Here is a 141,043-nt window from a genome sequence, read left to right as displayed (position 1 = left end):
GCCTCCCTACTGCTGGGATTAAAGGTGTAAACCACTGATCCAGCAATCCTCCTGCCTCCCAGACAGCTGGGTTTACAGGCCTAAGCCACCAAGCCTAACCAGTTGTTGACTTCCTTTCTTATTTAAAGTTTTACTTTTATTATTTGTCTGTGCCTGCAGGTGTCCACAGTGACCAGAAGAAGGCATCAGATCCTCTGGAGCTGGAATTTTAGGTAGTTGTGAGCCCCACCACATGGGTCCTGGGATCTGAACTCCTGTCCTCAGTGTAGATCACAGATCGTAATCTCTGAGCTCTCTCTCCATGCCTTGCATTGGCCTTCTATTGCAAATCACCAACTTGGCTTAAAGCAACTCTGACCTGTAGTCACAGTTCAGTTAGGAAAAGCTCCAATACAGTGGGACCCTACTTGAGCCATAGCCTGGGGTCCCGAAAGGACAAATCAGTGAGGCCATGTCAGTTCCAGAGGGCTCCAGGCTGGATCCCATCCTCTATCTTAAGGACAAGGGCCCAGGCCTGGTCAGCTGTGGGTGCAGCGTGCCTCTGTCCCAAGGTAGCCACCCTCCCCCTGGTTTTCTAGGTAACCCTTCCAGAAAAAGTGACCCGAGACCCACAAGTCTCCAAGCATCGGCTGCCCTCTCTGCTCAGGCTGGAGAATGTTCCTTGCTGCCATGTGCTAGAACAGGCAGGGACACCTGGGAAGGGCAGAACAGCTCCTTATCTTAATGTACATAATCAAAATCTCTTTTGTAACTCTTGAGTCTGATGGCTGAAAGGAGGGCACACATATCTCTTCATTTTTATTTTTTTCAGATTTATTATATTTTATGTACTTGTTTTAAAGTGTATGTGTATTATATGAGTGTAATGCCTGCAGAGGCCAGAAGAGGACATCAGATCCCCTGGACCTGGTTTTACAGATGGTTTTGAGCCACCATGTGGGTGCTGGGAACTGAACCTGTGTCCTCTGCAAGAACAACAAGTGCTTTTAACCACTGAGCACACTCTCTAGGCCAGAATATTTTAATTCTTGTCCAAGCCTTTAATCTCAGCAGGCCCTAACCTGGGCAAGCACAGGTAGGTGGATCTCTGAGTTCAGGGCAAGCCTGGTCTACAAAGTGAGTTCAAGGACAGCCAGGGGTTACACAGAGAAATCCTGTATCAAAAGACAAAAACAACAATAATAAATACATAAATAAATAGACCCTATTCTCCCCAAGTTGCTTTTGGTTGGTGTTTTAATCACAGCCACAGAGATCAAGCTAGAGCATAGAGCGTTTTCTCTGGGTCAACTGGTTTCTGGGAGAGGCGTCTGCCCCTGATCCTCTGAGGCCTCTTGACCCCCTTGCTCAGTACAGATCACAACAGCTCCTCCTTCACAGTCAGCCGCTGCTGACCCTCTCATACCCACCTCACTGCTCCCTCCACGAAGCTGCTCTCCCATACCCTGAAGGCACCCAGGCTGTACCCACTGGGTAGAAGAATTCGTCCAGGTCTTAGGCTGCTGACAGACAGGTGTCGGCAGCTCCAGGCTGCTATGCATAGATGATCCAATACATTCAAATTTTGCAAGCAACTTGGTGAACAATGCATGGTCCTAGTGCGGAGACAGTGTGTCATTCCTGGAACCATGATTTAATTTTAGCCCCATCGATGCGGTGGTGGGGCGCTGAGTCCTCCCACACCAGCAGCCTTGACTCTGCCTCAGGACTTTTGCACCAACTGCTCTCATCTCTGACATGCTCTTCCCTGCCTCCTGCCTTCTGATGACCAGAATCTCCCTTTTAACTTCCTCCTTGGCGGCCACACCCACACTTCCACCACCCTTACCCTACTAACTAGCTAACTGCTCAGCAGGTGCCCGCTGAGGAGGATGGGTCACCACGGGTGTCAGGATGTGTTTCCTGCACAGCTCTACTGAGCCTGGCCTTTAGACATTTTTGGTCAAAAGAACACTGAGTCACGGATACAAACCCCGGGGCCAGGGTTTGCCCAAAGCAGCCTCAAGCATGCTGTGGTGAGCACAGTCAGACTTCCAAAGGGAACAGCATTCCAGGCCAGGGCTCAGCAATGAGGAAGTTCTGGGGTGCAGAGGCAGTGAGAGGAAGAGCGGGAGGGAAGTCCTCTGTGGTTGAAGCTTGGCAAGGGGAGCCAGGAAGACTGGAGACTCAGTGGGGCCCAGGCAGAAATGACAGTGTGACACAATGTGGCTCTGGTTTCCCAGAGACCCAGGGAGAAATCCCAGAGAGATGATAGTTCTCAAAGGACTCTGCCCCTGACAGCCAGAGCTTCCTACTTGTTCATGGTCTCCTTGCTAAACCTAAGGTCCCTGCTCAACCCAGCTATCTGAAAGCCCCTGCAAGCTGGTAGGGGAAGCCCCCTTCCTTCCCAAGATTTACTCAGATTAAAAACACCGAAGACCCGGCTGGGGGCCTTCCCTTCCACAAGAGGCCACTGCCCACCATCGGCGTCACAGGCCAGACTGGGACAAGCTCTTGGGTATAGGCCAGCCTGCTTGGTACCGCCCCAGGTGACCTGAGGACACAGCCCAGGAACCAGCCACTGAACATGCCACTCCCCCAATCCCCACAAATCCCTCAGGAAGGACGCCTGGTCCCCAGCCTGCCTGGGATCCTCCTGACCCAGCGGCCCTTCTACCAGCTGGGGAGAGCACACTCCTTTCCAGGCAAATGAACTTGGTGCCTGCCCAGGAGCTCTATGAGGCTGGGTGGGACTTCACATCCTTTCTTAGGCTCACAGGGCAGCCTCTTTCTGCTTGGAGAAGAGTATCAAGAATCAGAGAGGTTATCGCGACACGAACAAGGTCACTCAGTGGACAGGATTCATGATTTTCTGTTGCAGACAGCCTTCTCAAGGCTATTGCATTGGCTGGCTCTGCAGGACATAGCTGCATGCTCCATGGACATGTGACTTTGTGTGACTGTCCACATGGCCTGGACCATGAGGAATAGAGGGTGCAACCTTGTCCAGTGTGGTGGTGATTCTGGCATGCACCGTTCATGCATTCAGGGCTCATTGTTTCTGCCATAAACAGCTGAATAAATAAGTGGCTGCATAGACTCTTTGGGGCTTCTTGCTCACCACTAGTGAGTTCCAGGACAGTGAGGGCTACACAGAGAAACCCTGTGTTGAATTAAATAAATAAATAAATAAACAAACAAATACATAAATAAATAAATAAAAAGAAAAGAAGAAGAAAGAAGCTTATTAAGAGATTTTAATATAGATATCCACATGGGGATAAGAAGAGAGCCAAGGTATACTTAGGAAAAGCAGCACACTTCCCCAAAGCTTGGGTGCATACATCTCAAGAGACAGATGCAATGATGTGTATTTAATTTTTTTAGGTGTGTGTATGAGAGAGAGAGAGAGAGCCTGAGTGAGTATATGTGCACCATGTGTGTAGAGGGGCCATCAAGGGCAGAAAAGGTATTGAATTCCTGGAACTGAAGTTAAGGATAGTGTGAGCCACCATTTGGATCCCAGGAATAGAACCCAGGCCCCCTGGAAGAGCAGCCAGTTGCTATTAACCACTGAGCTATCTCCTCAGCTTTTTGATGAAGTGTCTTTACAGTAGCCATTTATAGGATTTGGAGGCTTTCGAAGCTCCCTCTCAAAGAGTGTTTGAGTGGCATAAGTGAGATCAAGGTAGGGTCTGAGCATTGGTTCATGGGATTGCCACTGCTGAGGTGAGATCCTGGTTACAGGGACTGCTGGGAAAGGGAGGATGTGTGTATTGTAAACACTTTAGATCTCCAGCATGATCTAAGATTACTCCTTATAAAGGAGTTGGCTATACTCAACCCAAGTCCAGTTCCTAGGACTCACATTGGGCAGCTCCCAACCAACCACCTATAACTCTAGTTCTAGGGGATCTGACGCCCTCTTCTGGACTCCAAGGGACCTGCACACTCCTGCACATATACACCCACACATAGACACACTCATCTACACACAATGGAAAAAGAAAAGGTCAGATGTAGTGGCACACATCTTTAATCCCAGTGCTTGGGAATCAGAGGCAGACAAAAATCTGTTTATTTGAGGCTAGCCTGGTCTACAGAGTGAGTTCCAGCTTAGCCTGCACTGCTTGTCTCAACAATAAATCATCACAAACAAATAAATAAATATAAAAGAGATTTTGCCTCGTTAAGCAGCGGCAAACCACTGAACTGGACCCTTCAATGGTATACAGGAAGGTTTATTGGGTATTAGATTTCCAAGGCTATCTCTGGGTACAGAGCAAAATGATGAAGCAAAAGCAAAAACAAGAAGATTTTAAATGATGGTCAGCAGGATGGGTGTCTTCAAGATCCTACAGGCTGTTCTGATTGACCTGGAACTAGATGCCCCTTGCCCAATGTAGTTGACCATTGGGGAGGATTAAGGGAGGTTCCTGGTAAATGGAAACCCATCTTTAGGCCTCTGTTTATACAATAATAATCCTGACCTTGTTCCCAGCACTGCTGGGTCACTTGTTTGTTTGTTTGTTTGTTTGTTTGTTGTTTGGGGGAGGCCACTTTGGACACAAAAGCCTCAATGCTGGCAACCTCCTTCACAGTCAATAATGTTGACTGCTGAAATTCTTTTTGTTGTTGTTGTTTTTTTTTTTTTTTTCAAGACAGGGTTTTCTCTGTGTAGCCCTGGCTGTTCTGGAGCTCACTCTAGTAGACCAGGCTGGCCTCGAACTCAGAAATCCACTGCTTCTGCCTCCTGAGTGCTGGGATTAAGCTGGATTAAGTCACCCACCATGACCAAGTGACTGCTGGAATTCTGGACTCTTGTCCTCGAGAGGATTCACTCTGAGCCGGGTGTGATGGCACACTCCTGTAATCCCAGCACTCTGAGAGGTAGAGGTAAGAGGTAGAGGTGAATTTGAGGCCAGCCTATCTACAAAGTGAACCCAGGACAGACAAGGCTACTTGGAGAAACCCTGTCTCAAAAAAGAGGATTCAACCTGACTTCAGAGTGAGAGGCTCCTGTCCTTTCCTACATCCCAATCTCTATCCTGTCTCAGAGACCAAGCACCCCAGCAGACAGCACCTGATTTGACACTCCAAGCTGGTCCAGAGCAGAGGGGCCAGGGCTCACTCAGTGAACCCTGCCTTTAGTTGAGGAACACAGTGCCAGCTGTCCCCAGGCAGCACCCAGAGACCCCTGCCTTGCGGTGAACCTCCTCTTTACAAGAAGGCCCCAACTGGAGGAATTCATTTCCCCATTTTCTTTTCTGGGGCTGAGAGTGCTCTGTGAGAGCTGAACCGCCCTGGGGTAATCAAAGCCACCGCTTCCTTGCACAACCTGTGGCTATATTTAGAGCTACAGCCTCCCAGGCTCAGAGTCCGGGTGTGGCCCGGCCTGCGGCTGCTTCCTGAGCTGAAGGAAGTTTCCACCTGCTTCCTCTCACGCCTAGGCCAGGGAGGGGCACCTGAAAGCTGTGCCACAGGCTGCACCAGGCACCAAAGCCGGCGCTTCTCCATCTCCACAGCCACATGAAGGGTCGTGCCCTTGCCTAAAGGAGGGAGTGCTCCAGGGACCATTGCTTCCTGACAGTCTTCTAGCCCCACGTCATGGTAGACCCAGGGTAGAAGAGTAAGGGAGACAGAGATCCCATCCTTGTGAGGCCTGGGAACTGTTGTGGGGGAAGTGCAAATTAAAACCACAAATGGTAATTTCAGAAAAAGCCTGGGAGTGGGATGTGGCTCAGTTGGTGAATGCTTGTCTAGCTCGCATGAGGCCCTGGGTTCTGGTTCGATTCCCTGTGATGCATCATCAGCCAGGCATAGTGCGGTGCATTGCACAGGACTGGGGAGGTGGGGGTAAGAAGAGCAGCAGCTCAAAGGTCATGTTTGGTGACATAGAAAGTTTGAGGCCAGACTGGCCTGCCCTATAGGAAAGCTTGGACTTTTTGATAGATATATGTACATCAATATATATCAATATGTATGTACCTATATATATCTATATCTATATATTTTTTTCCCAGATGGCTCTGCTGGTAAAGGAACTTGCCATCGAGCTTGAAGTCATGGGTTTGATCCCAGGACCCACAAGGTCAAAGGAGAGAACTGATTCCCATGAGTTGTCCTCTGACCCCCACACTCACACCATGGCTTGACCTACCTAATAAGTAAATAAATAAATGTTTAATAGAAATGGGCTGAGGTTGGGGGAAGGGGCAGAGACTTGGGGTCATAGTGCCTCAGGGACCCATGAGTATGTGGGAGGAGCGTGAGGCAGAGGGGAGACAGGTGTGTGGGGGGGCACCTGCCTGGCAATTGGTCCACAAGCTGGAGACAGGTGGGTTCAGCCTGCTTTAGAAGCCTCTGTGGCTCACCCAGATGGGAGTGGCTCCAAATACGGAGAAAGAGCCACTTTGCCCCTCAGAGAGGCACCAGCTGTGCCTCAATCACTGTGCAGGGTCAGGTAAGGGTCACTGTGGGAAGGAGGAGCACAGACTGGAGGGGCTTGCCCAGAGCTGCTCCCAAGGGGTCAGTCCCTGACACCAATGAAGTTGAGACGTTGCTGTCACAGGCACCGGCCTTCAGCTGCTGGAGGCCAGGGACACAAACACTTGGGGAGGGAGCAGCACAGTTCCAGCACTGGGAAAGCTGGGGAGGAGAGGGCTGGTTTGGGGAGATGGGGTGGAGGAGCGTGCATGGTTCGAGGGACCCAAGGCACACAGGATGGATGTAAAATGGTGCTCACCCACCTAAGTGGGTAGGATTGCTTCCAAGACTAAAACAGTGATTGCACCAGCACAGCCCCCATTCACATTCCCAAGGTCCCTGTGTACCTACAGGACCTTGATCCATCTTTAATGTATGCCTCTGAGGTCCAGGAAGCCAAGGCCAAGGTGGAGTTTGGCTATGGCATGAGATAGACCTCAGGGTTGGTGTGGCATGCGCGCTGAGAAAGGACCTCCTGCTTCCGAAGCTTCTGGCGCGTGGCTGTAGAAGAAAGGGGTTGTTGTGACGGAAGTAAGCTGGTGGAGTGGGTCGCTCTGATCTCTGGCCTGGAGACTTCCAGGAGAAGGGTGGGGTGGCAGTCTCTGGACTCAGCACCTGGCACTCTTGTGCCTCAGGATCTGCTGATCCAATGGCAGGATACAACTCTGTCTCAGCCTTGGTGGCTTCGGTTTGTCACAATCAGTGCCCAGGAAGAACTCATTCCATCACAGGGTAGCCTGGACGGTGTGGCCTTCCCATAGGTTCAGAGGGCACTGGCCACCAAATGACCAAGTGGAAGCTGTCCTCTGACCACCGGATGCACACAGTGAGTGGGGTGTGTGTGCCTTCCCCATAGAAATGAGTGAATGAATGCATAAATAAACAGATGTAATAAAAGTTTAAAGTTTTGGATACTGTGTATGTAATAAATAAATAAATATTTTAAAAAAGGGGAGGTGTGGAGCAATGGCTCAGAGGTTAAGAGCACTGGCTGCTCTTCCAAAGGTCTTGAGTTCAGTTTCCAGCAACCACATGGTGGCTCACAACCATCTATAATGAGATCTGGTACCCCCTTCTGGCGTGTGCAGAACACTGTATGCATAATAAATACATCTTTAAAAAAATTAAAGATTTTTCCCCAGGGGGCCTGCCCTGTGACATTGAGAGATATGACCCCAGAGGTCACATGTGAAACAGTGGAGGCCAACAAGGAATTCTGTTATTCTGTCACTCCCAAGAGGCCACAGCCTGTAGCTGGAAAGAATGCAGACAAAGCCCCTCCCTTACTTTTCACATCAGAAGTGAAAGTGATGAGGTCAGAGATTTTGCCAAAATGAGCCAGATTTTGAGTCTCCACCTGTGGGAGTCAGACATGAGCCACGAAGCTTCCCAGCTTCTGCCTGGTCCACCCCGACCGCCTTATGGCAAGTGTCCCAGCCACGGAGACAACTCAGGACCACCAGTGCTCTCAGTGCTATTGTATAAAAACAGGATGGGCAGGGGTGAGAAGACAGCTCAGTGCTTGCTGCCCAAGCTTGAGGACCTGAGTTCCAATCCCCAGATCCCATGTGAAAAGCCAGGTGTGGTATCTCATGGATCCGTGAGGCTCAGTGGTCAGTCTAGCTCCAGGTTCAAAGAGAAATAGAGGAAGGTGCCGAACAGCAGCCTCTGTGTCATTCACATGTGTACCCACACCCACACAGGCGTGCCTGCAAACACGTGTGCACACACACAGGGCAAGACAAGCAAAGCAGGAGGAGGAGGAGGAGGAGGAGAAGAAGAAGAAACTCAGAGCCCTTACAAATGTCTCTGTGGCGCTCACACTGTTTAAAGATTGGTTAATAGTGGCCCATAGTTATGTACTTATTATCTTCTTTTTAGCGTATTTCCCCCCCCCCGGCCCCCGTGAGACAGGGTTTCTCTGTGTAACCTTGCCTGTCTTAGACAGCTTTGTACACCAGGATGGCCTGGAACTCACAGAGATCTGCCTGCCTCTGCCTCTGTCTCTGCCTCTGCCTCCCTGAGGGCTGGGGTTACAGGCGTGTGCCACTTGATCTCAGCTTCTTTTTAATTTTTTGAGACAGTGTCTCATGTAGCCCAGGCTGGCCTTGAACTTGATAAGTAACTGAAGATGACCTTGAACTTCTGATGTCCCTGCCTCTGCCTCCCCAGTGCTGGGATCAGAGGTGCCGGTGGTACTGAGGATTAAACTCAGGGCTTCCTGAATGCTACACAACACTTCACCAACTGAGCCACATTCCCAGCCCTGAGTTTAAGTCCTTTTAGCCATTCTATGGTTCTGTCCCTCCTCAGCGCCCCTTCCTGATAATGACTAGATGACATGGTGGAGCCAGGTTCGAACCAGACAGAGTCCTGTGCTTAGGGAGATCAGACAGTTTCCAGGAGGGTGCTGTCACCAGGAGACACCTGCAAACAAAGGGGGCCTGTTTCTCTCCTCTGCTTGGCAGAAAATGCAAACCTGCTTCCATAGGCATGTCCTGGCCTGCGGCCCCTGAAAGCAGACATTGCTGTCCCTGGATACCTGTCTTTGGTGACAGGTTCAGAATGGCCAGACCCCATCACTGAGCCAGGCAACTCCCTGGGTTCACCACAGAACAGTCAGCATCCTCGCAGTGGGGACAGACAGCTGGGTGATGCTCAAACTCAGGGTCTCTCCCTTTGTTGGTGCCCAGACTGTAGGGACTGTCTACATGGGAGAAAATTGGGGTGCCAGAGCTCGAGGGCTGAAGACAGCTGTGAATCCAGAGGTGCTCTAGCACACGGCACGCTCTCTAGTGGACTCCCTGCCTCCTGCCAGGAGGCTAGGAGGGCACCAGCTCACAAGGGTCCCAGAGAATTTCCTCTCACACATACTGAGGTCAAACAAAACCACGGTGAGAGTAGATGGACTTGGCCAAGACCCTAAAGGTTCTTTCCAGGTTCAGGTTTGGGAACTGTGGCTAAAGCCAGCTCAGGCCCTGGCAGGGTGGCCCTTTCTGAGTGGTGGGAATCCTTTTCCTCCCAGTCTCCTGCTTGTTCTTATCCCTTCCTTTATGCCTATTTCTGCACCCCACCCCCACCCCTACCCCAGAGTATCAGCCCTGATGACACCCACACACACACACCATCCCTGCCCCTGTCTTGCTGGGGGTCTTTCCTCATGGAGTGGGCTGCCTGGGGTGAGGACCTCCTATCCCAGGTGTTCTAGCCCAAGGTGAGGATGCCTGCCTGCTCCCCACACCTGAGGGTCAGGACCTGGCCCCCTCCTGCAGGTGTCCTGGCTGTACATCTCAACTAAGTAAGTCAGAACACTTGGGGAGGGAGGGCCGCCGAGGAGACTAGGGAGAGGCAACCCTGACCTTGGTCCTCTCAACACGCCTCTCCCCCCCCCCATTATAGTCCCCTGCACATAACTTGCCCCATAGAGCCCCTCCACTTTGGTGTTGGTGGGTGGGGCTCAGATGCTCCACTTTGGCCCCAGGCCTGTCTGCAGGGCTGTGTTTCTCTCCCTTTCCAACAGGACGTTCAGAGTGTAGCTCCGGGCTGGGCTTGTCCACTCTGTTCTCCACACAGCACAGTCCCCAGCAGGAGCCCGGAGGGTGGAGGGATTGGGTCCAGAGAGGTCCAGTTCTGGGGACCCTTAGTGGATGGAGCCCTTGCGGCATTTCTATGCCCGTGATGTCCCATGCTGGGCAGTATCGAAAGTCGGAGGCCCAAACCATTCTGTGTGACCCAGGGCAGCTGTATCAGCCCTCTGGGCTTTGTTCCGGGTACACATGGTAGCAATCCCTTCTCATCAAGATGCACAGGTACTCCAGGAGGCTGCCATGGCTCCTGCCATGGTGCTTAGTGTCCAGTAAGCCTGGCTACTTATTTTCTATGTTTCTTACGAGCTGGCCTTCTTGAAGAGTGCTTCAAGCCATGGAGCCTTGGGTCTCAGAAGCAGCCTTAGGGGACTCTAACTCTGTGCCTAGAGGCATCTGCTGCGGCCAAGACCTGGGCCTGCACCCACTGCACAGCAGTCCATTGTCGCTGTTGGGCAGTCACATCTGGAGCCAGAGATGCTGCGCAGCCACTTGGTCATCCTTTCTTTCCCAGGCCAGGTAGGTATGTAGGGGTGGGGCTAGGCAGGGGGCACCTGGCTGTCCCCTCTCTTCCCCTAAACTCCAGAGGGGCTGGCCAGGGCATTTTGTTTGCCCAGAAGGGAGGGTTTCTTGAGAGACATCCCAGCAGGTTGTCAGGCTAGGAGAGCCGTGGGGCTGAGGGGGTCAAGGGGAAGACGATAGGCAGGAGAAGACTTCATCCCTGACATTTAGCGGCCCAGCCACTACTGCCACTGGTGGCTTTTGTACCTGGCCTGGTCTTGACACCAGCAAAAGCAGAGAGAAGTATCCCTACCCCATCCCATCCCTTCTGGGGCGTCAGGCTCCTCTATGGTGAAGTGGGGATAAGGTCGCCTTGCCCCTGAAGGAGATGGGGAAAATCACACAGAACCCAGAGGACTGAAGACACAGAATGCATGGTCTGATAACACTATTAGGTCCCGTGCTTCAAGTCCAGCTTTCTACTGCTCCTGGACAGACCCATGACTCCTGTGCCTCTGTTCCCTGCTCCTCCAGCTCTGCTCCCGCCACACAGACTGACCCAGGCTTTCCCTGCCTCAGGGCTATGTCTTCTATCTGGAACACCCTCCTCTCCTAGGACTGGCTCCTTCTCATTTTGGAGTCTCAGATTAAAAATTACCTACATGGGGAGGCCTTTCCTGCTGATCTTAAAAGCAGTATCTACCTGGGCTGGTTTGCTGTGGCTGAACCAGGCTTAGGATGGGGTCAACCCAAGCCCAGGATGCCCTGCATAATTGGTCAGATGATAAATAAAACAAGAGCAGAGTCCATGGCTACTATGTGCAAGGCCCCAGGTTCAGTTCCCAAAAGCAAACCCTTCTGATTCCCAGCCTCCCTTTTTTCAGGGCCTGGGGGAGCCCTGAGCTCCTGATCTTTCTTTCTGAGACAAGGTGACAAAGTAAGTCCATGGGTGTAGCCGGCTTGTCCTTGGACCCGGAGTTCGGAAGCTCAGTCACAGCCCCACACCTGTTCTCCTGCATCCTTGGGACTCCCTTTCCATGCAGATAGGGGCATCTGCCCTTCCCCTCACAGAAGGGTCCTAGTAGCCAAAGCTGTGTTGTCCCTGCCCTCTGCCTGGTGCTGCACTTGCTGGGGCTGCTCCCCAGGAGAGGAGACTCCAGCACACTGTCAAAACTGTCAAACAATTTCCCTGCCAGGTCTTTACAAGAATCCAAGGCCTCAGTGCCCAGTGCCAAGCACCCACTTAAGACAGTACCTCCAGGGCTGTGGGTCTGCTCAGCACCCGTGCCTCTCCTCAGCCTTATATAGGCAAAGGCCAGGGAATCCCTATCCAGGTCTGGGATGGAGTTCCAAGGGACCAACTGACCCTGGAGCTAACACCTTTAAATCTGCCAGTCACTGGCCAGGTGGGTGGAGGTAGCTGCCCAGTGGTAGTGCTGGGACCAGTCCAGGGCCTTCTGAAGTCCCAGTGAAGGCCAGTGCAGGCTCTTACCAAATAAGGTTCCAGCAGCAGGGCCTGGCTGGGCTCTGCAGCTGCTCACCCTGTCGCCAGCGCTCACCCAGCAGGCTGTTGCTCACTGCTGGTTCCAAGAGAGCCCCCACTGCAGTGTCCCCTAGCGCTGCTCTGTATCCCTTTTTAGAGGAGCTTCCAGTTGGAAGCCTCGGAGAGCAGGGAGGTGCAAGGGCCCTGGGGTCCTCGCTGCAACAGGGGACTTTGAAAATTGCTGAGGCATTTGCTGCCCCCGGCCCCGCTGGACAGACAAGCCCCTGCTCTCACATGTCCAGGGGTAGGAATGAGCATCATCCCCTTTCTAGTATGTTGTCTGTAGGAACTAGGGTTAAAGGTTTGCCAAAGGACTTGGATAGGTAGCTAAGGCTCAAGGGCAAACCAAGGTCTCCGGTCCCACCTGTGTCCGCAGTGAGGGGACTGTGACATAGCCGGAGAAGACAAGATGCCTGCAGTCAGTCAGCTTGGAGGGAGTAGAGCCTGAAGACGGGGCCAGTGGAGGAAGACCCGCCCCCAGGACCTAGGTGAAGCCAGGTGGGTCCCATAGGGCCAGGTGTGTATCAAGAGTTCCTGTGGGCATTGACTTTCCTGTCCACCTATCTCAGTTTCTGCAAGCAGCTCTGCATCCGGGAGCCTCAGTTTTACCTTCCTTACAATGGGTAGATGTAAAACAAAGGAGCTGGCAGAGGGAGGGACCCCCTTTTCCTGAGAGCTTGGGTACAAGGACTCTCCTCCTGTTCCAGATCACCTTCCCCACCTCTTCACCACACTCCCAACTTTCTCATGGTCACAGTGTTGCTAGAGAGACACGTCACAGTCACATCTCTCTTGAAACCCCTAAAGCAGGAAGTGTGTGGCTGGAGATGGTCCTGCTGTCCTGCTGCCCATGTGAATTTGTGTGTGTGTGTGTGTGTGTGTGTGTGTGTGTGTGTGTGTGTTGCCTACCCCAGCTCTTTAGACCCTCAAGCCCTGGTCCTGGACTTTAGAATGATCAGGCCTGCGGGTCACATATACTTTACAGGCCTCTGACATGGCAAGCAGGGTCTGTAAGTGTCTGTAAAATGACTCTGCGCCTGCTTGGCTTAGAAGCAGCTGGGCCGGCCAGCCCTTGTCAAGAATGTCCCTGGCCACTTTGTCCAAGGGCAGGAAGGCCAGTGGCTTTTTGAAGCCTCTGACTCCAGCCAAGGTGGTGGGCACTGCATTGTGGGTGAGGTATCTGGCACTGGGAACACTGGCATGGCCTGATGCATCAGCTTGGGCAGACCTGAGTTCTGGAGGCCAGGAGGGACAGGGACTGTGTCTTTGTGGAGTTGTTAAGGCAGAACCCAGGTGCAGGTGGCTCTAGCAAGCCAGGCTCAGCCACCTGCCTTTAACAGGACAATTACAGAGACAGATCATTGTAAAAGGAACTTTTATCCTCCTGGTTCCATTGTTGTCTGGGAGGCTTACTGCCTCTGTCTGCTAACCTAGGCCTAGTCCTGGAAGGTTCTGGCCTCCATCCCATCTAACCTAGGTCTAGAGTGTTTTCAGCCTCTTGTTCTTACTGAGCTCTGGGCTGGCTGGTTCAACTCAGCTGTTCTAGCTCAAACTCCTCTCTCAGATGACTTAATACAATCTGGCTTTTCTCAGCTTCTGAATTGCTCTGTTTGACCTCAGACTAACTCAAGCTTTCTAATCTTGTGGCTTATTCTCATTCTCTGGCTTGTTCTGCCTTCACCTGAGTTCTCTCTCTGCAACCTGTCTCTCCATTACTATCCTGGTAAAATCCCCCCTCCCTGCCTGCATTGCCCCGTAGCTTCCCTTTCCTCTCTCTTTCTCATGAGAGTTGGGTGTACCCTACTCTGTCAAGTCTTTCTCTGATTTGTCACCTTTTCTGCTACTCAGTTAGACATCACTTTGAAACATGATGCTTCCTTCTACAAACTAACTTTACCTTCACTGTTTGGAATTAAAGGCATGTACCACCACACCTGGACCTAAGCTCTTCTTTACCTGAAACTTGCTCTAACCCAGGCTGGCCTTGAACTCAGATCTGCTTGCCTCTATCTCCTGCATTAAAGGTGTGTTTGTATTCCAGGCAGATCACAGAACTAGAATCTTTGGATGTGATCTCTTACCAGAACAGCCATGTTCTGAATTTAAATTTCTCTACAGATCATAATGAAACACAGAGAAAGATGTATTCAGTGTGGCCACCTTGGCAGAGGAATGAAGAGGTCCAGTGAGCCCCACATCCGTCTTCAGGGTCCTGGCATAGGGTTTAGGTTTAAAAACAGGGCAGAAGATGCCCAGCTAAGCAATCCATTCAAGGTGTGTCCTACCTGTCACTGACCCATCGTGGACCAGCTTGGTCTCTCCTGCAAGGTGATCTGACAAGCCAGACTGTGGACTCTCTTTCTGGAAGACAAGTTCCTGCTCCGGCTGTGCCAGGCTTTGGCCTTCCCCTCCCCAGCATGGACTCTGGGGACAACTTTAATTTCTTGGGTGTGCATTGTCTCAATAGTCTTGTAGCTCTTTTTAGAAGCCCGTCACTCCTGCTAGGCCTGCTACACCTCCCCTACTAGATGCTTTTCCTTAGGGGCTTGTTAGTGAGCTCCTTCCACTAGAGGAGACCCTGCTTTCCTCCTTCTAAATATCTGTGATTGGCAGAAGCTCTCCCTCCCAGCACTGAGGCATGTTCCCTGGGAGCCTCCTGGATAGTACTCAGAAGTGTGTGCGTACCGGTGGGGGCTCGGCACTTGCTCCCTGACAACAGGACAGGCTGTGGCTGGGCTACGTACGGGGTCCTAGTGCATGGGGAGCACAAGCAGGGAGAAGCAGAGGATGGACAGCAGGACGCATGCCCACCAGTGGGACAAGCTCTGGGGTTCGGCTCCTGCCATGCCCCCGCTGAGGTTGGGTTTCACTGGAGGGAAACTATGATGCAGCCATTCACCTCGCTTTTTAAACAGGAGAGAGATCTGTGTGTGGGCTTAGGGATCTGTGGCTGCCGGCCCTGTGCTCTGCAGGAGTTCTGGACCAGCCAGCAAGTCTGCCATCTCCCTAGCATACTTTTTTTTTTTTAAATAAATTACAGTTTATTCACTTTGTATCCCAGCTGTAGTCCCCTCCCTTATCCCCCCCAATCTCACTCTCCCTCCCTCACCCCTTCCCCAAGCCCACTGATAGGAGAGGTCCTCCTCTCTTTCCCTCTTACTCTAGCCTATCAGGTCTCATCAGGATTGTCTTTCAAAGCCTTCCTCTGTGGCCTGGTAAGGCTGCCCCCACCCCGTCAGGGGGAGGTGATCAAAGAGCCAGCCACTGATTTCATGTCAGTCCCTGTTCCCATTATTAGTGAACCCACGTGGACACTGAGCTGCCATGGGCCCCATCTGTGCAGGAGTTCTAGGTTATCTCCATGCATGGTCCTTGGTTGGAGTATCAGTCTTAGAAAAGACTGTGCCCCGTTTTTTTGTTTGTTTGTTTGTTTGTTTTGTTTTTTGTTTTTGTTTGTTTGTTTTTTGTTCTGTTGCTCTCCTTGTGGAGTTCCTGTCCTCTCCAGGTCTTTCTATCTTTCTCTTCTTTCATAAGATTCCCTGCACTCTGCCCAAAGTTTGGCTATGAGTCTCAGCATCTGCTTTGATACCCTGCTGGGCAGAGTCTTTCAGAGTACCTCTGTGGTAGGCTCCTGTCCTGTACCCTGTCTTTTCCCTCTTCCGATGTCCATCCCATTTGCCTTTCTGAGTGAGGATTGATTATCATACCCAGGGTCCTCCTTCTTGCTTAGCTTCTTTAGGTGTACAGATTTTAGTATGTTTACCCTATATTATATATCTAATATCAACTTGTGAGTATATACCATGTGTGTCTTTCTGCCTCTGGGATACCTCACTCAGGATAATCTTGTCTAGTTCCTACCATTTGCCTGCAGATTTCATGATATCCTTGTTTTTAATAGCTGAGTAGTATTCCATTGTGCAAATGTATCACAATTTCTGTATCCATTCCTCAGTTGAAGGACATCAGGGTTGTTTCCAGATTCTGGCTATTACAAATAAAGCTGCTACGAACATGGTTGAACAAATGTCCTTGTTGTATACTTGAGCCTATTTTGGATATATGCCTAGGAGTGGTATGGCTGGATCTTGAGGAAGCACTATTCCTAACTGTCTGATAAAGCCCAGATTGATTTCCAAAGTGGTTGTACAATTTTACATTACCACCAGCAATGGAGGAGGGTTCCCCTTTCTCCACATCCTCTCCAGCATGTGTTGTCACTTGAGTTTTTGATCTTAGCTATTCTGATGGGTGTAAGGTGAAATCTCAGGGTCATTTTGATTTGCATTTCCCTGATGACTAAGGATGTTGAGCATCTCTTTAAATGTTTCTCTGCCATTCGATATTCTTCTATTGAGAATTCTCTGTTTAGCTCTATACCCCATTTCTAAATTGGATTACTTAATTTGTTGCTGTTTAACTTCTTGAGTTCTTTATATATTCTGGATATTAGCCCTCTGTCAGATATAGGTTTGGTGAAGATCTTTTCTAATCTGTAGGTTGTTTTGTTCTGTCAACAGTGTCCTTTGCTTTACAGAAGCTTTTTAGTTTCATGAGGTCCCATTTCTTGATTGTTGATCTTAAGGCCTATGCTGATGGTGTTCTGTTCAGAAAGTTGTCTCCTGTGCCAATGAGTTCAAGGCTCTTCCCCACTTTTTCCTCTAACAGGTTTAGTGCGTCTGGTTTTATGTTGAGGTCTTTGATCCACTTGGACTCTAGTTTTGTGCAGGGTGATAAATATGGATCTGTTTGCATTTTTCTACATGGAGACATCCAGTTAGACCAGCACCATTTGTTGAAGATGTTGTCTTTTTTTCCATTGTATGGTTTTGGCTCCTTCGTAAAAAAAAAAAAAAAAAAAAAAAAAAAAATCAAGTATGTGTGTGTGGGTTTATTTCCTAGCATACTTCTTTAAAGTGGAGAGAGGTAATGTGATTCACAAGACTGTGTGCCCCAGGGCCTCTGAATGGACTTCTGAGCTCTCAAATAAACTTGTCCTTTTAATTAATGAGTCAGACAGATATTTTTAAGTGAATGCCTGGAGCCACAGCAGCTGCTGGGAACTAGGAATGGGGGGTGGGTAAGTGGAGGCACTGGGTGAGTTGAGGCACCTGTGCCCAAGTGCAAACAGGTCTGGTTTCTGCTGTGTGTATGTGGAAGCCAAGGCTTGGAGGGGCTCTGTGAACTCCTTTAGACCACACAGCATATGATAGCCTTTGGCTACCAGCTGCAGCTGGTGAGGAGATAGGAAGATGGGTGTCATTTCCCTGGGAAACTGAGTTCAAGCATTGCCTCTGACCTTGGGTGGGACTTTTCACTCAAACTTGGATTCCCTCTAGAGCCAAGTGAACTGTGCTCCTCTCCAGCTAGCCTCAGTTTCCAGTCTGTCAAATGGGAGCAACTACCACCAGCTCTTTCAATTTGTCAATCACCTGCCGTGTCCTGCTGGCACCTGAGCACACTGTTCTGGGTGCTGACATGAGGCTTTGCATCAACACTCACCACGGGATGAGTTTGAGGTTGGGGCAGATGCTATGTCATGTCACACCAGGGTTTTTTAGTAAGCTAGGCTGTGAGCGGGGCAACACAGTTCCTGGCTGTGTCTCCACCATCTGCCCTTACACTGGGGGGAGGGGCATTGCTGAGGATGCAGAGAGAGGGACAGCAGCAGAGGGCAGATCAGTACAGCGGTGGGTTTGGGGGAGGAAGGGCCAGAGCTTTCCTCCTTCCGTCCCTCTTTCCCTCCCTCCCATTCGTTCTAAAGAGGAAAAGAAGTGGCTGAGGATATGCTCAGTTGGTAAGGTGCTTGCCTAGCATGCACGAGGCTCCATGTCAGACCCCCAGTCCCGCATAAAGCTGGTTTGGAGGCACATGTCTCTAATCCTCACCTCAGGAGATGAAGGCCAGAGCTTCAGACGTTCAAAGTCATCCTCTGCTACACAACAAGGCCAGCCTGGGCTACACAAGACTGTCTAAACATTTTTGAAAAGCCCCACAAACAAGATGCAAAAGGGCTGTGAGGAATGAGCTAGCTAAGGCGCATTCATTATACAAGGGTGGAGGGATGTGTCTCCGACTCTAACGCTATAGCTCGGGTGCCCTGAGGTTCCTTGGGGGAGTGAGAATAGAGGTTGTCATTCCCTTGGAATCCAGGCACCTGGGAGTCTGTTGGAGAGTCAGAGGTTCACAGACAGGCTTTCCAGTGGCTGTGAGGGGAAGAGAGAGAACTAGGCTGCCAACCGGTGGGTGTGGCCTGGTTAATCCCTAGTTTAGAACCTAACAGAGAAAAGGACAAGTGTTGTGGCCTGAGTTTCCGGTTGCCCCACTCACGCGCCCTTTATAGCCTGTAGACCCTCAGGAACACACAGAGGTGGGATCACTAGCCTAAGGTCACAGTTTGTGAGCTGTGCTCTTAGGTGCTCATGCAGCGTTTTAATGACAGGCGACAGAGGAGAGAGAGCTGTGAGGGGAGATGGGATGGATGCCTGGGGGGGGGATGGGAGGGGGATAGGAGACAGGGGAAATAGGGAGGGGTTACGAGACTCCTTGTCTGCCTGGGTTCCTGGCTCTATCTGATTTCTCAGCAGCTGCCACTCAGCCCCAGACAGGCGAGGAGCCCTTTGCCCCAGCCCGAGGACTTTGAGCATGTGACAACAGCTGCTCTCAGGGATGATGCTGGCCCCACCTTGGTGTGGGATTCTTCTCTCTGAGCCAGGGTATCTTTGGCAGTGTGTGGGGACTATTTTTAAACCTTACAGCTGGTTTGGTAGCAGCGGCTGACATGTGTGTGGAAGCCATAGGTTCTTCCGACATTCTGGACTGACTGCACAGGAGCAGGGCTGAATCAGAGGGAGTGAGGGTTGGAGTATATTTCCACTGAGGAGAGGGACAAGGGTCCCTCAAGTAAGGGTCTTAGGATGGACAGGAGGGGTTGGACACGGTATTAGAAGATGAAATCAGGAGAGAGGTGCAGGATTTATTACTGGAGTTAACATAGTCAAACTCTGGACCCTGGCAGCCTCAACAAGCCAGGCTAGCCCACTCATCCTCAACACCCCAAGTAGTGACCAGCAAAAGCACAGAGAGGACAGTTATTTCACACGGGCACACTGGGAAGAGGAACAAATAAAGAGATCCAGAGGTCCCCATCAAGTTCATCTTCAAGATCCTGACATGAGGTTTAGATTTAAATGTAGGACAAGAGGTCTGCATAGCTTAGCTGCCCTGGTCAAGGTGTGTCCCACCCACCACTGACCTGACCTGTCATTGACTGGCCTCAGTCTCTCCTGCAAAGTGGTCTGACAACTCCCAGGAATTCTTCCTGGGAGATGAGTTCCCCTCTGGCTGTCCGTTCCGTCCCCCTCCCCCTCCACCCCCCTTACCCCCCCCTTCAGCTTTCAGCTTTTCTTTTCTCAGGCATGAGATTCCTGAGGCAGACCCAGTTTCTTGGGATGCATTGTTTCAAAAGTCGCAAAGCCCAGGGAGGGACACAGTGTCTCTTCAGAATGTCTACAATCCTGCCAGGGTAGCTATAGCCTGGGGTACTGCTGTGGCCTGCCCTCTAAGGGGGTGGGCTGGGGTGATGACTGTGCGGCCCAGAGGCCAGTACACTGGGCAGTCCTTGGCGTTTTGTGTGATGTGGGTGGATCAACCGGCTACAGCAAATAACAAGCCCTGTGTCCTCACAAGGGTGTCAGCCTTTGTGCAGAACCCTGGCCATCTCGTGTGACTCAGAAGTAGGGTCTGGTACTAGTATCCCTCAGCCAAGGTCAGGAACTGGATGAAGCCTGTCCTCACTGCTATCCTCATCCACCGCCCCACCCCCTCAGTGCCACTGTGGCTGTGTGGTCACCGGTGCTGGGCATCGCCCTCATGGGTTCTGGGTTCATCTGTGATGAGCCAGCATCCAGATTTGATGTGACTACTCTCGTCCTTTGTCTCACTGTCTGGGTGGAAAGCCAGCTGCAAAGCTAGGCGGTGGTCTGGAAATGAGGGGAAGGAGTAGAGGCAGAATTCCTGATGAAGCACCGACAGAAATCAAGATGGACCATCAGGGTGTGAACAGGGCTGCCTCTCTCCTAGGCAGCAGAGGAAATCTGCCCCGGCCTCTTCCTAGTCGTGCTGTTTGCTGGTGCCCTGGGCATTCTGTGGCTTGCGGCCAACATCTCTTCTAGCGCAGTGGTCACCAGGTTTCTCCCTCATGTCTCTGTCTCAGAACCTACTTCCCCAATTCCACTCCTCTCTCATTACCCCAGCATCAGCTTTAGAGTTACCTTGATTGCACCCACAAAAATCCTGTTTCCACATATCTCCTTCCGACCTGGGTGAGCATGAATTGGGGGGGCATTGTTTGACCCAGTACAGACACCCCAAGAATTGTGGAAAGGCTGAGACACCTACGCACACAGACATGCTTAGATGGAAATGAGGACACCTGGGTTGTCTCACTTGGGGCAGAATTCTGGGCTCTTACACTCTCTGGGAGCAAAGGGACAGGGGTTATGTATGAACTATGGTCCCAGTGTTAAATGAAAATGTACAGCCTCAAATTCAAGACGGTTAGACTTTTCAAGGGCTTCCCAGACCACAGGAGGGAGACTGCTTGCCTAGGATGTAGGAAGCCCTGGGTTTGACCCCCCAGTACGACCCAAACAGGCTGAGCTGTGACTTATCCTCAGCTATATATTGATTTTGAAGCCAACCTGGGCCACTTGAGACCTTGTTTCAAAAAGCACTCTAACAACAAAAACAACAAAACCCAAATTAACATTAAGACTCATTTATTTATAAGATGGAAACAAAGAGCATTAAGAGCTCAGGCCACACACCGCCCTGACAGGCTGGCCTGCAGTGGGGGCCAAACCTGCTTTCCTCTTTCAGAAACTGAATCTGTTTGTAGAGGTAGAAAAGTGAATCAGTGCAGTGGTACTGTGTTTTACCCTGTTGCTGGGTCCATGTGACCCAGGCACCTCTTGGGGTATGTTCCCCTTCTCCCCACCAACCACTAATGCCCAGGTCACAAACATAGCTCTGCTTGCCAGAAGGACCTGAGTAACCTGAGCCTCCTGTTGCCATTTACCGGCTATCTGAGCCCAGGGAGAAGGTTCCTGTCTGACCTCCAGGCTCCTCTTCTTTAGATATGTAGCCACTGATGTAATATGTCACAGACCAAGCCTAGGGGTGAACTTAGGTGGAGCAATGTAGAGATGGCCCCTGGCTGGTCACAGTGACTGTTAGGGTTTTGCATGATGTGGAATGCAGGTGACCAACAGTCTGCCTGTCTGGGCATTATGCAAATAAGCCACCTCAGGAAGTTCAGGCGTGAGGTGAGAAGTTGGGCTCTGGCTTCCTGTCCCCTTGCTACCCCACCTCCTGCCCTCTCCAGTTACCGAGACAGACTCCCTTTGCCTTGACCTGAGGGACTCCATCCCAGGGTGATCCTCCGGCTGTCTACTATCCCGCCAGCGCTCACCAGTTCTTGGCTTCACCCTGAAGCCGTGTGAGTAGAGACTGCAGACACCTCACCAGCAGTCCACCTGGATGCCCCTGACTGTAGGCCACTCTCTTCCCAGGCCACTAGCATCAGAGAAGTGCTGTGGAGTTTCATGGCGAGGGCCTGGCAGCTTGCTGGCTGCTGGCTAATGGTGGCTTTATCTCCAGTAGCAGCCTGATGACAACTTGACAGTTTCCAGAGCCCCTCCCCACTCCCTCTGTCTCTTTCCACACTGCTGTGAGCCACTCTGACCTCCAAATTGAGTTGTACTTTGACTCCGGGAAGCCCTGGGAAGGCTGAGGGCCAGGCTGCTGGTGAAGACATCTACGGGGGTCTTTTAGATCCCATTCAGAAGGAACAGGCCTGTGATCAGGGAGTTTGAGGCCTCTGAAGAGCCTCTGGGGGCTGCCCTGCTTAATACTGTAAATTCTTTTGCACAAAGTCCTCAAGTTTTGTTTTGCATCAGGTCTTGAAAAATGTGCAGGGCTTGCTCCCAAACCCTGGCAGGGAAGAGCACAGGGTACCCTGCAGGCCTTCAAGAAGCCCCTGCCTCTCCCAGTAGGTGTCTCTGTGGAACAGTGTTCCTGGGATAGCTCATTATTTGGTCCCTCTGTGAGTCTCCTTGGAATTTTCATTACTGCATCTCACCACCATTGTGGTTCAAATCTGAAATGTCACCCGTTGGCATGGTCGCTTGCAAAACACTTGTTCATGGGATGTAACACTGTCTTGGGAAGTTTTGGAAACTTATGTGGGACCTGGCTACAGGAAGTAGGTTACTAGAGGTGTGGACACCCCATTTCCTGTCTGCCAGGAGCCCCTGGACCAGCCCTCCCACCCCGCCCCCCAGCTTCCTGTCTACCTTGAGGTGAAAAGTCCCCTCTGCCACAAGCTTCTGTCTCCATGATGTCCAGCCTCCCTGAACTAAATTTCCTGAAACCAGAAGCCTAAACAAACCTCTCCTCTTTGTTTTGTCACAGTGATGAGAAAGATAGCCAATACAGCTGCATGCTGTGGTCCATGTCCTGGGCCCTCTTCACAGCAGCTTGGTGATAGCAGTGATCTATTGTACAGATAGAGTCCAGGTGGGAAGTACATGTAGCAATGTGCCAATGCCAGAGGCTGCAAAGCTGGATCCTCACTAGTCCCACCATGGTGAAGACTACTCCACCCTTATCCCTCAAGCCCCTCATCCCTCAAGCCCCTCATCCACAAGCTCCCTCATGCTTGCTTTGTGTTCATGTTCAAGAAGGCATAAGTTCCAAGGTCATAGGGAAACTGGGCCCCCAAGGGACCTGTTATGGTTAGAACTGGGATTGGCCAGGCCTTAGCACAGTGGCTTTCTAAGGTCACTTCCAGGCTACAAGAGGAAGAGGCCTATGATATGCATGGATGAGGCTGGAGGCCCGGCAGCCTTGGTAAAGGGGCCCATGGCTGGTCTGCCTGGCCCATCCCTGTCCTCTGGAGTCAGTGTCTAGGCTCTCTCAGGTGTTGCAGGACCATGCGGCCATCCACTCTCAGGATGCCCAGGTGTTTTAATGCAAGTGACTGGGAGGCATGCTTTCACTGGCGGCTCCCAGGTGACACCTACAGGACCTGATGCTTTGGCCCTTTGAGAGACCTCTCATGAGGGCTGGGTCTCAAAGGTCAGCTGCTGGGTCACCCAGGGCTTGTTTTGGCAGATCCCCAGCCTGCACCTGATGTCTAGGAAGAGGGTCTGCTAACCTCTGCAGCAAGCCTCCTGAGACTGTGTGCTTGCCCAGGGGGTGCTCTTGATGTTGATCTCTCCTCTGGTGTCCAGCTGATGAGCTGACGGAGCTTGGGAGCACTGGGGGGGGGGGGGACTGTTGACTCAGCATGAGAAAAGAAGACTTTTGAGCTCTGTTTCAGATCCTGGGGGATGGAGGCCCTCAGGGCCTTCACAGACTTAACCCCTGCCCCCATTCCATAGGGTCTAGCTCTGGAATCAAGATTGCTCCATAGATAGCCCAGCCTGGCCCTTCAAGCTCAGGGCAATTCTCTTTCTTCAGCCTCTCTATTTCCCGGATCCCAGGCATAAGTCATCATGCCTCTTTCGGTTTCCTCATCAATGTAAGTTCCCATTTGCTGGGATGTCGTGATAGGATAGAATCTGGGAATGCAGGATGCTTATGCCAGTAGTGTCATGGGGCTTTCTGGAGAATCTGTATACAGGACTTCCCCAGAGATGGTCTCCCAACATCAGAGAAAATTTTTCAAAAGACTCCCAGCAGAATAAACACATCCCTCGAGGGTGTTTTTTTGCCGATGGATTGGAAGGGCTTCCAATTTCTGGGAGATGTTCTTTTGTGTTTATGTGGTGGGGGTGGGGACAGCTTGTTCCTCTGCCCCTGAGCTTTGAAAGTTTCTTCACCAACAGAGGAAACTGCAGAGAGCCCCTCCCTGGGTTTGGTGGTCATCCTCTGTTATTGTCCCATGTGACCAGGTACATTTGTCCCAGCCAAGAAGCCGCCATGAGCTCATGACTGGATGTGGAGTTCCAGGGCCAGCATGAAGGCTCATTGACTTGTCCATAGCTTAACAAGCTGAGTTTGGTCCTTAGGACCTACATGGTGGAAAGAGAGAACAGCAAGTTCTGACTCCCACAAGTTATCCTCTGACCTCCACATGGCAGCTAAGGCTCACCCACACAACACACACACACACACACACACACACACACACACACACACACACACACCAAAGTGTAATAACAGTTTAAAGATTAAAAAAAAAAATGGAGTTCCAGGCTTGAAAGAGAGAGTTATTTCCATGAATTTCTGTGTCCCAAGCAGGTCTATGACGGCTAAAGTTGATGGTGACTTGAGAGGATCTAGAATCAGGTAAAAGATAAAGTTCTGAGTAACAGCTTGGAGGGAGTTTCTAGTTGTTTAATTGAGGTGGGAAGACCCACCCTGAATGTAGGCAGCACCATTCTGTGGGCTGGATTTCCCAACCGAAGAAAAAGAGAGCTAAGCACGGGCATTCATTTCTCTCTGCTTCCTGACTGTGGTTGTCATGTGACCAGCCGCCTCATGCTCCTGCTGCTGTGCCTTCCCTCCGTGATAGACTGGAGCCTCGAACTATGAACCAGAGCCAGCCCTTCCTCTCTTAAGTCACCTTTGTCAGCCAGCCGATACCTGTCCCACAACTCTGGGTCTCACCCTACTCACAGCAAAGGGGATGATGCTGAGGCTGGCTGCACTGGGCACCGGGAAGAGCCAATGAGGCAGTGTCAGTGGTGTGGAGACATCAGCGTTGGGACCCTGGAGCTGGACAGGGCAAGTTTCTCAGGAATCAGCTAACACAGCGTTTCCCCTGAGATTGTATGGCTTACTGCCACCACACCTCCTCAGGCTCCTGAGTGGCTTTTCCATTGCTCCAGACTTGTAATGATTTCGACCATTTCGGGGAGCACAGTTCAGGGAGCATATGCTCTACACACTATGTCTGTCTGGTGTTTTTTTGCGGGGGGGCTTTTTTGGGAAGGGTTTGAAAATAAGCAGGGAGAGGTGAGGGTGTGCCTCATGTAATGTGGCTTTAAACATTAAATGTGCACACACGTGTGTATGAATGCCACAGGGCTCACGTCGAGGTTAACAGTGTGTAAGAATCAAATCAGTTCTCCCCTTCCACAGTTAGGATTCCAGGATATTTGGGTCCTCAGACCTGGTGGCAAGTGCCTTCACCAGCTAAGCTGTCTCCCCACCTTTGTTCCCTTCTCCCCGCCATTTTTTTTTTTTTTTTGAGACAGGCTTTGTTGTGACCCAGGCTGACGTCAGATTTACTATGTACCCAAGGATGACTTTGAAATCCTGGTCCCCCTGCCTCCACCTCTCAAGCGATGGGATTCTAGGCTGTCTTAGAGTTACCATAGCTGTGATGGAACACCATGACCAAAAAGCAAGTTGGGGAGGAAAGGGTTTATTCAGCTTATGGTTCCTCATTACAGTTCATCATCAAAGGAAGTCAGGACAGGAGCTCAAGCAGGGTAGGAACCTAAAGGCAGGAGATGATGCAAAAGCCATGGAGGAGTGGCTTGCTCAGCCTATTTTCTCTTCTCTTCTCTTCTCTTCTCTTCTCTTCTCTTCTCTTCTCTTCTCTTCTCTTCTCTTCTCTTCTCTTCTCTTCTCTTCTTTCTCTCTCTTTTCTTTCTCTCTCTCTTTTCTTTCTTTCTTTCTTTCTTTCTTTCTTTCTTTCTTTCTTTCTTTCTTTCTTTCTTTCTTTCTTTCTTTCTGGTTTTACAAGACAGGGAGTTTCTCTGTGTAGCCTTGGCTCTCCTGGACTCACTTCATAGACCAGGCTTGCCTTGAATTCATAGAGATCTACTTGCCTCAGCCTGTGTTGGTATTACAGATGGGCACCACTGAGCCCAGCTTTGGCCTATTTTCTTATAGAACCCAGGACCACCAACCCAGGGATGACTCCGCCTACATGGTTTAGGCCCTCCCCCATCAGTCACTAGTCAAGGAAATGCCCTACAGGCGTGCCTACAGCCTGATCTTATGGAGACATTTTCTTAGCTGAGGTTCCCTCCTCTCAGCTGACTTTAGCTTGTGTCAACTTGACATAAAACTAGCCAGCATACTTGTATGCCGACATGTCTGCTTTTATGTCCCCAGTGCTGTTCTTAGGATCCTGTCTTTGAGGGGTACATTGCTACATGATTTTTGAGGAAGCTTTTCTGACATCCGCACTCTGACTTAGCCAGTTTCTTGCTGAAATCCATCCTGGTCACAGCCCTGAGCTGTGCACTGTGGCATGACTTCCTTGACGTCCCCTTCCTCCCACAGGGCTCTGTAGAAAGACACCGAGTTCAGATGGATGAGCTGCCCTGAGCCTCCTTGGAGACACCATCCCCTCTCAAAGGCAGGAGGAAGCATGGAGTGTGTGGGAAGAGAATGCTCCAGGAGGATTCAGCTGAGAGGGGGGGAAGGGGGCAGGTTAGGAATTGCCTGGCAGGCGACAGAGCTGGGTATGAATTCCCCGTCTGTGCTGACCGCTCATCTTGAGCAAGCCGCCACCTGTCTCACTCCTCTGGGTCTCACCGTCTCACAGCAAAGGGATGACGCCGAGGCTGGCTACACCGGGCACTGGGAAGAGCCAATGAGGTGGTTCCGGTAATGTGGAGACACCAGCCTTGGGATCCTGGAACTGGGCTGGGCAAGTTTCTCCAGATAAGCCTATGCAAACTTGAGAGACTGACTAGGAATGGCCTTCTGGGGCTCCCTTTTGGGGGGTGGTGCTATCCCTCCTGGAAAAATCCTAAGCTGTCTCATCCAGAGATCCATTTACAAGGCCATCCTACAAGGGGCCCAGGCTTCTGGCTTCTGAAGCCTGTGCATTAGAAGCTGAGTTTTCCTCAGCTGCCCACCACTGACCCTGCCACCCCTGTGCCCTCAGCCAGACCTTGCTCTAGGCACTTCTGCATTTTGTGTAGGAAGGCCACCCTGGGCTGCTGTCCCTCAGGCCTGGACTCTCAGAAGCTCATGTTCTCCAAATATTGCACAGTGTCAGTTGTGGCTGGATTGTATTCAGAACATCTCTTTCCTCTACCTTGGGTATGACACACGGGGCACTGTCCCCAGCAGGTGTCCACCTGGGTCACAGTGACTTCAGATTCTAGTTTGCATACACTGAGCTCCAGCTGTGAGCTCTTCCCCTGCCTCAGTGCATGGTCTGGGTCCCAGCTGCCTCTGTCAGTCTTGCCCTGAGCTCAGCACTCTAAGGCACCCTTCATAGAAGGACTTTCCATGTATCACAGGTTGAGACTCACCTTCAGTGACCTGCTTAGCCCTTGTCACCTCTGCCTGGAATCTTCTTGGCCTCTGTGGCATTGATTGGAACTGAGCTCTGCTCTCCAACTGAAGATGGTTAGTGCTTGCAAGCTTCTACGTGCATTAGCTCCCTGAATTCCAATGGCACCCCTCAGATGGTTGTGTTAGTGTTACTGAGACCCACTGTGCATGGAAACTGAGGTCCAGCGTGAAGGGATTGCTTACGTGCACAAGCCAGTAAAAGCAGTAATGATGGTTTTAAAAACGTAAAATTATTTTTCGAGACAGGTTGTCCTATAGGCCAGACTGGCTTTGAACTCTCAGAGACCTGCCTGTGTCTGTCTCCATCTCTTGAGTGTTGGGATTAAAGAAGTACACCACCATGCCTGCTTTAAACAAATATTTTTATTACCACTCCCCAAAGCCCTGTCTCTCTGGTGTGTATGTAGGGGGAGAGGGGCACAAACACAAGCTACTGTGTGTGGAAGACAGAGAACCTCTTACCTTTTACCGTGTGAGTCTTGGGCAATCAAAGTCTGGTTGTCATGCTTGGCACCAAGTGCTCTACACAGCACTCTTGCTTGCCCTTTGGGTTTTATTATTGCTATGATTATTATTACTGTAACTTGTATTTTACTACATTCACTTATGGGTGTGCAAATACACACTCGGGTTTCCTCACACCAATGAAGGGTCTCTCTCTCTCTCTCTCTCTCTCTCTCTCTCTCTCTCTCTCTCTCTGTGGTGTGTGTGTGTGTCTTTGAGACAGGGTAGCCCTGGCTGGCCTGGTACTCACAGAGATCTTCGTGCTTCTGCCTCCTGTGTGCTGGGATTAAAAGCATGCATCACCCAGCCCAGCAAAGGTTTCTTTTTTATTAATATTTTTAATTTAAGCTTTGAGAATTTTATACTTGCATACAATGTATTTTGGTCATTTCCACTCTCCATTCCTTCCTCTAATTCCTTCTGAGTTTACCCTTCATACCCTTCATAACTTTATGTCCCTTCCTTCCTTCCTTCCTTCCTTCCTTCCTTCCTTCCTTCCTTCCTTCCTTCCTTCCTCCCCCACCTCCTCTTTCCTTGTAAAAAATAATCCACTGGATCCGGTTAGTGTTGCCCATATGCCCACGGGTACAGGGGCATCCATGGAAGCACAGTCAACCTACTAGTGGCAACATCCCTCAGAAAACAGACTCTTCCTTTCCTAGCACCCATCAACTCTCAATAGCTCCTCGGCTGAGGGAGGAGCTTGTGTGATCCTCCTCCATCCAGGCTGAGGTGTTGACTGCCTTGGGCAGACATTCACAGCTGCTGCGAGTTCACGAGTTCCTGTCATGTTCAGTGGATAAGTGTCGTCCTGATCCTTCCAGATATCTGGCTCTTATCTTTCCATCTCCTCTTCCTGGACATTCCCTGAGCCTTGCAGGGGTGGGGATGTACCCAGATGCCTCACTTGTGACTGAGTACTAAAGGCATAACCTAGGCCGGCCTGCTGATTCTGCCTCTTCAGCACATCCTTCCAGCACTTAGTGTCACAACTGGGTCGTCCCCCACAACCCAGACCAGGTCTTGTGTACCTCAGGCTGGCCTGAAAGTAGCAAGTGACTGAAAATTATCTTGAATGTTGGCCCCTCCTGCCCTACCCCTGGGTGCTTGGTATACATTGTGCTCCCATGGCTGGATCGTGTGGTGCTGGAGAGCAAACCTAGGGTTTAACCTATGCTAGGCAAAGTGACATCCTAGCCTGGAACTGGGGCTTTGGTGTAGGACAGTGTCTTTCTGAGCCAGGGTCTGTTATATCAGGTGCACAGCCTTTCTTGAGCCCATCAGGAGATGGCAGAAGGTGAGGCCATCCCCTCAGTTGCTATAGCTCAAGATAAACACTATTTGAATTAGAGAAACAAAGCAAACAGCAGCTTGGCAAGACGGCTCGGTGGGTAAAATTGCTTAGACCCGAGTTCTCAGTTTGATCCTCCTAACAAGCCAGAGCAGGAGAAAACTGACTCCTGAAAAGCTGTCCTTCCCACCTAACGATAAATTTAAAAAAAGAAAAAATAGGGTGTGGTGTGCAGGCCATAACCCCCAGCCATGGGAGGCTGAGGCAGTGGGATTGTTGTGAGTTCAAGCTCAATTTGGACTGCCTGTCTCTAAAAACTAAACCAAAACACAGCAAATAAATAAATAAATAATACTGAAATGAAATTTTCAAAAGTTCTGAGCACAAAACAGCAGATGCTAAAGACAGCGCATGGCCTATATCGGTCAGTGCTGCTCCATTCCCTCCCTGTCCCTCAGCTTGGCTCCCACAGAAAGCTGTTTATCAGAACAGACAGCTGCCCCGGGCTGTAAGCTCAGTATTTGACTTTCAAATCCAAGGTACATGCTGCTGTCCCCACCCCCCAGGGGAGTAGGAAAGGTGACAGATGAGGACACACACACCTGCCAGGGGAGCTCAGCGTGCAAATCTAGGACCACAGGGCATTGCTCCTTGGCCCACAGGACAAATCATACATGCAGTGCCCCCTGCACAGTCTCAGGAGCAGCCAAGTCTGAGACAGGCTTCCATGCCCTAACCCTCACCATCCATCACATTTGGAGCCCTGAGGTACTCATCAGTGAGCATTTAGTTCTGCCAGTATTTGAGTTCACAGAGGAATTCACACAGTCCTTTCCACAACCCAGAGGTGGCCATCAGTGGCTGCTTTTGTTCCCCAGGGGACACTTGATAGCTCCAGAAATATTTTGGACATGCTTCCACTAAGTGTTCAAGTGTTTATCTGAAAAGCAGATGTTATATTCCCCCTGCCCCAACACACACACATTGAAACAAGGTCTTACCTTAACCCAGGATGGCCTTAAACTTTCTGTGTAGTGGAGGATAGCCTGATCTAGGGAGCTGCGGTTACAGGTGTGTGCCACCACTCCTGGTTTCATGTAGGGCTGGAGATTAAACCCAAGGCTTTGTGTATACTAGGCAAGCACCATAGCCTGGCCCAACAATTAATCTATCTATCTATCTATCTATCTATCTATCTATCTATCTATCTATCCATCCATCTATCTATTTGAAGTTTAGCTGAGTGGCCACTATGTTACTGATAACCTATAACCTGATTCTTGGACACATTCCTCTATCTCCAGCATAATTGTGAAGGCTTAGAGTCTTTCAGAAACCTACTTTATTTAGGGTTCATAAATGCTTCTTCCTCCCTTCCAATCCATTGACCAGACGTAGGGGAGAAAGAAGGTTATTAGGAAAAGGGAGTTGTGGACCTTTTTAGACGTAGTTCCTTGGAGCGAGTCCACTCTTTATCGTCTGGGTACCAGCAGTCCAGTCAAACAGCAAACACCAAACAACAACATGAATCAACAGCAATGGCATGGTTCAGCAGAAACAGCAAAATAGGAATGAGTCCGCAGACTAGGAACAAGCAGAAAGACTCAGCCGGAGTGCCAGGCGTTCTCTGGAGCGGTTCTCTTTGAAGTGAAGTATCGAAGACCAGCGAAGTGGTGTGGACAGTTGCAAACCATAGTGATTCAAAAGTGTTGTCTCCCTGTCCATGGGCTTCCATTTGCCCCTTCTCAGAGTCCACACAAAGCTGTTTAAAACAACAACAACAACAACAAAAACCCAAAAAACCACGCCCCTTACACGAGACAGCTTCCAGCAAAACATCATGCGCCCTCTCACCGTCCCTTTTCAGCCGATTGAGATCGTGAGCCCTCTCATGAGTTTGTTTTCAACTGATGATGAGCTAAAGACATTTCCACATCCCATATTTGGGACCAAAAACCAAAAAACACATAAAAGAAACCAAAACTTCCTCCACATTATTGCTTTAAAATTATTTTTTTGTTACACTTATTTTCTTTCTCCTCCCTTCATCCTTTCCCCCTTCTTGTGTGTATGTGTGTGGTGTGTGTTTGAGTGCCTGTGTGTGGGCATATGTATGCTACAGTGTGTGTGCACGCCTCAGCACATGTATGGAGGTCAGCAAACAACTTGGGGAGGTCTGTTCTCTCCTTCTGCCATGTGTGTCCTGAGGATTAAACCGAGGTAGGCTCGGCAGCAAGCACCCTCACCCAGTGAGCCTTATGGCTTTGTGCCTAGTCAACTGAAGTACGAAACAGAGGTATAGAAAGGTGGGTGCTACTTACGTGCCGGCTTGCACGAGTTTCCACAGAAGGAACATAACCAGGGCCCAGATTGAAAGACAGAGAGAGACGAACAGTGGCCCCAGAAGACGTCCACTCGAGGGCAACTGCGATCCTCCTTTTGAATCCCTGCGTTGATTGCAGATGCCCACGGGTAAAAGCATATGGAACGCTCTGTGGTCATGCAAACCGTGAAGTCACGTTTTTGTTTTTGTTTTTTATTCTCTGTGCTCATTGGTTCTCATGTAGACTCTGCTACTGAACATTTGATCGAGGCTATGCCAAATACACCGACAAGAATATTCTGGAACAATCTTCCTTTAAACACGACCCTAGCACTTAAGGTTGTTCTTGTCACCATGGCCAGACATCTCGGTGGTTAACATTGGCCTGACACTGACAGCAGCTATAACATCTACGTTCTAAGCTGTGCAGTGGTGGTGGACACCTCCCAGCACTTGGGAGGCAGAGGCAGGTGGATGTCTGAGTTCAAGGCCAGCCTGGTCTACAGCATGAGTTCTAGGGCAGCTGGGGCTACACAAAGAGACCCTATCTCAGCCCTACCCTCAAAAGAGCAGTGTTCTATAACCTAGAGGTCTGGCCCTGAACATTGCTTGCATCTGAAAGGGGAAAGGACAGCAGCTCTCTCTCCTGGGCCATCTCCATCAGGACTCTTTAGGGCCATGTCATCAAGGGTTAATCCCAGTTATAGGACTTGTCTTTGCATGTGTTTTTCCTAAGACTCCAGTGACAGCCAGGCAAATGTCAGGGAAATGGGCTCTGGGCTCCAGGACCAACCCCTTGGTGGGGGTGGGGGTGGGGGTAATGGAGGGGTTGCTTCCTCCCAAAGACTGCCTGCCCTGCCCATCACCTGCATGGGATGTGCTATTTATAGCTGTCCACACTGCGCTGACTGCTCCCAGCCAGCTGCCAGCAAGGACATTCCTGGGGCTTTTCCAAGCCTTCAGTCCCTCTTTCCGGGGATCTGGGCTGGCTCCTGAAGGATTCCAGAGCTGTTCTGGCTCCTCAAGCTTTACTGTCAAGAGTCTTACAAGAATAGACGGCTCCTGGCTGTCCTGCATCTCAGGCAGTCACAGGGAGACATGCTGTCCCCAAGGAGGTGAAAGAGGACTCAGAGCAACCAGCTCAGAGGGGAGAACGAGGCCTACAGCGGCTACAGAAGGGGCTTCCAGCAAACATGGCATTTCTGCTGACACAGGATTCCACATCAACAGTCAAGACATTTCTGTTAGGATAGCAGGGAACCGGGTACATGCAACCCCCTCTCCCTGTACAGTCTTGGTCCATCATCAGGCCAATGGCTCAATAGTCAGTCACCTGCTTGGTCCCAAGGGCCAAGCATCTGAATTGTGGCCCTGGGTGACTTGACCTCTGCCAGGGGTCAGTGGTTTGGGTGGGGGTAGGGGAATGTCTTGGCAGGGACATGTGGATCCAGGTGGTTCCAGATGGCCAGACATCTCACCCATGGGAAGAAGCCTGAGACTGAATGGGAAGCAGGCCACCCTTGTATTTCCTTGGTCTCAGCCTCGTTTTCCATTTTTAAGGGAGGGGGTACATTTCCCCACAACAGCGGCTCACCGATCTGGGTAGCCCAGGCCCCCCTCCCCCAAGTGTCTATTCAGGCATAGGCCTGAGCGGCACACGGCGCTCATACCTGTAATGTTCCTTGGCTTTGCTGACTGGAAGAGGGCAAGGTGACACCGTTGCATCCTGGGACACAGTCCTCTTCCTGCACCCCTCTGTGGACAGGGATCTCGTAGCCTCCCTCCCAGGTGGCTTTTAGGATTCCATTAGAAGACACTGTGAAGGTCTGGGTAAATGCCTTCTGGGGACACCCTGCCCTCTCCCCTCCTCTCATCTTCCCATCCAAACAGCTCACCTTAAAACAGAATAGAACAAGGTCTCATGTGTCCCAGGCTGGCCTAGGACTCCCTGTGTAGCCAGGGATAATCTTGAACTCCTCATCCTCCTAGTATACCCATCATACATGTTAATGCTGTGCTGTGGCTAGAACCTGGGACCACAAACATGCTGGGCAAGCACTCTCTACCAGTGACACACATGGCCAGGTCTAAGACACTCACTTTTCAGGTCCTCTTAAATGTTGTTTTGTAACGGTGAGAGCCACGTAGCGCCGACACAACCTCCCGCCCCTCCACCTTTTCCCTGTCCCTCCCTCCCTCCTTTCTTGGATCCCTCTCTCCATCTTTATCTTTCCTTCCCTCTGGCTCCATCTACCTGCTGGGCAACTACAGGGCAGTTGCAGGTGGCAACGCCCAGCATGAGCTGTAGCGAGCACCCTCAGACCCTGTTCCACACTTGGAGTTGGGGACCTGGACTTTCATCGGCATGTGGAGTGGACGAGCTTGGACTGTGTCCCTCAAGGGCACCTGAACTGCCCTGCAGGTAAATGGTTTTCACAGTGGCCAGGGCTGGCCGTGAGGTCCCGTGGGAAGGACTGGCCTGTGGAGCCTGGCTGTAACCACACTTCTCTCAGGCCTTCTCTTATCACCAGAGGAGCTCCAGGATGGGGTGAGGGGGACAACCCAGGTTCCCACCGAAGTCAACCATTCAGATTTTGAGGCAGAAAGGAACAACACCCACACAACCCACTACCCACAGTACCCTGTCCCTGTGGGAGGCTCTGGGCCAGGCAGTAACTGGACAGCGGGGAGCCCAACTGTCTGTCCTTCTTGAAGGGCAACAAAGGAAAGCCTTGTGGCCTAGCCAGGCTCCTAGTCCCCTCTTGACAGACAATGGCTCTGACATCCCCCATCATGGTCTACACAGCTGGTGGCAAGTCTGGGCTCTGGGGAGAGGCCTGGCTACACTCAGGCAGGGATGAGTTGAAGCCACCACAGCCTGGGCTTTGGCTCCTGTTCCAGACTGCCGTCTCCTGACGTTACTTAGCCTCCCAAGCCTCACCATGTGTGAGGTCATTCATTACCCACCCCTGACCCCAGGGAGCTTCGGTATTGTGAGCCTCCCACCCATTCTCACGCAGGCCTCAGGACCTTCGCAAACGCTGTCCCCCTGCTGCATCCTCCTAACTCTATCTTTCCTACAGCCACCTATCCCTGTGCGCATTCACTGGCTGAGTGGCTTTTCGCTCGGTACCATCAATGGAACCTCATCCTAAGTTCTAGAACTTCCAAGGGGCAGACAGGGATGAGGCCACTCAGGGAAACACAGAGGGTGTCACTCGGGTCCCTGAGAGCCTAGAGAGCAGGGTGTCCCTCCCAGCACCTGAGGAAACCCTGCTTGTTACTGGACAGCCTGGCCTGAGTGCTGAAAGCTTCTGGAGGGTCTCGCAGGCCTCAGTCACCTGCAGCAGGAAGCAGATGTGCACACTGTCACCAAAGAGTTTCATTGATGGTGTTGCAATGTCTGGGCTTGCCTGTCTTCCTCTGTGGTGTGCCCCTCCCTCTCCCTCCCTTCCTTCTTCCCTCTCCCCCCCTCCCTCCCTCTTCCTTCCTCCCCTACCTCTCCTCTTGGGACCTGAGTTAGGTCCCACCCTAGGATATTTCAAAGGTCCCTGAGTGGTGTTCACCTGTAATCCCAGCACTCAGGAGAGGAAGAGAAGAAGATTAAGAGTTCAAGAATACCCTTGGCTACCTAAGAAGTTTGAGCCTGTTTCAGAAAAGCAAAAACATGGGCTGGCAAGATGTTTCAGCAGGTAAAGGCCCTTAGTGCCAAGACTGGCAGCCTGAGTTCTATCCCTGGGACACACATGGTAGAAGAAGAGAGCCCAAGCCGGGCCTAGAGGCACACACCTTTAATCCCAGTGCAGAATCGGGCAGATCTCTGTGAGTTCCAGGACAGCCAGAGCTACTTAGTGTGATTTTTGTCTTGAAGGAAAGAAAGAGAACCCATCCCTACAAGTTGTCTTCTGACCTCTGTGTGTGCACACAGACACACAGATACACACACACACACACACAAACACACAATTTTTTTTTTCTTTAACTTTCCCTGGGGAATTCTAACACCTAGCCATGCTTGCAGAGCATTGTGGCTTGTAGATACAGCAGGCTCTCCGAGGGCTGACATAACCGGAAGCCTTTTATCAGGCAACTTTCACTGGCTGGGAGCTCCCTCCAGGGGCCAGGAAGGGCAGGTCACCGAGAGAGCAGAGTAAGAGAGAAAAAGAAACAGGGTAGGGGACTGCAGGACTGGAAGGCCTTCAGAGGCTGGGTTGCTTTCTCCCCTCACTTAGCTCCTCTGACCCTGTTCACTGCCTGCGGTTTCTGCCCAGATTCACTTACTGATATGAATAAGAATCCTCCCTGGTCCACCCCTCCCCCATAGGCTCATAGGTTTGAGTATTTGGTCCCCAGTTAGTAGAACTGTTTCAGGATTAGGAGGTGTGGCCTTTGTTGGAGGAGGCCTGTCACTGGGGTGGACGGTGAGGTTTCAGAAGCCCACATCACTCTCAGTCACCAGTCTGTCTGCCTGCCTCTGTCTGTCTGTCTGCTTCCTACTTATAGATAAGAATGTAAGCTCTCAGCTGCTGCTCCAGCACCCTGCCTACCTGCCTGCTGCCATGTTTCCTGCCTGACGGCCATGGACTCCAAACCTCTGGAACATGGGCCCCCAAATGAAATGCTGTCTTTTATGGTGTTCTGTCATGGCAGTAGGAAAGTAACTGACAGTGGGCAGCTCTGGAGAGTGGCTGCCTGATGCTCACTGTAGATCCCATGGAGACAGAACTGCCTTCCAGAACAGTCATGTGTGAGGCCTCATGAACTGTGTCAGGCCAGACAATCATGCTCCCTCCACATGGCTCTCAGGTGACCTGGCACTGGCTGTGGCTTTTTCTTGGTACAGTGGGATTCCTTAATCTTTTCCCACTCAGGTCAGCTTTTTTTTTTTTTTTTTTTTTTTTTTTGCCTGAGAAATTTTTATATGATTGGAATTCTATAAATATATAAAACAGGTGTACACATAAACATTTGCTGATAATAAATTATAAAGGTATTTATTTTAAGGCAATTCTTTGGTATTCATATAAATTTCTGCCCCTTTCCCCTTACAAAGACAGGGTCTGACTATGTACTCCTGGTTGACCCAAAACTCTCTATGTAGACCAGGTCTGCCTCTGCCTTCCCAAGTGCTGGGATTAAAAGTGTATACCACCATTCCCTGAGTTTACCACTTACTCTTTACAATAAACTCAACCTAAGGTGTCATTCTTCAGTTACTGTTCGCCTTATTTTTGAGACTGAGTCTCTAACCAGGAGTACACTAGACTGGTTGGCCATCCAGCCATCGCTGCCTCCCAGGGCTGGGATCACAAGCACCAACCAGCAAGATCAACTCTACATGATGCAGTGGTCAAACCCAGGGCCTCATGCTTGCAAGGCAATCATACTGACTGAGCCATCTCTTCAGGCCTCATGAGCCTTGTCATGTAACAACAGAGGTTCAAGAACACATGGCCCAGATGGGCTCACCTGCTCCTCCCAAAATGCCCATGGAAAGTCCCCCCAGCCCCTGGTGACTCAGGCTGAACTCACTTCCCAAATCTGCTTCCTCCATCCATTCACTTATTCTCTCATTCACTGGTTCAAGTGTTCTGTTAATACCAACATTTGCTTCAAGCAGAGGGCAGGGCACCTGTCCCTGCCCTCCTCAGTGAGATAGTGTGGATAGACCAAGGGTGTGGATTGAGCACCATGATGGGAGTGTTAGATACGATCTTAGATCTCCCTCAAAAGGACTATGAAGTTAGTAGCAGATGATAGAACCTTCAAAAGATGGGGGGGGGGGCCTTGGCCACACATGATGGCTCATGCCTTTAGTTCCAGCACTTTGGAGGCAGAGGCAGGATGATCTCTGTGAGTTCGAGGCCAGCCTGGTCTATATTGCAAGTTCTAGGCCAGCCTGAGCTACTTGGGGAGACCCTGTCTCAAATAAGGTAAAAGGCAAGGCTCACTCGGGGCGGGGGGAGAAGTGTCTATGGGACACAACGGGTATGTCCTTGAAGGGATGTAGGCCTTATCCCTTCCTCTTCCTTCCGTGGGAGGCAGGGAGAGCAGGGAATTATATGTCTCAGGCTGGCCTCAAACTCATTATTTAGCTGATGCTGACCTAGAACTTGTAATCCTCCTGCCTCCACAGCCCAGTGCTGTGGTTACAGGTGTATATCACCATACCTGATTTTATGAGGTGTTGGGGTTAAACCCAGTGTGTTTTGAATGTGAGGCAAGCACTCTACCAATTTGCTCACATTTCTAACCCCAATCTTACTAAAGATGAAAACTAATTTGCGTATCAATGAGATTAATGTGCAATCCAAAGACTGGAAAGAGTGCATGGACAGAGAAAACACAAGAAGCAAGTTCACTGAGTCATTTGGAGCGGAGTGGGAGCTTCCCCTGGGCTTACCAGGTCAGACTGGGTGGACCCATCTTAAGTCTGGACCTCTGCCATCACAAGACTCACAGGAGCCTGGAGAGATAGCTCAGCCAGTAACGTGACCGTCTGGCAAGCATGAAGACCCGAACTTGACGCTTAGTACAAAAGCTTGTAATCCATCACCTGAGAGGCAGAGATCAAGAGCACTTGCCATTCTTGCTAGAGGACCCAGGTTCAGTTCCCAGCACCCACATCTGTTACAGCTGCCTGTAACCCCAGTCCCAGAGGTTCTGGGTACCTCTTCTGGCTTCCAAGGAATTTGTACACACGAGGTGCACATAAATTCATGCACATGTACTTGCGCGCGCACACACACACACACACAATCGTAAATAAATAAATCTTAAGAATAATGAATGACACAGTTTGTGAACAGCTTTAAAAAAAGACCCAACCAACCAGAGGTGGGCAGCCAGGAGGACACACTTGAGGTTGACCTCTGGCCTCCTCCATGTGCACCCACACGCCCACACGAACACCCAGACAAGTGTCAGGGTGACAAGCTCACAGGAGGCAGGAACACTATTGTGCCTCACTCACGAGCTGATACACAGGTCAGTGAGTTGACACTGGAGAGTACTGCAAAAAGCCCCTGGCCTAGAGAGGTGCTCAGGCCTGTCACTAGCAACAACATTTATTAGCCCTGTTGTTCAGGGCATCCTCTACACAGCTGTTGTCCCTGCAGACAAATGACACTGGCTTTCCAAGCAGTGCTTGCTTGTGCCATTTTATTTTTAAAATAAACATCTTTTTCTCTCTCTTTCTTTCTTTTATTCTTTCTCCTTCCTTCCTTCCTTCCTTCTTCCTTCTTCCTTCCTTCCTTCCCTCCCTCCCTCCCTCTCTCTCTCTCTCTTTCTTTCAACAGGGTTTTGTGTTGCCCAGGCTGGCTTTGAACTTGCTATGTAGTGGAGGATGGCCGTGAATTCCGATGCCCCTGACTCCACTTCCTGAGATTACAGGGCTGGCCACAATATTTGGCTTATGAGACGACAGGGATGAAACTGGCGCTCTGTCCATGCTAGGCAAGCACTCTGCCAACTTGCTAATATGTAGCTCAGGCTGTCCTCAAACCTATGATTGTCCTGCCTCATCTTCTTCAGCATTTGCCTCCTGGGTTGTGATACAAGCTACCAATTTTTTTTTTTTTTTAAGAAATGAATTGAAGGTGAGTCTCAGAGCTGGTGAGCCCCAGCTGCAGTCTAGATCTGGGGACTAAGCTGAGTACCTGATCCATAGGGAAGGCAGCTTTTGTGACCCACATCTTGCCTCTTTGGACAGCCATGGCTGCCATTCCACAGTATGGATGCCCTGTAGACAGATCAAGCTGTGGGAGAGAACAGGACACTTTGTCTGCATTCCAGAGATCCCCTCACCACCCCCCCAAACCATGCTGTGTGCCGCTTCCACCCCAGACCTGGCTGGTATTTTTAGCTCAGAGGCACCCTGCACAGCCCTGTACACTGACCAAATTTAGCAATCTCAAGAGCCTCATCTGGACAGCGCGATGAATGAACAGGCTCCAGTGAGTGAGCCGCAGCTGGCAGGGTTCTGTTGGAGGTGGGGAAGCCTGGAGATCCTGAGCAGCCAGGAGAGAATGAAGACACTGTCATCCTGTGGGCCAGTTAAGCCTTGGGTACAGCAAAGCTAACCCCATATGCACGGGCACCAGAGCCGGGCAGGGGTAGAGACATGGGAGGTGACCTGACGGGGCGTGAGGTGAGGGTGAGGCGAGGGTGAGGCTGCAGGGCAGTGTGGGGAGGATGGTGGGACATGGTGACGTTCGGCCCCCATGCCACATTTTGTGGTCACTTGTCAAGACTAGTGTGTATTTTATCTGAAATTAGAAAGCCTGAGACAGAAAAGATTTAAATAACCCAAGACTAATATTCTCTCTCTTCTAACGAGAGAATAGACAAATTCTCTACCTGACTAAATGCTTCTTTTCCATCTACTAGATACCTTTAACCTCCTCAGTGTCAAGATTCACAGACAGGCCTGCTGCTCTTGCTCCCTGATGACACAGCTCCCAGGTAGAGAAGGGGTTTTCCACCAGGTACAAGGTTCAAGGTTCAAGGAGTTCCCAGGGACGGCCTAGGCTCCTCCCATTGTTTACTGCCTCCGAGGTTATTGTAGCCACTGGTGCTGGGGATGGCATAGCACATGGTAAGCTCAGTAGGCGTGCTCTCTACCGCTCAGCTACCCATACCCTGTGCCCCTGCCTTCCACAGTTCAGGCCCTAGAATATAATTATAGTCATTGTCTGAGAAGTCTTAATTACGTTTGGATTGCTCTGCACGCTTACAGCCCTTAACGAGAGATGGCATTCACAGCAGACCACCCTGGAAGCTCAGTTAGCCCCAGGAGAACCATTTTTAACAGATTTTTCTAGATTTCTTTTTGTTTTATGAGCCTGCCTGTATATCTATGCACCCTGCGTGTGCCCTTTGCCTGTGGGGGTTGGAGGAGGGAATCAGATCCCTTGAAACTGGAGTTACAGGCAGTTGTGAGCTGGTATGTATGTGGGTGCTGGGAATTGAACCCGGTCCTCTGGAAGAGAAGTTAGTGCTCTTAACCGTTGGACCATCTCTCCAGCCTGAAGAGCTATTTCACTAGAGCTGTCTGTATGGTGTCTCTTGGCCAGTTCCCATCCACAGGAAGTTCTTGTGGTACTTTCTGCTGTGGCCAGCCCAATGGGCCTCCAGCTCTGTCCTCTGACTGGGCAAGAGTGGAGGCAGGCACCCCTTCTGAAACACTAGGTTGTGCAGGGTTTCAAAGAAGATTGGCAGTGACCAGGTTTGTATCGACAGCCACACCTTGGAAATGGTGGGGCAGCTGCTCCAAGCATCTCACACCAGGCACTCAGCTACAAACCCACTGCCATGAAAGGCTGGGGAGAGAGAGTGGCAGCCGAGGTGAGGGTCACATTCCAAGGCACTGGCTCTCAATATGCTTAAGTAGCAGTAACAGTGGCCTTCAGAGATGACACAGGACCACTGGCAGTGCCTTCCCCGAGGACTGTCAAGGGCACCAGGGGAGCTGAATGTTTTACCCTGGAGACAATCAAAAAGCCATTCTGGCCACTTTCTAAAAGTGGTTCTTTTTTTTTTTTTTTTTTAAAGGTCTTTGTGCTAGGTGCTGGGTGGTGGTGGTGCACGCCTTTAATCCCAGCACTCAGGAGGAAGAGGCAGGTGGATCTCTGAGTTCGAGGCCAGCCTGGTCTACAGAGTGAGTTCCAGAACAGCCAAAGCTGCACAGAGAAAGCCATGTCCTGAAAACAAAAACAAACAAACAACAACAACAAAACAAAAAGTCTTTGTAGGGGAGAGCTGCCGACAATTTAGTTACTGTCTCCTGGCAAAATAGGCATTACCTGGGCCAGAAGCGACTTCAGGCCGGATCTCTAGGTCTCTAAACTGTCTGAAGCAAAGCAACCCTCCCCAAGCAGGTTCCCCCTACCTACCACTTTCACCAGCAGGTTCTCCAAACACCCCTAACTTAGCAGCCACTCTTTCATCCACTCTTTGGGCACAGCACAAAGCAAGCTGCCAAGACTTTGTGTGCAGTTATTGAAGAGCCTTGAATCGCCGGTATGGACGCTCAAGAAGGAGACGCCTGCCCTCTGGCGGGCACTGCGGCACTGCCGCTACCTTAGGCTCCCTGCGCCAGAATCCGCCGCTCTTCAGGAGGCACCTGTGTGTCTGTGTGACCTCCTCCAGCGGTGGGATTCCACCCAGCACAGAGTCAACACAAACCGCCCCAGCCGAACTTTGCTGCTGCCTGCTTTAAAGGTTTGTTTATAAAGAGATTTTTGACATGTCTTTAGAGATCTGCTGGGCTTGTTTTTTATTTTAAATATTTTTTGAGACAAGGTCTGAGGTAGTCCAAGTTGGCTTCGAACTCACTACGTGGGGGAGGATGGTCTCTTGTCTCCACAAGGCTGGGGTTACAAGCCTGCACCACCACAGGCAGCTGTAACAGACGTGGGTGCTGTGAAGTGCACTGAAGAGTTCCCACTGTGGGTACTTCTTTAAAATTACAATTATTTGTGTGTGCATACACATGTATGTCATGATATAACATGGTGACTTGCATGCACATACACACACTCATGTGTGTCATGAAATACACCTGGCACTCAGAGGACAATTTTTGTCCTCTCCTGGGGATCGAACTCAAGTCATCAGGTTTGGCAGCAAGCACCTTTACCTGCTGAACCGTCTTGCTGGTCCCACCATAAGCTATTTTAAAACTACGCTCCAGAGACGTGAGGAGTGACACGGTGTTGTGCAGCCATCATGAGCATTCTGAAGGTCTCTGCACTGCAAAACTGTTTAATGGGAGTTTAAAGGTCCCCATTCAACCCCATCTCTCTGCACTCCCACCCCTGCTGACCACTGTCCTCCTGTCCCTCTCTAGCAAGCTCACTGCCCTGGGGAGTTCCCATCCTACCACTCAGCAGAGCTGGGTGTCTCCCTAGGATGGAGCACACTTACTTCTAGGCCTGCTTGGTAAGCCACTGCACACACGGACCACATTCTGTTTTGCTCTTTGCCCACGGATGGGGTTTGGCTGCTGGGGCACCCCTTGAAGGTGGGGTTCACATCTCTCTCGGGAACCCCAGTCTCAGTTCATTTGGGAGGGGGCCCAGCGGCTGGCTGAGGAACCACTTGGAGCTTTGGCTTTAGTGTTCTGGGGAACTGCTCCTCGTCTTCACAAGACAATGTCTAGACGTTTTCACCCACAGAGCGTGGGGCACGAGGTCCTCCGGGTCCTCACGACGCAGACATGACGCCGAGTACGTCCGTGCCTCTGCGTGTACATGAGTGTGGACGTCACTGGTCGACACTGAGTGGCTTGCTCAATTTCTCTGTGCCTTATATTTTCAAGATAGGATCTTGTAAGGAAGCTGGCACCCAAGGGTTCAGCTGTCTCTGCTTCGCAGCCCTGGGATCACAGATGTGCGATGCCACGCCTCACTTTCCACTTGGGTACTGGACAGCCAAGGTCCCCACACCTGTACAGCAAACACCTAACTGTTGAGCCACCCCCGCTCTCCTCACTCAAGAAGATACTAAAGTTTTCTAAGTAATTGTATGCGTGTTTGTGTGTATGAGTGTGTGTGTGTGTGTGTGTGTGTGCGCGCGTGCGTGCGTGTGCGCGTGCGTACATGGCACACCACCATAAGTCAGAGGGCAACTTAACAGAAGCTGATTATCCTCTTCCACCATGTCGGTCCTGGGGCTTGCACTCAGGTCATCAGGCTTGGTGCCAGGTGCCTTACTCACTGAGCCATCTCACTGGCCCAGCAAGACATTAAAAACAAAACCAAAACATTTTTAAACTAGCTGGGCGCGGTCGTGCAAGCCTTTAGTCCCAGCACTCGGGAGGTGGAGGCAGGTGGATCTCTGAGTCTGAGACCAGCCTGGTCTATAGAGTTCCTTGGCCAGCCACAGCCAATAGTAACCTATCTTGAAAAACTAATAATAACAATAATGATAACAACATAATAAGTTAAACCATATTTCTGTGTGTGTCTGTATGTGCAGTCTGCGCACGCAGTTCAGTGCCTGAAGAAGCCAGAAGAGGGTGTCAGGTCCCCTGGGGTCGGAGATACAGGTGGTTGTTAGCTGCCCAACATGCATGCTGGGGACCTAATTCAGGCTTTTTGCATGAGTGGCGTGGACTCTCAACTGCTGAGCCAGCTCCCCACAACCTTTTAAAGACCATTATTAGCTGGTTTTCTGGTGTAGATGTAACCCCAGACACTCAAGGGGGCGAGGTCAAGGCCAGTCTGGGCAACTTTCTCAAAAGAGAACGGATGAAGACGGTTGTGGTGTGCTCAGTGGTCGAGAGAGCCTTGTGCAGCATGCCTGAGGCCCCGGGGTTAATCTCTAGTACAACAAAAATAAAGAAGACTGCCATCTTTCCACAACAGAGATCGTTTTAAGAAAAATCATTTCATTTTATTGAATAATGACAAAATTCTTCCCAACAGTCAAAAATATGAAAATCAAGTCACAATAACAGCGTATGACAGAGCACGGTGTAAATCCTGTTACATGTCACATATAAATGGAGTTCATTCTTGGCAGGGAGAGAGCACGGTGTCCCTTCTGCTGGGGGCTGCTCCTGTGTCCACACCTCAGCGGCCTCACTCGTGGGATGTTTTAAACAGATGGACATTTTAAGAATTTTAGCTTGGGGCCTATGGGTGACTGGAGACATGGCGGTGTAGGGGTCCACAGCAGAGGTTCACTGAGCGAAGACAGGGACCCTGGCTCCTGTAGACAGGCCCTGGCTAACCTCAGCTGCACAGAGATGCTCCAGACACTGGAGGTCGGAACAAGGGTTTAAGGATATTCTCCCTAACTAATGAGAATTAATAAAACAAGCCCTCGAATTCTTCACAAATACACATTTCATTATCAGACTTTCAGGTTTCTTCTCATAGCCAATCTTTTTTTAAAATGTAAATAAAATACCTTCAGGAAAACAAAAGGATTACAAACTTAAATACTAAGAAATCATATAAATATATGTGTTTTTTTTGTTTTTGTTTTTTTTTTGAGAGATAGTCTCATGGAGCCCAGGCTGGCCCAGAGTTTGATATGTAGCTGAGGATGACCTTGAATTCCCATCCTCCTGTCTTTGCCTTCTGTGTTGTGGTCAAGACAGGTGTGAACCATCACACCTGGCTAAGGAACAACAATAATGCTAGGGACAATACCAGGGCAGTTTCATAGCTGGCAAAGAATATGATTAAAAGACAACACAAGCCTGGCCTGTTGGCAAAGGCTAGTCATTCCGGCTACTTGGAAGACTGGGACAGGGGGATGGACAGTTCAAAGTGTGGCTGAGTTCAAGTCTACCCTGGACAACTTAATATTAAAAAAAAAAAAGAAAGAAAGTTGTGTCGGGGCTGGAGGTGTAGCTTGGTGATGGAGCATTTGCCCAGCTTGTGCCAGGCCCTGGGTTCAACCCACAGCTCTACAAAAGTAGGAGGAGCAAAAACTAAAAGTGAGCCTTGCTCTATGTCAAAGTAAAATCTATTATATTATTTTTTTTTCTAGTTAAATGAGCTATTCTCGGTTTTCTACTATTCCAACTTTTCATAACATTAAAATCCTTGGGTTTAATTTAGAATTCATTAAAAGCATCACGGTCGCTTTAAATGTCATGGAAAAATTAATCGGTATATATATATATATATATATATATATATATATATATAAAGGATATAATTCATTTCAGTGTTTAAAATCGTAATATCAGAAATGTCAAGGGTGGACACAACTCAAAAGACTCCTTGCTCTAACCGCTAAGGCGTTAATAGTTCTGAGCTCCTGTGGGAGTAAGTATTACCTAAAAACTGTCCCTGGCTCATTGTGGGCCACCCTGCCAGTGCCCAGAGAATGAGCCCACGGGGCTCAGGTGTGCCCTTCATTCCAAGCTCTGACTCTAGGCTTTAGGAAAAAGCTGCAGGTTTTTTTTTTTCCTTCAAACATTTCTACACACTATCTCAAACTCGGGGAACTCGGGATGGCTACGGCTGGGAACTCATTTCTGACTAACTTCTTCCCCCAGAGGCCGCAGCACAGCACAGAGCAGCCAGTCACTTATCCATCATGTTAAAGATCATCTCGCAGGTCAGGCCTTTGTCCAGGCTCTCGTTCTCGGCTTCATTTTTGTCTCGGTGGCCCAGAGCTGGCTCCTCAGGGCACTGCGCCTCCCTCGAGATGGTGCTTTCCTGGGCAGCAGCATCTTGGGGGAAAGATACAGAGAGAGAAAATGTGAGAGAAATCCAAGACATCCAGATTGGGGAATCAGAAAGTATACATTGAAAACAACCGCTGTGGTTGGAACCCAACAGCGGGCATGCCAGAAACAACCCGACCCTCCAACACTGGCTTTCGGTCTGTGGCTTCTAGGCAGGACTCCTCGGTCGTGGCAGTGGGGACAAGGACTCCTTTGTGTAAACACAGCAGGTACTACTGTAGGAGACCAGCAGCTGCTCATGCATGAGACGCTTGTGGTATACTTCTCTTCAGACGTGGCAAGCAAAAATGTCACCAGACATCACCCAGGAAATGGCTCAGCAGGTATTTACTGCTAAGCCCAAGCCTGGCGACCTCAGTTTGAGGGGTGAGTGTGAGTGACCTCGCAGAGGTGTGGCTACCACACAGCCAGCTGAGGAAGGCTGTCAAGTCTCCCAGTGACCTGTTTCCACCCTCACTGATTCTCTGAGGGCTGGGGCTAACAACAGGGCAGGGTGGAGGGGGAACACTACCAGATTAAACCAAAGTGGCTAGAGAGGACATACCATTGTCCCATCCTGCTCCTCTCTCCACTGCCTGGGGCCGCTGCACGGGTCTTCCTGTTTTGGAGGTGGCCAACTTCTCGTGCTCCGGGTCACACTTCTTCCTGTGTCTCTGCAGGTTACTCTGTGGAAGATGACACGGGCCACCAGTGAACTTCATTGTCCTCGTGTGCAGTGTGTGACCCAAAGACAAGCTTTGGTGGACCCCTGAGGCAACTCAATAGGTAGAGAGGCACTTGTCACTAAGCCTGCTGGCCTGAGTTGGAGCCTGGGGACCCACAAGATGGAGGTCATGCTCTGAGCTTTGCACGTGTGCTGCGTGCGGCAAGCTCCACCCACTGACACGCCACAAAATATGTCAATGATTACATATATATATATATACATATATATTTAAAGTGGGCTTCAGGAAGACAGGCGGCAATGTGCACCTTTTAGATTTGGGGCTGAAACTGAAAAACAAACCCAAACCAAAATGACCTTTAAAGTGCATGCTTGTGTGTGTGTGTGTGTGTGTGTGTGTGCGCGCGCACACACACACATGTATGGGTAAAAGTGTCTCTGGAGGCCAGAGGGGGCATAAAATTCCCTGGAGCTGGAGTAGCAGGTGGCTGTGAGCCACCTGATATAGGTGCTGGGAGCCGAAGTTAGGTTACAAGGTTACAACATGCTCTTCAGTGCTGAGCGTGTCTCTCCAGGGGCCCCAAATGGTAGATCTAGCAATAAGCTAGCATGTTTTCATTAGTAAAATAAGAGCTGGCAAAGAGAAGAGTGAATCCCTCTTTCCGTGATGCTCCTACTCAGGGAAGTGAGGGCTGACGCTAAGCGAGAGGCACCACCGATTTCTAGGCCCGCCATCCTGCAGAGGCCTGTCACCTGGCTGCTCCCTGGAAACCTGAGTTCAGAACACAGGCAGCGTATGTTCGCACCACACTGGAGCTCAGAGAGCAAGGCTGGCTGTGGTGGCTCATGCCTGTAATCCCAGCGGGGGAAGGAAGCTGTAAACAAGATAGGTGGAAAAGCCCGTGCTGGCTGGGAGTGCTTGCAGACACAGCTTGGGATCTGGTGTACCCTCTTTATGAAGCAAACCTGTCTTGCCAGGCTACTTCCCGTTGATGTGTTCCTTTGCATCACATGGAAAACAATTTGGGGGCTCATTTGGGACTTACTCGGGAGAGGGCCTAGATCCCCTGCACTGGGGGAGGTGCACCTCACTCCCACACTGATGGCCCCTGGCCTTTCAGGTAAACAACACTCTTTTGATAATGATCTCAGGAAAGAAAGTTTCTCAGCAGCACAGGGAGGACCCCCCCCCCCCCAAATCCCACCGGTGACCAAGAAGTTCTTGCTCACAAAACCCAGGTAGGAAGTGCAAAGAGTGGCAATGTACTCCTGGGTGGTTGGGTAACCCTGGAGGTTGTAAGGGTGAATGAGGAGTCAGGTCCCCAGCTCCATGTAGCTCCTTGGTGGCTTTGGCTAAAAAGCACCTAACAGAGGGCTGCAGCACTGGGGGAATCAGCTGAAGATGGAAGAGGAAATCAGAAGCAGAATACAAGAGACCTCCATTACCTGAGGCCGAGATTCAAGAACTCTCTGTGTGTGGTTGAAACTGACAGATAAACGCTCGTGAATCCAGGACAGGAAACAAGTAGGTTAAACAAGGCTCTGAGGAAGCAGATCCCCCAGACAGGGGGCAGCTCTCCCCTCTGATGCCTGGTGGAGAGGGCACCGTTTGGTATTCACAGGCCCATCTGATCCAGCCCACGCCAAGGTCACGTCTCTTTCCCAGATTCTCCGTGTGCTCCCCCAAATCACAGGGCCACTATGGGCTCTGGGGCAAACTTCCTGTTCTCTCCACTTCATCACGGGTTCCAGGTACCAGCTTGTGTCTGGGAGCTGGAGGGAGATTAAACCAAGGCCCAGAGAACACCCCTGGCATTCAGTTACAACTGTGCTAAAACATACGGAACCCCGTTTCTTGCTGTGAGAGCGTGGAATAACTTCCTTTGCTAGATTGCTTGTGTTTTATTTTATTTTGCTTTAGTGGCCTATAATGCCTGGGCTTCATGTACTTCCTCCTCTTACACCCATTCTGATCTTACTTGGTTCCCGTTTCAGCGTTTCTATTGATGGGATAAACACCATGACCAGAAGCAACTCGGGGAGGAAAGGGTTACAACTCTCAGGTGACATAGCATCCCTGAGGGAAGTCAGGGCAGGAACTCACACAGGGCAGGAACCTGGAGCCCGGAACTGATACAGAGGCCATGGAGGAGTGCTGCTCGCTGGCTTGCTCCCCATGGCTTGCTCAGCCTGATTTCTTACACATAACACTGCCTGCTTAGCCCTTTGACATCAGTCATTAAGAAAATGGCCTCCAGACTTGCCTACAGGCAATCAGATGGACGCGTTTTCTTAATGGCACCTCATCCTCCTAGATAACTCTAGCTTGTGTCCAGTTGACAAGCAAAGCAACACGCAAACAGGCAATGGCTCCCACGGAGACTCGTGCCCCAGTGACGGATGGACTAACTCTATCATGGGCTGAGCACACCAGTTTCTCTGTCACTGTCTTGGCTGGTGACCTCATCAAGATAGACACAGCCATGAGACTTGGCCACCATCTTGGACAACATCAAGATCATGGCGACCATGTGACTTCACTGACATCTTAGTTAACCCACCTCACGGCGTGAACCAAAATGGCAGCATCCATAAAAACATCTGGAATTCCTGGGTATCCATCTCCGCACCACAGGCATTCGGTCACAGGCCCTACTCCTCCCACTTCTTCCCTCTTTGTTTTTCACCTTCTCAGATACCTAAATACGGACCATGGGAATGGGAGACTTGGGGGCCTCTGACTCATCCTCACAGGATGGATGACTGTAAACAAGGGGGGCTGGAGGAGCCAAAAGCTCTTTTCTCCTCAGACCCAAGTGACCCCTAAGCACACCCAAGGACAAAGCCTCACTTGGCCTTAATGAAAAGGAAGAGATTAGTTCTGGCCACCGTTGTGTTCCCAGCTCCATGTAGACCTTAAACACCTGTAAGAAAAGCCTAACTGAAGCTAAAATGACTGCTCTGCCTCCCTGACAGACCTGTTAGCCAACTCCCTAGACGTCAGGCTCGGATCCAGCCATGGTGCTGCTTAGGCAACGATTTCTCACTAACGATTTTTTTCCTTGATAAGAAAAATGCCATCCCGAAACCCTACTTTACACCGTGGCTCATGGCAGCACCTCCCCACAGCCGAGAGAGACAGGCCCACTATTGTCTTAACCCAAATTTACTACTGGTGAGATTTCACTTCTCTCCTTAGCAAGAAGCCAAAGGCGGGATCTCACAGTGAGTGATTCTAGACATTCCAAGAGCCATCAAAGAGCCTGAAAGCCTGTGACCAGCTTCTGGGCCAAAGAAAAATGAAGAACCCAACAAAGATGAGAAGCAATCTTAGACATTTAATAATTAGCCTCTAGTTTGACTTCTCCTGGGCCCACTACTTATAATGCTAATGACCTTTGCCCTCTCTTCTCCCTCGTCTCTTTCCAGGCATCAGTCAGGACTTCCTTTCCACTCCATCCTGGATGTTATACAAGTGAAACTACTGAGGCACTGTTGGGGTCTTTTAGATAGGTCCGTAGAAGAGGTAACCCTAACTGTCATCATAGAATCGGGGCAGCAACCAGCTGGCTCCTTCCAGCTGGAGGCTCATTGAATACGGCACTCAGGCTACATCTACCACCAATGGGGTGAGAAGCACTTACCATGAATGTCAGGAATAAAAGACGAGGCCATTTTGGCTGAGCATGCCCATGAGTCCAGTTTGAGTTCTGGCACATCCTTTTTACAAAAAGAAACTTCCTTGCCAACTTTAACTTTGCTCATGTTTTCCTCTTGGCGCGTGTGTGGGCTCACTGAGATTATTTTTTTCCCCAATATATTCATTCATAAGTGGTCTATCCATGTCTGTGGGGAACCTGCCTGAGAAGCTGGGAGCATTTATTCTATTTACAGAGAAAATGTGCGGGTGACCGGGTCTGCATAGTTATGTACAAAATAAAGCTTGTGTTCAGTTGTGGAGGTGTTGGGGTCAGGACCCCCTGAGCATCGGAGATAAGCTGCTCCCCCCCACCCCTGCAGTGTAGGGAGAAGCAACTGACCTGCCTGCCATGCATAAAGATTAGAGCTAAGAACCCTTGGTATACAGGCTGAGTTAATGCACATGAATTCAGACGTGCCAGCCTTCGAAGAGCAGCAGGACAAGGATGATAAATGCAGCACACATAGGCTCTTCTGTACACAGAGACAGTGGCATGTGACACATCCCTGAGCTGGACATAGAGGGAGCATCGGAGATGCCACCTGGGTCAGATTTGGGTCACCACTGGAAAGGGAGTCATGTTGCTGGCCGGTGATCCAGATGTGTGTGCTAGCAAGCCGAAATCTGTGAATAGTTTTAAATTGAAGCTTGGGATAAACCAGAGTGCACTCGCCTGCCGTCCCTGCCACTCACCAGCATCCTGCTGGAGGGGAAACCCGTGACTCTGACAGGCCCCTGGTGCCGGGACTCAGGGAAGAATGCCAGATCCCAGAGGAGGCAGTTGCTTAAGGTGCCCATCTACAGGCCTTCATCCTCGCCCTCACCCTGCTCCCTATTGCCACTGGGACAGATACCCTAGAGAGCCTGACACCAAAAGGCCATCAGTGGGTGGGGACACCTCAGGTCCATGTGCTCCTGTCCACATTAGAGAAACCTGGCCACAGGCTCCTGCTGACAACTCCCCCTTCCTCTCACACCTGTAAGAAGGGGGCCCCGTCTTTTTCTCAGAGCCCCGCTGTGCTGCTGTCTGTCTGTCCACGGTGTTGATATCTCTTCTAATAAAGTTCCCATCCAAAACCCACTCCTTCGACCCCCTCAAGGCCCCACTGGAGACCCTTCTCTTAACCGAAAATGGAAATTGGATTCAAGTACCCAGCTGCGCTTTCATTTTTAACAGCCAGAACCAGCCTGCCACGCTGATCCCCAATTCCAGACTCACGTACTCCATGATGTGGTACAAGTTTGTTAAGGCCTGACATTTTGAAGTAATTTGTTATGTGAAAATGGAAGATGAATACACCAACTGACAGAATATAAAACGAATGTGGAACGCTGCTTGATTTTACACCCTGGAAACGCCTGAGAATGGAAATCGCTCCATGAAGACGCCTGTTCACAGGACAATTATCAACTGGCACACTTTAAAAACTAGGTCCTGCCCCAGCCCGTGGCCCACAAACCTTTAATCCCTGCACTCAGGAGGCAGAGGCAGATGGATCTCTAGGTGTTTGAGGCCAGCCGGGTCTACACAGCAAGTTCCAGACTAGCCAGGGCTATATAGTGCTATCCTGTCTAAAAAATGAAAACAGAAAACTAAGTTCTGTCAGGAGTCAGAGGTTTCCCCAAACTGTTTTCAACATAGTATGTGGACAATTTACCTCAGAGCCCCCGAGAGCTGGGCCTCCTGGACCAGCAGTTTTACCAAAATGAGAAAGGTTAGAAACAGAAATAACAGTAGTGAGTAACCATGGGGCAATTTCATACCCACCAAAGAACACGAGCGACAGGATCTGAGCCTGGCCTAGTGGGCCAGACCTGCCTTCCCAGCTTCTCAGGAGTCTAATCCAGGAGGAGCACAAGTTCAAGGCCAGAGCAGACAATTTAGCTAGAGTTGGCCTCAAAATAATAAGATTAAATAAATAGGGGGCTCAGTGGAGAGCATGTACCTGGTCCCGGTTCGATCCCCCGAAGCTGTGTGTACGGGATAGTGTTTATAAAGTGCTTGAGTTTTCTGACTCCGAAGACTGGGGGAACCTTCCTCAGAGGAGGTGGTCGCTGTTTGAGGCTGTGGTAGTTGTTGAGGCAGCGGGATACTTACCCAGCGGGAAAAGCCTTTGCCACACTTGAGGCACAGGTGCATGTCGGGGATGAAGCTTGGATCATGGTACTTCCTCAGGTGCACAGTGAGCAGCTGCTTCTGCCGGAAGTGCTTGTTGCAGACAAGGCAGGCGAAGGGCTTCTCTCCCGTGTGTGTGCGCATGTGCGCTGTCAAGCTCCGCTCCTGAGGGAAAGCAGGGACACAGCTGGCACAGGGTAGAAGGGTTCCTCAGAACTGTCCACCGTTACCAGACTTTCCTCCCTCAAGAGTAGTGTGGCCCTCCTAAAAACCAGAGCATGCTGCGTGCCAGGGGGTCAGGGTCATCCTTGGTTGTGTGTGGAGTTCTAAGTCAGCCTAGGTTACAAGAGACCAAAAGCAAAACAAAAATCCTCTACGGTCCACACTTTGAAGGTTTATTTTATTTTTATTTATGTGTGTGTGTGCGCGCGCGCGCGCGTACACCTGGGCGGGGCTAACAGAGGAAGTTGGAAGAAGGTGTCTGATCCCCTGGAGCTAGAGTAATGGGCAATTGTGAGTTGCCTTATGTAGGTGCTGGGAATCAAACTCTGGTCCTCTATAGCCACTGATCATCTCTCCAGCCCCGATTCAGCCTACACTCTGAAGGACAGTGAGATCCCGTCTCTGCTGTCCACTGGTGAGGCAACAAGGCGCAGCGAGATCACCACACACTCCAAAGTGCTTTTGCATATGGGCGTGAGACATAGCACTGTTTACTGCGAGAAACCCGAAGTGAGGAACTGACAAACATTTCTGAAAAGTTCAAAGAAAATCAGCATATTTCAAAATAACACTGCATCCTAATGTTACAGTGTGGGCTGGGGTGTTTGGGGCTGAAACTAAGAGTTAATTGCCCCCTGCTTTTTCTTTGGAGTCTGAAAACCCTCTTCAGGGAACCCAGGAGAAGCCTGACTCTCTTTCTCTCTGATTTGTGGGGTGTTTGTTAAGTATATGGAGAACCCAGGAATGCTGACACACTGTTAAAAAAAAAGAACGGGAGGAAACTGGGGAGTTGGCTCAGTGGGTAAAATGCTTCCTGTGCTAGAGTAAGAATTTGGGGCCTGGAGAGATAGTTCAGTGGTCAAGAGCACTGGCTGCTCTTCCAGAGATCCTGAGTTCAATTCCCAGCAACCACAGGGCAGTTCACAAACACTCCAAGATCGCATGTCCCATGGGATCTGATGCCCTCTTCTGGTAAGCAGACAGACTGCATTGCAGATGTGATACCCATATACACAAAACATATTAACAAATAAAATGGGAATAAAAAAAAAAGAATCTCCAGCTTGGATCCCCAGCACCCCTGTAAGAGCTAGGTGTGGTGGCATGTGCCTGCAACCTCAGCTCTAGGAGGAGGCAGTCAGGTTCCTGGGGCTGTCTGTCTGGCTAACCTACTCATGGAGCTCCCAGATCTGCCAGACAGTCTCAAAGTATGGGGTGGAAAGCAGCGAAGAGGACGCCCAGTGCTGAGCTCTGGCCGTTCCTCCCGCAGGCAAACGAAAGCCTGCTTGCTAGAGATGGCCAGATCCTATGGGAAAGGTCTCCAAGGACCCGAGAGCTGTAAAGTTCAGCAGTGATGGCAAAGTTTCAAAAATCTGAACTCTCAATTTTCTTCCGAAAGGTGACGTTTTTATCAGTGGGAGTGTGACTCCCTTAATTTCTCATTGTGCCACCCGTTTGTCGAGAGAATGTCCCCGTCCCTGAGTGCTTATCACTGCATGCAGAGTCTGTCTGCCAAGTACTTGGTCAAAGGAAAGTGACGGCCGTGGGAAACTGGCCGCCAATCCAAATATCCCACTGCCCAGGCTGCAGAAGGCAGGCGAGGTACTGTTTACAGCGTCCATCTCTCCCACCTCTCCCACAGGACATTAGAAACTGTTGGCTCAAGATTTCCCAAGGTGACAACCTTGACAGATTCACTGAGGGCATTTAAGATCATTTATCATTGTGTGTGTGTGGGTGTGGGTGTGTTTGGGGTGTGTTTGGTGTGTGGGGCGGTGCATGTGTGGAGACAGAGGACATCTTTGTGGAGCTTGCTGGAAGACCTCACTGGCCAAGGCAGCACTCAGTTGCTGAGCTATCTCACGGCCCCTTCAGGGCCCCTTCATGCCCTGTGTTCTGGCTTCTGGGCAGGCAATTCACATCCATGGCCAGCGCGAGTCTTTCAGGGCGTCACTGCCGCAGTTGGGGCAAAGACACAGCACTGCTCTGACATCAGCCGTCCACACAGGGAAGGAGCGGACTACGCTTGCATCACTTTGATGGTGGCCTGGCTTGTGTGGCGAGGACCTCAGACCCCTCGGCAGCTCCAGCCGACAGCCTGTGGCCACTGCAGTTACCCTGAGCTGGCTGCTGGGTCAAGCCCAACTCTCTGAAGGTTATTAGCGGGAGGAGGTCTCTTTTCCTTCTCTTTATGTGTGTGTCTGTATGTGCATAAGCCCGCAGAGCTCTGAAGAGACATTGGATCCCCTGCAGCTGTAGTTATAGCTGGCTGTCTGCTGCTCAGCATGGGTGCTGGGGTTCAAACTCCAGCCCTCATGACAGAGCAGCAATCACGCTTAACTGCCAAGCCAGCTCCCCCGCCTTTAGCTTCTTTCTTTCCGTTCTTTTTAAAATTGATGCTTAGTTATTACTGTATTTTAACATACTTGAGTGTTTTGCTTCCTTACATGTGTGGACCTGGTAACCAGAGAGGTCAGAAGAGGGGGTCAGATCCCCTGGAACTAAGTTATGGACCTTGAGTTATGATAGTTGTGAACCGCCACATGGCTTCTGGGAATCAAACTCAGGTCCTTTGCAAGAGCAGCAACAACTGCTCTTAACAGCCGAACCATCTCTCCAGCCCCCATAGCCCCTTTCTTAAGAATGACTGTTTCCCGCTGTCCTGTATACTCGCACGCTTGGCTCACACGCCCTAGCAGCTTGCGTGAGTGGTCACAAGTGTTCGCACCGCATCAGCATCACACACAGTACCTGCTTGCAAGCGTAATCACACTGCTTGCACTTGAACTTCTTCTCGTTCTTATGGGTCCTCTGGTGCTGAATGAGGGCGTAGCGCTCATGGAAGCCAGCGGGACAGTATCGGCACTTGATCTCCTCGGGGCTGTGGCTGTGCAGGTTTTGCAGATGGACACCTGGAAGGGCCACAGGAGGCACCGTGAACATCCGGGCACTTTCTGGGCAGGGCGGAAGTTCTGGGTGTTGCAGCCTCTCCCTTAAGGGCTCCTCCACCACACTCGCTTGGCCCCTCAGGGATGACAGAGTGCCTCCAGGTCCAGGTGAGTGTCCCCCAAGGCACAAATGCCCCCCTCCGCCCATCCCAACACGATGCGAGGGAGCTAATCAGGAGCTTCAAAGCTAGAGAAGGTTGGCCATGGACCTTGAGAAACTTAGCCCAGTGCAGGGGGTTCGGGGCAGGGCTGAGGGGTTTTCTGTAACAGAACCGTGACTGTTGTCCTGCCTGGGTTCCAGGTCCCTTTGTCCCCATGACCGGAGTGAGGTGCATGCTGGGCATGCCGTCTAGGAAGCTCTTCACTGGGTAAGCCTCAGGCCTAGGCGAGGCTGGACAGAAGACAGCAGTACCATGGAGGAGCACCCTGTACCTCCTGACTTCAGAGCTGGCAGAGCACCTCCTTCTTAACAGGGAGAGGAAAAGCAAGTATCCCCACAGCTCCCCTACAGAGGCCGCAGAGCCGTCACCTCTGGCCCGTGACAAGCAGGCTGTACTTGGCAACTGGCTAGCAGCCCTTTTGTCCTAACAGGTCCTCGGTGCGAAATGCTTTGTGGCACTCCAGGGACAAAGGCAGCACTGACGAAATGTTCCAGACCAAAGTCAAGGTTGGTCAAATACCTCTACCCCTGTAGGAACATTTCCAAAATCCCTGGAATTTTCCAAGGCAACTGGGAGGACTTATTTTGCTGATTTACTGTCTCTTGTAACATCATAATTTTGGGAAGGGGGGGAGAATGAGTTGGGAGGCCATGGAGACTAAGGGAACTGGCTCTCTTGCCAGCTCTCTGGCCTTGATAGCTCCTTGCCCTAAATATGTTCTGCCCTCCATAGCTTCCTGCCCTCCTCAGATCCCTCCTCCTATGCCTACGGCTTCCCTCCCCTCACTGAAGGCTCCCAAGCACATGCCAGGTCGCCCACGCAAATCTCTGCTCCCAGGTATCCTGCGTCGCCAGGGATCACCACAGGAGAAGCCAGATTTTGTGTCCCAGCCTGCCTCTTACTGAAGCGAGTTCCTGAGGGCGAACCCTGTCTCAGGATCGCTTCTATACTCTTAGCTTCCAGCAGTGTGGGCACGGGGCAGGCTGAGGACGGAACAGGGTCAGAGCTGAGCTTCTAAGGCGCTTGCCTTTTGGCATCCAGGCCATCATGACCACCTCCCCTAGCAGAAACATTCTCTGTATCCTTCAGTCTCAGGATCCTCATGTCTGAGGGCAAGTCTAACACGAGATAAAATGACACCCATGGATTCCATCATACCTGTATGTGGACCACCCCAGGACTGGGCGGGCCACCTTCTGAACAGCACTTTACCCAGATCAGCCACCAGAGGGCGGTACAGGACCGCTGTAAAAACTGATCTCTAGAGAAGCTTCCCAGGCCCAGCCAGAGCTTCAGGAGTTGGGTGGGCTTTGCAGGTCTGCAGGCCTTGGGAGGCCAAGGGGACACGGTTAAAACAGACACTCACGTAGGTCGCTCTTCCTCCCGATGGTGGTGGCACAATGGGGGCACTTGTATTTGGGCACGTTTTCGCCGTGCTTCTGGGCCATATGGGTCTTCATGGTCCCGCTCTGGGTGAAGCGGGCATGGCAGGTGGAGCACTCATAAGGTTTCTCGCCTGTGACGTGAACAACAAGTGACTCCGGAGTGTGGCTTCCCTGTGAGCCCCAGGCCTTCCCAAGGGACCTGTGTGCTGGGGCCTCTCCTCTCTGTGGGTCTCAGCCTCAGCGGCATAGGACTAGGAAGGCAAGCCTGGCAGCAGGGTCCCAGGGCCCGCACGTGCACTCCCTGGCACTGGTGGTCCCTCAGCAGCTCACAGTGGGTGCATGAGACTGTGGATGGCAGGAGACCTGTGCATGCACAGTCTTTACCTAGGCAACCAACTGAGCAGGTGATTGGCTGTCACTGGGTGTGTACACCTGGCTCTCACCTGAGTGGGTCCGCATATGGCGCTTCAGCTTGTAGCTGTCCTTGCTGGCATACTCACACTGGCAGCACTGGAAGGGGCGCTCCCCCGTATGGGAGCGAATGTGGCGCTTCAGCTTGCTTGCCTAGGATGTGTGGGAGAGGGTTACTGAGCTGGGAACCTGAGGGTGGTCAGGGCTTCAGTTAACCGACTTCACAAGAGAGCAGTGAAGCTTGCACGGCAGCTCATGCCTGCAACCCAGCACTCGGGAAGCAGAGGAAGGGGGATTGTTGTAGTTCAAGACCCATTAAGGCGATATCAGGAGGCCTTGTCTCATACTGCCCCCCCCCAAAAAAAACAGAAAGGGGAGAGAGAGAGAGAGAGAGAGAGAGAGAGAGAGAGAGAGAGACAGAGACAGAGACAGAGACAGAGAAAAAACAGGAATGGTTAGTACATGCTTGCAATTCCAACTTTGAAGAAGCTAAGGCAAGAGGATTGCTGCAAGTTGGAGAATATCCTGGGTCATATAGTGAACCCAAGGCTAACCTGAGCTACAGAGACCCTGTCTCAAAACAAAAAACAAAAGGAAAAAATTTAAGTTAACCAGACCTCAGGAACACATAAAACAGAACTGCCCTGTCTGCTGCTGATTAATTTTGTCACTGGCTGTGTGTACAAGGTCTTTTGGGGTTAATGAGCAGTGGTCAGGGACGTCTACACTAAATTTCACATTACAATGGAGCAGAGCGCTCTCCTCAGCGCTGAGTGGGTTTCTATCTTCATTTCTAAGGCCTTGCCCGCTTCCAGCAGTAAAGTCTAAGTTGCTTGTAAGCACACAAGCCGGAAAAGCTTTCCAAAGTGGGAACCCCACTCATAGCTACATGGAGGGCCAGCTCGAGGCACCCGAACTGCAGAGTCCTCAGGGGCCAGAGGGATGTTCAAGACAGAGGTGGCCCCCTGGCCACGAACTGTGTTTCTGTGTGCTACTGGCTTTTTTTACAAATGTTTTTGTTGTTTTAGAGACAGGGACTCATCTGTAGTTCAGCCTGGCCTTGGGCGGGCAGCAATCCTGTGGCCTTCCCCTCCTCAATGCTGGCCTTGCTTACCCAGGAGGCAGAGGCAAGGGGAACTGTGGGTTTGAGGTCAGCCTGGTCTGCACAGTGAGTTCCCAAGTCAGCCAAGGCTACAGAGTGAGTACTAGACCAGATGCCACCTCAAACACACAAAAGTAGCAAAGAGGGAAGTTGTAAGTGGAAGAGAAGAAACTCTATCAGGGTTTGGAGGCCATTAAAAAGGAAACAGCATGGGACTTGCCATTCCCCGGGGCGGTGTGCTTGGCTGTCCTCTGGGACATTCTGAGACCACGAGTTCACTGCAAACCCTTCTCCGTGTTTCCCGGGGATCAGGGCCATCAGGACCGGAGGGGCCCTGGAATCAACGTCAGCCCTGCTTACAAACTCAGAAAGACTACATGGACCACTTCCCTAGAATGCAGAATGCACACCTAGGCCAGAAGACTCTCTAGGAACAGAGGAAGGCTTCAAGTGAAAACTAAGACCCAAGATGAACAACTACTTTTTAAAGAATACTGAAGCCAGGCTGGTGTGGCGCCCGCCTTTAATCCCAGCAGTCAGGAGGAAAGGCAGGCAGATCAATGTGCATTTGAGGCCAGACTGGTCTACAACGTGAATTCCAGAAAAGCTAGAGCTACACAGAGAAACCCTGTGTCAAAAAGAGGAAGAAGAAGAGGAGAAGGAAGAAGGTGAGGAGGTAATAATAATATGGGAATCATGGAAAGCAAAGAAAAAGAACTTTTAACACTGCAGTGTGGGAGGGTTCAGGGTTCAACAAAGCAAGTAGTAGGAGATCAAAGGTGGCAACATAGGATGTCTCTGTGTGTTTTCCTGAGGTAGACAAATGCTCTACCACTGAGCTCCAACTCCAGCCCTCTTTTTACGTTTTATTTGTGCAGGCTGGCACCACAGTGCAGCCCAGGGAGGCCTTCAACTTGCCTCCAAGGGGCTCAACAGGATGCAAAAGCCTAAGAAACTGGTATGTCTAATCCACTTTCTTGCTCAGGAATAAAAGGGTAGGGCAGGAAGGGTACATACAGCCCATCACCCTTTCTCAATGCTAGCCATCAAGCACCATCAAATAGTGGTGGTAGCATAGAGGTCAGTGCCCCATGGGCCATCCCTGGGCTTCATGGACTCTCTGCTACTGGGCAGGGTCTCAGAGCCTCGGTGCTTCCATGCAGGACAGCTTCTGCACCCTCACATTGCTGCCACAACCTTTGCCTTAGACAGGAAAGCTCTTTTTAAAAATAGCCACAGCAGAAAGAGGTTCTTGGAATGGAATTCTGACCTGCCTGTGAAATACCCCAGTTTATGAAACACACTTGCGTCATTGCCGAGGTTAAGCTTTCGCCGTCCCCTTTAGCTTAGTTCCTGTCAGAAGTCCCTGTTTAACCCTCCTATGCCAGGCTCACCGCCGGGATGCAGCCAGCTTCCTCACACGAAGCAGAACCTTGGACATGGACTGCTAGAAAATGGACCTGAAAAGGAGATGCCACACACGGCCTTTGTTTTTGCTGAGGTAGGAACATTTCAAGTGCAAGGCCTGTTTTGGGGCTTGCAGGGTGAGTTCAAAGGCAGCCTGAGCAACTTAGTGAGGCTCTGTCTCAAAAGAAATCGCTGAGGACATAGCTCAGAGGCAGAGCAGTTTGAGACCCTGAGTCCAAACCTCAGTGCCACATACAACACACACACACACACACACACACACACACACACACACACACACACACGCACACACCACCTAGTGGCCACGAGAGCAGAGCGTGCAGCTAAACCCCACTGAAGTAGCTGGTGGTCCAGCACGTGTGGACAGGGTTACATCTTCAAGCCAGGAGCTCTGTCTGTCCAGGTGGGGTCGGGGCAAAGCTCAAATGTCTCAGGCCAAATTCCCAAGCTCTCTGATAGGGGAGACATTCTGATTTGTGGCCCCAACTGTGATGTAAAACCCTGGAAAGGGCTTTTTAGCCAGTCTGAGGGCTCTCTCTCTCTTTAGTTTTTAAATTTTTATGTTGTGCATATAAGTGTCTTGCTTACTTATGTCTGTGCCCTACGTGCACGACTGGTGTCCAGAGGCTGAAGAGGGCATCCCTTGGAGCTGGAGTTACAGACGGTTGGAAGCTACCATGTGGGTGCTGGGAGCCAAAGCTAGGTCCTCCGCAAGAGCAGCCGGTGCTCATAACTGCTGACCATCTCTCCAGCCCCAGCGTTATTTCTTAACCATAGCTAATCTCTACAGTCTACACACTTTTAAATATTGTTGTGGGGGGGTGTGGGCAAAGAGATGGCTCAGCAGTTAAGAGCATGCATAGCCCTTGCAGAAGACCCAGGTTCTGTCCCCAGCACTCCTGTCAAATGGCGTCCCTCAGGGTGGCGACACCTCACAGTTGCTCAGGGCTGACTGTGGGGCGGGGGAGGGGGGCCTCACCTCAACGCTGGCGTACTTGCACACGGAGCACTTGAAAGGCTTCTCATGGGTGTGTTTGTAACGCCTGTGCCGGGCCAGTTCTCCGCTGGTGACAAATGCCATGTCGCAGTCTGAGCACTTGTAGGGCCTGGTTCCTGAAAAAGCACGTGGTTTACACTTTTCAAACAAGACCCAACTGCAAAAACTTCCAGTGACTTTCTGGCTTTGAAATGGCAGTCTGGAAGGCTTCAGCAATTAAGAAGTTCTTTGAACTATAAATATCACAATGTACAAGACAGCGTTCTGGGTAACAGTCAGTGCTTTTAGCTGAAATTCAAGAAGGCGTTGGAGGGTGGGAGTTGGTGGTGGTGGGGAGACAAAACGAAGCTGGGAATGGTGTGGCAGGCTTGTAACCCCAGAACTCAGAAGGCTGCGGCAGGAGGATCAGTGGTCAGAGATCAGCCCAAGCTGCAAGTAACACCCTGTTTCCAAAACAAAAACAAAACATAAAAAAAAAAAAGATGCAAAACGAAGCATAAATGAATGCACAATGAAACCCCCTTCTCATTGGAGGGCAAGGTCCAAATGCTTCTGATAAAGTTTAATTAATACATTGATATTAAAAACCAGAATCAACAGCAACAGGAAATTGACAGATCAATGAGCTGGGTCTGTTAGTCCAGGCCCATCATCCTTTCTGCTCAGAGGGCTGCGACAGAAGCATCATAAGTTCCAGGCTAGCCTGGGCAACTTAGACCTCTCAAAAGAAAAAGAAAAAGGGTGGGGCTAGCCCAGTGGGTGGAGCACTTGCCTAGTATGCTTGAGACCCTTTGGTTCGTTCTCAGTGCACATGAAAGGAGACGTTAGCAGATGGTAAGAGAAGACCGACAAAAACTGTTCAAACCACATACTGAAAGGAAAATTACTTAAATGTTGGAGTTGCTTCTTCTGCAATTTTCCTGCATTTGTGCAGTGCCGGGGACAGAGCCCAAAATCCTTCATGTGCTAGGCAAGTGCCGTACTACTGAGCCCCACACCTGGCTTCTGGCACCTTCTCTTTAGACTAAGGTTGACCATCAGTAACAAAGATGGCAGATGGCGAAGCCCCGGGTGGAGAGAGAACTCGCTGGCTTTCCCCTGCACCTCGCTGAGAAGGAAGGCCGCCCCGGGTGCCTCACCTGTGTGGGTGTTGACGTGGTTCCGGAGGAGGGTGACGGTGCGGAAAGCCTTCAGACACAGGTGGCACAGGTGAGGCCTCTCATTGCTGTGGATTTTTACGTGACGAGTGAAACTCGAGAATTTGGAAGAAGTGAAAGGGCAGGCGTCGCACTGGAAGATTCGGGGGGGCCCTGTAGGGAGAGGACACACCCTGACGCATCTGGAAAGATCTTCCTTGAGCGGTTCCAGCAGCTCCAGTAAAGGCCGATGTGACTTCTTTAGCTTCATGCTGTTCAGGGCAATGAGATGTCTCAGAAGCTCAGGACACCCCATTCTCGATGAAGAGCATCTTGTTAGGAAATACACAGCTTCTGTTTTCCACAACAGGGCTGTCTAAGTCCCTCATCCATCTTCCCTGTTGTGCAGAATGGAGAAGAATGGGACTCAAAAACACCTGCGACTCCAGGTCCAGGGTATATGGTGCCCCCTTCTGGCCTCTGTCAGCACTGCACACAGGTGGTACCCAATAAATACATGCATACATATAAATAAATTAAACATAAATCAATTTTAGGTGCTAAAAAGAAAATGTTAAATATGCTGCATTATGGATGAACCCTGAAAGTAACTAACTGAAAGAGTAAAGACCCAGAGGGCACATGGTTTGTAAGTATTATTATGGACATACTATTCCATATGTCCAGACCAAAAAAAAGTATATTGGTGGCTCCCAGGGCCTGGAGGCCAGGGATGAAAGGTAATAAAGTGACAGAGATAGATTGGGTGATAAAAATGTTTTGAAATTAGAGTGGTGATGGTTAGGTGGGATTACAAATATATTAAAAACTAGGAAATAAGCTAGAAGATACATTTGGGGCTCTAGTCTCATGACTGTATGGGAAGTTACCATAAGGCGAAGAGCCGAACCTCCACCTCCAGAGGCAGAAACCTGCAGGAATGACCCTGGCCACATGCAAGGGAACTGAAGTGTTGGCAGGGTGGCTGGTCCCTTTGTAAACTGAGTCACCGTACTGCCTTCCCTACCCTGGCCATGGGCAACAGGAGAGAAAGATACTTTGTGCTGTCATGGAATGGCTTTTTTAGTGGCTTTTTTAGTTTGTTTTTTGTTTTTTATTCTTGCCGGACTTGGGAAGGAACTCAAAGTCTCATCCATGCTGAGAAACTGCTGAGCCACATGCCAGTCAGACAGAACTTTTAAAAAGTCAACTAGAAATTGAGATAATGGGATAAAATGTCTTGATTTAAATAAGAGAGAAATTACTTTGAAATAGCAGCCCATTAAATCACTCTGAGAGTCAAATTCTTGCTGTGGGCTGCTGTCTGTTACAGTATTATAATGGGGCCCCTGCCTGCGTGCCATCACTGAGATCCTCTGACAGAGCCATGGATGTCCACATGAAGGCCACTCCTTCTGCTGTCTTGACCCTCCACCCCAGCTTCTAGCCTGGCGTCATTCTCCTGGCCCCCAACTTGGCTTGGTCCTCTTTCCTGGCCTCTAGCCTTCTGCTGGAAGGGCCCCTGCTCCCATTCTCTAGTGCTTGCTCTTCCACAGTGCTCGATGCCCTGCTCTCTAATTACCTGGACACCCCCCCCTCCCGCAAGGAGCTTCAAGCCAGAAAGCAGAGCCCAGGGCCAGCCTGTAATTTACGTGCACAATGCTTTTTGGAACATTTAAACACAGCTTTTAAAACGTCTGTGTGCAAAATGAAAAAAACAAAAAACAAAAAACAAAACCATTTGATTTCCAATATAGAACACCAGTTTAAAGTTTCTTCCATCTCCTGATGTTCTGAAAGAAACGTTTAAAAGTCAACACTTCGTAGCCCATGGCAGCTCAGTAACCAAGTGGGTTCCCTAGTAAGGGGAACAGGGACTGTCTCTGGCATGAACTCAATGGCTGGCTCTTTGACCTCCCCATCCCCTGTGGGAGGAGCGGCCTAGCTAGGCCACAGAGGAGGACATTGCAGCTAGTCCTGGTGAGCCCTGATAAGCTAGGGTCAGATGGAAGGGGAGGAGAACCTCCCCTATCAGTGGACTTAGAGAGGGGCAGGGAGGAGATGGGGGGTGGGATTGGGAGGAAATGAGGGAGGGGGCTACAGCTGGGATACAAAGTAAATAAACTGTAATTAATATAAAAAATACAAATTTAATTAAAAGTCAACACTTCAAACTTCAATAATTGCCACCTTCCCACAAAGGGGCAGGGGCTTCCCCGCGCATCATGTGAGCTGACCAGCCTACCCTTGGTCTTCCTTCGAGGCTTTGTGGCATTGGCTTTTGGCACACTTGTCTGCTTTGTCTCTGGCTGATCTTGCTGTTCTTCCACGCTTAGGTGGGAAATGGTCACGACAATTTCGTCTTTCCCTTCATCTTTTGGTTTCATTTCCACAAAGAGGAATCTCTCCTCTCCTTTCTTATCTGGTCCTCCCTCTGGCAACAGTTGGTCCTGTTCATCCGCAAACTGATAAGTAAAAATGAGCAATTAGAGGCAACATGGGTAATTACAATCTGATAAAATTCTTCATGCTGGCAAACTGCAGAACACTGAAGGAAGAGCAAGCGCATAAGACCGCTTATGGCCATTGAACGCTTGCTATTAAGCCATGGTTAATCTAGCGCCAGGGTTTCTGTGGTGACTCCATCTATGTCATTTTGTTTGTTTGGGTTTTTTTTTTGGGGGGGGGCAGGGTCTCAGGTAGTCAAGCCAGCCTTAAACTCACTATGTACCCGAGGGTGAACCTGAACTTCGAATCCTCCTGTCTCCACCTCCTGAATGCCAGAATCACCGTGGTGAGCCACCAAGCCAGGTTTATAAGGTACTGGGGATTAAACCCAGGCTTCATGCATGCCAGGCAAGCACCAAATGAACTGAGCTACATATCAAGGTCATAATATTAAAAAAAAAATACAATGTACCTTATATTAATAACATTGCTTCCTGTAACTTTTAAAACTCTTCACACACACATTTGTGTGCTTTATCTGTGCTTTATCTGTGCTTTATCTTATATATATAAGATATATCTATATTGATAGCCAGCCATAGCGAGTCGCTCATTACTTTACTGTATTTTATTTTCCAACTTCAAAATATTTTGTCTATACCTAAGATCGCACAAAGCCTCAATCTAAGAAAAACTTTACTTTTCTCTCTCCCACAAGTCTTTGGTGTGTAAGACTGAACCATACCTTCATCAGGACTGGGCTTTCACCCAAGTCTGGCTTTAACTCTTGGTCGTCCTCGGCCACCGGCACATTCTCCCGCAGCAGGTGAAAACGCATCAGCTCCAGCTCCTCCGGTGGGTAGAGCTCCTCCGGGATGCTGACGGTTACGCAGTGCTGAAGGCTGAGCTGGGGCTCCTGGTCCAGCCACAGCAGGGACGGCAACTGCAGCGTGCCTTCGGCCTGCGGTATTATCACTGGAAGCTCCTCAGAGTGCGGCACGCTCAGCCACCCCAGCCCCTGCAGGTGTACATCCTGGGACACCAGGCGTAAGGTCTGCAGGGTCAGGATCCGCCTGTCGCTCTCGGCCGGCACCCACAGAGGCAGCTCGGAATGCTCTTTCTGGGGCCCGGCATCCAGAAACTGGCAGCTGCTTTCGGCCTCCACCGTGACAGCACCCTCCTGGGCTTCCACCCCTTGTATCCCACCTTCCTCTTTTTCCTCCTCTAGGTCTCCAGGCTTGAACTTCTGCTCTTTGATTTGGGTGAAGTGCTCAGAAGGGTTAGGGACCTCAGCGGCAGCCATGGTGACGTGCCCTGACGGAAAGAGAGCGTGCAATCTTTACAGGGTGCAGAACGGCTGACGCCTGCGGACCTTGATCGAGGTGAGAAAAAGGGGGGCAACATTCCAGGCCAGTTTGGGCTCCATAGTGAGACTATGTCTCCATCTCACCCCCAACCGCTGCAAAAGTCTCCAGCGGGACTTAGGTTATAACCCAACATTCTAAGTCCCAGCTTGGGGGTGATCTGCTCTGGCATGGTCAGGGCTGAGCAAAATGGGGGACCAGCGCACGGTTCCCCACAGGCTCACCCTCATTAACCCCGTAGGACACCCGAGGTCTTCAGGACAGGGCAATGTCTCCTTTGGCCTCGTGGCTCTTGGCGGCCATGTGCACACGGCTCCCCCGGCTCCCCGCCCGCCTCCCCACCTCCACGTTCGCGCCCCGCCCGTTCCGCTCCACCCAGCCTCACCCCACAGCTATGCCCACGCCCCTTTGTGCTCCCCAGGAGGCTAAGGCACCTCAGGTTCTCACCACGGGGGCAGGACCTAGGCCGTCGACTGAGTGGCCGCCACCTTGCCACCTCGTGCTAAGTGGCTCTTTGTTCTGCAGCTGAGGCTGCCACCTCCGCTAGGAGAGCCGTGTGCAGGCGCGGGCGGGAAGAGGTGGAGCCAAGCGGAGGAGATGGGAGAAAGGCCGCCCTGGACCCCCAGGGGGCGCTGGAGTCCTGGGTGGGGTTGAGGGACAGAGAGAAAAAGATGGAGTCCTGAGGAGGGCGGGGAGTTCTGAGGGATGATGGACAGAGGGGAAAAAAAAAAGATGGGAGACTTGGGGTGAGGTGTGCTGGAGTCCTTGGGGATGGATGATGGACAGGTAGGAAAAGATGGAGTCCTAAAGGGGTCTCTGGAGTCGGGGGCTGAGGAGAGGGGTGGGGAGTGGGGATGACGGACAGGGAGGAGTGGTCCTGAAGGGGGCGCTGGAGGCATAGTGGTAGATGATGGGCAGGAAGGTCAAGGAGAGGTCTAGAGGGGACACTAAAGTAACAAAGGAGGAGGTGGAGGGAAGCCGACCTGGAGACCATGGGAGTACCGACAAGGTCAGTGCTTCAGAGCACAGTCCTGCAAAAGGTGAGGAGGCCTGTGTGTAGGGGGTGCTGGGTGGCAGAATGGGGTTCCGAAGGAATCTTGCGATGTAAGGTGGAGGGCCACAAACCTCGTGGGCACAGGAGTGATACAGGCGCTGTGAGGGGAGACAGAAGGAACTAGGGAGGCCAGAGGGAGATGGATGGAGACAAGGAAATTCCATTGAAATTTTGGAATATTGGAAAGTTGTAAAACATATCTTAAAAAAATAAATCAGCGGGCCTCAAATGTGTCGTCTTCGACCTTGTGTTCATCTTCAACCCACCTGCAGCCTTTACTCAAGCAGCTCCGGGTGCCATCGGACAGGTGGAGCCAGGGCAGACGCTCAGAGATGGAAGGCTGGAGGCACATGCCAGGAGGCCTGGACCTCCGTGGGACCATAGGTCCCTTTCAGGTCTTTCCACTTGATAATGTTCCCAATAGAAGCATTCTTTGTGGGCAGGTAGGTGGTGAAGTGAAGTGGATGGAAAAGAGAATGGAAATTGGGGGGTGATGGTGTGGCAGTGCAAACCCCAAGGTCAACAGGACCTTCCCTCAGAACCCCTCACAATCGTTGGAGTTTTTTTTTTTCTTGCATTTCCACAGCTAGGTGTTTTGCTTTACCGCTGTAAAGGTAGGGCTCTTAACATTTAGCACATTTCAAAATTGTAATCTAGTTTGCTGGTTGTGAATAAACACATTTGTATGTTGGGGTAAGTCTCAAAGGAGAGCACACAGTTTGAGGAACAGGCTTTAAAAAAAAAAAAGTGACCTACCCGGTTTTCATAGTCTTGATTCAAACACACTCCCTAACACACCTGGGTGTGGACCTCCCTCGTATCTGCAGCCAAGGAGTTTTTCCACGTCTACACGGATGCTTTCTCTCTTAACCTGTTCCCCCAGCACTTCCTCAGAGCTGTTTGTCTCTTTTGCATATGTTATACACTCAAAGATTTTTTTTTTTTAAATTCTAATAGTGCTCAAGACAATTTTATCAGAAATTCTCATACCATTCATGAGTTAGATTCTTAGGCTTTCTCCTCACATCTGAGATTTGTGTGGGTGGAGTGTGTCTGTGTGTGTGGTGTGTTTGTGTGTGTTATGAGTCTCTCGTGTGTGTGTGTGTGTGTGTGTGTGTGTGTGTGTGTGCATGCGAGTGCTGGAACTTGAGCTGGGAAGATAAATATTTGGAGAGCCTAGTGAAGAGTGCCGTAAGAACTTTTTAAAAGAATCACTTAGATGACTTTTTCTGCTTGAACAGTATGCACTTGTTCGGGGTCTTCATGGGTAATTTTGCAGCTAGAGGATTTTCTTAGGATATACATTATAGATTGATGTTGAAATTAAAAAAAATAATTAAAAACTCCACTGCAACTCTCTCTCGACTATGGCCCAGCTGAACTATTTTTTTCATTATTGTTTTTCATTAATTATTTATTTTGAGTCAGGGTCTCCAAGTGGTGGGAAGAACCTGAGGCAGCCTAACCCTTTCTGTGGTTCACTCAGGATTTTCTCTTTGTCTGCTTGTTGTTTTGAGAGAGTCGCATGTAGACCAGGCTGGCTTAAGGTGCTAAATCCTACTTCAGTCCCCCTGGTTCTGGGATTATAGGGGTGTCCTTCCACATTCAGAAAACTTACATTTTTGAGGCGTGGACCCCAGGTTCATGCTAAACAAGGGCTCCACCACTGAGATATGCCAGAGGCTGTTGCATTTGTTTGTTTTTTCACGGAGTTCTTGCTGTGTAGCCTAGGCTAGCCCTGAATTTCTCTATCTTCCTGCCTCAGTTCCCTGTGCTAGGATTATAAGCGTTTACCGCCTGGCCTAGCTTGCTTTCCATTCTTCTAAATGGCTCCAGGGGGCAGCAAAATGGCCCAGCAGGTAAAGGGCTTGTTACCAAGCCTTCTTATAGAAGTTTGATCCCTGGAACCTATATGAGGAGAAGAGAAAATTATTTTTTTTTTCCTTCACCTTTGTTTTTTCTCCTTGCTTTTTTATTGCTTAAAAAATATTCATTTTATTTTGTGTATGCATTTTGTCTGCATGTATATATGTGCACCTGTGTATGTCTAGTGTCTGGGGAGACCAGAGAGGGTCTTCAGAATCCCTGGAACTGGAATTAGGGATGTTTGTGAGGTGCCATGTGGGTGCTGAAAACTGAACCTGGATCCTCTGCAATATCAAAAAGTGTTCTTAGTCTATGAGCCATTTCTCCATCCTGCTCTCTCTTTTGAGATAAGGTTTCATGTAGCCCAAGATGGTCATGTACCTGAGGATGACCTTGAACTGGTGAGCCTCCTGTCTCTACTTCTTGGATGCTGAAATTACTGGTTTGTGCCAGTGTACTCAAGCTCAAGTGCAGATATAGGTATAGATAGATATAGATATATGAATGAGACATAGGCCAGTGAGAGGAGGGATGTGGGAAGGGAAATGAGGTAGACCGAGAGGAGCAGAGTGGGAATTTCATAAAAGGAGAAAGCTGAACTGTTAGCATACTTTTGGGGAAAAAAAAAACTTTCATTTACATTTATTATATCTTTTTTTCTCCCTACTCCACCCCAATGCCTTCCAACACCCCACCACCAAGTCGGAGAGAGAAAGGGTTAGTGGGAGAGGGGGCGCAATTTTCTTTCTTAGTTGCTTCCTGCTGGTTAGGGTTGTCGGGTTCCTTGGAGCCAGTCCAGTCCTTGTTTTAGGAGATCTAAAACCTCTTGTTTGACAACAGCAACCAGGAGCAGCAAGGGGGAAGCAGGAGCAGCCTTGCTCTTTCTACCTGTGCCACACTCTCTGGGCTCTGGCGTTTATTCTCTCTCCAGGGTCCTCAGATTTAAACTATTTGCAGCTGGCAAGGATCTCCCCTCTGAGCCTGCAAGGAGCTCCCCTTCAAGCCTGCACGAGGCAAACTGTCTGCTGCTTGGACTATCTGAATCAGTCCCACACCTGGGACCCAAACAAAAACATGTTTACATCCACAACACTGAACTGGGAAGAAGGAAGAAGGAGCTGAAGAGAGGCCCCAAAGATGGAGGTGGGACAAGCCCTCCCTGTTCTGATTTTGCTTGTAGTCCTGGAGACGGTATTTGGAAGGGGGCACCTCTAAAAGCTGTGCTGGTTTTCTGCTGGTGGGCCTGAAAACTCAGGAACTTTAGCACAGTGAGGTGTGACCCCAGTTTGTACTCACACCCCCATAAAGCCCTAGCTGTCCTGGAACTTGCTCTGTAGACCAGGCTGGCCTCAGACTCACAGAAATCCTCCTGCCTCTGCCTCCCTTTAGACACCCCACAGCATCTTTGTCTTAAACACTAGGTAATATTTACTTGTTTCTGCTGCTAAGAATATTATATAAAAGTATGTTTAATGTCCCTAAACATTATATTTAATTTAACACACTCATTTTAATATACATTGTAATTAAGGTAAGAAAAAATATACGCATGATATGCAAACACAGCTGCACATGATATGCAAATGTATACCTGCTGGTGAAAATTCAAGTTCGTATTTGCATGTGTTATACAAAAATATATTTGCATGTGATAGCCATGTGTATGCGTGTATGGTCCCTATCTATGCTGTGTGGGGTGAGTAGAAAGCTCTAGGTGGGCAGGGATCTCTGGCACCTTTACCTGACTGGCCCTGGCAGCTATTGCTGGAGAAGACCAGCCCTAGAGATAGTCCTCTAGCTTTTTATGATTCCTTCTTGCCACCTTGCTAACCCATATGAAGGCTGCATATGATTTGCATATAATCTGCATATCTTACAAGTTTACAGGATGTCATGGTGGGTATGTTTTTATTACCATATAGTGGTGAAACCTTCCAGTGCTTTTGACTTCGTCCAACAGCTGTTTGTTTGGCATTAGTAGTGACCCTGGGGTATGCTTTAAGGGCCTTTATCGTTGGAAAGTGGGTACCCAGAAGGCTTTTATGAGGGGAGCTCTGTCATCCAGCACTTCCACCTTGGACCTGTGTGTACCATTTCCCAAGATGGACTTAGGCTATGTAAAAGCTGGAAAGAGAATTAAACACCCGAGGAGGCAGCTGTGTGGGCTGGGGCTCTTACAGAACTGCCCAGACTGTGTGTGCAGCTTTCATCACCTGCTAGTGTCTACAGAAAGAGTTGGCACATTGGCTGTTATTTTGTCACATGGGGACTGGAGATCAAACTCCCCAATTTTCTCCTGCATGGTTTGTCACTTCTGTATCTATTTCTTGTTGCTTTGAAGCTGAATTAGCAATGGGTGTGAAGATTATTACTTAATCTACACTTCCATGGAAAATTTGATCCTTCTAAGTGTCGAAGATAATTTGTACCAAACCAAACAAAACAAAACCAAATAGCTTTTGTCCAAAATGTTCCTGAGGTCACTCTGATTTCAGCCAATTGCCCAGGAGTGATTGCGTTGGCACGTGTCAGTGGCCTGTTGGGCAAGCATTGTTTTTAATACCTGCCATTATACTTTGAACTTTGACATGGACATGGAGGGAATGTACTGACTTCATGGGCAACTCAGCACTGCCTTGCACTTGGACGCTCATGGGGACTTTGGGGACAGACAAAGCAACAGATTCTCAAAACCAGAAAGTTCGTGAGTTGAAGAGGCGGTGCACAGGAGGAACTGTTACATAAAAGTGTCTCTGGTTTCCAGAACTTTCCAGAACTTCACTGGTAAAGTCTCCATGTTATCCTGTTGACAGCTGGAGAAGAAAAGCTCTGTTAAATTCAGCCTGATAGACCCTGCTGATAAGCAGCCTTGAGAGGGGTTTTCCAGCCCACACCTGATAGAAAGTTTCAGTATAGGGGTGCTGAAGGGGATCATGCCGGGATGCTGAAGCAATCCCCATTTGCCTTTGACTGGTACAAAGAAAGAATGAGGTGTGCTGTAAGGACTTTGAGGTGAGAGTATCTTGAATTGGGGGATGGGGTGGGGGTGGGACATCACGGTCAGAAGATGGAACCAAAGGAATGGAAAAAGAGAGTTTCAGAATGTGCACCAAGCTTTGGAGGTGGGGGATGGGCTGAAAGCAAGGAAAGAGGACTCTAGAAACTTTTTACAAAAAGCAAAGGAGGGGACTGCCCCCAGAGTCCGGAGGAAGGATGCGACCCTCCTCACCAATTCTCTAGATGTCCACAAGGTGCATGTATGTTCCCAGAGCTCTCCAGCTTGAGCAGAAAGATACTTGTGCAACTTGCATCTGAATGCCCGAGGCCCCCAGTTCTCTCCTTGGGGCTATCTCAGACTCCCAACCTGCTTCCTGCTTTCCTTGCCAACCTCCCCCTTTACCCCCAACCCTAAGCAGGGCCCATTGTTTGCTCCTTGCATTGGCCTCCACAGCCTCTCCCTTGGGGATCTCAGTGTTTTTCTTGGTGATTTCCGAACACCGCATGGGTGGCTTCTGTTGGGGCTCCAAACCCCCAGCTTGCTCATGTTCCTCTAAGGTGCAAGCACAGCCTGCCCAAAGCAGAGTTCTTCCTCCCTTCCTCACCCTGAATCCTGCCATATTCCGGGCTTCCCCTATCCTCAGTGGAAATCTTTGTACATGCTCCTTTTCTTGCAACAGCATCTATTCAGCAAATGGACCTACCTCAGCAATCCGTCCAGAGTCTGGGCCCCCAACCCCACCTTCTTAGCTCCCACCCAGATCTGGCCAGCACCATGCTACCCCCTCCACATTCCATCATGCTCCAGGCAGAGCCCCTTCGTAGCCTTCAGAGCTGATGCCCACCCTCTCTTCATTTGGGCTTCATGATTGCCACATGGTCAGCCCTTCCACACTGCGCCTTGTTTCTCCCGAAGCCCTCAGGCCTGATGTCCCCTGGAGGACTCTGCTCCAGATTCTCCTTCCAACACGGAAGAGTCTGGTCTCCAGAGCATCAAGGCTGGCCCTTTTTATCTTCTGCAAATCTTTGACTGCCTGTCTTCTCAAAGGCCCCTGAAGTAAAGTAGAACCCCCCATTCTGTTGTGGGCGGCCTCAGTGCTTCAGGAACAGCAAGTGGCATTTCTCAAGAAGATGGAATTTTCCTACTCTGTTGGCAGTAACATCCGGGTGACACGTGTGCCACTCCTGTGCCAGGTGAGTATCTAAGTGCAGGAGATAGTCTTCAGATGTTTACCAAGAAAGCACGCCCAAGAAGAGACAGGAACAATCACCTTTTCTGGTTTTGTTTTGGTTCATTTGAGACAAGAGCTTGCTCTGTCATCCAGGATGGCCTTGAACACCTAATCCTTCTGCCCCAGCCTCCCTTATGCTGAGATCACAGGTGTAAACCTAGCTCAGGAATGCAGCTGTCTGCAATCTGGTTCTGAGTAGCTTTTCCCAACCCCCCCCCCCTCAGCACTAGGGATGAGTCTAGGACTTTTCACTTGGTAGGTAAGGGCTCTACCAGGAAACTACTCCACTGGCTTCTCCTGGTTCGGAGGCTTCATGTTTGTGAGGACTGTGTGGTGGTCTGGCTTCTCTGTACTCTTAATGGAGTGTATTATATTAGCTGAATGTAATATGCACCTTAAAACGTTAACTGCCAGACTTGTAAAAGTTATAAGACTGTATACTCTAATCAAACAGTGTGAAATCTGGTTCCCAGGGAGAAGCTGCCAGAACATTCTTAGCCAACCTCTGTTGCTGAAAACGCCCTTCACTTTTTTTTTCATGTGTGTGGATGTTTTGCCTGCATGTATGTCTGTATACTAATTGTGTGTCTGCCCACAGAGTCCAGAAGAGGGCACAGGATTCCATGAAAATGGAGTTATAGATAGTTATGAGAAGCTGTGTGAGTGGATGCTGGGAATCGAACCCAGGTCCTCTGAAAGAGCAACCAGTGTTCTTAACCACTTAGCTCCTGAAGGCACCTTTGGCTTTTTATGGACACGAGTTCCAAAGTCAGTTGCAGAGGAGAATACTAAGCCCCAGTCTGGGAAGGGGGAGGGGAGAGAGAGAATTCACCTCTTGTGAAGGACACATTCAGGAGGATAAAGGGTTGCAGGACATAGATTCTCTCAGGACAGCAAACAGCCTTTTGTCTGGCTTCCTCTTGTGAGAGCTTGCCAAGAAGTCGGGAAGAAAAGAAAGGTCCAGAAGACAGCTGAGCCTGGCCACACCTCCCAAGGAAAGAGTGGCTCAGTTCAGCTCCCCTCTGCACTTTTCTTGGCAATATGATTGTCCCAATTTTGACACTGCCCAGGTGGGCTTTCAGATGTGGCTTAGTTAAGTACTTGCTTAGCTTGCACAAGCCCCTGGCTCCCATCACTAGTAGGGTGCAAGCCAGATGTGATAGTACACACCTGTGATCCCAGCATGCAGGAGGTGGAGACAGGAGGATCTGAAGTTCAAGGTCATTCTCTGGCACATGGCAAGTTCCAGGCCAGTCTGGGCCACACAAGGCCCTGTCTCAAAAAGAAACAGAAGAGGAGGAAGAGGGACATATCAGCTTATTTCTCTCTCTCTCAGTGTGTCTGTGCGTGTGTGTGTGTGTGTGTGTGTGTGTGTGTGTGTGTGTGTAGAAAAGGGGAGAGAGGCCAGGGCAAGGGAAGACAGGACACTAGGTACAGTGTGTTAGCTAACACACTGCTCTGATTGGCTCCTGTAAGTGGGACACACAAGGCTGACACAGGCTCAGGGGAGTGTGTGAGGTGTGTGCATGTATACACACACTTGTGTGCAGGATCTCTGGCAGTCAGGATGCAGATCAGTCCTGCAAAGCTTGTGTCACACTGCCCCGCCCACCTTCACTCTCTTCCTCGATCCCAGTGAAGGACTCGAGGTTCTGACCCTCCTAGGACCTGGCTGAGGTCTTAGGAGAACACTGGCTGCTTTCACAGACTCCGGTGGGAGGCCTCCACCTGTCTCGTCTGGACCCGAGGGCCTGAGGTGCCAGTACTAGAACCCTAGACCAGGCTGCCACTGGTGGAGACCGTGCTGATTTTAATCCCGAGGACGCTTACTCCAAAGTCATTCTGCTCCACGCAGTCACTGGGGGCCCAGTTTCTGCAGGGGCGGACATTGTCTGAGGTTCATTTCAAGGCTAGAGCCAGGGTGTATGTAGAGAACCCCACTCATGCACGTAGAGAACCCCTGGGCCCCTCTGGTCTGATCCCCTTCCCCTTGCAGCATGGGGGTGGGGCGGTGGGGTGTCCTCAGTCCTTAGTTGCATTGCTTGGTTAAACGTGACGCCACAAAGGAGCCTGTGCTGTGGCTAAATGATGTACTTCTAAATCTAAGATAAAGATCTTGAAGTAGCTTCTCTGGGGGACCAGGCAAGTCACTGTCTTTGGATGAAGGGGGGCAGAGTGTTGTTCATGGTAACACTCAGTTTTGGGTCCAGTAGACTGTAGCAGGAGAGGGGTGCTTCAGGTGTTTCTGGGTGCACAAGTCAAGTCACCCCAGTTTAAAACTGGTGACAACTTAAAAGAAGGTCAAATGTTCTTGCCAACGGAGCAAGAGACCGGTGGAGCTGATCCGGTGTGATCAGCTGCAGGCGACCTGTGCTCTGGATGTTTGTTCGCTGACCCTCATTTTTCCGTTCTAGGTTCCAGAATCCGAAGAGCAGGAGGAAGCTGAGTGGTGACACTTGGAAGTGCTTTAGTCATTCATTAAGTCGTTGCTTTTGTCGAGCGGGTGTTGTGGCAACTTTAATGATTAACAGTGTGCAGTGCTCTGGAGCCTGCCGGCGGGATGCTGGGGTCTGCTGCCTTGGTTTACCCCCTGGGGATATGGGATGGACATAGTGTGCTGGGTACCTGGCCTCTACCTAGACTGACTACAGAGCTAAGTCCAGGTCCAGCACTGTGTGTGCTGTTCTCACCACCCAGCCCTCTCCAGGCCAGCACTCTGGAACGGCCTGTTGGCCTTTGTGATTTCTATCACCTTGATCAGTCCTGACTTGGGGGATCCAGGTCATTGTCCCACTAGCTGCCCACTCCCAGCAGGGCACAAATTTCGGGACAGGAACAGCAAGACAGCCTCTGGCAATTTCAGTTCCAAGCGCTAGGTTGTGTTGTTAGGGGTAGATCAGAACTCTGACCTCCTCAGGGACACTCCCCACATAAGACTCACACTGCTGTGAAGTAGTATAGGCTAGGAGAAGCACAGAGCTCTAGGGATTTGCTTATCTACCTACCTTGTGCTGAGCTTACAAGGATGCCGCCATACCTGGCTTTTTAAATGTGGCTGTGAGTTTGAACTCAGGTTCTCCTGCTTGTATGACAAGTGTTTTATTGGCTGAGCCATCTCCCCAGCCTCCTACAAGAAAAATTTTAATAAGCCCTAAGACATCTGATTGTGGCCATCTTTCTCCAGTACTCAAGGACCGACATTGGTATGTATGTGAGTGCACACACACACACACCCACCCACAAACACACACACACACACCATGGGGGTTACTTCGTGGATAAGCACCTGTCTCTTTTTATGAATCAACCTCTAAAACTACTTTAAGGACCCCGTAAATTACCCTCCCATGTCAGCTTGGCCACCTGAGAGTGCTGAATGCATGCCCCTGCCTCCTTCCCACCTCAGAGCCCGTAGGAGGTTGGAGAAGACACAAGGTCTAGCTCCTGTAAGCATGGACCTTAGGAAAAGGCTTGGGTTTGGCAGGAGAACGCTGGAGGAATGTAAGCCAGGGGAGCATTTTAGAAATTTCTTTGGATAGAAGAGATAGCTCAGTGGTGAAGAGTGTATACTTGGGCTGGAGAGATGACTCAGAGGTTAAGAGCACTGGCTGTTCTCCCAAAGTTCCTGAGTTCGATTCGCAGCAACCACATGGTGGCTCATAACCATCTATAGTGAGATCTGGTGTCCTCTTCTTGCCTGCAGATGCAGGCAGAATACTGTATAAATAATAATAAATCTTTGGAAACTTTTATAAAAAAAAAAAGAAAGAGTGTGTACTGCTTTCCCAGAAGATTCTAGGGCCCATGGGGAATGACTCACAGCCACCTGTGACTCCTGCAGCAGGGACCCCACACCGTCTTTGGGACTCAGCAAGTATCTGCGCTCACACATGTACATACCGACACAGACATATACACATACTTAAAAATTAAAATAGATCTTTAAAACTCTTTGTGAGGGGGAAACTTCGCTGCCAGCCTAGGCTGTGTCGTGAGTGCAAAGACAGCGGGCTTTCACTGCTTGACACAGCCAAGGCTGGTGGCGAAGGAAGCCGCTCTCTGCGCGTTGGATTTGAAAATCTGGCCCGGGAGGAGGCCGGATGTCAACTCCTCCCATCCTGTTGTGTTACTTTACTCTCGCTCCAAGTATAACTCACTCAGCCCTGGCCTGCAGCTTAGGGGGTCTTGTCCCCCTCTTTCCCACTGCAACCTTCTGGCCCTTTTCCTCTCTCAGAGATGTCACTCATAGGTCCCTAGAACAAACCTTTCCTCAGCCCGTGGCCAAGGACACCTGATCGCCGTGTCATGTGTCCTTGCCTTCCCAGCCGGCACCTCTACTCTACCTGTGCTGTGTGTTCCTCCGTTCTGAGTTCCTAGCTTCCCTGAGGGTTCAGACTCAAGAGGAGAGGGCCTGGTCGTTATCTCCCCCTCACCCCCCCCCGCCTTAAAGGCGTCTGACTGACATTCATCGGTGGCACACATCCAAGAGCTGGACACATCCAAGACACTCAAGAGTGAAGGGCACCAGGCAGCACCCAGCAACCAAGAGGCGGCTTGAAGTCGCCTAAATGCGGCCTCCCAGCTGTTGGCTGGGGGACTCCATGACCTTGGCTGTTCCAGAACCTCTGTGGGGCAGACATGAAGGTAGAGGACTCTGGCCTCCATTGCTAACGTTACTCCCACACACCTTTGATCTGTGCTAGAACTTTCTATCAGGCCTGCTTCCTTCTGAGGAATATCCTCTGGCTTCTTGCCAGCAATCGGTCATGATGCTGTGGACTCAGCTGCCTGTTAGCAATTAGCCTGGACTTTAGTTTGTTTTTGAAAGATGAATTTAGAAGTAATTTTCTAATTAACCGTGGTTGTCAAGTAAAGGGGGGACAAAGTCTCCGTCTGGGCCCAGACAAGACCACAACGTGGCTGGCTGGAGCCTCTTGAGGGACCTGAGTGATAAATTCAAGGAACTGGTGGATCAGAAACCAATTAGCTTGTGGCTTCTGCTGCTAATGGGGGAACAGCACCGGGCGGAGTGGGCTTGCTGGAGAGTGGAGTTCCGATGGGCGAACTGTGGCAGTTGAGCTAGCAGAACTGATGAAGGGACACGCTTCAAGGACTCCCGTGTTCTTAGGGCCATCACATCGTTCATCTGCGTTTGATGGAACGCTTCTGAGTTTGCATTGTTGGTGCCTGGGTTAAAGATGTAATAGCTACCAGCATCTGTTCTAGATAATAAAGCCTTAAGGCACGGGGATGGGAGGGGGCATTTGTCATGGGGCTTATATCTATGGGGGGACGTTTTTCAGAATGGTTACTCCCTGCAAAACTGCTGCACGCAAGCCTGGCGATATTTATAAGGCAGCTTCTGTGTTATTGTTTGTGTGACTCTGGGCTCTCTTTCCCTTCCCCTGTACTGAGGACTGAACCTAGGTGCTCGCATAAGGCCGGCAAACCTGTCACCGAGCTGCTTCCTAGACCTCTTGTTTTGTTTTGGTCTGATTTTTTGAGACAGGGTTTCTCTGTGTAGCCTGTAGGCTGTCCTGGACTAGTTTTGTAGACCAGGCTGGCCTCAAACTCACAGAGATATGCCTGCTTCTGCTTCCCTGAGTGCTGGGATTACAGGAATGCGCCACTGTGCCCAGCTTTCCCAGCCCTCTTTTAACTTTTGTTTTGAAATAGGAGCTCACAGGCTGTGAACTCATGATTCCTCTTCCTCAGCTTCCAGATAACAGCTTGGGTGACAGGCCTGTGCCACTGAGCCTGGCTGTGATTCTGCTTCCTTAATAGTCTCCTGTGGTCATGGGTTAATGTCACAGGGCAACCAATGTCACAGAGGGCCTGGGGGAGGGGGTCATCTTGGTGTTGACTCTTGGCTTAGAGCTTGGCTGCCAGCTCAGGGTTTCAGATGTCTGCTTCTTTCAGATCTCTGTGGGGAGGTAACCAGACACAGAGGGCACTGGGGCATCCAGAAGGGACCAGTTTCTTACTTGAAAACCAAAAGCACCATGCCTCTAAGGTAGTAAATGCCCACCCCTTGTAGCTATTGCTAAAGATACAGTCTCACAATGGCTGGGTGGTGAGGTCTAGTCTTGAAGGCTTGCCCCAACTCCATACCTTGAGTCTGAGAGTATCTCTTGGGACTTCATTGTGTATTCCTGGCTGTTCTGGAACTTGCTCTGTAAACCAGGTTGGCTTCAAACTCAGAGATCTGTTTGCCTTGGCCTCCCAAGTTCTGAGATTAAAGATGTGTGCCCAGCTAATGTTAATGGCCTTTTGTTTGTTTGTTTGAAATTCTCTGTGTGTGTGTGTTTTTTTGAGACAGGGTTTCTCTGTGTAGTCTTGGCTGTCCTAGAACTTGCTCTGTAGATCAGGCTGGACTCAAGCTCACAGAGATGCACCTGTCTCTGCCTCCCAAGTGCTGAAATTAAAGGTCTGTGCTGCTACTCCCTGTTTGTATCTCTTGGTACTTGTCCCCTTGAAGGACAGAATTCAGTCAGGAGACCTACATGGATTAAACAGAAGTTTACATAATAAAACCAAACAAAACAAACACAGAGAGTTGGAGTGTGCTTCCTTAAGGCAGGTAACAACCCAGTGAGTTACTAAGCAGTTATTAAGCAGAGAATTATTAAGTTGTGAATTGCAAAGACGTTTTTGGGAATATTTCTGAGGTGGGTGACTCTTCTGGGGGTGTGTAGAGTATTGATTATAACTAGGTAAATCTCTTCCTGCTTCTTGTCCTTCAGTTATCACTTTCAAGACTCAACCTACATTCTTTTTTTAAAATACATTTTTTCTTAAGATTTATTTATTATGTATACAATGTTCTGCCTGCATGTACACCTGCACACTAGAAGAGGATACCAGATCTTCTTACAGATGGTTGGGAGCCACCATGTGATTGCTGGGAATTGAACTCAGGACCTCTGGAAGAGCAGCCAGTTCTCTTAACCTCTGAGCCATCTCTCCAGCTCCTCAACCTACATTCTTTTATCCACTTGTGTGACTCTTTTCTGGGAAGATGTGAACATTTAAATGTCTCCTCACTCCAGATAGAAGATGTAGATAAGTGAAAATGAAAAGAAAATTAAAAGAATCTACCCAAGTTAAGTCTGGCTCAATGCACCAATGAGTTTATCAGGGTTACTTATGGAGTGTGGGCATGGAGTGATTTCCAGGGTCATGAATAACTCCAAGACATTCAGGTAAGTTGCAACCCTGGAGCTTTCTGACAGTTCCCTCCCCTGCGGTCCTTACTCTTATATAACTCTGAGGAGTGACAGGTCTTGTGGATCTTCTAGGCTTCAGGGCATCCTAAGACTTACGAGTTGTTTACTTCATTTTCTTAAGGAGCCTGCCTCCAGGATGGAAATCTTTTAATGTGGAGAATATTGCTACATATCACCATCTAGCCCTCTCTTCATCCCTATCTTTGCTGTATACCTTACACTCTCTTCTTTTACACATTTGTGTGTCTGTACACATATAGCACAACAGCTGTGGCTGTAGGTCAGAGAAGACAACTTGGAAGAGTTGATTCTCTCCTTTCACTATCTAGATTCTTGGGATGGAACAAGGTTACCAGGCTTGGCAGCAAGTGCCTTTACCTGATGGGCTATCTCACTGACTCCCAGAGCAAAAGACAGTATTCTGGCCATACATGTTCTGTAGGAGGGCGCTGCTTGGTCGTAGTGTGATATGACATCTAATGGAGCCAGAACTTTGGTGGGGGTGAGTGAGTGCCTCTGAACCTCAGCTTTCTGTGCAAATGAGGGTGGTGACATTACTTGAGATGGTGCTAGGAAAGCAAAGACTGAGCTCTTGTTCCTTTTTCTCCTCTCAGTGACAACTTGACCCTAAGCTCAGAGGCACCTCTCAGAATCCACCCAAGATCTTTTGAAGGACAGCTCTTTCCTGCACGTTTATGTCTAGACTCAGTGTTTCACTCCAGCAGCTTGGTGGCTATATCTGTCTGTGTTACTGTCCAATTTGAAATGTTGAGTCCTTTACAAACAGAGTTCAGTGGACTGGAAAGCACTCCATCACGACAGGACCGTTCATTTCATTTCATTATCATTTTGTCTGACATCTGAGAAGGCTTAGCTGACTGTGTAAGAAGTTTAAGTGACTTTCCAATTAAAAAAAAAAGGGTGCATGTCTGATTACTTTCAGAGCTGACAAGAATAGGGCTAGAAAAACTCTTCCAGGCAATGGAAGTTGAAGGGGCAGTATAGTTCAGAATTCTTTCTTCAAGGTCAGTATTGATCACAGCCTGTACAGCCTCCACTGAGAATTTGTGCTCTGATCCCGGCTTCATTCGATGCACTTGAAAACATCCCGTGCTTTTTAGCGCACTTTCATCAGGCACCAGAAATCTTGTTGACAACGTTAATTTGCTTAGCAAAGCCTTTCTTGAAGATCTGAGAGGATAAACTTTAACCTGGCCTCTATCAGGATGGCTATAAATTAGAGGCCTCCAAATTGATGAGGTTACTTGGCTCACATCTACTGTGTCTTGTTAATAAAGACATAACACAACTGGGGAGCTGGTTCAGTAAGATGTACAGACAGGAGGAACCCCAGAACCCACATAAAAACCAGGGTGTGAGGAGGCAGAGACAGAAGGCTCTCTAAGGCTGAACTAGTGAGCTCTGAGTTCAGTGAATGAGTCAAAATATAATAAAAAGGTAAAGAGTGACTGAGGAAGATACCTAATGCTAACTTCTGGACTCTACATGAGCGAATGCAGACACACATGCAAAAGCAAAAAAAAAAAAAAAAAAAAGGAAGAGCAGCACATGCTGTTGACATGGGAATGTCAGTCCACAGTGGCCCATCTCTCTGGCAGAACATCTGATTTGAATTGCCTTGTTCGCCTGTGGATTTTCTACTGATCAACCAATGAGGTTTTATTCACTTTGTATTCCCCCATAAGTTCCCCCTCCCCTCCTTGCCTACCCCTTCTTCACGCATGCCCCTCCTCAAGTCCACTGATAGGGGAGGTCCCCCTCTCCTTCCTTCTGATCTTAGTCTATCAGACCTCATCAGGAGTGGCTGCATTGTCATCTTCTGTGGCCTGGTAAGGCTGCTCCCCCCTCAGGAGGAGGTGATCGAAGAGTAGGCCAATCAGATTATGTCAGAGGCAGTCCCTCTTCCCATTACTATGGAACCCACTTGGACACTGAACTGCCATGGGCTACATCTGTGCAGGGGTCAACCAATGATTTTTAAGGGAACTTTTGGTCTTTGTCACCTACATGAGTTCTTGCAGTTGGTAAGAAGGATCCCTGGGGCTCATTAGCCAGCCAGCCTGACTAAACTAGTGAGCTCTGAGTTCAGTGAGAGAGTCAAAAAAATCTGTCACTGCTAGATGACACAGTGACAGATCTGGATTCTCTTTCTGGTTTTGCTTCTGGTGAGATGTGCACATCTTTCTGGTGTTTGGTTTCACTTTTCCTCAGTAATCCTCCATTTCCTACATATCAGAATTGTGAAGGCTGAATTCAGGGACTTTAGGGGACCAAAGAAAGACTGCAGACATGCTTCATGTGGAAGCTGAGCAGCAGGGCCTCTCCGATCTGAGCCTGAAAAGTGATGGATGGGTTAATCAGAAATCTGAAGGCTCTTCAAGAGGGGCTACCGTAAAGGAGACAGAGAGAAAATTGGAAATGTCATAGGGACATTTGGCACGACAGGTTGCTATTTAGATGGTGTCAGGGCTCAGGCAGAGCACCAGGCTCCTAAGGAAGATGGATTGCTCAGCCAAGTTTGATCTTGACTGGTCCATTACAGGGCTTATACCCAGGCAAGAGGGACTAGGATAAAGGTGAGCTACCAGGTGATCACTGTTAAAAGGGAAGGTACTATGATACCAACCCCCCAAATGGAGACAACCCAAGTACTTATTAACTAACAAGCAGAGAAAGGATAGCATAGCCACATGGCGGAATATCATTCAGCCATGAAAAGCTCCTGAGGCATGCTGTGATGTGGACGAACCAGACGAAAGGTGCCGGTCACAAAAGGCCACGAAGTGACTGGATGACTCTACCCATGTGGAGCCTCATAAAGGGCAAGAGTACGAGGGTGGAGAGGGCCAGTGTTTGCCAAGGGCCTGCAGCCATGCTGTGTATGGCATGTGTGGTGAGGGGAAGGGTGATGAGGTGTTCTGAAGGAGCCGGGGGTGTCTGGAGAAGTCTGTGATTACACTAGAAGCCACCGAATTGCACATCTTAAAAGGCGAATTAATGGGCTATGGGGAGAGAAGCCATGTCTCCCACTGTGGGAGACAGAGTAGGAGACTGTGCTGGCGAGAGGCTCTGACCCCAAGCTGGGAAACTGAATGCCTTTAGATTCATGCTTTTTCTTTTTAAATTATGTTTGTGTTTGTGTGTGGGTAAGTGCATGTGCATACAAGTGTTCTCAGGAGAGGGTGTGGGATTCCTCTGGAGCAGGAGTTACAGACAACTGGTGTGCTTCCTGACATGGGTGCCGGGAACTGAACCTGGGTCCTCGGCAAGAGCAGTGCATGCTTTTAACCCCTGAGCCATCTCTGCAGCTCCGGGCAGAGCACCTTACCGTCTAGAGTTCTCCTCACTAAGATTCTGCTGCACAGACTGTGGTTACCGGGCGTCCAGGTCTTAGTTGGCCATGTCATGTTTGTTTCCACAACTTGTTGATTGTGAGGGAGAGGAGCAGTGACCGTGAGGGTGGCTAGCTGGCCTGCAGTTGACTGTCTCATTCCCCACACATGTATGCTTCAGAGCCTTTCTCTGAACCGCAGGCTAATGGGTGCTGGGAAGGACTTGGGGTCCCGAGCCTGAAGACTATGCTTCGATCTTGGCCAAATCTGTTTTCTTCTGTAAATATTAACATCTGGCAAAGGACCCAGAGGTTTCTGCAGCTCTCAGACCCTCCTCCTCAAGATTCTCCTTTCCACCTCCCTTCTTAGCATCTTCGGTGACAAACCATGCCAGCTCCCCCACAGAGAACTTATGTAACTTTTGGTGTTTTGATCTTTTCAAAAAGTCACACCCTGGCCAGCGAGGTGACTCGGGCGGTAAAGGCTCCACCGCCAATCCTAAAGATCCGAGTTCAATCCCCAGGGCCCATGTGATGGAAAGAGAGGGCAATCCTTATAAGTTGCTGTTTGGCTTCCACATAGCCTCATCCCCCACCCCAGTAAATTGATTAAAATGATTTTAAAATAAAAAATGGAAGAGGTGCCTTTGATCTTTCTTAGGACTGTTATTTGAAAACACCCGGGAGCCCCACGCCTGGCTGTCTGGGCTGGACATTAGCCTCATTTCTGTAATCTGGCAATGCTGTCATGAGGTGAAGTCCAGGTTATACAGAGAAGTGCCCTGGCTTGTCTTGGTCCAAGATCTGCCCAGGGGACCAATGTATCACTCTCCTGTCCTTCTTGAGGCCTGTTTATCATTCCTGTTTTGATCCCAAGAGAGCTGAAAACACAGCGTGCAGCACTTCATTTGTCCAACCCAATTGCTTAGGTGGAAAACAAGGCCACGGGTTCAGAGCCGCAGATAAGCCTGTCCCGTCTCGCTGCGGGGACATGGGTTTGAACAGATATTGACTTCTGAGAGTTACGGGCTGAGGAGGCTGTCGAGGGGGAAGGAAAGTAGAAGAGGAGTTTGTTACAGTGAGAAAGGTTAGGGATGACTCAACAGCTCAGGGTGGGAAACTAAGTAATAAAGTAAGTGTGTAATTGTGGGCTGCCAAGCAGACAGTGGGCTAATACCAGAGTGACAGTTGAATGCAGAGGGGAGACTGAGCACCAGGAGAGAGTAGGCGAGATGGAAAAATAAAGAAAGAGGGAATAAAAGCCAACACAGAGGGGGAGCGCTCAGGATCCTGTCACATTGTCTTAGGAGGAATTAAGCAGCCAGACAAATTGCCAGTGTACTTTGTTTGGGAAACATGATCAGACAGTCTGGGAGCAGAGCTCTGGGGAGAGGAGGGGGTCATCGATGGAGGGTCCTGGGAGTGGCTTGCACGGACTTGGCCTGGGAGTAGTGGGGACTTGGTAAAGTTTGCAGGTGTTGTCGGAGCTCAGGGCGGAGATGATGCTTGGAGGGTATGCTTGGGTCTCCTTGATGCCCTTGTTCAGAAAGAGAACATAGAGTTAGGATATGCCACCGAGAGTGCCTGGGTCCTTAGACCTCTGTTTCCCGTGAAGACACTGAGGCAAGCTGCTTGCTCCGTGTCATTTACATGATGGGATGCTTGCTTCTTACCTGTCTGCAATCTTCCTCCTCAGCCTCCTTCCAAGCCACAGAGGTGATCCACACGCACATTTCCGCACTCCAGTTACAGGGAGGGCCTTCCTGGCAGCTGCACATTGAGAGGGGACAATGTGTCTTCGGCATTCGGTGGCTTTCTTTTTTCTCCTTTAGGAGGGGCTCCATTGGGCTCTCACCTACTGCCCCAGGAAAGCCTGTGTTTTCATGCATTCCAAGAACGAAGCAAGCTCAGACACTGGCGAAGACACAGTTCAGATCAACGTCAAGTTCACATGGCAGCTCACCTCTAGGGTCATAGAGAGAGACCTCTGGAGGAAGGTCTTCCTGTCCCAGACCTGCTATGGATCCTCTTGGCCACAGTAATGTACTCAGTGGTGAGGGCATTTTTCTTCTGGAAGGTTCTGTTCACATCTCAGAGGTTCTGACACAATGAAAAAAAGGAGATTTGTTTCCTTTGAAATGAACAAGTGGAGAAGGGCTGGCACAGTGGAAGATGGCCACTATGCTTCCTGGATAGGGAACAACTTTTGAGGTCTTTTTGTCTCTCTGACCTGCCAGAAACAAGGGCTTGGAGGGCAAGCAGGCCTGAAAGCCTCTGGGCAAGTCCCTGATGAAAGGAACACCTGACAAAACAGAGGAAGTTTCTAGAGTACTGTCCAGGCCTAGCTAATGCTTCATGAAGACAAAAGAAGCTATAATTTGTTTTCAGAGAGTAATTTTATTGTCTCTTAATGCAAAAAAGGTAAGATAAATTCCCTATTATTTTATAATAACCATATCAATTTTATAAGAACGCAATATTGTAATAACCACTTTATAGCAAGTGATGAATGTCTAATTGCCTTTCTTACATATTAGCATATTGTAATTTACCACCACCATTGTGGTGGGCTCCTTTTTTTTCTTCCTTCATTTTGGTTTTTCATTATTGAAAACCTTTTTCTAAAGTGGCTCATTCGAGCTTCCATTGTAGAGTTCAGCCACAAGCCTGTGTTCCTGCCATCACCTCTCTTTTCAGATGGTAAATTACCCTGAGAGGTTTAATGAATAAATGAATAAATTAATTAATAATGACCAGAGAAGGTGTTCAGTCAGCACCTGGTGAATGGTGACTGCTTCACTTTTATGAAAGATGAACTCAGACAGGCCCCACTCCAGCACACCCCTTCCTGAGTCTTCTGGCATGGTCTGCCAGTGAGTGGGACAAGCGGGAAGTTATTACTTAATCTCAAACACAAAAATGAGTCTTAAGATGAGCTGCAGGCTGGCCTCACGCTTGGGCACTGGAGGTGACCAGGGGTGGGGACTGCATCCCAGCGACTTCACGTAGCTGGTGGAGGCCTTGTGCTCCCTCCGGGTGCCAAACTGTCACAGGATGTCCACCCTGTTGGTGGCACTCCCAGCATCCCCCAAAAGGTTCAGAATCCTGGACAAGGGGTGAGTGTGTGGTGGTGGGGGTGGAAGGGCAGCAATCATTTAAGTTCCTGCTGTTGATAAACCAGGTAAGTGGAGAAGCTATTGTCAGGGCTGGGGAGATGGCACAGTGGGTAAAGGCACTTGTGGCCAAGCCTGTCAACCTGGGGCTGATCCCTGGGACCCACCAAGTAATGGGAGAGAAATGATTTCCTCAAATGGTCTCCTGACCTCCACACGTATCTCTGTCTGTCTGCCTGTCTGTCTGTCTGTCTCTTTCTCTGTCTCTGTGTGTCTCTCTCTCATATACACACACAAGTAAAACAAATGTGAGAATTTTAAGCAGAAGCTAGTGGCTGAGAGATGGCATACTGCTATTGCAGAGGATCCGAGTTCGGTTCTCAGCAGCTGCATCGCTCACAACCGCCCATAACTCTAGTTCCTTTGAGGGCACTTGCGTTCATGTAAACAAACCCATATTCACACGCGTACACATCTGATTAAAAACAAAGATAAAAAGGCATAGAAAGAAGCTAACAAACAGAAAGGAAAGGGCAGGAAACAGCAGAGTGCAGTGTGTGGAAGGGGTGAGGAGTGCCAGAATGGCAGTGCTCCTCTGTGCGGAGAGCGGGAAGGAGGATGGAGGCAGAAGGATGCAGTTGCAAAGGCCCTGAATGGCTCAAGCATGTGGCCAACTCAGAAAGGGGAAGTTGGCTTTGAAGTTCTGAGCTCTCTGCAGCTCCCGAGCAATGGATGGCCAGTATCAGATAAAGATGGAGCGTGTCTCCAAGCTGTACTGACAGACACGGCCAGGATTTATTTGGCCAGTCTCTTGCTTTCCGATGGCTACCTCAACCTGAGGAGCCTGTATCCTAGTACCTGGTCTCATGGCCTGTATTGAGAACAAGCCAGTCAGGAACCAGGATTCTGTAGGATGTGGGGTCGAGTGATGGCAGCATCTGTAGCCAGCCTGTTCCACACCAGGACACGGCTGTCCCCATGTTCATCAATGCCCTGGTGGCCTCAACTCCCTGCACAAAGTCAGGTTTCATCTCCAACTTACATTTTTTTCCTTAAGGAACAACACGTGTCACCTAAAACTTTCTTTGACAAGCCTGTAACTGGAATAATTAGATACATAACGAACAATGAGGAGGGAAGCGATTCTAAGTATATTTTGAGCACGGCGTCCCCACCACCCGTTCCCTGCAAATGTCACTTGTGGAACATTCGTCTGTTTGTCTTGAAGCACAAAACTTCTTCCTCTGTTCTCTTTCAAAGTAGTTGAGAGTGTTCTCAGTCTCTGTGCTGAACCATGGCAAGTCACTCCCAAATTAAAGTGCTCAAAACCTTTATTTTTAAAGCCCGAACGGCGCCCATCAAAGCTGCGCTCAGAACGTATCTTTTTAGTTTCTACTGAGCACATTCATCGGCAAATGTCAGCTAGGCTCTCATTTAAATAATGTGACAGCTCCGAAAAGCTGCCAGATGAAGATGGCTCCCAATTGTTAAAAGTACAACAAAGAAAGTCCAAAAAGTTTCCCCCCACCACAAAGAATTTATCATTAATAATTTACGAGAGCAACTTAGATGTGGTCTCCCATGAAGGAATTGCGCATGTGCTCTCTCTCCCTTTCTCTCTCTTTCTAAGTGGGGGCTGTGAGGACCTTACAGAAGAATGCCCTGGGACTTTCACCCAAGGGGGAAGGGAGGAGAAAGCTCTAAGTATATGGGATTATTATATGTCAATCAAAACCTAAAATAAAAAAACTTAAAAAAATCAATCTCAGGAATATGAGATCCTAAATGGACCTAAGAAACACATTAAGTTGAACATTAAAATAAAAAAAGTAAAGATATTTTTTTTAAGGCTGTGTGTGGTGGTGTATGCCTTTAATTTCAGCGCGAACGTGGCAGAGACAGGTGGAACTTTGTGACTTTGAGTTCAGCCTGGTCTACATAATTAACTCTAAGCCGGCCAAAGCTGCACAGTGAGACTGTGCCTTAGCCAGACCAGACCAAACCAAACCAAACCAAGTCAAAAACAAACAAATGAACAACACTCCCCACCCCTGCCTGTCAAATCACAGCATACAATGAAAAAGTAAAGGTTCTTTTTTGGAAGCTTGCTTCTCACATTCAACATGGGTGCAGAAAGGGCTGCATGACTTGACGGATACAGCCTTTTGTTTGCTTGTTTTTCGAAACAGGGTTTGTCTGTGCAGCCTTGGCTGTCCTGGAACTCTCTCTCTCTGTAGACCAGGCTGGCCTCAAACTCACAGAGAACCACCTGCCTCTGCCTCCCGAGCCCTGGGATTAAAGGTGCGTGGCACTATTGCCTGGCTAGATACATCTTTTAAAAGCATGTTTTTAAAACCCAAATCCCTGAACTTTTCAGTTGCTCTTGTGGAGTAAATCTAGCCTCTCTTGCTTGGTGGCTGCCTGTATGGGGGCCTGTGTGTACATGTCTATAGGCAGTTGTGCATGTGTGTACATGTGTGTGCAGAGGCTAGCACTGGTGGCTTCCTCTATTGCTTTCCACTTTTTTTTTTTTTTAAGACTAGTTTGTTAGATAATCCTGGAACGTATGAATTGAGCTAGACTGGCTTTGCCATCAAGCTCCAGGGATCCTCCAGTCTCCCCTTCTCCTGTGGTAGGATTACAGGTATGTGCTGCCGTGTCTTGCTTTTCTCTGAAGGCTGGGCATTGAAACCAGGTCCTCATGCTTGTGAGACAAACATTTTACTGACTGAGCCATCTCCCCGATCCCTTCATCTCATATCTAAAAAGAAATCTCACATTGCTGATGGACCTCTCAATGGATTGGAAGGAGGGCCATAGAGGTCTGTGACTCAGGGAGGGGGGTTGGGGCTCCTAGAACAGAAGCTGGGGCATGAGTGATGGACAGGGCAAAAGGTTCAGGAAGTGGCCTCTTGCCCTCAAGGCTTCTTTGGACTAAACCCAGTTTCTTTCTTTCTTTTTTTCTTCCTTTTTTTTTTTTTTCTTTCTTTCTTTCTTTCTTTCTTTCTTTCTTTCTTTCTTTCTTTCTCTCTCTCTCTCTCTCTCTCTCTCTCTCTCTCTTTCTTTCTTTCTTTCTTTCTATTAATCACAGGTTATTTACTTTGTATCCCAGCTGTGGCCCCCTCCTTCATTCCCTCCCAATCCCACCCTCCCTCCCTCATCTTCTCCCTGCCCCTATCCAAGTCCACTAACAGGGGAGGACCTCCTCCCCCTCCATATGACCCTAGCTTATCAAGTCTCAGGACTGGCTGCAATGTCCTCTTCTGTGGCCCAGTTTCTGTAGAAAATGGTAGGACAGAGTGTAACTTGGAGGAGAAACAGTAGGTAACAGATGTAGCTGAGAATGCTAGGGTACCCTGAGCCCCGAGCCCCCCTTGCCGTTTAAAACACCTGATAACTGAGGAGACAGACACCCTGGTCAGTGCTGCAAGCTTCAGGTGCTTTTCTGCTTTTCATGAGAAATGCAAGGTTCTTTCTTTCTCTGTTGTTGCTCTTGTGTGACTGTCTCTTTGAGGCAAAGTGGCTGCTTTGGAGCACTGGGTTGGCATGTTTTCCATCAGACTCTGGTTGTGTTCCGGACAAATAGGGAGGAAGTTTGTATGTGTGAACAGTCTGCTTTGGTCCCCAGCTGTGAACACAGCAGTCCCTAGGTGTCTCATTTCCTTTGCATTCAACTGGGAAACATCTCTGATTTCTAAGTTTCAAACCCCTTTGTCTGCCCAGTCTTGGTGGCCAGACCTCCTGGGTGTGTGTTCCTTAGCATGGGCTGTGTGTCCCCCAGCCTGGGAAGTGCAAAGAAGCTGATGGTGCATTCGATTTTTTGAGTTTTAGACGTCTTTCCCAGCATGGATCAGAACAGGCATTTTTGTTCTGAGCAGCAGGTCCCAGGAAGGCGGGGAACAGTGCCTGGTTATGGGGGAGCTCAGGGCAGGGGTGCATTTTGTTCCCAAGCAATTATCATCCTCTGACAGAGCTAACCACACCCCAAAACGATCCATTTTCTCAGTGCAGAATAAAAGCGTTGGATTTTTTTTTTTTTTTTTTTTTGGTGTGGTAACTATGCAATTAGTTCTTACCCGTGCGCTGTCTATCACTCGGGGGGTTGTTTGCTACATGTTCAGTGGCAACCGATTCTTTGATATAACCATTCAGAAAACGGACCCTTACTTCCTATCTCTGAAGGCAAGAGAGACTTCCATCAGAAGCAGCTTATTGGATTAGGAAAGCGAGAGGAACAGGAGAGCTGCCCGATCTGGTTGCAGGATGGAGTCAAAAGGGGCCACTGGTCTTTCTGTTGGGACCGTCTGCAGTCTCATGGTCCAGACTCCTAAAGCATCTCATCAGGCTGTACCACGGGGCCCTCATGTAAGTCCTTGACTTTGAGTGTCCTGACTTGGTGTGGCTAGAAGCAGCCCAAGCAATATAGGGCTTATACAGTCTGCAGGGGAAGCCACGTGGAAACCAAGGCTCAGAATAATTGGGAACGGGGAACTTTTAGGGTAAAAAATCTACTTCCCTTTGTGTGGAACAGGCGAACAAAAGGAGAGAGCAAGGCGAGGCTGAGCTAATTAAGCACAACTTTGAACTTTTCGTTCTGTTCTTTTTCACTCTTGTGGTTATCGAAGTTGTGCGCCTGGTAACAGGCAAGAAGGGTACTGCGGTGTCACTGCACACCAAAAATGAAAGACAGTCTCCCAGGTATGAAGGTTCACACCTGGAGTCCCATTGCTTTGGAAACTGAGGCAGGAGGATAGCTGTGAATTTGAGGCTAGCCTGGCCTGTAAAAAAAGCGGGGGGGACATAAAGACATGCACATACTTTCTCAACAAGAAGAGCAAACATGGTAACCAGCTGCCCTAAGCAGGTTAGAGAGAAGCTGAACACTGGAAGTTAGGATGGCGTTCTGTGACAGGGCTTTACCAATGACAATGTCCTTGGAATTTATCATTCCTCTCAATGCTACATGTTATTGTGAAGCAGAATGGGGCACAGCCAGGCTTCTGAAAGAGCTAAGGAGCTGGGGGGGGCGGTAACCACAATAGTCTTCCCACAGCCTGCACAGACAGAACTCATCTTCACTGGGCTGCTTTAGCTGCAAACTAAAAGGCTGGGGTCAAAGGCTCAAGGCAAGGAGTGTGGTGATTTCAAAATGAAACCCTGTGTCTTTCTTGCTTGTCCCTGAGTTGAAAAGAAGCCCAAGTGGCCATATTAGCTGATTGTCAGAGCCGTAAAGAGATGCCGTGGAGCTCTGGAGGGCCAATTTGTTCATTGGCTGCCATGACATGTGAGGCTGAGCTCCCCAGCATCACCATGTGACATGTCAGGGTGCTGCCATCTACCCTGCCATCCTCTCTGATGAAGAAACCACAAGGACATTAACAAGGCCAGGCACAGAGACCCCTATAATCCCTTCATTCAGGAGTTGGAGGCAGGAGGACTGTGTGTTCTAGACCAGCTTGGACTATAGAGAGTCCTTGTCTCTAAAAGAAGAAAATCAGTATCTGGAGGTATGGGTCATATGTTCTGTGCTTCTCTGGCCTGTAAGAAGCCTGGGCTTGACCCCTCAGTACCCACAGAATCCAACAAAACGAGGGTCAGCAATGCCCGCAATAGAAAGAACTCATCCCCAGAAGGCTCTAATGGCTGGATATTTACCTGTCTCTTGTGTATCTTCTGGGTCTATTTCTGCAGCAAAATTCACACCTTATTCCTGAGCTCCGAGTGAGGTGCTGATTGTAGATTCATCTTTCATTTCTTTGTTCTAGAATATATGCAAGTAGAACTGGTGGCTAAGAAGAGCAAAGGCCTTTGTGGCCCCAGCTGACTACCCGAGTTTAATCCCAGGCTCCACAGGGAGAAAGAAAGCAGACTCCTTCAAGCTTATCCTCTGACCTTCACAGGCAAAGGTTCAGGCACAGACACAGGCTCAGCCACAGGCTCAGCCACTGGCCCATGTAATAAAAGAAGAAAGACAAAGGAGCACTCTTGGGGAAAGCTGTGATGCAACAAGTCCCTTTTTGGTCAGGGTCTCTGCTGGAGACCAAAGTCTCAAGGGGTCCCAGGAGCACTGAGGGCTGCGCTGAAGATGGGGAGATACTGGAGACCCTTCTGCACCCCAAAGTAGGCTTTGGATCCCTCTTGTCAGGCCCTCCACAACCTTTTCCAGCATCTTCTAAAAAGGAGCTGGACCAAAAGGAAAGGTCTTTGTTTGGTTTTTGTTGTTCTTTGGTTGGTTGGTTTTTCTAGAGAAGGTTTCTCTGTGTAGACCTGGCTATCCTGGAACTTGCTCTGTAGACCAGGGCGGCTGTAAACTAACAGAGAGCCACCTGCCTCTGCCTCCCAAGTGCTAGGATAAAAGGTGTGAACCACCACTGGGCTTATGTCTTTTTTTTTTTTCCTAGAGGGAAAATTCTGGGCTGGAGAGATGGTTTTGTGCTTAAGACTACTTTTCCAGAGGACCAGCATTCAATTCCCAGCACCTACATGGCAGCTCACAACTGTCTCTAACTCCAGGATCCAACACCCTCACACAGAAAAAACATGCAGGCAAAACATCAATGCACATAAAAAATTATTTTTGAAAAAAGTGAACTTCACACAGCATGGACAAACCATTTAAAGACATACAGTTCTGTGGCTTCGTAGCTTAAAAACAGCTAGAGAGGCCCAAGGAGATGTGTTAAGGCTCTTTCAATTCACCATTCTTTCAACTACAAATGCCGCCCCCTGAGGCCATAGGGAGAACAAGTAAATATTTGTCCCTGGCAAACATAGTCGGGGTGGATGACCCGAATTGTCCTGATGACGATCCCAGCTGTAGTGTTGTCCTGCTGTCGGGAACTTGCGGGCAAACGTCATCCAGGTGGCCCTCTAGCAGCCCATCGATGGCACAGATTCAGGGGTGACTTGTAAAGATGCCTTTGGCCTTTAACCTGTGGGATCCACACTGTTCCTTGCTTCCTTCTAGAAAGACACAGCCACCTTCTGCGTTGCCAGCCGGAGTTTCCATGAGTACAGATTCCTGAACACAGTGGCCTCTTGGCGGTCGCCTTATCCTGCTCTCCCCATAGGGAGAAACTCCTCCATCGTGGCCGAGGTGACCTGGGGAGGTTGTGGTCTGACAGCGAGAGGTGCAGCTTGGAGAGATGGAGGATGGGGCTTGAACCCTGGTGATGAGTATGTTTCCTGGATGTGAATTCTTTTTTTTTTTTTTTTTCCCACACGCTAAGATCTAGTATTGAAAAGCCCGAGGCTCACGCTGGGGGAGTCAGGCTCTGTGGATGAGGGGGACTCTGGGTACATCCCTCAGGGCCTTCACTCTAGTCTCGAGGAGGTGTGGTGGGATACGCCAGCACTGGGGATAGCATCTCAAACCCACACACCCAGCTTCTGCTCTCTCCGGAGACTGAGGCTCAGCTGTAGGGTGGATGCTCTTTTATTGGCCTCCAGGCCACCAAAGCTCACCAAGGCATGTCCCAATCACTCATCACTCAACAGATTTCTCCACCAGGAGATCCCATGAACTCCACTGTGTTTCTTTTGCTGATTTACCTGGCACATAGCCACTGCCCATGCCTACTACCCATGTATCTATCACAGCTCTTGGTGGGGCCTGGCCAAGGTTAGATTGCCTTTTTTTTTTTTTTTCCAGAGATGCATCACCATGTCTAATTTATGAGGCTCTGGGGATCAGAATCAGAGCCTTGTGCATCTAGGCAAGCACCCTACCAACAGCCATATCCATGGCCTTCACACTGTTTCTTGACTCCTCTGTTCTGTATGGGCTTTCTAAGAAAGCCCTTGAGACAGCCTATCTGGAGAAATGATTGGGAGGCTACTTTGCCCAGCACTCTTCTAGCAACCACTTCACTTCTAGCTGTCCAGAAAGTCGGGTACACCAGGAGGGCCAGTCCCTGGTCTGAGGGATTAGGGTACTTGGGTCTAAACAGCTCCTTTAATGTATGGGCCAGCCATGTCTGCATGTCTCGTGACCACTGAGGACAAGCTTAAGAATATCTGGGAAGGCACTCAAAACCCATAGTCACTGTCTGTTGATCCTAATCTGATGTCCCTGTCCCCACAGGATGTGAGCTGTGGACATGGGGATGGGTCAGGTGTATATAGCCTCTTTTTTTTTTTTTAACAGGACCATTGTATGAGTCAAACTCATTCTCCCCCTGCTTCTGCCTCCTGGGTACTAGGTTACACCATACCAGAACCAGAGGTTTTGCCTCTTTCTCAGTTTTTTAAAACAGGGTTTCTCTGTGTAGCCTGGGTTGTTCTAGAACTCACTGTATAGACCAGGCTGGCCTTAGACTCACAGAGATCCACCTGCCTCTGCCTCATGAGTGCTGGGATTAAAGGAGTGTGCCACTGCCTTGAGCTCAAGGGTTCTCTTAAAGCATCACATGTATGAGATGGCTGTGTGATTTGTGGGGCCAAGTACAAAAGAAAAATGCAGGGTCCCTGGTTCTAAGAAAAATGAAGCGATGCTTCCCTTTTTCTTTGTCTTCTCCACCTGCCATGGTACCCACAACTTGATAGTTAAAATGTCACATTTCCTCAGGCACCAGGTTACCCACAGACACAAGTAAATGCCTGAAGACACCTGGACCCAACCCACCTCCCTCTGCTGAAGCCCAGGCCCTTCTCAGGTTTAGAGTGTGGTGGGTCACTGGGCAGGGTGGTCATAAAGCCCCAAGAACAGAGGCTATATCCTCCCAAGTAACAAGATGCTCCACCCATAGCTCCGGATATAGCCGAGTTAACATCCAGTATCAATCCTGACGATGGTTGATATTGGTTGTCAGCTTGACTACGTCTAGAATGAACTACTGTCCAGACATGGAGGGCACACCTGGGAGAGATTTTTTTTCCTTGGTTTGAAGTGGGTGAATCCCTTTCTAGTTGGGACCTTTTAGGTAGGAAGACACATCTTTTTGTTGTTGTTTTTGTTACTGTTTTTCAAGACAGGTTTCTTTGTGTAGCCCTGGTTGTGCTGGAACTAACTCTGTAGACCAGGCTGGTCTCCAACTCACAGAAACCCACCTGCCTCTGCCTCCCAAGTGCTGGGAGACACACATCTTTGATCCCGATTTTGAGGTGAGAAGACACCTGTAATCCAGGCCACACCTTCTGTTGGAAGCCTCTATAAGGACAGGGAAGAAGGAAGCTTTTGCTCTTTGCCTGCTTGCCCTTACCTTCATTCATTCCTTCACTGCCATTAGATCCTACTTCTTTGGGAGTCCAGCATACACAGAAGACTAGCTGAGACATCCTGTCTTATGGGACTGAGCAACTACTGGATTCTTGGACTTCATTTTCACAGGCAGCTGTTAACTGTTGGATTAGCTGGACTGCAGCTTTGAAATCATTCCAATAAATTCCCTTCATATGTATATACATATATGTGTATATGTATGTGTGTGTGTGTGTGTGTTCTGTTACTCTAGAGAACCCTGACTAATACAGCAATATAATTTTGAGTCTGCTTCTGGGGTGTCTGCCCTTCCTCTCCGAAGCAGCTTTACGTATGGAAACAACTGTTTATGGACTTGACAGAAAACTGCCCGGAGTTAGGGAAATGTGGGCCTCAGTAGCCCCTGTGAGTCTAGCGGTCTCCACGTTTGTGTGAGAAACCACATGGGAAACTCCCACCCAATGGGAGTTCCCAGCCCCCACTTGTCCTTTATAAGCCCTGACCATCCATGCAAGGTCCCCATCCTTGAGAACCCCCAAGCAGGGCGACTTGCAGTCAACACCTAGGACTTTTTGAGGCTTATTCAAGATGAAGAAGTAGGAAGGCTCACAGTGTCTCCCTGGGGAGTGAGCAGGAGGGCTGCCCAGTGAGGCCTCTGCAGCCAGGAAATCACCAAAGACAAGGGAAGACCCCAGGGAGTTCTCAAGATGGGGTGAGGACACTTTAGCCAGCTTTGCCTGAAAGTCCCTAGAGTCCTGCTCTCTGTTTCTACCTCAGTTCTTCCAGAGGACCGTGGACCTGCAGGTCATTTTGTAGCACAGTATTTGCCTTGTACGATTTTCGTAAGGCATGGTATGGGTGCTACTGCACTCCTGCACAGGGCATGTGGGGATACTGACTAATTGGGGAACCCCTGCTTCCCCACCATCATTATGTCCCTCCCAGGAGACTCATAGCAGAGGTACCTGGGTACACGGAGGGAACTTTTAAAACACTAGCTGAGTTCTGGTCTCTTATTTTTGTCTTCAATTTAACCTTCCATGGACTCCAATCCATATCAGTTTTAGCGGCAGAGTGGGATTTGGCTGTGAATCTCAGAGGAAGTGTCCACTGGAAAGGCTGGTTTAGCCCATGATTGATGCAGAGCAAGGAGCCATCAGGCACTGAGCAAGACATTCTGGCTGGGTTGAGACCCAGCACAGTGTACGTAGGGTAAGCCCCCCCCCCCCCCCATCGTGAGCAGCCTCAGTGACCTGAGGAGGAACCATCTTCTTCTGCACTGACACTGAAAGTCCAGTGGATGACCTCCAGAGCGATGGCAGTTTGTTCCAGTGGATGACCCCCCAGAGCGCAGGCTGTTTGGGTGCAGGAGGCGATAGGTAATCACATAGCTTTGCAGAGTGAGCCAAGTCCCAGAGTTCAGGCCAAAAGCATGCCTCCTGGGATGGCCCTTCATGGAGCCTCAAATCTGACACTGGTAAGCAGAGTCACAAAGTTGTCTGTCGGATCATCCCCCTGCCCACAGGGAAGTGGGCCAAGTCCCTGTCACCTCCTCTGAGGCCAGCTGTGGGGAGCCAGGCCTGGCCATTGGCCCTTTTTCCTTGACTTCTCACTCATTTCTCTCTCAACTCTGGAGAGCAAGATCGCATCTGGTTTAATTGGAAAGATTCTTTAGGACTGTGGTAAAGGTCTGGTTGTTCAAGTGTGACCCAGCAGAACTGCCAAGACCCCTCCCCTTCTCTACCCAGACTCTCAGACTTGCAAGAAGCATTTAGGCAGCTCCAAGGGTCAGTCTGTCTAACCCAGAACTTCTTGGAGAACACACTGAGGGTTCTAGAAAAGACAATAGTAATTTACGAGGGATCCCCCGGTACTCTGTAGCCCATCCTGACATTATTTTCTTCTTCTGGCTCCTCTCACTAGCTGCTGGGATCTGTTAGTCGATCTCTCTGCCTCAATTCCCTAGTCTGTACCCAGGATTGTCATCGTTTCATTTCAGGCAGCAGCAATGAATGAGCTGATATAAAACACTTACTGAGCAGGGGTCAGTATGTATTAGTGACTGTTGTGTGCTAGGCATTGTCCCCTTAGAACAAAGCTTAGGGCCACCCCTACCCTCTGGAGTGTTTATCTCGAAGTGGCCAGCGAATCCACCAGACACATAGTGGGGTAACACACCCCAGCTAAATCAGCTGTTGCAGAATTTATCTAGAAGGGGCATGTCTCAGAGCTGGAGTTTTCTTCTCATGACCTTTGACCATGGGAGTGACACCTCACAGTTGCAGTGTTTTGACAACCAGCAGCCACTGGCACACAAAATGTGCTGCCAAAAACATATGAAGTCCAAGAGGTGTCCCAGCTAGCCCTGTCCTTGACCCCTACCTGACAATCAAGGAAAGAGTCTGCAGTTTGCATCAGCAACAGGCGGGGTCAAAGTTTAGTCAATCAAATGTTGTGTAAGGATTCACTATGGCCGACGGAGGGGCCTGAGGCCTCCCAACATTCATTAACAACTACAAGTTCAATCATTATCTCCTTGGAGTTTATTGTCTTAAGTCAGTTCCAAACATTGCTGACCCTGGCTACGATCCAAAGGCCTGCCCCTTACATCAGAGGCGAGCCTCCGGGTACAGCTGAGGGGCAGGGCTGACCTCCCTCTGTATAGTATTTAAAGCAAGGAGGGCTGGCTACCAAGCACAGTTGGCCTTCCCTCTGGGAACACGCCTTCGGTCAACAGGGAAGATCCGGCAAGGCGCTCTCCCAGCTCCGATCCAGCCCTTCCAAAAGGAAGAAAGGTGGGTAGAGTCATTTCATTCACCTCTCTGAAAACACCAGTGATGGGACAGTTTGCTTTCTTTACAACCACAGCTCCCTGGTCCCATGCAACCCATGCAAAGACTACAGATGGAGCTGGAAGGAGCCCAAGGGCGCGGGTGCTCAGGAGCCCCCTTTTCTGTTTCAGGTGACACCAGCATCCCTGCCTCTCTCCACACAGTTGCGAACATGCCTCCTCAGCTGCATAATGGTCTGGACTTCTCTGCCAAGGTCATCCAGGGCAGCCTTGACAGCCTGCCCCAGGCAGTGAGGGAGTTCGTGGAAGGCAATGCCCAGCTGTGCCAGCCGGAGCATATCCATATCTGTGATGGCTCCGAGGAGGAGTACGGGCAGCTGCTGGCCCACATGCAGGAGGAGGGTATCATCCGCAAGCTGAAGAAATATGACAACTGGTGAGTCCCCTCAGCCCACACTCTCTGGCCCACAGGCTCCCCACTTCCACCTCTTGGGGTTGGAAGAAGAGGGAATGAAGAGGAACCTTGAGGTAGAGAAACTTAATAGAATGATCAGAATCCGGACACCCTGTGAGGTTAGCATAGCCAGTCGCTAGATTCCAGATAACTGGGAAAGGCCTCTCCCCAGGGCCAATTCATGGCCTAGCATCTGTCCTCCTGGTCAAGGCCCTGTTGGTTCAGCCTCCATACTTAAGGGACATGGCTAGTGTCCTTGTGTCCTGCAAGACTGGGAAGAGCCTGACATGGGAAGGAGGGGTGCATCCATGACGGTGACTTGCTGATGGGATCCCTGTGACTTTTTCAGTTGGCTGGCCCTCACTGACCCCAGGGATGTGGCCAGAATCGAAAGCAAGACGGTCATCATCACCCAAGAGCAGAGGGACACAGTGCCCATCCCCAAAACTGGCCTTAGCCAGCTGGGCCGCTGGATGTCTGAAGAGGACTTTGAGAAAGCATTCAATGCCAGGTTCCCAGGGTGCATGAAAGGTGAGTGAGACTAAACCCCGGCCTGACAGCGTGCTCTGTGCATAGTTTATGCTCCTAATGGTGGCCTGAGCTGCAAAGAGTAGTCCGTACGTGAAAATGCACCGCTCAGTTCTGCTTGATGGATAGTAGCACAGGAATATTAAAATGTCCTCTGATAGTCCTGGTGGCTCAGGCCTGTCATCCCAGACACTGAGAAGCTGAGGCAGGAGCATTCAAAGCTTAAGGCCAGCCTGAGCAACTTACATGTTGTCTCAAAATAAAAACTGAAGAGGGGGTTGTGGGAATGCCTCAGTCATAGAGTGCTGGCCTAGAATATGCAAGGCCCTGGGTTTGATCCTTAGTATCAAATAGATAAAATAGACAATAAATAAATAACAAGCTTCCTGCTCACGTGGGTGTAAAGCAGCTTAGCATGGCCAAACAGGAGGGTTATGAAAGCTTTAATTTCAGCATTTTGTAGTTCCCAGTGTCCACCTACACCAGAGGCTGGTGGCCAAGAGGACACGGCGTGGGAGACATGGCCATGGCTACTGCTAGAAGCATGATGCGGGGAAGCTTCGTGGGCCTCCATAGCTTCTTACCGGCTCCCCCCCACCGTCTGTCTCCGTAGGTCGCACTATGTATGTCATCCCGTTCAGCATGGGGCCTCTGGGCTCGCCCCTGGCCAAGATTGGTATAGAGCTGACTGACTCACCCTATGTGGTGGCCAGCATGCGGATCATGACCCGGATGGGGGTGTCTGTGCTGGAGGCCCTGGGCAGCGGGGAGTTTATCAAGTGCCTCCACTCCGTGGGGTGCCCTCTTCCCTTAAAGAGTAAGTACACCCTTTCCAACCCAAAAGGGAGGGGAGGGGCTGGGGCTGCGGTTCAGCGGGTGGAGAGCTTGCCTACTAGTGTGGGTGAGGCTCTGAGTCTGAGCCCAGACACCGAAGAAACTGAAGGTGGTGGGACAGGAGGGTCGGAAGTTCCGGGTCATTCTCAGCTCCACAGCTGGTTCAAGGCCCGCCTGGAGACTCGGGCAGGAATGTGCACCACACGCTCATATCGGTGCTCATTTTCAGAGCCCTTGGTCAACAACTGGGCCTGCAACCCGGAGCTGACCCTGATTGCCCACCTCCCGGACCGCAGAGAGATCATCTCCTTTGGAAGCGGATACGGCGGGAACTCACTGCTTGGGAAGAAGTGCTTTGCCCTGCGCATCGCCAGCCGGCTGGCTAAGGAGGAAGGGTGGCTGGCCGAGCACATGCTGGTACGCAGTCAGGAACCCCGGGCACAAGTTGGGAGGGCCTAGGGGGGAAAAGGCGATCCATGTCAAGATTCTTCAACCTCCGAAGACTTGAGGGCAGAGTGGGAGAAGAGCAAATGGACTCTAAGCATCTTAGTGTTCATCTCTCTGAAAGGGGCTCAACCCTCTCCCAAAGATAGGGCCTGTGTTTTTGTTAAAAACACGTACCTTTCATCTCTCTCTCTTTTTTTTAATCAATGATACAGAGTACTGGGGGTTTTGTGACAGTTTTATCTGTCAAGGATCAGAGGTTATGGTGTTGATCCGTGTCCCTGCAGATCCTGGGAATAACCAACCCTGAAGGCAAGAAGAAGTACCTGGCAGCGGCCTTCCCTAGTGCCTGCGGGAAGACCAACTTGGCCATGATGAACCCCACCCTTCCTGGGTGGAAAGTTGAGTGTGTAGGTGATGACATTGCCTGGATGAAGTTTGATGCCCAAGGTGAGTTTTCAGGTCTGGCTGATGACAAGTCATGACCCCTGGTGTGTGGCTGGCTTCAGACACCACTGTCTCTTAAGTTGCCAGCACTGGGCATTGAGAGTTAGAGTTCAGAGTCAGCCAGGCCTTAGCAGTGTTGTCCTGCAGGCCTTTTGTGAAGACCAGCTGGACAGAAAGGGCCATGGGCAGCTGTTTGCTTATACTCATACCTCTGTTTTCCTGGGATTGCTGCAGTTGGTGAGCTGATTCTATGGGTAAAGGCACTTGCCACCAAGCCTGATGACTTGAGTCTGATTCCCAGGGTCTATATGGTGAAAAGAGAGAACTGACTCCTCCAAGTTAACTTCTGACCTCCATATGTGTGCCCTGGACCACTCACACCCCACCTCCACACACACACACACACACACACACACACACACACACACTGAATAAATAACAATATTTTTAAAATAAGAGGATGCATTGCAGAGGGAGTGAAGAAGGAGAAGGTTGCAGAAATCTGAGTTGGCCATGGTGTGTGGATCGAAATGGATGGCTGTGATGTTTAGGGAGGGGGAACGGAAATGAAGATTTAACACGTGAGCTAGCCTGGCAAGGCGTTAAGAGCTCTGCTGTACTTGATCACATTCTTACCTCTTTCTCTGGCTTGCAACTTTCCAGGCAACTTACGGGCTATCAACCCAGAAAACGGTTTCTTTGGAGTTGCTCCTGGCACCTCGGTGAAGACAAATCCTAATGCCATTAAGACCATCCAGAGGAACACCATCTTCACCAACGTGGCCGAGACTAGTGATGGGGGTGTTTACTGGGAAGGCATCGATGAGCCGCTGGCCCCGGGCGTCACCATCACCTCCTGGAAGAACAAGGAGTGGAGACCACAGGATGGTGAGTGGCCTCCAGAAGCCATGTGCTGTGTCGTGTGGGTGCCACCCATCTGGGCCACAAGCTAAGGGCTATCTCTCTTTTGTAGAGGAACCATGCGCCCATCCCAACTCAAGATTCTGCACCCCTGCCAGCCAGTGCCCCATCATTGATCCCGCCTGGGAGTCTCCAGAAGGTGTGCCCATTGAGGGCATCATTTTTGGCGGCCGTAGACCTGCAGGTGAGACATCTTGGTTCAGGCTCGGAACCCGGGGTGTGGTGATACAAAGAAATCTTAGAAATCTTTTCCTCGAGCTATTTCCAAAGATCTTCCTCCCTCTATATCCAAACTAACCGGGCCAGTTCAAATGTAGGGCCAGCCTTCTGATCCCCAATGGCCTTTTTGGATCTGCGATCCGAGATAGCTTAGGTTAGTGCTCTGTTCCACTGAGTGACCTCTCTGGTGTGACTGGCCCTAGCGGTTTCCTGTTTATTGTCTCTGCAGATGTAATATTAACTCAATAGAAAATTCTGTTTGTCAGATGTGGTGGCTCACACCTGTAATCCTAGCACTGGGATGGATGGGGCAGGAGGATTGCTTGCAAGTTCACGGCTAGCCTGGGCTACTGAGTAAGCTCCAGGCTATTCTGGGCTACGGAGTGAAACTTTCTTAACATAAAAATAAAAAAAGATACTAGTACTCAGTTGAACAATGACATAGCACCATTAGTCTTAGAGAGTTCGGATGTCTGAGTCTTATGACCTTTTTCTCCCCACTCAAGGTGTCCCCCTTGTCTACGAAGCTCTCAGCTGGCAGCATGGAGTGTTTGTAGGAGCAGCCATGAGATCAGAGGCCACGGCTGCTGCAGAGCACAAGGGTGAGTCAAAGTCTGGGCCCCAAGCCTCGGGAAAGGCAGTCCAAGCCCTCTTCTTGGTGTCTGTCATGGAGGGAGAGGGAGAGAGAATTGGGTGTGATCAGGTTAGAGGTCAATGGGTGGTCTCTGTGTGACAGGCAAGGTCATCATGCACGACCCCTTTGCCATGCGGCCTTTCTTTGGCTACAACTTTGGCAAGTACCTGGCCCACTGGCTGAGCATGGCCCACCGCCCAGCGGCCAAGTTGCCCAAGATCTTCCACGTCAACTGGTTCCGGAAGGACAAAGATGGCAAGTTCCTGTGGCCGGGCTTCGGCGAGAACTCCCGGGTGCTGGAGTGGATGTTCAACAGGATCGAAGGGGAAGACAGCGCCAAGCTCACGCCCATCGGCTACATCCCTAAGGAAAACGCCCTGAACCTGAAAGGCCTGCGGGACGTCAACATGGAGGAGCTATTCGGAATCTCCAAGGAATTCTGGGAGAAGGAGGTGGAGGAGATCGAGAGGTACTTGGAAGAGCAAGTCAATGCCGACCTCCCCTATGAGATTGAGAGGGAACTCCAAGCCCTGAAACAGAGAATCAGCCAGATGTAATCCTAACTGGGGGGGACGTCTCAAGAGTCACCCCTTCCCACCCAGAACATGCGCAGGGAGCCGGCCCCAGCTTTGAGATAACAGCCACAATGCTGAGTAGATCAGAAAGGCATCTTTTAGTAGTCAGTACCGAAGAGTACCACAGAGAACAGGCTAGGGACAAATACGATTGGGAGGGGAAATCAAGGCACGAGCTCCAAAGTTTGCACCTGGCCACGCTGCAGGCTTTGGTTCCACTTCAAGGTCACTCAGGAATCCAGTTTCTCACTTTAGCTGTAGCAGTTAGCTGAGATGCACAGAAAACATACTTGAGCTGTATATACATGTGTGTGTGTGTTTGTGTCTGTGTGTGTGTGCACGCATCGTCCCATTGTCTACACGATATTTAATACCTTTGGAAAATCTTGGGCAAGTTTATCTGCAGTTGTAACAGACGTGTTGCTTTGTTGCTAGTATGTATGTTTAAATTATTTTTATACACTACCCTTACTTACTTTTCTTGACATAATTAAAATAGGTGTCCTGACCACTTCTTGGGGAAAAAAACGTACAAAATAAACTTTTATAGAAAAAGTGGATTTCATTGGCTTTGGCTTTTCTTTTTACTTGATCCGGGCGAAGGAAGAGCAGGCTGATTAGCAGCCACCTTGGGCTTTAATCCTGCTCCTCTGAGACCTGAGAGGTTGAAAGGAGGGAACTTGTCAGGGGCTGGGGGTGGGCCAGGAGGGGGGCGGGAGCTGGAGCTGGGAGGGGAGAAAGCTTGGTTTCCCCTGTGATAAGCCATTGGTGCCACTAGTTGGCGCTCTTTAGCAGCTTTTCAGACAGGCCTGTGCGTTTGCACAGCTGGATCCAGAGGGTTTAGGGTAGGTGAGCTGAATGAGAATTTGATCCCAGGGGCTCAGCCCTCTCCGTAAGTGCACTGTGGACAGGCACAGGCCTTTGCCTTCAAGCCCTTTCACGAGTAACACTTTTCTCAGTCTCTATGAGCCTAGGGAGTGGAGGGAGAACCAGAAGGAAGAGCATTAATTGTGCTCCTGGTGTGTACTCAGCTGTGCCATATGCTGCCTGGGAACGGGTATTGCAGGGGTTGGCCCAAGGTCAGCCTTTGGCCCTTCCTGAGTCTTTTCTGCTCCCTTCATTTATTGGCTCTTCCAGAAGAGTCTAAACAAACCATAAACTTTATGCAGTGTTATATGGCGCATTTGCCCTGCAGATGAGTGCTTGTTCCCTCCCAGCATGTTTTACTTTCAGGGAGCTGGCTCAGATGGCTTTACCCTCCTTCACCTCACCCCAGATGCTGCCTCATTCCCACACTCATTAGACACCTCCGGCCACTCCCTTAGCCACTCACCTACACAGACCCGCAATTCCCCAGGGCAGTCAGAACGTCCCCCAGGGCCCACTCAGTAGCCTTCCCTTCCCCTTTAAGTGAAGCGGGATCGGATCCTTGAACCAGAGCCCTGGGCTTCTCCTGGGCCTCTCAGAGGAACAAAGCGGCTGGGGCTTGGCTGGCTCCCTAGATCTGTTTCTTCCAGGAACACTGGATCACGTGAGGAGGGGGCTTGTTCTACACAGCTGACCCGCTAACGGCCCCAGGTGGGCTCACCTGTGGGGCTGACCACCTCCCTTCCCCCTCCTGCCTAGCTGTGAGCCCCAGACGTGTGACATTAGGGTACTCCTGCACCTCTTCTACGTCCCCCAGGCAGCACTGGCCCTGTTAAGATATGAGAATGAAATGGAATGGCCCAGCTCAGTGCAGGCCTTGGGGTCTGTAAGAGAGGATGGGTGCAAATTGACAAGTCAAGACTCTACCTCTTCAGTGTGATCTCTGGTGATCACATGGAACTCTGAGCCTCAGCTTCCTCGGCTGTAAAAAATGGGTAGATTTGCATTTCCTTGAGGACATCTGAAGAGATCAGATGAGCTGATTCGAGAAGGGGCGTGACACAGAAAAGGGCCCAACTGGGACAGCGATTTCGGCTTTCCTCTGGATCCCCAATGTGGCTGGGTGGAAGCCATATCATGATGGGAACCTGCCCTTCCCCTCCCTCATTAACTCTGAAGAGCAACTGTGCTCAGGAGTGGCCCTTGTTCTTCTGTGCGGCCCTCATCCCCATCCTCCCTCCTCATAGATGTCAGGGTGAGAGAAGGGAGAAGGAAGACAGTCAGGAGGACCAGGAGCAGCATTTTACCACTGCACCCCAACTCCCATAGTTACCTCCACCTTTCACAAGACCCGGACAAAAGGGTCTGAGCCTGAGGCCAGCAATTCTACCTTTCTGAGGTGTACCTCAAGGTACGTTTGTTTGTAGCTCTACCGTGCAGGAGGCGCTGGGCTCTATCCACAGTGCCACAAAAAGAAGGGGAAAGAGAGAAAGAGAAGGAGGGAGGGAGGGACCGAGGGAGGAAGAAAAGAAGAAAGGAAGAAAGGGGAAAAAAGTAAAAATTGTTTCCTAAGAAAAAAAAAATCACACCTACCCTAACAAAAGCACCCAGGACCTGACAGCCACGTTGCCAGCTGTCATGGCCATGGCCCAACCATAAAGAATTAATGAAAGAAGCTATATATTTTATTGTTGTTGTTGTTCCAGAATAGACCACTGGGTCACGTTAGAACAAAAAAAGAGGTGATCTACCCACAGCACTGGGCTCATGTCTTGGGGCCACCAGTTTCAACTAGTAGATGATTTGTGCATGGTTTCTGTCATCCCTGCCCACAACCAGCTATTCCAAAAAAGCCCCCAGGACTTTGCTGCAAGCAAAGTATTTATATCAAGCCGGGAGCCCCCACCCCAACTGGCAAAACGCTAAGTTGGAAGATGAACAGTTCCTTCTGAGGGGACAAATGGCAGCTGTTGGTTGGGGTAAGTTGGAACCAGTGGCCTTCTGGCCTTCCCTGAAGTTTGGCCTGAGGTTTTCCTGGCTGGCTTCTACAGGAAGCTCAGCAGAGTGAGGGACCCACAGGAGAGGCTCAGGATGCAGGCGAAGCCCACTTCAGAGGACCTGTTCCTGTGACAGGAGGGCAGCTGGGCATGATCAATGAGGAGTTGATTATTACAGAACCGAATCCCTGAATCATGTTCTCCTGGCCATCTGGGTCTCCTCAGCATTGGGACAAAAGCTTAGAGGTCTCTGAAATGCGTAGAGTGGGGACTTGGGGGCTGCCACAGAGGAGCAGCGGACGTCATTCAGTCCACAGCAGCCTCGGAGTAGAGCCAAGAACACATTCACGTGGCTGACACTTCCCCCTGAGAGCCTTGCCCACACAGCCCAGGTCCTGTGGTCCAGCTAGGCTGTGAGCCCCTTGGTAATGGGATATGCAAATGAGCCAGTGTTTGCCAGCCTGAGTGACAGACCTGCTCTCCAGGCGAAGCAATTTACAGCAAAATACGCTGTAAATATTTGTTCAGCTCAGGAAAATGACTTTAATTGCATAATTAAACTTGTAGGCTCTACTTCCAGATGAAAGGGTGGGGAGAGGCAGGCAGCCTGCAGCTGTCCCTTGGAACTTGTTGACAGCGAGGACCGGCCACTATACTTTGTTCTATACTTTGTTCCGACCTTTCTTCCCATGGTCCAAGCCTGGGGAGCGATGTGGGAGGGTGAAGGAAGTAGTGGGGGACAGTGGTGGCTATGGGTAGATGGAGAGCAGAACAGACCCCAAATGAGAGCAGCTCTGGAAAGGGGTCTGAAGACCCTCAGGCAGGCCCTAATGCCAATGCCCAAATAGCTCCAGTGTGCTCCACTGTTGATGGACCACGGTGACTAGAGCCCACGGTCAGTTCTCTTAAATGGAAAAGTACCGGTAGAAGCTGGGATGTCACAGGCTGACATCGGGATGCTTGGGAGGTTGAGGCAGGGCGAGCACGAGTTCAAGGCCTGTCTGGGCTCCGAGTGAGCCAAGGTGAACCTAAGCAACTTAGCGAGACCTTGTCTCAAAATCAAAATTAAAAACAAGGTCTGGGAGGTAGCGCAGTGGTAGAGTGCCTGCTCAACATATATCAGCATTTGTGTTTAATTCCCAGTGATGAAAAACAAACAAACAAACAAACAAACAAAAACCAAAAAGATGGGGATAAGAAGAGGACAGTGTTACAGCTATGCGTCAAACCCATCCTTCCTTGCTAAATCAACACATTTTCTTTTCTTTTCTCTCCTCCTCCTCCTTCTCTCCTTCCTCCTCCTTCTTTCTTAGACACTGTCCATGTAGCTCAACCTGGCCTTTAAACTTTCTGTGTAGCAGAGGTTGATCTTGAACTCCTGATCCTTCTCCCTCAGTGCTGAGATTACAGGCACGAGCCAGCACACCAGTGTATGTGGCACTGAGAATTCAACCAGGGCTCCATGCATGCTAAGCAAGCACTTTTAACAGAGCTGCTGTTTCAGTCCAACAATCACATTCTTTTCTTTTTTTTAAATCCCTTCCCCCTCATTTGTTTGTTTTTAGGGACAGGATTTCTCAGTCCTGGCTGGGTTTCTCTGTTTGTTTTTAGAGTCAGGGTTTCTCTGTTCCTTGGCTGTCCTGGACTTCGTTGTAGACTCTCTTGAAAGCCCAGAGATCTGCCTGCCTCTGCCTCCTGAGCTCTGGGATTAAAGGCAAGTGCCACCACCCCGGCACAACCACATTCTTTATCATAACTGGAAAAGCCAGTCAGCAAAAACACTGGAGCTGGGCGACTCCATCTCTGTGGGAACCAGAGCAAGCTGGTCTGAGGGATAGAAGTGGCTTGGTAGTGACCAGGCGTCCAGGGAGCAGGAGGCTCGGGAGTGCTCAGAGAGCACAAAGTTCCTTTGGGAAATATTTCAAGGCGGAATGTTGGGAAAGTTTGCACAGCCCTGTGAATATATTAAAACCCATTAAATCATGCATTTTAATGGGTGGCTTTTATGGTATCTAAATTACAGCTTCATAAAGTTTGTTTAAAAAAAGAAAAAATACAGCATAAACAAAGATTCACTTAATAACCATATCAGAATCCAGCTGCCTTCTAAAGAGAAAGCTAGAGGCTGGTGCTTTGTTACCTGATAAGAGGTATACATTCCTCACAGGGATTCTAACTAGAAGAAAGGGTAAAATTTCAGAGAAGATGGGACAGCCACAGGAAATTCATTTCATTAATGACTGGATAAGAAACAATGCCAGTCGGGTGTGGTGGCACATGCCTTTAGTTTCAGCACTTGGGAGGCAGAAGCAGAAGGATCTCTGTGGGTTCGAGGTGAGCCTGGTCTACAAAGTGAGTCTAGGAGAGCCAGAGCTACACAGAGAAGCCCTGTCTCAAGAAAAAGAAGGAGAAGAAGGAGGAGGAGGAGGAGAAGGAGAGAGAGAAGAAGGAAAGGAAGGAAGAAGAGAAAAGAAAAAAGGAAAGAAAAAGAAAAGAAAAAAGAAAAGAGAAACAAGGACTAAAAAAGTCAGGTCCAACAAAAAGTCCCCTGACCAGCAGGTGGCAGAGCTGAAACCACCAGGACCCTCAAGTTCCAGGAACAGGCACAGGGAGACCTTGACCAACCATGAGCCTAGATGATCCTACTAAGAAGCGAGGGACCCTAGTCTGGAGACCAGGACCCTCACCAGTCCTGCCAGCAGGAAGATGTCACAGGGCTAGCCATGGTGCTGGCATCAGAAAAGGACTGGTGCTGAAGAGGAAGCTCAGAGTCATAGGCACACCCCGGGAGCCCTTCACCTTTTGTGCTAAGCCAAAGCCTGGTTCAGGTCCAGGCTACAGATGACAGGCAGAAGCCTTTAGCCTCCTCTTTCAGGGGGCCTTTCAGAACTGCAGAGGTCTGACAATAAGACATCGGGCTGGCTTTGGGAGGACCATTAAGAAGGTAGGAAGAAACCTGTTTGGTGGCCCAGAGGCCAGTAAGAAGACAGCATTGGAATCTTCTCAGCCAAAGACATTAATAATAGAAAGACCTTGGCCACCATGCCAGACGCCATTGACCAGACTACAGGGAGAGCTTTTCAGGCTTGGGCAGAGGCAGTCAGGCCCTCGCACCCAGTTTTGCTTCTTGGCAAGTTCCCTGTCCAGGCTGAGGCTCTGCTTCCAGGTAAATGGATCTGTGAGCCTGAGGTGCTCAGGACTGACCCCAGGAGAGTGGTTTGGTCCAGTTGGAGTTTCTCGGGCTAAGCCTATCCCCTGGGGTTGGCATGCACCCCCTGCCCAATGTCCCCTTGTTAATAGAACACTCTACTCCTCAGGGTGAACTCAGGTCTAGCCCCATGGTGGGCAGAGGCCAAGGCTGTTTGTCTGAGGTGCTGGAGAGGGTTAGGGAAGAGGGAGGCAGGGGCTTGATGACTCATAGGGCAGTTGTACCCCATGATGTAAAGCGGAGCTCAGCGCCTTTAGCTGATACAAGATGGAATTTACATTTTGAATTAAGTGGGATCATCAACATGCTTCTTTCTGACCCCAGGAAATTAAACATCAAGTCAGAGGGAGCTGTGGACAGGAGAGACAGGGGCTCAGCCAAGCATGCCAGATTGGCTTTCTCTTCTTACTCTTTTTCCCCCCAACAGGCTGCAGGCAAAAGGGATGAGAGGACGCTGCCGCAAAGTCAGCTGTGGAGAGAGATGGGAAGAAAAGATAGCCATTGTCTTTTTTTTCCCTTGGGCAGAAACACAATAAATCTACATGGCTGAATTAAATTCTGATCTGTCCAATTTCCTCTGTCGCACCGTCCCTTAATAATGGTTATTTATTGAGCACTTACTGTATGCCAAGCCCTTAGATGAGCACTTTATAGATAAAGCAGAAGTGAGTATATCTTCCTGATGCTCTGCCCTTCCTGCTGGGGAGGGGGGGGGTGATGGGAAAAGTAGACAGAGAGCTTTATGAACCAGAGTTATGTTGGAAGTTCTGCTCACATTTAGGGCACAGCACTCAGGAACCTATGGCCCCTGTCGCAACACGACACAGTGAGACTGGCTGCCTGTTTCACAACCTGTGGACAAGCATCTATGCGTACCAACCCACTGGCAACCTCAGCTGTCATCCCCCCACCGTCTTGAGCTTGAAGATAACTTGAAAGCTTCATCTGGACTAGAGAGAAAGGGTTAAGAAGGGAGCTACACCTTCCTCTGGCCTCGGCTAAAATCTGTGGTCCACTCCTGGGGAGGAGCTTTCTTCTTGGAAAGGATAGTGATCCAGTGTACTTCTAACTGCTTTGTAGAACACACACGCTGTGTCCCTCCATCTCTCAACAGTGCCACAGGGTTGGGACCTCTTCTCCTGTGTTTTTTATTGGCTTTATGAATGAATGGCCTTCCAGGATCTGGGTCGTAACCCAAGTTATCCCTTGTGCCTTCTATACCAACTGGGCTGTAGGTGGGTGGACCTTGCTGTTTCCTGAGTATGGTTCCGGAAGAGGCATGGCACCTGGACCCTCTAGTGCCTTGGGGATAGTCATTGCACAGCTGTGGAGAACAGTGCCGATGATGACAGACCCAACATCTAGCGCTGAGCTGCTGGGGATGGGATATGTAATTAGAACTGAGATGCCTGTGCTGTTCCTAGTCAGCCATGCTTCTCCACCGTGGCAGGTGGCCATGATCAATCCATCACTTTCCAATGAATAGTCAGTGAATGTCCTCTGACTGCCTGGCACTTAGAGTCAGCCCAAATGCTTAAATGAGCTTATGAGGATTGGCTTCCCTAATGAATGGGTCCCACGGGAAGATCCTGTCCTTCTCTGGGGGTCATTGACAAACTTCTTCAAGTCCTAACATTTCAAGAGTGACTATTTCTTGTGGATAAAATTCACAGGTTCTCACTTCTGTTGTAGTCAGAACTGTCTGATCACCTCTGGGCCACACTCCAGGGCATGCAATTTAGCGTGTCCAGCTGAGAGAAGGTGTCACTGGGATGTGCCTTGTCAATTCATTTAACCATTCATATATTCATTAACAAACCCATCCACCCATCCACTCACCCATCCACCCATTCATCTATTCTCCCACTTATTCACACATCCATTCATCCATCCATCCATCCATCCATCCATCCATCCCTCCATCCATCCATCCCTCCATCCATCCAATGTCCATCCATGCAAACATACATACATACATACATCCACTCATCCACCCATTTACTCGTCCATCTCTCCATCCATCCACACATCTATCCATCCATCAACCTAACCACATCTGCCCATCCTACCATCTACCCATTCACACAGCCACCCACCCACACATTCATCTACCCACCTGTCTATATACCCACCAACTCATGTATCTACTTACATATCTGTCAACCTACTTATTTAGGCAGCCAACTTTCCTTCTTTCCCTTTTTTCCCTCTTTCCTTGTCTTCCTTCTGCCTATTGACAGGCCCCTTTCCCTCCTACTTAATTATCTGTGTTGATAAACTCCAACCATCTACGCTTCTAGATGATCTGCATCACCTGGGCCTTCACCCTCTTGCCCTCAGTCTCCATTCAGTCACTACTATTATCTCCCTTCAGAGACCAATTGTAGCCCTTGTCCCTGCACTCGCCCCACCTGACATCTTATCACTAAGACAGCAACCGACCCATCCTGACTTGCCCTGTGCCAGCAGCACACCCATTACCACCGAGACAAGTGGGCAAACAGGGAGCCCCTGAAAAAGCTGGGGGGTCACAAGGAGCAGCATTTGAGTAGAGTCCATGGGCTGATGTGAAATTTGGAAAATGAGGATCTAAAGAGCAAAGCACGGGGTTCTAAGACATTGCTGCATGGAACACAGCCTCAGGGCTTGGGGTGCAAGGGAGACTAAATGGAGGAGAGGTAGAGGGGAGAGGCTGCATTAATGGCTAGACTTTGAATAGATGGAGGCCTTAGGGACAGGAGGAATGTAGTGTTCGCCAACCTTACTGTGGGGATGTTTCTGAAAAGCCGGCCACAAGGCTGACTTAGGCTATATTCTGTTTGTTGGGGAGCTAGGTTTGTGGTGGTGGGGTACCCAAAGAAGCCCTCTTCCTCCACTGCTCCTCTTAAGCTGGTGAGCCAAGGCCAGCGGTACCTGTACATTCAGGCCCAAGACACCTGGCTTTCTTCACATTGCTTCAAGGCTCATGTCCCCAGCTCTAGCCTCCAGGGAACTGGGGTAGCCGGAAGTTAGAAGCCAGCTGCTGTCATCATGACTGGTGGTTTGGTGGTCAAGCCAAATCTCCGCGGTCAATTCATAATGGCCATTTTGGAACAAAGAGATGGAGGGAACCAGACACTTCTCAGCAGCGGCCTCTGCCAGGGAGAAAGTGGGGCCTTTGATGGCTTCACACATAAGTGCCGGCCTGCTGTTAGGCAGAACTTTCCAGCACCCAGCAAGTTCCAAGTTAATTTCCAGAGAGGAAATTAGATGAGAAGTGGCTTTGAAAACATAGAGAATCTTGTGTTTAAAAACTTGGTTGCCAGGGAAACTCTTTCTCTGGTGCTTGCTTTGCCACCAAGTGATAAATTAAACCCTAACTGAAGGATAATTAAGGAGATTGGTGGAGCTGTGGAGAGGCTGGGGCAAGGCAGCTGCAGGAGGAGACTGAGCTTTTAGGAGTCCCCTCATCCTGGAAACCAGGCCCTTATCTGCAGGGGCTTCAGGTTCCCTCCAAGCGGAGGCAAACTAGCAAACAGCTGGGTGCCACATTCAGTGAAAGGCCAGGTACCGCTAGAGGGAACATGAAATGTCACGTTACCTTGTAAGTTGGTGAGTTCCGGAAGGCATCAGCCCTGAAGCCCAGGAGTCAGTAATAATGACACTGTGAGAGCTGTGGCTTGGCCCCTTGTGGCCTGGATAATGCTTGTAGCATCAGGAAAGGGCTAAAGCTACTGAAATCTGCCGCCCTTGGGAACAAGACAATTTGGCATGGAGAGAGTGGTCCCAAGCAGCTAGCAGTCTACTTGTCTGTTCATCCATCTCTCTGTCTGTTCATCTATCTAATTGACCATTGGAACATCCATCTACCCACAATCTATCTGCACACTAAGCCAGCCATCTTCTCACTTCCTCATTCCCTCACTCATCTGTCTAGCTGTCTACATGGCCAAGAACCTGCCACCACCTTACCCACAGATGTGAAACTGGGATCGACATGGGGAAGGATGAATGGATAAGAGGACGAATGACTAGACAATGAATAAATGGACAGGCAGGTGGATAGACAGATGAATGAATGGATGGGCATATGGATAGATAGATGAATGGATGGGTAGATGGACTAATGGGTGAATAGATTGGTGAAGGGATGCATGGATGGACAAGTGGATGGATGGATGCGTGGATGGACAGGAGGATGGATGATTGCATGGATGCATGAATAGAGGATAGATGGCTGCATGGATGGGTAGATGGGTAGGTAGGTGGATAGGTGGGTAGATATTTAGCTATCTGGTGTGATGGCTGGGTGGACAGATGGTACTGGATGAGTGCACATGTTTACCTACATTTAACCATCTAGTGATACTCCTGAGCATTGGTAAAGCTAATGGCTAACTTTGATTTCTCAGAAGTCACTGTTTATTGTAGACTTTCCAATCACTTTCTTTTCTCAACTCTGGCACTTGGGTGCCATTTCTATCCTTTTTCAATAGATGAGGCTGTACAGTAGTTCTTAGAGCTAGGCAGGAGCAAAGGTTGCACTGTCACCCTCATCTGCAGAGCAGGAAGGGAGAAGCAGTGAGGCTCATGGCTCTCTACTTGTCTGTGCTTCAGCTCTTACAAGGGACTCCTCAAAGGTGATATGGAAAGCCATCATCACAGGCTGCCCAGGCTTTGGCTTCTCGTCCCACGCCCAGCCCCTAGCCCTTGCCTGCACACTGTTGGCCCTCCCTTTCATGGGATGAACAACACTAGTGCCAGCGTGGTCAGCAGTGGTGAAAGTCCGGGTCAGGATCCTCCTTCTGCTTCCAGAAGTTGGGACTTTGTCCCTTGTGACATTTGGCCTACTTGTTCAGCCCTTTTTTCAGGAAATGCTCACTGGATTTCACCATCCTTCACCTCTGCCCAAGGTCCCCTGCTCTCAGAACCAAATTTGTGGCTTGCAGACACTTGGGTCTTGTCTCTAGGTTCATATAGGGATGGGGAGGGTGGGGTTCAGCACCCCACCAGCTCAGGGCACCTCTTCAGAGCTAGTCCAAATCAGCGTTCCAGCTGGAACAGGGCTTGTGGATCTTATTTTGTACTGGAGGAAACTGAGGCTCACCGTGGTGAGGTTGGGCGGGGGAAGGTTCTCCTAAGTTTGTCTTCTGAACCGTCCTCACAGGTGAAACCTGGGTACAAATGCTCAGGACTTTTTGTGGGTCAAAGGGACAAGTGGGCAATGCTGAGTGACCCTCCGGGGGTGTCTCCTTTGTACCCCTTTCTGATCTCCAGCTCAGGGTCCAGGCCCCTAAGACAGGTGTGGGAGTTCAGGACTGAGGACACCTAAGACAGCCTGATCCCTAGAAGGCCACAGGATCTCAGTGTCCTGCTGACAGCTGTGGGCGCCTGTCCCCTCCACACAGTTGTAGCCCCTTCACTTTCAGGCCTGACCAGTGTTGGTGACTGGGCACAGATTAGCTATTCCAGTCTATCCTGGAGGCCCAGGATTTGACAGATAGGTTTCTTTTGGGGGTCCCTGTCCAAGGGGTAGATTCCAGAAATGTTCTGGAGTGGCTTCTCAAGTCTAAGAACTAACCCAGTTCACCTGTCATATCATGGATAAACCCTACAATACCCCAAACCACAGAGGGCTCCCCAGGGCCAGGCTTTCACAGAGCCCCTTCTCACACACTCTGGGGGCATTTGCTTTCTACCTCATGCTCCTTCCTCCAAGCCTCTCCACCATGTTAGCAGCAAGGCTGACTGCAGTAACCTGCATTCTGGCACAGAACCCTGTCCCCCTGCCTCACACCCTACCTAGGTTAAGGAGAGGGAACTGGGCTGTGCATGACCCCCTTGTCAGATAGGGAAACTGAGTCTGAGAGTTTGAGCAAGGTGGGCCTCGGGGCTCCTGACTTGCTCTCACTTGAAACAAACAACCCGGGAGAGTCATCCAAGGTCGCCAGAGCCGCCACTGCAGCAAGACACCACAGTGTTGTGGCTTCTGGTCAGGTCCTCCTCCGACACGATGCGCCGCGGGGAGGGCGGCGGGCTGAGGGCCGGAGGGGCCTCTTTAATTCATGAGCTGCTGGCAGAGGCCCCGTCTCGGGAAGATTGATGGCCGGCTGGAGGGAGCGGTGGGTGGACTCATAAAGCTGTCGGCAGAGACCATAAATCAGATGAATATTCAAGATGCGGCTTCGCCTCCAAGCAATTCCCCAGCCCCGCCGAGACAAGATGGATCACTGCAGGAAGGTGGCGCGGTGGCCTCAGAAGCCCTTGGCTCCCTCCCACCGCCCCCACACCGGAGTGAGGTACTCTGGACACCCAGAACTTTGGTTTCTGCCTAGAAACTCAGGCATCTGCAGAGGGGGAAGAGCCAACTGCAGACCCCAGACCAAGGCAGATCCCCTGGGATGATGCAATATACAAAGCACAAAGGCTTGTGCAGGATGAGGGGTGAGCGTGGGCAAAAGTGGGCAGCCCCTCGAAGACCCAGACCTAGAATATTCCATCATGTCCCCAGAGAGTGGCCCCCATCTCCAAACCAAGTAGAGTTGGACTTTCTTGTTCTGGACACTGCATTCTCATGGGGCTGGACCTTCACAGCAAGTTCTATCATGCTCCCCCCTGTCCCCACACACCTGTCACATTACCCAGCTTCTTCCATGTGGTCACCCTGAATAAGCCCTCTTCTCCTCTTCATGGCCACTCAGCCATGTCTCTCTGGGCCTGTTTGGGGAAAGACTAAAGGGAGCTTGAGTTAATCTTTCTAGAACATTCTCTCAAGTCAAGAAATCTAAATGAGATGCCAGGATGCAGGTTATGAGGTACTTCTGGGCAGATCCTAGGGTCCAAGGCCCTCCCAAGGTGGTCTCTAGAAGCCGAGGGGCCTCTGTTTATATCCTCATCAACTGCAGTTCCTGGCTGTTCTAATGGCCTGTGATCACGTGGTTTCTTGAAAGAGAACTTCATACCTTGCAGAACTCACAAAGCTTCCTGGGCCCTCAAGCTGACCAGAAAGAGCTTCATGGGGTTGCACCTGGCCCTGGAGCTATGGAAACTGAGGCTCAGACCCCCTAAAGAGCCTCCTGTGCCTGTCACTGCACAAGGTACAATCCTCTTCTCACTGGCAAAGGACTGTCTTCCTTATTGTTATCCAGCATTGGCTGTCTTCCTTATTGTTATCTTAGGCCTCCTTCCTGTCTGCTTAGTCATTTTTTGATCACAGGCCAGAAGTCATGTTCCACCCCAGGACCTTTGCATAGGCTTTTTCTGTTGCTTGGACTCCATATGAATGCAGAGGTACATTCCCTGACTTTGGCAGCAGCCAGCCTACATGAGTCAGGTGCTGGGAACATTGCCATGGTGATCCCATTATGACTCTCAACTGTGCACATCAAGAAACAGCATCAACAAGAGCATGCAACTTGCTCCAGGGCACACTGGGAATAGGGAAGAGGCCTGACTCAGCTTGAGACTGTGGACTCACGTCCCACTTGGAGTGGACCAGTGTCTGCCCAGTGAGGAGGCTTCTGGTCTGGGTGGAGGGGATGTGAGATGCAATGCTTGCACCTGGGGAGTCACATCCTTCCAGTTGGGTAAAGGAAAATGCTGTCCTTTCCTTCTGCTGGGCCCACTTCCCCATTTCCCAGGACTGGGCTCTTTGCTTCCATGGCACAAGCCAGCCTAGCAGGATAGCACACAGTGGGCATAGCCCCAGTGAAGAAAGAGTCAAATGAGCATCGCCATGGCAACTGCGCTGTCAACCAAGGACAGGGCCCCTTCCCCAGGCAGCTGCCTTCTCTCCCCCAAGCTAAGGATGTTAATATCTTCCTTCGTTGAAGGCGGGGACTGCTCCTGGGGAGTCTCTTGTGGATCCTACCAGTAATTCTGATTTTCTTGCAAATACTGAAGCCATAAGCCCCTTAAATACGCCCTCTAATGCTGTTCCTTTTGATTCTCCCCCCTACAGAGATAAAAGTTTCTTGTTCTAAACTTCTGAAGAGCCTTAGCAACCCAGGCACGTCCTGGGCAGACAAGTGCGTCATGGAAAACTTGGAGTTTGCTGATTGGCTGATTTCTGCTGCAGTGATGCGAGTCCCTGAACACTCAGGAAAACAACATAATGTATTCCTGTCTGCAGCTCCGAGCAGAAGCTCATTTCGTGTCTTGTGTTTCCATTTCCCCAGGATTAATAAGTGTGGAGGGGACGCGGGCTTCGTGCCGAATATTTATTTAGTCAATATACACATCAATTTAGCAAATTAGAGATTGCAAGCCATTTCTGAGCACTGTTGTAAAAATAATAGCTGTGCTTTAACTGGTAATGGATTTGGGGGAGGATGGCCGCTACGTGCTTGGCACTGAATAAGGACACAGAAGTTTAGTTTGCCGAACTTCACAAAAAACCTGAGTCATTGTGGGTGTTTGTAAAGTAGATGATAGCTGGATTCAGGCACCAATGCCCAGGAATGGGTCCAGGGTCTTGTTGGGGACCAGGAGGGTCCTAAGATACAAAAGGAAGAGGACACAGTGGGAGGGAAGAGGAGGGCCCTGAGATACAGTGGGAGGGAATAAAGAGGGTCTTGAGACACAGTGGGGCGGGGAGAGGAGGGTCCTGGGATACAGTGGGCGGGGAGAGGAGGGTCTTGAGACACAGTGGAAGAGGACAAAGAGGGCCCTGGGATACAGTGGGAGGGAAGAGGAGGGTCCTGGGATACAGTGGGAGGGCAGAGGAGGGTCCTGAGACTCAGTGGGAGGGCAGAGGAGGGTCCTGAGACTCAGTGGGAGGGAAGAGGAGGGTCCTGGACACAGTGGGAGGAGCTCTGTGGGCAGGGTCTGGGGATTCTGGCTCTATGGGTAAATGGGATGGTTTGTTCTGAGATGACAGACACAGCGGCTTCCTCCCAGATGTGATAATCCCAAATGCACCGAGACCTAGGCTCTCTGGGTTGTGTGAGGAAGGGGAGGGTCTCCAGGCTGTTTTATGTCTTCGGGAGACCCCAGCTGTGAGCCAGATCTGCAGTCTGCACTGGACAGTGCAGTCACCATTCGTACACCACAGGCAGGGAGACGGAGGCACGGGGCACCTGGCTGAGCTGGGGACGGCGAGCTGCCTCCTCCCTGGTCCTCAGGAGGATCTGCACCCCCTGTTCTCTCAAGGGTCCCTTCCTGTGAGCCCCCTTCCCCTTGGTCTGGCCCAGTTACTTCCTAATCCATAACCCTTCCATCCTACAAGGTTCTCCACAGGCCTTGGTCCCATGGGTCACAATGCCTGTACCCAGACTGGGTTCTTGTCTGTTGAAGAACAAGGACCTGCCCAGGGGGCTTCCCCAGGTTCAGTCCTTGTGTGCCCTCAGCCTTTGGCTCTGCATTGATGAATCAAAGACCTCCAAACCATCTCCTGTTCAGTCACCAGGCAGAGCTGCTAGCTGCACGCACTACCCCTCAACCGCATATGTTTTGGGAGTCCTTACTTTTCAGCTTGTCAGCACATGGACTTGTGCCCAAGTGCTGACAAGCAAGACATAAATGAAGGAGTCATGTGTGTTACTTTCTAGAGAATTCCTTCTACATGAACTTCTCTTTCTTGGCAGCTAGGAAGGGGACTTGATGGCTGGAGCACCAGCAGCCACTTTGGGTTGTGAAGTTGAAGAATTGTATTAAGTATAGAGGAGCTTAAGAAAGAGGGGTTCTGGTGTTTAGTGATTTCTAGAAGGTGCCTTGTGGATTTTGAGCTTCCTTCCTCTGGAATTTTGTTACCTGAAGGTGAAATAACTCATTTGGTTTAAACTACCTGTGCTGGTTAGTTTTAACTATCAACTTGACACAACCTGGGAAGAGAGTCTTCATAATGAATGATCTAGACCAAGTTGGGGGTGTGGGTAGGGGGTTGCCTTGATTGCTAACTGATGCAGGAACACCCAGCCTACTGTGGGAGGCACCATTCCCTAGGCTGGTGTCCTGAGCTGCATGACAATGGAGAAATCTAGCTGAGAGCAAGCAAGTGAGCAAGTGTAAGTTCATGTCTCCCACTCCTGACGATGGGTGTGATGTGACCAGCTGCTTTAAGTTCCTGCCTTGACGTCCCCACAGTGATGAACTGCAACCTGGATTTGTAAGCTGAAGTAAACCTCTTAATCCTCTAAGTTGCTTTTTGTCAGAGTGTTTTTCCGCACCAATGGAAAGGAAACCAGGTAGAAGTTGGTACTGAGGAAGTGGGCTTGTTGCTGTAATTAATCTGATTTTTTAAAAAGCTTTATTTATTTATTTGTATGTATGTGGGGCTTTATCTACATATGTGTTGATGCACCATGTGTGTACAATGCCTTGGGGCAACTGGAAAAGGGTACAAGATCCTCTTAGAGCTGGAGCTAAAAATGTTTGTAAACCTTCATGTAGGTGCTGGGAACTGAACTCAGGTCCTGTGCAAGCGCTCTTAACCATCTCTCCAGCACCACACACCTATTTTTTGGGGGGCGGTGAATCCTGTGGATTCTATGGGCAAGGACTTTAATAGCCTGTTATGCAGGGCCTTGGCAGAGAGAAGTGCTGAGAGTAATGAGGACAGTAGAAGACCAGCTCATGAGGATTCAGAGGGGAGCAAGACTAGAGGCCATTTGTGTGGTGTGTGATGCCAAGAATCTGTGTGTGCTGATCAGCTGGGGCTGAAAAATCAGCTGTGATTGTCAGAGAGATCAGCAACAGTGAGGTGAGAGCTCAGGTTTTTCATCTGGACGATAGGGTCCAGTCAGCCTCTGTGCAACCACCCATCCACCCACGCAGCCGTCTCCACACGTAGCCATGCATGCATGCATCTACCCATGCACAATTCGCCCAGTCAGCTTATGAGTGCTGGAATTACAGGTTGGCACTGCCGGTGCTCTTGAGCAGGGGACATGGTGCTGAGCCTGGACCTAGGGGATGGCTATGTGGTACTGGAATGGCACCCTGGGCAGAGGGGACCATTGGTATAAACCTTTGCTCCCCAGGTGTGTCAGGCACCAGGTGTGAGTGCTGCCTTCACAACCACCTGTAAATGCTGTTTGTCCCTATGGCTCTTAGCCTCCCTGGGTGGTGTCCATAGCAACACCTGTCACCTGGTCCTGGGGCACTGAGCCTGCTACAGCTGTTCTGCAAAGATGGGTGGCTTCTGACACTCCTCATAGCTGCCAAGGGCAGTGGCCAACTGTCAGCTCTACTAGAGCAACCTTCACTTCCAAATGACCATGCTGCGTTCTGCACTGTTCCCAGGGCCCCGAGGAGCAAGAAGCCAGGGCCTACCACCTCCCCTTTCCTTCTGCTCCCCACCTTTGCTGGGCCTTCCTAGGAGCCTCTCTTGTATTCAGAACAAAGATGGCGAATTTGCCCGTTGAAGCCTCTTGAAGACCCTGAGATGGAAGAACTGTCTACCCCTAATTTGCAGGGACAGAGAGGTTAAGCCAGGGCTCAAGGACACATAGGAAGTGGGAGAATCAGGATTTGACCCCAAACAGTCTGTCTCCCTAGTCCATGCTGCAGCTGCTGATGACTGGAGATGAAGGTAGGGCTCAATGTGCACAGAGCAGCAGAAGCATTACAACTGCGGAGGGTGAGGTGGGGACCCTGGATAGAGCAACTTGGGGAACCTTGAAAACCTGGGAAGGAAACCCAGGGCTGGGCCCAGGACCTCCTCCAGGCCAGGACCTGCACGTGACAGACTTGTCCTTTGTAAGCCTTGGAGGAGACAGCCAGGGTGGCTGTGCTTCAGGAAAGGGCTTTAGGGAGACAGGGTCAACTCAGACACATGCTAGAGGTCCCACCTACTGGCCTGGAGACAGGCAGGAAGCTGGGTAAGGAGGAGAGGCTGGGAAGCCCACGGAGTTCTTGGCCTTTGCCATCAGTAGGCCGAGGTTCCAGTAGAAGATCTTTGGGGTGCACACAGGACCTCCATTCTAGCAGTTCTGCTCCCCTGGGTGCCTGGAATCTTCCGAAACAGGGATCTCTCTGGAGGGCCATCTGCCATGGAGCACAAAGCCTGTCCTGGAGATCTCAGAGAGGTGGTGTCAATGCCAGAGTCCAGCATCCAGCCCTTGGCCCGTGAAAGAGTGGAATTCTGTTCTGCCAGGACCTCTGGCCCCAGCAGGGCTAGTCTGGATGGGGCCAGTCCATTCCACCTGCTGTGTTGTCCTAACTGGGTAACAGCCTGTGCTCAGGGAATAACAAATTCCTTGAGTAGCCTGAAGACCTAGGGCTGAACTCTGAAGCCACATTTCAGCTTTGCAGCAAGCTGCCCCCATCGCAGCACCTCCTGGGAGAGCCACCTGCTGGCTGTCCTGGGTTCACAGGGGCCGAAGCAGCTGTGGACATCCACGGTGGTGAGTGGGCTTATCTTTGGGTTTTGATTAAAATACAGGAGTTGTTGTTGTTATTATTATTATCATAACCATTGACAAGTTTTGCTATCTAGCCCTGGCCTGGCTGGTACTCACTCTGCAGCCCAGGCTGACTTTCAGCTCATAGTAATCCTCCTGAATGTCAGAATCAGAAGCACGTACCACCACACCTGGCTTCAAGTGATCGGATCATATTTTTAAACCATGCTACAGGTGGCTGGCGAGACAGCTGAGCAGTTAAGAACACTGACCATCTTTCTCAAGGACCCAGGACTGATTCCCAGCACGAACATGGCAGCTCACAGGCCTCTATAACTCCAATCCCTGGGGATCTGGTGCCCTCTTCTGGCTTCTGCAAGCATCAGGCACATATGTGGTGCACTTACATTTAGGTAAAAACAACACATAGGAAATAAAACCTATTTTTAAAAGAAGTGTGGGACAGTTATTTTGTTGATAGTGGGTACTCTTCAGACACCCACACAAGCCACCCAACCACCCTATGTCCTGGCCAGGGCAGGCAGAGGAGAGAGAGATGGAATGAAGTAAGAGCCAGGAAGGAGTAAAGAGAGGCTACAGGCTGGAGACTGGGAAGATGGGCAACCAGGGTCAGAAGGGACGGGTTTCACATTGTCTGAGCACGGGGCAGGTGTCCATGTGTGGCCAGCGTGGAGAGATGTGTCCATGCTGGGGTATACAGGCATGTGAGTCCTGGGGCAGCTGGCAGTGAGGCTGCGGTGAGGTACCCCGGGGAGCGGCTGTGTTTGTGTTAATCAGATCAAACTTTGTGGAGCCGTTCTGCATATAGGCGCATTGATACCCCATGACAGGGCATGAACCCTGCTCACAGAGCACATGCCTGTGCCTTACAGACCCTTCTAGAAGGCCTTTAGGTCCACGGAGGGATCTGCCAAGGTTGAAATTGGCAAACCTCCACCTGCCTGCCCTGCAGTGTCCCCAGCAGGGGAACTTCTCGGGACCCACTGCTGGACGCAGGGCCTCCTGACGCTTTCCCAGGCAGAGGGGATCTGCTCTTAAGCAGAGAAGGGTAGCCCGCCTTCTCCGTGGAGTCTTCTAGAAAAGACATATTCTAGCTGCAGGGAGAGCTCCAGTTTCGAAGAACCCCTCTCTTTCATCTTCCACTGAAACCGCTTCTTAATGTGGGGCAGAGTATTGGGGGGGGGAGAAGGGGCCTCACTGGTCCCCCAGCATGCGTGCTGTGCTCACAGAAGGCGTGGATGAAGCCAGGAATGAGGAAGGGGTTGGAGTCGGGGCAATTCTGTCGGGGCTATAGCTGGTGCAATAGGAGGGTGACGCACAGCCCTGCCACATATGGAAGGCAGTGGGAGAAGGACCCACCATGCACCAGCACCTGCTCCCTAGAGGCACCCTTTCTAGGGAGGGGCTCCATGGCAGAGGATTTCCCATCACACTGAAGGAAGCTCAGGCATCGGAGAAGCTGGGTTCTAGAAATGGCCAGGCTTCTTGGTCGCTCTCTGCTGGGAGCCCAAGCCTTCCTACCTGTTGTCCATCTTGAGCAGCATTCCAAACCATACGACACAGAAGCTGACAGGACCCTCAGACATTCCAGTGCTTGTTTAGAACCTGCTGGTATGGCCAGGGTGTAAGGAAGAGGTAGGAGGGATGTCCACCTTGGTAGGCTTGGACCTCCAGGCAGGCCCTATGGACCCTGGCACATTCTGGACACAGCCGACAAGCTCAGTTTCCAACACCGCTGGGGCAGTGATGAAAGCATGTGTACACAGTGCTCCCTCTGTGCCGAGGTGCTCCTCTCAGCCCCCAAGTTTCTGATACTCCTGCAGCTGGGCTTGGAGGTCCGATCCGAGAATCCAAGCCATAATAGGTGTGACAGGCTCAGGAAAGAGCCTCATACCTGGTAGGCTGTGACAGGCTCAACAGATGGGGAAACTGAGGCCCAAGAGAATTGAGAGTTGAAGTTGAGGTTTGTGGTGAGGTTTCTGAATCTGGTGCAGGGCTCCCTGGGACTGAGTCCCAGGTAGGGGCCTGTATGCTACCCCAGCCCCCTTGCAAGCCAGCAGTGGTGGTTAAATGAGGCCCCACACCTACAGAGGTATCTAGGACTGACTCCTCGGTGCCTCTTCCTACGCATGAGGAAAACGAGTATTGTCTTCTTGGTGTGCACAGGGTCAGCTTGACTTGGGAGACTGGATACTGCCTGGGGCCCGGGAAGGAGGCAGGAATTGAATTCAGTTCTCAGGGCAGCACATAAGTACTCCATAATCACAGAGTACCATCCATGCTGGTTCCTCTCCATGGCAGACATCAGCCATCCACCCAGGCAGGCTTTCAAGGGTACTCCCTCTACTGACATGCCCGAAAGTGTCCCTGAGTTAGTCCATATCACCAGGAGTGGGCTGCTGGGGGCTGGCGGCTGCCGATGAGAAGTGTGGAGAGCCGCAGCTACAGTGCCTGGCTCTCCTTTGAGAGGGAATGCTTTCTTGCTGTGACCAGGGCCAGTGGCCTGCTCTCTCTGGACACTGTGGAGGGGGTGGTGGAGCAGGACAATGTTCTAAGGGAGTCCCTTACGGGTCCCCCGGGAGGCTACTCAGAGAAGGTGGGACCTAGACCCTGAGAGGCCTGTGGCCCTGAGAAATAAGAAGGGCTTTCTGGGAAGTAAAAATCTCACAAGAGGCTCACAGGCAGGGGCCTGGCCAGGTGTGTCTGGAGCTGGCTGACGCAGTGTGGCCGGCCCATTCAGGGCTAGATGGAAGCAAGCAGAGGGGTGGTGGCTGCATCTGCTTGGCTCGAGGCCCCGTTGAGGGGTTGGGTCTTCATCCTAGGGGCAACAGGAGCCATGGGTGGTTAAAGAGAGACAGAGAGAGACTGACTAGATTTGTCTTCCCCGAGGTCCCTCGTTGCTGGGTAGAGAATGAAGAGAGATGTAAAGAGGGATGATGCAGGCAATGGAGACTTCCTCAGGGAGACGGTGGTGGCCTGGTCAGTGCTCTGCTGAAAATTGGGGGTGTGTGTGGGGGAGACATGGACATTCAGACCACGTGATCCAAGGACAGCCTGAGGTTCTTCCTGTCTTCCCAGGGAAGAGGCAGGGTTCCCAGAGCTACAGGAAAGGGATGGAGAGGGGGTCAGCAACCAGTTTCCCCAAGACAGGCAAGCTGCGGGCCAGGAAGGACTCAGGCTAGGATGGGGGTTAGGAGACAGAGGTGAGAGAAAGTTTGCCCGGACCTTGACTGTCAGAAGGGAAGATGGAGTTAGGGACGTCATCCCACCCCCTCCCATCCCATGTCCTTTCATTTCATGTAAAAAGCCTGGAGTGTGTGTGTGTGTGTGTTGGGGGGGGGGGGAGTGTCTCAGCCACCTGTGGCATCTGGCTTTAGCTATCAGGGCTGTCCTGAGCCAGAATGGGCCAGAAAAAAATCAATGCTTAACCAGTTCTGAGAGGGGCACTGGTCAGGACGTCAGCATTCCGAGGGAGCTCGGGTCCTTGTAGACACCTGGCTCTGTCTGGCTCAAAGTCCGGAGTCCCCGTGTGGGTATTTGGCAGGGAGAGAGTGAGTTTAGAGACCATAGGTTTACACTGTGCTGTGTTATTAACAGGCCCAACAATGGCCCAGGGTCCTGGCTGAAATCTCCTCCCCAGAGATCACAGAGGGTGCTGGGGGTGGAGATGGGACAAGAGCGGGAAGGAAAGGAGGGACTTGCTTCCCCAAGATGAAGACCCAGAGCTAAGGGAATGGGCTCTGCTCTGCAGAGGAAGGGCGGCTTAGGAGCCCTTAGGAGAACCCGGTCCTTCTCCGGAGGCCTGAGGAGGATGGGAACCCCAAGAGAGAGAGAGAGAGAGAGAGAGAGAGAGAGAGAGAGAGAGAGAGAGAGAAGCGGAGGCTCATAGGGGCTCCTGGCAAGCTGGTGGCAGGGTAGGGTGTGGACAGGTAAGCCAGTACTGCAGGCTTACCACCTCCACGGGTAGGGCAGACCCAGTTCAGCATTCTGCGCACTAACTTCCTGCCCCGCAGATACTGTTTGGCATCTGGGTCAGGCCCTAGAGTCCCATACCTCCCTGCATGTCAGTCCCAACAGGAAGCCAGGCACAGAGCGTGGGCACTTGCTTAGGTCCACACAGCCTAGAAGGAGGATTGGTGCACGGTGGGCCGGGGAGTGGGGGGCTCACTATTGAACACCCACCTCCCTGCAAAGGCCAAGGGCAGAACTGCCCCTCCTTTGTCCCTCAACTCACCCCAGCCTCAGGTAGGTCAGATGGTACTTGCATTAGGAACGCTGGTGTAATACTAGGACATGCCTCACAGCCGGGCAGCGCCGTGGGGTGGGCTGAGGGGTATCCCTCCTGTCCTCTGGCAGATGCTGATGTTGATGCCAGAGAATCTGAGGAGTGTGGTGCCTGCCCAGGCCAGCAGAATGCTGACCATGGTGGACAGCTGGAGCCTCGGGCTGAACTTGTGGGTGGTATTCAGGGGGAAGGCCTATGCCGACTCTGGGAGGAACAAGGACATGTTAATGGAGAAAGGGCAGTGGAGGCCAGGTCAGGTGGGAGGTTGGCGGCAGAAAAGAAAAGAAAGGGTGTCCAGGGAGGAGGTCACTGCCCCAGCATGGGCGAAGATGCCACCCAGGACTTTCTGGATGAAGCCTCAGCTCCTGAGAGAGCACAAGGAACAGGTGGAAGAGAGCCCAGGCCACAGGTGAAGTCAGCCAGGCTTCCGGATTCACAGGGCAGCATGGTGCCCTGTGAACTTCATTCTTTCAATGACCATGAAGTGGTCACGAGGGGTGGAAGCAATGCTCTTAGCACTGGGACATGATAAACTGTTAGATTGATGCTCACAGGGTAACTAAAGATGCAGGGGAAAGGGTGACATTCAGAAGGACACACCCACCAGCACAGCACATACCTGAGAGAAGAGCCAGCCGGACAAAGAAGGATGGGTTATGTCCCTGCAAAGGTCCTTTGGTGGGAGCATTTGGGAGAGCTTGAGGGAGCCTGGTGCCGGGGCTGGAGGTGGAAAGATGCCAGGGAGATACTCAGGCCGGCAGGGTCTGGTCAGCCAGAAACAGAGAGCGTTCCATGAGAGAGCAAGGTCGAAGGTTGTAAGGTGGCTACTTGGGTAGAGGCACCTCCTGCGAGGTTCGACAATCTGAGGGTGGCACAAGCCTTTAATCTCGGCACTCAGCAAGCAGAGGCAAGAGGATTTCTGAGTTTGAGGGCAGCCTGGTCTACAGAGTGAGTCCCAGGAGGACAGCCAGGGCTACACAGAGAAAGCCTTGGGGGACGTGGGCAGGGATTGACAACCTGAGTTACACACACACACACACACAGTAGGGTGGACCTGAGCTGTAGTGCTGACCTAGAGTCAGCGGAAGAGGGAAGAAAGTCCTCCAGAGCACTAGCCCTATGGGGAATCGGGGTCTCGCGGAACAGAGACCCCTGGTAACCTTTGCAGGGGCTGGGACTTGAGGCAAAGCTCACTTCAAGGCCACGCATCAGAGGGACTCACAGTAGAGCCACCCTCGCTCCACAGACAGTCTCGGGAGGACCCTGGGAACCCTCCCGACCCTTGCCCACCTGTTAGCCAAGTCCTAACTTAAAATAGATCAGCTTAAAAATAGATCAAGGGTGCCCCCTGGTGGCCGAAGTCCCGGCAGTGGCCGCCTCAGCCCAGACCTCTGTCCAGGTGTGTCAGTGTCCCAGGTGGGCTCAAAAGAGAGTCATGAACACTTTCCAGTTAGCACCAGTGCTCTGCAGGCCACGCCGAAAGCGGAGGGGCCCCAAAGGAATCCACGGGCTGGAGTTTCGCACCCGGTGCCAGCCCCTCTTCCCACATGCTCTGACTTCCTTCCAGACTTTTCTCCACACGCCCAGGTACTTTCTAATGTAAAAAGTGATTCACAGCCCACAGAGCCAGGAAGCTTCTGGGCTCCCACGCACCTTGAGATGGGGGTTCTCCCTCTTCGACAGCAGAGATTCCTCCTGTCTGGCAGAGAGTGACTGTGCCGTGCCACCAGGCGAGGTGGGGGCTGGGGTGGGTGGGGACGTTCTCAGGAACCAGGTGAGCTCCCAGAGTGCCCTCCCTTTGTTCTGCCTTAACTGAGGAAGACTGGATGGCCTAGGTCCTCAGCAAGGGGACAGGGAGTGGGGCTGAGGACAGATGTCCCAGTTCTGGAGAAGGAGCCCACCAGCCTCCTTCCATCCCCAAAGGTGGCATCTCAGGACATTCACTGGCCTTTGATTGTCCCAGGGCCTCCCTGACCTGTGGTTCTGCCTGCTAGAGGTGGGCACATGGGAGCTAGGACAGAGCAGATTCACCCATGGGGCATCTCGGCCCCAGGAACTGTCAGCAAGAGTCTGCTGTGCTTCCATGGGCCAGTGGGAGAGCATTCTGGCCAGCCATCCTGTTCTCCCGCTCAGAGGATGTCAGAGGCCAGAGGCCACACCCGTGTTGTTGACTGGGGATGGGGGGCGGGAGCAACCTCACAGTCACCAGTCTTGCTCTTGTCTCTTGTGGAAGAGACTTGGTGAGGCCCTCTTGGCAGATAGCTATCGTCTCACCAAATATATCTACCCTTTGCTTCCATGAGACTAACTGTGAGGGAACCGATGACACAGGGCCACGCCACCCCAGCCACCGGCAGCCACTTCCAAGGACCTGTGACATTCATTTAAACTTCCATTTACCAAATGGGGAAACTGAGACCTGGGGGAAGGGAACTACAAATTGAGTCGCACATTTGCTGGTGATGGCAGATCATTCAAAGGACAAATGTGGCCAGTCACATCACCCAGTCCTAAAAACAACCCCCAGAGGGAAGAAGGTGATGACCCCTCTAATAGACATGGAAACTGAGGTACAGAGACTAGGAGCCTTCCAAGGTCACATAGCTGGAGAACAGTGGGGCTAAATTCTGAGGCTGGGGTGACCCACTGCCTGTCCTCTGTGAACCTGGGCCATTACCCATGCCTATGTTTGGATAGCTTGAGGGGTTGTGGGGTGGTTGCCTGCCCTGGGACCCCATAGGCAAATCACTACCCTCAGCTGGGGCCCCAACCTCATCTTTGCTCCACCCAGCCTGCGGGTATTTCCACAACACAAGGGGCTTTTACCTTCCCACAGGGGTTGTGGATCCTTGCTCCTGAGTTTAATGTCAGTGGGCTCTTTACAGGCGGTGTCACCTCTGGCAGAGAGTTCAGCGTCTCTGTGCATCTTGAAATGGGCATTTCTTCACACGTAGGCATGGCGGCTAACTAAATGTGCTTGCCGGAGCTTGATGGTGTCAGCAACTGCCAGACAAGCTGCGGGCTATGGGAGTGAGCAAGCAAAAGAGTCTTGGGTTTGTGGAAGCTCTTCACAGACAGCATGTTCCAGGGCTGTCCCCATGAGAGTGCAAGGCGTTTGGTCCCTTCCTTCAACTTTGAACACTGGTGTCCGCTGGAGAGAGCCCGTGGAAGGATAAACTTCTCTTGGAGTTCTGTTAACAGTTCTGGTGGTGTGGTTCAGAACTCCAGGAAGATACTGAATGTCTATCCAAAAGGTGGAGGGCCCCGGAATCCTCTGCCTGGCCCACCTGTGACCCTAAAGTTCACTGGCCAAACTGAGTATATGGGGCGGTGGTCAGACAGTACATGACCACCAGAGGGCGCTCGGCTCAAGGCTGTGAATCTGCAAGAGCTGGGACACCTGTGAGGTGGCCACTTCCCTGACCAGTGCCTCTAGACATCAAGAATGCCCAGAGGCTGGCTCTGGAAACTGGTTGTGTAGCAGGGAGGATGAGGGTCCTCTGATGCCTTTGGTGCACTCGGCTGGGGGCCAGTTGAGACAGCTCAGCTCTGGGGCCCTGTTGCAACACTTTCCGCCCATACAACCGAGCCTGTGTCGTGTGTCCCCCTACCATGTCCCTGCACTGGTTCTGGAGTGACCAGGTATTTGCTCTGGTGTCTGCCCTCACCCTTGATCGGGCTCTGTGTGGAAGGCATCGTCCTCACCTTTGTCCTATTTTACCGAAGGGTCAGAGGAGATGGGCAGGCTCCCACTCAAGTCCCACTCTGGCCGCATGTACCTGGGCTGGGGCATCCCTTTCTTCCATTTGCATGGTATCAACCAGGTTGACAGACAGATGTGGCTCATCTTACTGTCTGCCATTGCTTCCCACGAGGCGTTGCTGACGTTCTGGGCTAGGGAAGCACGTGCAGGGCCTGGCCTGTGTCTGGGGGACGCTCTGCAGTGTAGAGGGTTGCCCTCTGGAGGTGTTGGGATTCCCAGAAGCCACAGCTGTGTTACCTTAGGTGTAGACACGTATTTTCCAGGAGTGATAAAAGCTGGGGACTCTGAGGCAGGGGACAGGAGGGCTGGAGCTGTGAAGCAGGCTGCAGCTATGTGAGCCTTCTCTCTGGGGTCTCACAGGCTTCCTCCTGACTCCCAGGCGGGCTGCACCCTCGGAACCACCTGTGGATGCAGCCCATAGCCTGCAGCCCCAGAGCACATTAGAGCTGGAGCTAGAAGTAGCCAAGCCAGGCCCTGACACTCCTGCCCTCCCTCCTCCCCATCTAGTGACAGCGGCCCTGGTCAAAGGAGACAGCAAGTGACCCACCAAGGCACTCTGGGGAGGGAGGTGACCATAGAAGTGGATTGGAGGTGACAATTCTAGGGACCATTCAGCCTGTCCCTTCAGCAACTCTCTGAGCCTCCTTTTACCTCCCCGGGCATGAGAGTCCACTGGACTGTGGACCGCAAGCAGATATCCGGGAACCTCTTATCTCAGGTGGGAGGAGGATTTTTCCAGGGAGTACAAGACACTAGTTCCTTCCCTCCTCTACTGGACACAGCACAGTTGGGGCCTTCCACTCTCCTCAGTAAGGTCTGGTGGAGGGGAGGGTTCAGGCTTAGGGGGTGGGTTAGCCAATGGGACAGGAAAATCCGGCCTGAGGGAGAGGTCGGGTGTAGCCCCACCTACCAGCACTTAACCTTTCTTTGTATTAAAATTTTATTCTTTATTTAAAATAAAGGTAATTTTACATGGCATATTCTGATCAGTTTCCCCTCCCCCATCACCTCCCACATTCTTCCCACCCTTCCAACTCCATCTCTTCTTTATCTTGCTCTTAAGGAAACAGACAGGCAAATAAAGAGGGCAAACAAGGAAGGATGAAACAAAATGAACAAAGTAACAAATGAAATAAAAGAACAGGAGAAATGCACAACCACACACACACACACACACACACACACACACACACTCCATGAAAACACAAAATCGGAAACCATGATATAGAAACAAAACACCAGCAAGGTTAAAAAGAAAAGTCCAAATAAAAAATAACATGAGATTTAAAAAAAAAATTCCCCAAGACATCTTTGGATTAACTTTGTGTTGACCGTCTAACTGTGGTCATGGCGGGGCCTGCAGTTAAATGTGGTTTGTCTATCGAGTGAGACCCTCCTTGGAGAGACCACTGTTTCCTTTGTGATAGGCCGTCCATGGGAGGGAGCTCCTTGGTTAGGGGTGGGAGGTCATGTCCACTGCCCCATGGCAGCACCGGGACCTCATATGGCTTGAACCTGTGTGGACCCTTAAGTCTCTGTAAGCTCACATGTGCGTCAGTCGGTGTCTGGAAGATTCTGTTTCTACGGCATTATCCACCTTTCTGCTTCCTGTTCCACAGAATTCCCTGAGCCCTGAAGGGAGGGAATTGATGGAGATGTCCCATTTAAGACTAAGTGTTACAAGAGCTCTTCCTATCTGCATTTTGTGTTTGTTCCCATCTCCTGCAAGAGGCAGCATCTCTGATGGTGGCTGAGAGAAACGCTGACCTAGGTACAGCAGAATGCTTTATATATATATATTGCCTAGGCCCATGGCTTACCTAGTCCCAGATTCCTTGACTATTCCAGCAGTGTTAGGCATGGGTTCCATCGCATGGAGTGGCTTCCACCAACTCTGCCACTGTCGGACCGGTGTATCATGTAGGCAGGTCAATGCTGTAGATCAAAGGTTTTGTGCGGGGATCATATTTACATTTCTCCTCTGGCAGTGTGCAGAGCACCTTCCAGGACTGCGAGCACTGGCCAGTAGTGGTCAAGGCTTTAGTTAGGCACCAGCTTGACTTCTCCTCGCTCGGTGAACTATGCAGGCATTGTCTGCAGCAACAGGGCCTTGCCATCGTAGCGTGGAAAGCAACCGATAGCCCTGGCAACAGCTTGGGTTGTTTGAGGGTTCCCATGGGACCAACCTCTCAGTTATACATAATCCGTTCCTTGCTCTGGATTTCACTTGGTGGCAAGAGACGTCTAGCTGGGGCTTTGTCTTCCCCTTTATGTAGTGATCTCAGTTAGGTTTCTATAGTGCAGCTACTACAGTAGGCTCCCATGATTCTTTACGTGGCCCTTAGCTTTAGTTCTCCTTCCCCATACTCCCTTCCTTACCGTGATCTTCCCTCCCCTTCCCTGCGCCCCTCTCATTCCAGCCTCTTCCCTGTTTCTCACTAACTGTATATCCTATTTCTCCTTCCTTGGAAATAGATTCTCCTCTTGTTCCTTACTCTATACTTACTACCGCCCCTAATTCCTCACTAATACCTACTTCCTAATACTAACCTCTGTGGTTATCTAGATAGCAGCGCCACTATCTGAAGTACTTAGAAAGCTAGCTTCCACACATAAAAGAATACATACCGTATTTGCCTTTTGGGGCCTGGGTTACCTCATTTAGGGTAATTTTCTTTCTAGCTCCATCATTTACCTGTAAATTTCAAGATTTTATTAAAGAGCTGAATAATATTCCATCGTGTGAATGTCCCACATTTTCCTAATCCATTCATCTGCTGATGGGCATCTGGGTTAGCCAATTTCCGGCTATTATGAATAGAGCATCGGTGAACATGGATGAGCAAGCATTTCCACAGTAGTCTGTAGAGTCTATCGGGTATGTGTGCAGAAGTGGTGTAGCTGGATCTCGAGGTAGATCTATTCCCAGCTTCCTGAGGACAGGTCCCTATGGATTTCCCCAGTGGCTGCACGGAGTAGGCACCCATGCTAGAAAAGGGTGAGTGTTCCCCTTACCCAGGCATCCTCATCATCATGAGCTGTCATCTGGCTTATTGATCTTGGCCATTCTGACTGGTGAAAGATTAAACCATCCATAGGTTTGATTTGCATTTTCCTGATGGCAAAGATGTTGAACATTTAAAAAAATTGTCAGCCGCTTGTGTTTAGTCTTTTGAAAGTCTCTGTCTAGATTTGTACTCTGTTTAGATTTAAAAAAAAAACAAAAACAAACAACCGAGTTATTTGTTTCCTTGATGTCCAGTTTTTTGAGTTCTTCATATTTTTGGATAGTATCGGATGTGCGGTTGGCAACAATCTTTTCCTATTCTGTAGACGGTTGCTTTGTCCAAATGATGGTGTCCTTGCCTTCAGAACCTTTTCATTTCTATGAGGTTCCATGTATTAACTGTTGGTCTTCGTGCCTGTGCTGTGTTCTGTTCAGAAAGTCTTTCCCTGTGCTAATGAGTTCAGGACTATTTCCTACTTTCTCTCCTAACAGGTTCAGTGTATCTGGTTTTGTGTTGAGGCCTTTGATCCGTTTGGAATTGAGTTTTGTGCATGGCAATAAATACGTATTCATTGTGCTCTTCCCATGCAGCCATCCAGTCTGACTGCGCTGTTTGTTTAACGCTGTCCTTTTCCCAGTGTGTACTTTCTGTTTCTTTGTCAAAAGTTTGATGTTCATAGGTGTGTGGGCTTATGTCTGGGTCTTCAGTTCAATTCCATTGATCAATGTGTCTGTTTTTATGCCAATACCACGTGCTTTTTATTACTATAGTTCTGTAGTAGAATTTGAGGTCAAGGATGATGTTACCTCTATCAGCTCTTTTATTATTCATAATTATTTTCGATACCTTGGGTTTGTGTGTGTGTGTGTGTGTGTGTGTGTGTGTGTGTTTCCATATAACACCGGGTATTGTCCTTTCAAATTCTGAGAGGAACTGTATTGGAATTTTGATGATTTCTTTGAATCTGTAAAGTGTTGGCAGGATAGCTGTTTTTATTATGTTAATCTTACCGATCCATAAGCATCGGTAATCATTTCATCTTCTGACGTCTTCCTCAGTTTCTTTCTTCAGTGTCTTAAAGTTTTTATTATACAAGTCTTTCACTTCTTTCATTTGCTTGGTTAGAGTTCCCCTAAGATATTTTCTGAGGCTACTGTGAAAGGACGTATGTGAAAGGACGGGCTGATTTCTTTCTCAGTCCATTTGTCATTTGTATAATATAGGAAGGCTACTGATTTTTGTGTTGGTTTTGTATCCTGCTTTTTTGCTGAAAGTGTTTTTCAGCTGTAGAAATTTTCTGGTGGTGTTCTTAGGGTATTTTATTCATAAATCGTATCATCTGCAAATAAAGATGCTTTGACTTCTCCCTTTCTTAACTGATCTTCTTCACTTGTAGTATTGCTAAAGATAAGATTTCAAGTATATTGAATAGATATAGAGAGAGTGGACAACCTTGTCTTTTAACCTATTTTAGTGAAATTGCTTTGAGTTTCTCTTCATTTAAATTGTCTACGGGCTTGTTGTTAAGCATCTTTATTATATTGAGGTATCTTCCTTGTATCTCTAATCTCTCCAGTACTTTTTTTTTTTATCATGAAGGGGTGTTGAATTTTGTCAAAAGCTTTTCTGTATCTAATAAAATGCTCATGTAGTTTTTATCTTTCAGTCTGTTTATGTGGTGGATTACATTTATTAGCTAATGTTTATTGAACCTTCCCTGTATCTCTGGGATGAAGCCTACTTGATTATGAAGGATAATCTTTTTTATGTGTTCTTAGATTCTGTTTAAAGGTATTTTGTTATAAAATTTTGCATTTATGTTGAAAAGGAAATTAGTCTGTAATTTTCTTTCTTTGTTTGGGCCTTTGTGTGATTTAGGTATGGAGTAATTATGCCTCTTAAAACAAACTGGGCAATGTTCCTTCTGTTTCTATTTTGCAGAATAATTTGAGGAGTACTGGCATTAATTATTTCCTGAAGATATGATAGAATTCTGTGCTCTGAATTTGGTTCTAACCTTTTTTTCTTTTCTTTCCTTTTTTCTCCTTTTCTTTTCTTTTCTTTCTTTCCATCCTTTTCCTTCTCCACTTCCTCCTCCATCTTCTTTTTCTGTTGTTGGTAGACTTTTGATTAGTGCTTCTGTTTTGCTAAGGTTTATGGACCTGTTTAAAGACTTATCGGATCTTGATTTAACTTTGATAGGTTGTACGTATAAAACAAAAACTTATCCATTTCTTTTAGGTTTGGTGGAGGACACGTTTGTAAAGTAAGTCCTATGATTCTTAGGATTTCCTCAGTGTCGGTTATTATATCTTCCTTTTCATTTCTAATTTTATTAATTTGTATCATTCTCTACCTTTTAGTTAAATTGGCTAAGAGTTTATTGGTCTTACTGATTTCCTCAAACTACCACGTCTGTTTCATTGATTCTTTATATTTCCGATGTTGTTTCTATTTTATTGATTACAACCCTGTGGTTGATTATTTCACGCTGTCTCTTTCTTGCCATCCACTCATTTTGTGTGTCAGTCCCTCTCGGCAGTGAGAGTGGGTGTTGAAGTCACTCACAATCACTGTGTGAGGGTCCACATGTGAGTTTAGTTGTAGTGTTTCTTTGGTAAACATTGGTGTCCTTGCTACTTGCTGCTAGTGTAAGAGCCCTCTTTTTTTTTTTTAATGTAAGCACTTGGTGCTATAAACTGCCTTCATTGTGCTCCGTAAGTTTTGCTGTGATTTCGTTTTAATTCAACTCTAAAATGTTTTTATTTTTCTTCTTAATTTTTATCTTGACTCATTTTTCATTCAGTAGTGAGCTGTTCAGTTTCCATGAATGTGTATATTTTCTGTTATCATTGATATCCAGCTTTAATCCATGGCGGTCAGACAGAATGCAGGACGTTATCTACATTTGGTTCTATCTGTTGAGACTTGCTTTGTGTCCAAGTACATGGCCAGTTTTGGAGACAGGTCCACGAGCTGCTAAGAAGTATACTCATTTCTGTTGAGTGAAATGTTCTGTCAACATCTGTTAGGTCCATTTGGTTTATGACATCCGTTAGCTCCAGCAACCCTGTTAAGTTTTTATATGGATGACCTATCTATTACTCATTGGGAGTTATTAATGAGAGTGGGGTATTGAAGTCACTCACTATTACTGGGTAAGGGTCCATATGTGATTTTTCACTGTAGTAGTGTTTTCTTTATAAACTGTTGGAACTGAGAAATTTTCTTCGTGGATTTTCCTTTTGCTGCATATGTAGTGTTCTTCCCATTCTTTTCTGATTAATTCTGGTTCGGCGTCTAGTTTGTCAGCTATTATAATGTAGGTACACCTGCTTGCTTCTTGGATACATTTTCTTGGAATATATTCTTTCATCCTTTTACTCTGAGGTAATCTATATCATTTCTGGAAAGGTGTGTTTCTTAGATGCAGCAGAAAGATGGATCTTGTTTTCTGACCCAATCTGTTTGTGTCTTTTTTTTTTTTTTTATTCAATGCAGTTTATTCAGGAACCTTGAACAATCTTCTGACGCTGGGGAAAGCCAGCCCACAGCTTAAATAGCCTCTGGGTAGCCAACCCCAGCGTGCCACGTGGGCAATGCAGATAGGTCCACATACACGGAAGCAAGCCAGATCCTCAGCCTTAGCCAAATATGGAGTTGTTTGTGACAGAGAGCACTCACCATCGGGAAGGTAGAAGGCAGAAACCAGCTCCATCTTTAAGACACGGCTTTACGCAGCTCTCTACAGTTCCCCCTTTTTGTTTTAGACGCATCAGGCAAGAGTAGAGGTCTGATCTCTGATATTAGAAATAAACTGGGACTTTGTACTGATGTTCATTTAGGTGTCATCCACCCAAAGAGCATCAGACACGTCCGATACCTTTTTCTCAGAGGCGGGACCTGGGGCATCAACCTGCATGCAATCAGACCTGCACTTCTCTGGGTTGAAAGCGGCTGACCCTGAGTACAGTGCTTAGCCTCACATCCTGAGCGTAACATTTTAGCTCCCATGCTTGGGGAGACTGTCCTGCTTCAATGGCTGTAAAGGCCTGAATGGTCATGGCTGCATTATGCTGTTGTGAGACTCTAATCTTGCATATACACCACAGGCAAACCAAGGAGACGAACACCAGAAGGCCTGCTAACGCTCCCATGCCCACCCATTCCTTCAGATGATTCATGGCTGCAGCAATCCATGGTGATAATCCTGTGGCTAGTCCTGCGTCCACTCTGGTAGAATTTACCGTGACAATGGCCACTCTCAGCTGCTCCATCGTAGTATCGAATTCTCCAGTCCAATTACCTAAAATATAGCTAGACAATTATTTAGACAGATTTGCAGCACAGGGAAAATTCTCATGTTGTATGCTAGTGACTCAAAGTCCAGCATACTTTCATTGACAGCCAAGTTGAGCGATTTGCCATAGGGTATCAATTTGCTCCTGCACGAGGTCAATCCTCTGATTGAACACCAGCAAGCCTCCTTTTAGTTGAGCATTAATTCCTTTTTGTGCATCTAAGGCATGAGCTACATTGGCTAAAAGATTATTCAGGGTCTGAGCAGTCTGCACAGTATGACTCATGGCTAATGCCCCAGTGGTAGCTCCAACAGCTGCCAATGCGATGGCAGTAACAATGGCGGCTGTAATTCCAAGATCCCTTTTCTGTCTGAAGAGAATCATAGCGTGAGGGGCATCAACGGGCACGGGCACCCAGCAAGGCATGCGAGTAACCACCTAGTAAATTTACTAGCATTCCAGCATTGGGCCAAAAATCAAGTATCATTACCACAATTACTTGGCTCTATCTGGCTAATAATGAATAGAAATGGGGGATATAAACAAACAGGTGTGGGCTTATAGGAAATATTATGAGAAGCCTTAACCCCCTCGTTGGAACATCCTGCATCAGTTCTAGAACTAGCAGTGGTGGTCTCTGAGGTCTGAGTAGGTTCAGGAGACCATTGCCCCCAGGGGCGAGACGTGCTCCATGTAAATTGACTAACTCCATGTTTTCCTCCACTTTTGAAAGTCATTTAAGGTTCTTAAATTATCTTTTTTTCCCCTTTTTCTTAAAAAAATTTTTCATCAATTACACTCTATTCATTCTGCATCCCCCCATAAGCCCCTCCCTCCTCCCCTCCCAATCCCACCCTCCCTCCTCCCTCTGCTTGCATGCCACTCCCCAAGTCCACTGATAGGGGAGGTTCTCCTCTCCTTTCCGATCTTAGTCTATCAGTTCACATCAAAAGTGGCTGCATTGTCCTCTACTATGGCCTGGTAAGGCTGCTCACCCCCAGGGGGAGGTGATCAAAGAGCAGGCCAATCAGATTATGTCAGAGGCAGTCCCTCTTCACATTACTATGTAACCCAATTGGACTCTGAACTGCCCTGGGCTACATCTGTGCAGGGGTTCTGGGTTATCTCCATGAATAGTCCTTGATTGGAGTATGAGACTCTGGGAAGTTCCCTGTGTTCAAATTTTCTTGTTCTGTTGCTCTCTTTGTGGAGACCCTGTCCTCTCCAGCTCTTACTATTTCCCAGTTCTTACCTAAAATTCCATTCACTCTGCCCAGCAGTTGCCCATCAGGCTCAGCATCTGCTTTGATAGTCTGTAGGGCAGAGGCTTTCAGAGGCCCTCTGTGGTAGGTTCCTAGGTTGTTTCCTGTTTTCTTCTTCTTCTGATGTCCATCCTCTTTGCCTTTCAGGATGGGGATTGACCATTTTAGGTAGGGTCCTCTCTCTTGCTTAGTTTCTTTAGATTCACAGATTTTAGTGGGTTTGTCCTATGTTGTATGTCTATATGAGTGAGTATATACCGTGTGTGTCTTTTTGCTTCTGGGACAACTCACTCAGGATGATCCTTTCCAGGTCCCACCATTTACCTGCAAGTTTCATGATTTCCTTATTTTTCATTGCTGAGTAATACTCCATTGTATAGATGTACCACAATTTCTGCATCCATTCTTCAGTTGAGGGGCATCTAGGTTGTTTCCAGCTTCTGGCTATTACAAATAAAGCTGCTACAAACATGGTTGAGCAAATGTCCTTTTTGTGTACTTGAGCCTCTTTTGGATATATGCCCAGGAGTGGTATGGCTGGATCTTGGGAAAGCACTATTCCTAGTTGTCTGAGAAAGCGCCAGATTGATTTCCAGAGTGGCTGTACAAGTTTACATTCCCACCAGCAGTGGAGAAGGGTTCCCCTTTCTCCACAACCTCTCCAGCATGTGTTGTCACTTGAGTTTTTGATCTTGGCCATTCTCATGGGTGTAAGGTGAAATCTCAGGGTTGTTTTGATTTGTATTTCCCTAATGGCTAGTGAGGTTGAGCATTTCTTTAAGTGCTTCTCTGCCATTCGGTATTCCTCTACAGAGAATTCTCTGTTTAGCTCTGTTCCCCATTTTTTAAGTGGATTACTTGGTTTGCTGCTTTTCAGCTTCTTTATTTCTTTATATATACTTGATATGAGTCCTCTGTCAGATAAAGGGTTGGTGAAGATTCTTTCCAAATCTGTAGGTGGTCGCTTTGTTTTGATGACGGTGTCCTTTGCTTTGCAGAAGCTTTTCAGTTTCATGAGGTCCCATTTATTGATTGTTGCTCTTAGAGCCTGTGCTGTTGGTGTTCTGTTCAGGAAGTTTTCTCCTGTACCAATGAGTTCTAGGGTATTCCCCACTTTTTTTTCAAGCCGATTTAATGTGTCTGGTTTTATGTTGAGGTCTTTGATCCACTTGGACTTCAGTTTTGTGCAGGGTGATAAGTATGGATCTATTTTCATTTTTCTACATGTAGACATCCAGTTGGACCAGCACCATTTGTTGAAGGTGCTATCTTTTTTCCATTGTATGGTTTTGGCATCTTTGTCAAATATCAGGTGTCCATAAGTGTGTGGGTTTATTTCTGGGTCCTCTGTTCAGTTCCATTGATCCACCAATCTGTTTCTATGCCAGTACCATGCAGTTTTTAAAACTGTTGCTCTATAGTACAGCTTAAGATCAGGGATGGAGATACCTCCAGAAGATCTTTTATTGTAGAGGATTGTTTTAGCAATTCTGGGTTTCTTGTTTTTCCATATGAAGTTGAGAATTTTTCTTTCCAGGTCTGTAAAGAATTGTGTTGGTAATTTGATGGGAATTGCATTGAATCTGTAGATTGCTTTTGGTAAGATGGCCATTTTTACTATGTTAATCCTGCCAAGCCATGAGCATGGGAGATCTTTCCATCTTCTCATATCTTCTTCTAGTTCTTTCTTCAGAGATTTGAAATTTTTTTCATACAAGTCTTTGACTTGCTTGGTTAGGGTTACTCCGAGGTACCTTATGTCATTTGTGGCTATTGTGAAGGGTGTTGTTTCTCTAATTTCTTTCTCAGCCCTTTTTTCTTTTGTATACAGGAGGGCTACTGATTTTTTTGAGTTAATTTTGTATCCGGCCACTTTGCTGAAAGTGTTTATCAGCTATAGGAGTTCCCTGCTAGAGTTTTGGGGGTCACTCACGTATACTACCATATCATCTGCAAATAGTGATAATTTGACTTCTTCCTTTCCAATTTGTATCCCCTTGATCTCCTTCAACTGTCTTATTGCTCTAGCAAGGACTTCCAGAACTATGTTGAAGAGATATGGAGAGAGTGGGCAGCCTTGTCTTGTCCCTGATTTCAGTGGGATTGCTTTAAGTTTCTCTCCGTTCAGTTTGATGTTGGCGATAGGTTTGCTGTATATCGCCTTTACTATGTTTAGATATGTGCCTTTTATCTCTGATCTCTCCAGTACTTTAAACATGAATGGATGTTGGATTTTGTCAAAGGCTTTTTCAGCATCTAGGGAGCTTAACATGTGGTTTTTTCTTTCAATTTG

The 141,043-nt window shown here is 49.8% G+C and overlaps 2 protein-coding genes and 2 long non-coding RNA genes across 12 annotated transcripts; 3 read left to right on the top strand and 1 right to left on the bottom strand.

Moving 5' to 3' along the window:
- Positions 1–43,912: 43,912 nt before the first annotated feature.
- Positions 43,913–65,771, bottom strand: Ctcfl (CCCTC-binding factor like). The gene is made up of 10 exons (XM_021657019.2): positions 65,214–65,771; positions 64,266–64,485; positions 62,024–62,194; positions 60,867–61,000; positions 57,390–57,510; positions 56,928–57,077; positions 55,204–55,364; positions 52,213–52,395; positions 46,295–46,415; positions 43,913–45,735 (listed from the first exon to the last, which is right to left on the bottom strand). Exons 1-10 carry the CDS (start codon positions 65,769–65,771, stop codon positions 45,587–45,589), a joined length of 1,968 nt encoding a protein of 655 aa, XP_021512694.1. The 3' UTR covers positions 43,913–45,586.
- LOC110560878 (uncharacterized) lies at positions 56,053–80,088 on the top strand. Of its 5 annotated transcripts, XR_009591562.1 has the most exons (8): positions 56,053–56,067; positions 58,772–59,127; positions 59,338–59,417; positions 59,848–59,960; positions 61,908–62,093; positions 65,697–65,850; positions 67,159–71,764; positions 72,798–76,136. It is a non-coding gene; the product is annotated as an uncharacterized LOC110560878 (long non-coding RNA). The 5 variants fall into 5 exon arrangements; XR_009591560.1 differs by lacking the exons at positions 56,053–56,067; positions 58,772–59,127; positions 59,338–59,417 and having other exon boundaries at positions 59,665–59,960; positions 72,798–72,943; positions 75,396–80,088; XR_009591559.1 differs by lacking the exons at positions 56,053–56,067; positions 58,772–59,127; positions 59,338–59,417 and having other exon boundaries at positions 59,665–59,960.
- A 6,372-nt stretch (positions 80,089–86,460) lies between these two features.
- LOC132653731 (uncharacterized) lies at positions 86,461–96,076 on the top strand. 4 transcript variants are annotated; one of them, XR_009591555.1, is made up of 3 exons: positions 88,551–88,973; positions 90,855–91,037; positions 93,640–96,076. It is a non-coding gene; the product is annotated as an uncharacterized LOC132653731 (long non-coding RNA). The 4 variants fall into 4 exon arrangements; XR_009591556.1 differs by lacking the exons at positions 88,551–88,973; positions 90,855–91,037 and adding an exon at positions 86,461–86,675; XR_009591558.1 differs by lacking the exon at positions 90,855–91,037 and having other exon boundaries at positions 88,546–88,973.
- Positions 96,077–98,514: 2,438 nt separating this feature from the next.
- On the top strand, positions 98,515–104,278 carry Pck1 (phosphoenolpyruvate carboxykinase 1). Of its 2 annotated transcripts, none has more exons than XM_021657013.2 (10): positions 98,515–98,666; positions 98,834–99,098; positions 99,466–99,647; positions 100,258–100,461; positions 100,708–100,895; positions 101,210–101,372; positions 102,033–102,257; positions 102,343–102,474; positions 103,016–103,111; positions 103,246–104,278. In XM_021657013.2, the coding sequence occupies exons 2-10, from the start codon at positions 98,875–98,877 to the stop codon at positions 103,698–103,700; spliced, it is 1,869 nt and encodes a 622-aa protein (XP_021512688.1). In that variant the 5' UTR covers positions 98,515–98,666; positions 98,834–98,874; the 3' UTR covers positions 103,701–104,278. The 2 variants fall into 2 exon arrangements, with proteins under 2 accessions (XP_021512688.1, XP_060238751.1); XM_060382768.1 differs by having other exon boundaries at positions 98,546–98,666; positions 98,867–99,098.
- Positions 104,279–141,043: the final 36,765 nt, after the last annotated feature.

The sequence above is a fragment of the Meriones unguiculatus genome, chromosome 4, assembly GCF_030254825.1.
Source record: "Meriones unguiculatus strain TT.TT164.6M chromosome 4, Bangor_MerUng_6.1, whole genome shotgun sequence".
Taxonomy (NCBI): Eukaryota; Metazoa; Chordata; class Mammalia; order Rodentia; family Muridae; genus Meriones; species Meriones unguiculatus.
This window is presented reverse-complemented; position numbering and strand designations above follow the sequence as displayed.

Excerpts from the sequence above, each read along its gene's own strand:
- Ctcfl (XM_021657019.2), bottom strand. The coding sequence starts at position 65,771 with ATGGCTGCCGCTGAGGTCCCTAACCCTTCTGAGCACTTCACCCAAATC. Across the intron at positions 57,511-60,866 it reads GCAAGTACGCCAGCGTTGAG|GCAAGCAAGCTGAAGCGCCA; the intron begins GTGAGGCCCCCC and ends CACACATCCTAG. Across the intron at positions 52,396-55,203 it reads GTGATTACGCTTGCAAGCAG|GAGCGGAGCTTGACAGCGCA; the intron begins GTACTGTGTGTG and ends GCTTTCCCTCAG.
- Pck1 (XM_021657013.2), top strand. The coding sequence starts at position 98,875 with ATGCCTCCTCAGCTGCATAATGGTCTGGACTTCTCTGCCAAGGTCATC. Across the intron at positions 102,258-102,342 it reads GGAGTGGAGACCACAGGATG|AGGAACCATGCGCCCATCCC; the intron begins GTGAGTGGCCTC and ends TCTCTTTTGTAG. Across the intron at positions 103,112-103,245 it reads GGCTGCTGCAGAGCACAAGG|GCAAGGTCATCATGCACGAC; the intron begins GTGAGTCAAAGT and ends TCTGTGTGACAG.